Source organism: Neophocaena asiaeorientalis, unplaced genomic scaffold (assembly GCF_003031525.2).
Source record: "Neophocaena asiaeorientalis asiaeorientalis breed wild unplaced genomic scaffold, Neophocaena_asiaeorientalis_V1.1 scaffold327, whole genome shotgun sequence".
NCBI classification, from domain to species: domain Eukaryota; kingdom Metazoa; phylum Chordata; class Mammalia; order Artiodactyla; family Phocoenidae; genus Neophocaena; species Neophocaena asiaeorientalis.
The window spans coordinates 8,634,175-8,777,183 of NW_020174560.1; the positions used below are offsets into that span (position 1 = coordinate 8,634,175).

Here is a 143,009-nt window from a genome sequence, read left to right on the forward strand (position 1 = left end):
GCTCATTGTAAGCAGTGGCCTTTTGGTTCAAAAGAATGTCTCCTCTTTAAGTGACCTGACTGACTTTGCTACTTGTGCTTTTAGAGTCACATATCAGTATCAAGACCTTAATTATCACCAACTTACATATAAAGAAACCATATTGGGCAGGAAGAAATTCAGCCTGAGGGAGCAAAGGTTTGGTCTGGGGCACTGCTTGAGGGCAAATCTGGGGAACAATTGGGGGTGTAACTTGTTAGGGGACTTCTCAAATTTTCTTCTTATCCAGCTGTGCAGAGACTTGAGCAGAAACGTTGCTAGGAAGATTGCGGGGTGGGGGGGTGGTGCCCTGAAAGAGTGAGCCTAATTAAAAAGAATGTGCAACCAAAGCCTTTTCAGGGGACGGGGACTGGGGCCACCCTGCTGTGTGCCCCAGAAGCAGAGAGCAAGAGAAGGAAGTGTCAAATCCCAGCAGCCTGCAGGGAAACTGACACCACTGATCAACAGTGAGACTGACATCCCTGTGGCTTTGGGAAACCAAGCTAATGTAGGCACCAGCTCACCCCCAGTGAGTCTGGCTGGGAGTCCTTGGGTTGGGGCTCTGGTCAGAGGTCCCCAGACCTGATGGGAGGAGAGTTCAGGCCCTAGGTTTCCAGCTCCTGGCTCCTGTCTTGAGGATGGTATAACCCCTGCATGCACTTATTCTCTGGTCTGGTGGGACTGTTTCGTGAATGAGTTCATCTCCTGTAAGATTTCCAGAGCTTTGACGTTAAAGGAAGAAAAGAACAAATAATCTCTGCAACAACTCTGCCAGTTGAGCCAGTGCACAAACACCGGCTTCCTGTAGCATCTATTTCTTCTCCAGGATAGATTCCTCATTTGAAATGTGGAGTTTCTTACACAAATAATTTGAGAGTAGAGGCTGATCATATCCAACAAACTATGTGCCCAAGCTAAGAGTCTCATCTGTTCTTTTCCGATTTTTTTTTTTTTTTTGCGGTACGCGGGCCTCTCACTGTTGCGGCCTCTCCCGTTGCGGAGCACAGGCTCCGGACGCGCAGGCTCAGCGGCCATGGCTCACGGGCCCAGCCGCTCCGCAGCATGTGGGATCCTCCCGGACCGGGGCACGAACCCGTGTCCCCTACATTGGCAGGCGGACTCTCAACCACTGCGCCACCAGGGAAGCCCCATCTTTTCCGATTTTTATTTCATTTTTTTCTTCTGGGTGACCTGAATTAAATTAGCCAGGTTTAGGAGGAAAAGAGGGCAGAGGAGGAGTGGATGCTAAGATTCTTTTTGCTTGTCCCAGCTCCCATGAGTTCTGCCACAGGGCGGCCCCATGCAATGAGTCACTGGTTTTCTGAGCACATCTGCTTCTCCAGATGTTTATACTGTGAAAAACGTGTTAAGGAAACCTAACGCAAAATAGGAGCGAGGAAACCACGAAGGAAGGGCTCTCATGCAGGTACCACTCATGGCAGCTTGCGTCCTCCAGCAGGAAAGAGGAAGATTTCCTGTTGGCCGCGGCCAGGAGCCGCCCTCACCTGCAGCCAATGAGAAGCTACCACCACTTCAGACTCTCACTTTCCTCCAATGAACTGCTGTACGAAACAACCCCTCCCAACATCCTCCTGTCCTCTGGAAAAGCACGCTCTCCTTTGTTCTCCAGACTTGCCCGTGGTTTGCCACATTTTGCTTGTCTCCAATTGCAACTCCTCTGCTATTCTCGAATAAACTCAATTTTGCTGGCTGAATTGCTTACCTTTTTCTTTTAAAAGGCTGACAGTACTATATACATTCATATATTTCATTTAATCCTCACACGATGTAGTAACGGAGATAACATTTTCTGGGTTTCCCTGATGAGGAAACTGGGGGTTAAAAATATTACATACATTTCCCCAGTGTCCACAGAGCAACGTTTTGAAATAAAGTCCTAAGCCCATGTGGTGTTGCCTCCTACTTAACAGTATTTCCTGTTACTCCGTTCTTTTCCCTACCATTAATTTTTTTAAAAAATTATGTGCGGGCTTCCCTGGTGGCGCAGTGGTTGAGAGTCCGCCTGCCGATGCAAGGGACATGGGTTCGTGCCCTGGACCAGGAAGATCCCACATGCCCCGGAGCGGCTGGGCCCGTGAGCCACGGCCGCTGAGCCTGCGCGTCTGGAGCCTGTGATCCGCAACGGGAGAGGCCACAACAGTGAGAGGCCCGCGTACCGCAAAAAAAAAAAAAAAAAAAAAATTATGTGCTAGGGTCAGGGCCAAATACATGATCTACTTTAGCACATTTAGTCCTCACCATACCCTCTGCAATAGGTGTTGACCCATGTTGCAGCAGAGGAACTCGAGGTTAAGTAACTTGCCCTAAACCCCACTTTGGTGAGCTGCAGAGGTGGGATTTGAAGGCTCCGGAGCCCAGCCCTGCACCTCCCACTCTGCCAAGCACGGAGCCGGCATCAATCTTGACTTAGCCACTCACTGGTTTTATAACCACAAGCAATTCACAGTCACTTTAACCCAAGAAACCTCAGTTTCTTCATTCAGGCATAATAAGGAGGTACAGAAAATCTAGTGAGGAAAACCAGCATTGAGGTATGGCTTAGAATAGCAACAGTAAACAAAATAACAAAACAAAATCCCACCTGAAATGTCCACTAGAAGGTGATTTACTGAGGTGATGTAGTATATTCTATATGGTGGGATACAGTAAATTAACTTAATTAAATTTATTAAATTTAATAATTAAATATGTGAAATAAAGTAAAATGAAATATACTGTGTTGACAGTGAAAGATGCTCCCAACAAAACTTAAGTGACAAAAAAGTATTTATGGAATGGCTTTTTTGGGTTAAAAATATAATAATAGTAAATATCATTAATATTTATATAAATACAGATAATAAGTATAATGCTGTGGAAGTGTTCATTATTTTCAAGACAGTCAAAATATTATGATTATATAAGCATACCATATATATATAATGATCATACCATAATCATAGTATATACATATATACACATATATAGGCTCATCAGTAGTTTCTGACTTTTATATAATGAGCTTCACTTGGAGAAAAAAAAAGGGAAATGATTAAAGGTCTTTTTAAGGGGTATTTATTAATGACATGCTGGGCACATGGCTCTCTCACCTGTTTTCCCCCTATAAAGGCAAGAGTGGAGGAAGAGCCCCCAGGAACACTGATGGGTTTCTGTCCCATTTCTGATCAGCAGCACAGTTTTGGAAAGGCCAGGCAGGGCTAACCCTGGCACAGCTGGCTGGGGAATCAGGCGGGGCTCCTGGTCTTACCTCCATTGTGAAGGGTGCAGACTTTCCTACAGCCCTTCCGCATGCACCATTTCCTGGCTCCGCAGTTCCAGTTTTTCCAGCACCGGATCTCACAATAGCCTGCCAGAGAAGATACATCAAAAACTTAAGTCTCAGGAGCAGGTACTAGGAAGGGGCTGGAGCAAAGAATGAATAGAGCCCTTCCTACGAGGTAGCATCTACATTTTATCACTTTAACAAATTATATAATTTATAAAATGTCTACTATTGCAAAAAAGTTCACAATCTGAATAGAACTTTACAGTTTAAAGAATGCTTTCACAATGTACATGATGTAATGAGATGATATCACTCCGAGATGTTGATTCAATGTATCTTTTGTTCCCAATTCTTCCTAGTTTCTGGCTGCCCATTGCCCTCCCCCGCCCACAACTCATAGAGTTAATGGCAGCCACTGCTTCGTGGGGAGGGCACATCAGCCTGGAATAAAGGGGCCAGGGCTCGGCAGTGAGTTTCAAATTACGCTTTGTTGAATTAGACAACAACAGGCTCTGCTGAAAGAGAAAAATTCTTCGAAATTTCAGAAGCGCCTTTTAACACACACAAGGCTTAGAGCTCTGAGCAGAGAGAAGATGCTGGGCATGATGTGAGGTCTCATCCCATAGAAAAGGGGAAAGTCCTTCTGGTCAATGAGGAAGATGGGGGAGGGAGGGGGTATAAGAAGGAAGGAAGGAGAGGGCAGGGAGGGAGAGAGAGAGGGAGGGAGAAAGAGGAGAGGAAAGGGAGAGAATATGAAAACAAATGTTAATAACCTTGACCTTTTCATTTCACTCCTAAGAAATATATTCTACAGGAAACATTTCCACCTATGGACAAAAATATAAAATCACGTTCATTACAGCAACCTGGGCAACAGCAAAAAATGTCACGCAAATAGAAGGATGACCAAAAGGGAATTGGTTTAAATGAATTATAGTAAACTTATTCGTTAGTCCTCACATAATCCAAAAAGAATGAGATGTATTCGTGTGGACATGGAAAGATGTCCACAATTTATGTTAAATTTTAAAAGATGTATGTCATGCATGATAGGATACTTTATACAAGAGAATAGGATATATTCTAATTTATGCAAATGGCCACAATAGAGGGCTTTCAATATGCTTCACAGGCAGACCTGGGCTCTCCCTCATTATCTATGTGGCCACAAGAAAGTCATTTCACTGCTGTATGCCTCAGTTTCCTCATCTGTATAACAGTGACATTTGTTACTACTGTACCTCTGAGATTTAAAAGCAATAATCTCAGGACCTGCCTGGCAAATAGCAGGAGCTCAGAATGTGATGTTTCTTCCCAGAGTGACTGTGTATCTGTCAGAGAATTAGTTAATGCATAAGGCTGGTAAATCCTTCTAGACACCACATATTGTCAAATAGTACACACTGCTGGTTTTTCAAACACACATGGAACCTATTGTACCCAATAAATTACAAAACAGTTTAATAGAATCACTGAGTTAACTGGATAATCAACCATCGTGTGGGTTGCCTGACATTTTTTACATAATTACATTGTCCTCATGGGGTGATTTTGAAAATATGAATCAAAACGCCTAAAGGTATTCAGGGCTGTGGGTTTGATTGAAGGCTTGTTAATTGTCCTCCAAAGAGAGACATAGGTGATAATAGTGGAGGGCCTGTGGTGAGGCTGGGATTCAATTAGATTTTTGGACTCTGGACATCCTGTTGTTTCACAGCTACATGAGGGTGATGCTCCCTTTCGATGAAGGGCACCTTCAGAAATGGGGCATTTCTGGCTTCCATGCTCCCAGGGACTTTTTCTACCATTTAGTGAGCCCTTGTTATTGTGCCAGCTCTAGGCAAGTGAGTCACATCTGTGATCTCATTTATTTGTCACAAGGTCTCTAGGAGGTAGGTCTTCATAAACCCCATGTACAGAAACTGAGGCTCTGGGAGCTCGAGCAAATTGCACAAGACCACAGAGACAGAAAAAAGCTGACACAGAATCTGGTAAGTCTGATTCCAAGGAAAGATTTGAAAAGAAGCTTCCTCGTTACTGCTCCCAGGTCTCTGTGGCGCTAGCATTTGTGTTCACCCACGAACCAGGACAGTGATGACAGCCCCAGGAATAGCTGCTCCCATCAGAAGCCCTTCTCAGGATGGGGCTATGGGTCCTGACTAAGGGAAGGGAGGGGAGATGTGGAGGAAGGCCAGGTAGCCGGCCAGACACGGGGAAGTCCCTCTGGGACAGGGCCCACTTGCTCCGGTTGGGACTTACAGGAAAAAAACAGAACACACCATATGCAAAGATGCTGGGTCATTTGTCCTTAGCGTTTCTGTGCCCTGAGGAAATGAATGAAGAAAGAGGCAGAAGTGGGCCACTGGTGACTCTTGAAGGGTACTTCCTGCAGGGAGGGTGTATGAAAATGTTCTAGGTTTTTTCAAGTTAAAGAGACTGGCTTTGCCATGTATTGACAGGTCATGTCACCTTTCTGAGCCCCAGTTCCCATGTCTATGAAATGAGCATGACGCTACAACTTAAAAAGATGTTATGAGAAATCAAGGAATGCATGCTTCCCCCTCATCCACTCTAGCCAGGGCTGCCACGTATGGTTTTACAGGTTGTGAGCCACACAATTATGTCTGCTGACAGGACGAGTGGGACTGTAATACATCTCGACCTCATTTCTGAAGTCCTCCGCCCAGAGGGAGAGGCAACTTTTCCATAATGGATAAAGGTGTTTGTTTACCAAACTGGGCACCCACTGGACTCTGTCTGGTGTAAGGGGCCTTTTTCTAGTTCTCCCAAAAGTGTCATTTGAGTTAGTGGTGGTCTCCATCCAGCCTGTCATGACTGCCTGTTTTTCGACACAGGCTGCTACCGTAAAGATTTCTCACCCTCTGTAGGTTTGAGGCTATGGTTTCCCTGTCTGGAACCAAGCCACCCCTTAGTACAAATTGGGAGACAATTGTAGGCAGGAAAATCTAATGGGACTCTCTTTGCTCTGGGAATAGGGGAGATATAAACCCTGGCAGAGATGAGAGAAAGGAAAAAAATCTTTCATTCATCCCTTTAAGAGAAGGGGCCTTTGGCAACCAGGGGTCTTGGTCTTTCCTGAGTCCCTGGCTGCCTCTGAGATTTTAAAGGTTAACAGAATTTGGAAGGTCCCACTCCCAGTCTGACCCTCAACCTCCAGTCCATGTCACAAGCACCTAAGGAAACCAGAGTTGGGACCTAGAGCCACGGAGTGATGTAGCAGCCCAAGCTCCTGGGGCCAGGTTCCTAAGCCTTGTACATGTCAGGCAGGACCAGACCGCAGGGTTAATGCATACGGTTAGCAAGTCCCCATGAAACCCATACATTGTCTATAAAATGATTAAGTGTTGTGCTACTCTTTTCAAATATAAGCACAGAGAGCTGTAAGTAATAGCATAAACTTCCAGTTAGTGGCATAACTGAATCCAGTAGGCATGGTGTCCTTATGCATGTTACATACTAAAAGCTCCGTTATGTTACGTTTTAACGTTTCTAATGTTTTCAAAGGGTCCTTAGGAGGCCATTTGGAAATACATATTTAAGCCTTAGAAATAGGTGGCGCTCTGAGCTTTACTAATGACTTGTCTATGGGTCCACAGAGAGGAGACCCAAGCTCACGAAACGATCTCACAGCCAGTAAGCGGCCGAGCCTAAAGCCAAGAGAATGTCTGTCTGACTCCAGGCCCTGAAAGCTTCACCTCCACATGGTGCTAATGCTCCCTCTTGACCAAGGGAGCCTCGGGGCAGGTGTATATCTGGCACCAACCCTTCACTTGTTTCTTGGCCACCGTTTATTGAGCACTTGCTAAGTGCCAGGCACCGGGCTAAGTATTTAGCACAACTTCATTCACTCCTTAGAGTGACCCTGTGAGGCACGAACTATTATCCCCGTTTTAGGGTGAGTAACGTGTACCCAACTCAGAGCTAGGAAAAGGAGGGGCCAGGGTTCAAATGGGGTCTGTGCGGCTTCAGATCTCCTCGTTACACTGTACGGCTGCCAAGGCTCTGTGGAGCTAGCAGCCGTGCTCTCCCACAAACCAGGACAATGACGTCAGTCCCAGGAATAGCCTTCCCCATCAGAAACCCCCACTGCCCCCTCCTGTGGCTCCCCAGGGAGGGGCTGTGAGAGTCAGGAGGGGAGTCGCAGGGGAAGTCCAGTCAGCCAGCCAGAGGTGGGGAAACCCCACTGGGACAGAGGTGGCTTGCTCCAGTTGGCTTTGCAGGGAACAGGACAAGGTGGTCTGAGCAGGATGGAGATCTAAGTGGGGAGCATGGCCACGAGAATGAGTCAGAGTGTGGCCAGTTAGCTGACACACACTTGTGGTCACTCCATGCAAAGAGGTGGGGTGGGTTTTTTCTTATAGTTTGAATGTGGATGAGAGTACAGAACCATGTGGATAATGTCCCCTCATTATTATTTCTTCGGGAGGCAGCGTGGTGCGCTGGGAAGTACTCTAGCTTTGGATGTGAAGAGATCACCTCTGCCATTTATTAACTGCCTGATATGGGATGAGCACATAATCTCTCTGAGACTCAGTTTCCAAGCACTTGAAATACGGGTAATAATATTTACTTCAAAAATGTGTAATGAACATTAAATGCAAAAGTGAGATTTACAGACATTTCCACCTCATCAGTTCTAGCCAGTACTGCTGTGTTGATTGGGTAGGTCATGCACTAGACAGTGATAGCCAGCAGATGGCGACAGGTTAGCTAACACCATAGACAGCTCCTGAGCCAGGCGCTCAGGCTCTGCCTTCCCTGGAGCTGGAGAAGGACAGGGATCTTTAGTGAAAGTTGGGGGCACTGTTAAGGCACTTTTTGGCGTCACTGTTTGCAGTGTGATCCAAGTGACTTAAGGAAGAGGGTGCAAAGGAAAACATAAACAAGATGAAAAGACAACCCTCAGAATGGGAGAAACTATTTGCAGATGAAGCAACTGACAAAGGATTAATCTCCAAAATTTACAAGCAGCTCGTGCAGCTCAGTATCAAAAAACAAACAACCCAATCCAAAAATGGGCAGAAGACCTAAATAGACATTTCTCCAAAAAAGATATACAGATTGCCAACAAACACATGAAAGGATGCTCAGCATCACTAATCATTAGAGAAATGCAAATCAAAACTACAATCAAAACTACCTCCCCCGCAGTCCAGTGGTTAGGACTCTGCCTTCCAATGCAGGAGGCATGGGTTCAATCCCTGGCTGGGGAACTAAGATCCCACATGCCGTGGGGTGTGGCCAAACACTTAAAAAAAAAACCAAAAAAACTACCTCACATGCGGTGGGAGGGAGGGAGATACAAGAGGGAAGAGATATGGAGACATATGTATACGTACAACTGATTCACTTTGTTATAAGGCAGAAACTGACACACCATTGTAAAGCAATTATACTCTAATAAAGATGTTAAAAAAAAAAAAAAACTACCTCACACCAGTCAGAATGGCCATCATCAAAAAATCTACAAACAATAAATGCTGGAGAAGGTGTGGAGAAAATGGAACCCTCTTGCACTGTTGGCGAGAATGTAAATTGATATAGCCACTATGGAGAATAGTATGGAGGTTCCTTAAAATACTAAAAATAGAACTACCATATGACATAATAATAATAAATAGAAAAATAGAAAAAAAAAAGGAAGAGGGTGGACAGGAATCACGGTAAGGTGAGAAAAAGAAAAATATATATTTGGTTCATCCTTTAGTTTCCTCATCTGTAAAATGGACGTGAGATGAATACCTATATCTTTCATACCTAAAGTTCTCAAGATTAAACAAAATAATGTATTTTGAAAAAGATCTGGCACAGAGAAGTTGCCAAATATGTGTTTTTCACTTTTTTTCCCATCATGTGGGATGCCAACTTATGGCAAAGGATCTTTGAAACATTCCCTAAAAACATTTCATAAACATCTTTGAAGTTGTTTTTAAGTTGCATGTAATTTAAAATTAAAATATACCTGTAAGGCCAACTGGCCCGAGGCAGGGGAACACAATCAGATTCACAGGTTGCATCAGACCGAAATTCTCCGGACCACCCAGTTCCAGAAACTGCCCTGGAGACATTCCGGACCACCCAGCTCCAGGAACTGACCTGGGGACTTTGAACCCAGCCCAGCCTTCCCGCCTTTCGAGGGGCGGGACTAACGGTCCCCCAGGATACCCGAAAAGACCACCAAATAAGGAATACCCTGCGCCCTCCCAGATTCACCACACCCCTTTCCCTTCTTCCCCTATAAAATCTTGCCCCACCCTCACCCGGGTGCGACTTCTCTGGCCCCTTTCTCTCGGACCAGTGAACCTCGCCCGGGAGCGCTCCCCAATAAAGCTCACTTGAAACTTTCCTCTGTTTCTCGCGTGCCATTTGTTAAGATCCGACCTTACAATACCCAGCATTTTGAAGTTTATGAAGCTTTTTGACATAAACAATACATCCTCACAAACGCAAATTGGCCAAGTATCTTTGGATTTAAAGAAACATGCATGCCCTTTGAGTCAGCAATATCATTTCTAGCAATGTTTCCTAAGGAAATAATCAAGTTATAAACGGAACGATTTAGTTTCAAGGGAACCCTTTGATAGTAAAATATTAGAGAAGTTTAAAAGCCCATTGGTCAAGAAGTAGTAAACAAAATGTGGTACATTCACAGTAAAAATGCTTTGATGTCTTTGAAAAAAATAGAGTTGTAAATATGTCCATGCTTGTAGCAAGCTATTCACTACATATTATTGAGAGTAAAAAGAAAAAAGAAAAGTTTAAAGATGTTTGTTCGTGGAGTGTGATGCCATGATTATTTGGCACCATACCCCCTGAATATATTTGTGGAAGGATATGAACATACATGTAACTAACTATGTTTACCTCCTGGTAATAAGATTACAGGCACATCTTGTCATCATTTTGTTCCGTAGTTCCTGACTTTTCTGTAATAAATACGTATTCCGTGTGAAAAATTAAATGAGATTCTTTTTTTTTTTTAGGATTCTCAACTTGAAAATGTTGGGATAAATGATCTGAGACCAACCTTTCCCTCAAAGGGCAAGAACAGAGGGACACCTCAGGCATTCGGGTGTGTTTCTCTGGGTGATCACACAATTGTGCAAGTTCAGATAACACCAAGCTCTTAATTCTCCCAGGATAGGCTGGGGTGGAGAAAGTCAGGGCTCACCTCTTTCAGTCTGTGGGGCGCAGATACGTGCACAGCCAATCTCCACGCATTCTTTTCCTCTTTCACAGTCCCTGTCTTCTGAACACTCCTTCACACAGATTGCTGGCGAGAGGAAAGACACAGAAGCTTTGAAGTCTTACGATTAGAAAATAAATACTCTCAATGCCTTTACAATATCTTTCAAAAACCATCAGTTCCCTAGAAATAAATCTAACCAATTATGTGCAGAAAACGACACCATATTACTAAGAAAAAAATTTAACTGTCTTATAAATGGAGACAGATGTCATGTTCATGGATGAAAAGATTCAGTGTTATAAAGACACCAGTTTCCTCCCAAATTGAAATTTCATACAATCCCAGTAGAAATCGTAGAAGGATTTTTCACAAAAATGGATAAGCTGATTCTAAAAGTTTATATGTAAGTTTCCCAAACCAACAATAATCAAAATAAGAATCAAGACAATTTTAAACAAAGTTACAGGACTTCAGTGTGGTTGGATTAACTGGACTGTCCATGTGAAAAAAAGGAACTTGTCCCCTACCTCGCACCACACTACAAACTCTGTTCCAAATGGGTTATAGACCGAAGTGAAAGGTAAAGCAATGAAGCTTCTAGAAGATACTATAATAGATAGCTTCATGATCTCGGGATAGGCAAATATTTCTTAAATATTACAGAAATGTCGCTGACTAGATATTAAACTAGATAGGTAGATGGAACCTCATTAAAATTAGGAACTTTTCTTCATTGAATGACACCATTAAAAGAGTGAAAAGAAAAGCTACATTGGGAGGAAATGTTTATAATACATATATACAACAAACAACTTGTATCCAGAATCCCTTACAAATCAATAGTAACAATTGATAACCTAATAGAAAAATGGGCAAGAGGATTGAACAGACACTTCACAAAGGAGAAAGTTAGAAGTTGTTACAAAAAAATAACGTCAGATTTTGGGAAGGTGGTTTTAGTTGTGTAAGTTGGTATAATTTTTGAATCTTCTATAATTTCCCCTTCAAAACACACAGAGCAATCAAAATAGCAAAATTCAAAACACATAGACAACAAAACTGCAGAACAAGGTATCCCCTCAAACGCCACAATATGAGTGGATGGAAGGAGACAAACCACCGTCACCTACCACAGCAGTGAGGCATCTGCCTCTGTGCAGAAATCCGCAGGAAGCAATGAGGTGACTGATGGAGAAGACTGGGGCCATTGTTCCCATGGGAACTTCCTGAGGAATGTACTAGAGACTGATCACCAGCCAACCAAAGTACTGGAGTGGCATCAAAACGGGGACTAGTAAGGCCATTAGATATATACTTACAGTAGAATTCAGACTTAATAATGGTCTATGGAGAGAGTCTATGAAGTAGCTATATGTTTTGACAATATATCTATTAAAAATCGGGGAGGGGGAAGGAAAGAACATAGGAAAAGCAGAGTAAGCTTGATAAGTACCTTAATATGATTAAGTGGGAATGAAAGGATATTGCTTAAAATCAGCTGCTGGGGGTAGGGGAGTGTGGAGGAAGGAAAGAAGGAAATTAGCTAATTTCATTATGACTATTACTCATAGCAGGAAACCTATAGGTAATAATAAAAAAAAAGAGGGGGACCAAGGGTGGTACTCAAAGGTCTTAGTTTAAGGTAACTAATAGAACAAAAAATGAAACCCATTCTAAATGCAAAAGACTATGTATCTAAAAAACGGGGACTAGTAAGGCCATTAGATATATACTTACAGTAGAATTCAGACTTAATAATGGTCTATGGAGAGAGTCTATGAAGTAGCTATATGTTTTGACAATATATCTATTAAAAATCGGGGAGGGGGAAGGAAAGAACATAGGAAAAGCAGAGTAAGCTTGATAAGTACCTTAATATGATTAAGTGGGAATGAAAGGATATTGCTTAAAATCAGCTGCTGGGGGTAGGGGAGTGTGGAGGAAGGAAAGAAGGAAATTAGCTAATTTCATTATGACTATTACTCATAGCAGGAAACCTATAGGTAATAATAAAAAAAAAGGGGGACCAAGGGTGGTACTCAAAGGTCTTAGTTTAAGGTAACTAATAGAAAAATGAAACCCATTCTAAATGCAAAAGACTATGTATCTAACAAAGATATCTGCAACAGTAAATAAAATAACAACCAAAATGGTAAGATAAACCACATGTATCTCTTTTAGAGATACATATCAGATCCAACCCAATCTGATAAGGGGAATGGGAAATGCAGGGTGACCGCTCATTTAGATCAAAGGAAATGCATCTGATCAATGCCGAATCTCCACTCTGCAGTGGGGACACAGCAGCTTCCGTGCCAAACCATCCCCAGGTCTAACACTGGGCTCTGTGCCTTCTCTGCTCTCAGGGAGGATCCCCTCAGCAACCTCACCTCCGAAAGCAGGTCTCTGAGTACAGGCCACCTCCAGCCCCGTGACGATGAAAGCCACCAGAACAAAGATGGTGCCTGTCTTCATGTTGAACTTTATGTGGTCCACGGGCAGAGCCCAGCCCCATTTTATACTCTCAGTGTCACCAGAAAGGGGTGTGGGGCAGGAGGAAGAAGATCTGGAAGAGTATCAAAATATAAGCCCTCAAGGGAGTGCCCTCAGATGTTCTAGTTTCCTTGATTTCTGATTTCTCAGATTAGGGAATGGTTTCTTGGAGACGCAAATACCTAATGGGAGAGCTCGGGAACATTGTTAGCGCTTCATTCATTGCTTCATCACAGCTTGCCCCTGGTTTCCCTGGTGCCTTTGGGAACTGTGGTCAAAGAAAAGAATTTTCTTTGTGTAAATTAGAATTTCAGAGTGCGAGCTTACATTATGAAGCCAGGTGCTGTTTGTCAGGGCCCATCTAGGGTGTCCTGCAGGACCGGTTACACAAGGATGGTGAATGTGTGCTTTGAGTGGTTCCCAGGGCTGAGGGTGGAACCACAATGGTAGTGATGTATAAAGATCACAAGCTGGGACTTCCCTGGTGGTTAAGAATCTGCCGGCCAAGACAGGGGACATGGGTTCGAACCCTGGTCCGGGAAGATCCCACATGCCACAGAGCAACTAAGCCCGTGCACCACAGCTACTGAGCCTGCGCTTTAAAGCCTGTGAGCCACAACTACTGAAGCCCGTGAGCCTACATCCCGTGCTCCACAACAAGAGAAGCCACCGCCATGAGAAGCCCATGCACCGCAACAAAGAGTAGCCCCTGCTCGCCGCAACTAGAGAAAGCCCGCGCACAGCAACAAAGACCCAACGCAGCAAAAAATAAATGAATAAATAAATTGATTTTAAAAAATAAATAAATAAAATAAAAATCACAAGCTGGGCACGGCCCTTGGGGGTTGAGAGACATGGTCCCTCTTGGTGACTGGTGTTCTCTGAGCCTATTCTGCTCCATACCAAGAGGTTCCTGGACAGAAGGCTGTGTGGGTGAGCTACATGAGCAGAACTACAGCAGAAGGACAACTAAACATTCCACAGGGGCCTGTGGAAGGAGCCCACCCTCTTTCCTATCCAAAGATTCTCAAAATCTTTGAGAAAGGCGTATGCAGGTAAAACCCCAATGACCGTGGGAATGAAGAGAAAGTCTGCGTTGTCCTTGGTGGTCAGAGCCTGGACAAATGCCTTAGGACTCCCTGTGGGGAGGCCTGGACAAGCTACCCTGAGAACAGAGAAAGACTCAGCAAGCCACAAGAGGAGGGCTCAGACTGGCCATCTCAGGCAGTGAGCTCACACCCAGGATCTCAGAATCTCTGCAGATGCAAAGGGTAGTAAGCACCCAGGAATGACTCCTCAATCTGAAGGAGGGACCAGGATACCCAGAGGGGGAGCTCAGTCCAGGGTGGAGATTAATGGCTGCAGGCAGCACAGAGAACAGCAGCTGGTCAGCATTGATCCAAACCCAAGGTGGCTGGCTGGATCCCAGGCTGCTATGTATCGTGGCTTTGTTCGTGGGGCCGGGGCTGGACAGCCCCAAAGAGCTTGCAGGAGAATCCTTTGGAGCAGCACGGTTGGCAAGGAGAGGACTCCTGAATCCCTCTCAAAAAGTGATGAGACGGGACGATTATCACTTAGTTAATATAACCTGTCAAAGTTCATTTCCACACAACAAACACATGAATGTGCTAAATAATTCAAACAATACAGATATATCCAGAGTAACCTTGCAGGAGGTAATCAATATTACCAGTTTGTCGCGTTTTTCTAAACCCTTTTCCTATGCTTTTACATACACACATATGTGTATATACAAATATATACCTTGTTTGCAGAAACGAAATTATATGTATTAATTTGCTTTATTCATTTAACATGATGTCTTGGAGAGCTTTCCAGGTTAGTATCTTCTTTTCCTTTTAAAAAATAACTACTATCTAAACTTCCATTATATGAATGGTTTATAATTTATTTAACCAAACTTCCATTGCTGGACATTTAGCAGGTTTGTGGGTTTTTTGATTATCAAACAATTTGCTGTGGATATGTATCATACACTTTGTAGTGCTTCCTTTTATCTATATCTATATCTATCTCAGTATTTCTCCCAGAATAGATGCCCTAACATGGAAATACAAAGGAGACATCTATGGTAAAGTTGGAAGATATTGCCAAATTGTCCTGCAAAAAGACTACACTATTTATGGCTCAATAATATTCATATATATAAATCATATATATATAGCATATATATAATATTCATCTATACATATCACACTTTCTTTATTCCTCTATTGATGGGCACCTAGGTTTCTTTGCAGATACGAAATGTGCAGTGTGGGGAATATAGTCAATAATTGTGTAATATCTTTGTATGCTGACAGATGACAACTAGACTTATCCTGGGGAGCGTTTTGAAATGTATAGAAATGTTGAATCACTGTCTTGCGTACCAGAAGTTAACATAGTGTTGCAGGTCAATTATACTTCAAAAACAAACAAATTCATAGAAAAAGAGATCAGATTTGTGGCTCCCAGAGGCAGAGGAGGGGGAAGGGGGAATTAGATGAAGGCAATCAGAAGGTACAATCTTCCAGTTACAAGATACGTAAGTATTAGGGATATAATATACAACATGGTAAAGATAATCAGTACTGCTACGTGTTATGAATGAAAGCTGCTAAGAGAATAAATCTTAAGAGTTCACACCACAAGGAAAAAGCATTTTTTAAAATTTCTTACTGCTGTATCTCTATGAGATGATACATGTTCACTCAACTCATGGTGATAATCATTTCACGACGTATATAAGTCAAATCATTACGTTTCACACCTTAAACATATACAGTGCTGTATGCCAATTATATCTCAATAAAACTGAAAGGAAATAAAAGACTATACAATTTACACTTCCAACCACCGTGAAGGAGACATGGATTTCTCACACACTGATCCAGTACATTTGTAGTCTTGCGTCCCCAAGTTAAATTTTTTTTTAAACAACATAAATTTATTCTCTTGCAGTTCTGGAGCTCAGAAGATTGAAATCAAGGTATACATTCTAAAGTACGGGCAGGGCAACTCCTTCCAGAGCTCTAGGGGATAAGACCTTCCTTGCTTGTTCTAGCTGCTAGAGCTGCATTCCTCGGCTCTTGACCCCTTCTTCCATCTTTAAGGCCAGCAGCATAACATCTTCAAAACTCTGCTCTGTCTTCACTTTGCCTTCTCCCAATCTGTGACAAGTCTCCCTCTGCCTCCCTCCTACATAGACATTTGTGATTATATTTAGGACCTACCCAGGAAGTCCAGGATAATCTCCTCCTCTCAGAATCCTTACTTTAGGGGCTTCCCTGGTGGCGCAGTGGTTGAGAGTCTGCCTACTGATGCAGGGGACACGGGATCGTGCCCCGGTCCGGGAGGATCCCACATGCTGCGGAGCGGCTGGGCCCGTGAGCCATGGCCACTGAGCCTGCGCGTCCGGAGCCTGCGCTACACAACGGGAGAGGCCACAGCAGTGAGAGGCCAGCGTACCGCAAAAAAAAAAAATCCTTACTTTAATCATGTCTGCAAAGTCACTATTGCCATATAAGGTAACATTCACAAGTTAAATTTTTTTAAATTCTATTTATTTATGTCTTTCTTGAAGTAGAGTTGATTTACAATGCTGTGTTAGTTTCAGGTGTACAGCACAGTGATTCAGTTATACATATACACACGTAGCTATTCTTTTTCAGATTTTTTTCCATTATGTTATTACAAGATACTGAATATAGTTCCCTGTGCTATACAGTAGGTCCTTGTTGTTTACCTAGTTTCTATATAGTAGTGTGTAACTGTTAATTCCATACTCCTAATTTATCCCTCTCCCCTGAAGTTTTTAATGGACTATTTCCAGCTGTATATAGTCCCATAGGCCCCTTGGGATGTATCCCCGTTGGGGATATAAGGCAAAAAATTCTCACCACAGTAAAGACATTTAATTAGCAGAAGTTGTGTAACCCAATATAACCTGCTGGTTTACTCTAGCACTTCAGTTCCAAGTATGAAGCAAAGCATAATCATGGCCTGGAATAGTCTTGCTAAAGTAGGCATTGCAAAAACAGGTGCTGCGAGGTTATTAAGGAGGGACTCTCTCCAATACTAATGACAATACTTGAACTCTATGAAGCACGCAATTGCCTGGCAGGTCCTGTGCTTGTACTTTACACCCACCATCTCACTGAAGGCTCACAAGCCTGAGGGGCTGCTTCCATTGGCACCCCCATGTCCCAGATGAAGAAAGTGAGACTCAAAGAAAGTCATGCCTTGCAAATACTCCCAAACCCACCAGAGACCCACCGATGTGGACTCCCCAGTCCTGGGGTCCAGAAAAGCTCTGCAGATGCTTTTCATGTACCTGGAAATAATGAGGAGTGCTTGACCTACCAAATAAATGAAACCTTTATTTCTTTGTGAAAAACAAAACAAATTGATGTCCCTAGAAAAAGTGGATTTCTGGTACTCGAGCAACAATCACAAATTTGGGGATCTGCTAAATTCTCATGACGTATTATCATTTGAAAGGGTCAGGCGTCTGCAGCAGCCATGAGATGCAAAAATGAACAATGAAGGGAGAAGACTGAGTCCAGACCTTGGGAATTCCTAGATGTCCTCCTGTAACTGAGCAGGACTCTATGGGGCCTTCCTGGGACAGACCCCTCTCCCATATCCTCTGCTTTAGCTCCGTTCTGAAGTACCCAGATAATAGTCTCTGAGGCACATCTCCTGAGTTGTTTTACAGATGCTAAAATAACCCCCAAATGGAAGAAATTAACTACTTAATGACCATGAGCACATAGTCCCCAGGCCTACTGGAGACTAAGGACTGATCATTTTAACCCCTGTAACACCCTTACCATCAAACACTCGGAGAATTGTACACTAGCTGATCACAGACCCTGGGACTCCCCTTCCCACCTTGCCTTTAAATAGGCTTTGCTGAGACCCATCCGGGAGTTCAGGCTTTCTGAGCACTAGCTGTCCCCGACTCCTTGTATGGCACCTCGCGATAAACACTGCACTTTCCTTCACCACAGTCCGGTGTCAGTAGACTGGCTTTACTGCCTGCGAGGGAGCAGACCCAAGTTTTGGGCCAGTAACACTCAGTCTGTAAAACCCACCCATCGTACTTGCAGCCATCAAAGTTGTATTTCTTTTATTTTTTTTAAATGGCACGAGACCTCGAGGCTGTCACAGCTTCCATGTTCAGACTCCTGAATTTGCTGGAATTCCATTTTTCCTGGAATTTCATATTCCAGAGAGTCATTTCCCAACTCTGTCAAATCCCTTGAACACCCAACTGCATGCTCAGCTCCCCAGTCCCAGATCTTGTTTATGTTGTATCTTTGTCATCTTTGTCCTGTTCCATAAAGAGTCGGGGATGGACACCAAGACATTGCGTTACAGAGCATGAGACCTTGTTGGGTCAGAGATGATGAAATTAAAAAGTCAGATAGCACATATCCGACTAACGACATCTCCTTAACACCTGGGGCCCTGCTGCCTTTCTGCATGACTTTAAGTGTGTAACAGATAATATTTGGAGGAATTACAAGGTGTCTTCCCTCCTTCCCCTACTTCCCTATACACACTGGCGTTCCTCTGTGTTGCAACAGTCAATTATAAAATACACTCACTGTCCTTGGGGGAGGGTGGACACGGCTTAGAGAAGCAAGTCAACTGAGTTCCTCAGTCGGTTTTCTTTCAGACTCTACATACTAGTTCTGAAAGCACAGGCTTTCCATTTCAAGATCTCAGCTTTTGGGGAGAAAAGGATTTGGGTGGACATGGTAGGATGGGGATAAGGCCAAACCCCAAACGAAACTGGAGATAGGGTTGATACCATAAAGTGTAGATGTGTTTTTAAAATTCATGATTTAAGAGCTAGCTTTCCACATAATGGGAGAGAAAAATAAGATATACGCTAGAGGGAAGATAAAGGAAAGATGTGAGCCAAAAAGTTAGGCATCTGAGAATGATTAATAGGGTCCCATCCCTGCCCTGGAAGAGGGTGTAGTGGGGCTGGAAGGAGGCACAGTCCAGGAAGGCTGCCAGCCTTTCCAAGAGACTTGGTGAGCTCAGAGGAGCTTAGGGTTGGACAAATGGGCCAGAGTCATGGACCCAACCCAGGAAGCCATGACAGGACTCCTGAGTCTTTGAAGGGTGAGTATGCAAAGCAGCTCAAGACAGCCTTGGGGCCGCTGGGCCCGGTCATCAGGAAGAGCTGTGGTTTCTTTCACCCTCTGCAGCTCAGCTCACATCCTTGGCTTCTGCTTGCTCAGCTTCTGGCCTCCTATGAGGAAAATGCCTGCATCATGGGAACATTACAGAAGACTCTGGGTTGGGGTGAGGTAGTGAGAGGACAGAAAGTTTGCATAAACCAGAACATGAGGAAACAGACTTCCTCCTGTCTAGAGAGGGAGATGGGAAGAGGCAGGCACTGCACAAAAGCAGAAAACACAGGGCTGGCATCCAATGGCGCTCACCCCCCATCCTGCCTCATCTCTTCTGGTCCCCACCCAGAAACCCAGAGAAACCTCAACCAGACAGTCTTGGAAGCAGATACAAGCTCCCTGGCCTCCGGGTGAGAAAAGGAAGTTTTATGAAAAGAGGAGAAAGGAAAAAACAAAGTCTGACGTTGCACAACAGGTGAAGTCCTACTTTGCCGCACCACGAGGAGTCCATGCTGTCATCTGTAATTCCCTGGTAAAGCATTTCTTCATGAGGGTGTTCAGGCCTACTGCTGTCTTCCTTGGTGATCCGGCCTCTGTGAAGCTGAGTTTCTCTCTTCTCCACACCTCAGGGGCAGGGAGGTGTGGGGAAAGGGCTCCACTGTGAGGGAGGAGGTCCAGATTCTGGCCCTAACCCTGCCTTCTCTCTAATAATGAAACCAGACATGAGCCATGGCTTTGCTCTGGGGTTCATTAGACAAATGAGAGGGTAGATTCCTCCAGATAGGAGACCAAGATGCCCAGAGGGCCCCAGGAGTCTCAATAAGAGTCAGACTTCCTCTCTCTGTTTTTTTTTTTTTTGATACTTATTTATTTTGTTTGCCTGCATCGGGTCTCAGTTGTGGCATGTGGGACCTTTGTTGCGGCATACGGGATCTTTAGTTGTGGCATGCGAACGCTTAGTTGCGGCATGTGGGATCTAGTTCCCTGACCAGGGATTGAACCCGGGCCCCCTGAATTGGGAGCGTGGAGTCTTAGCCACTGGAGCACCAGAGAAGTCTCCAGGCTTCCTCATAATGTGGCTGGTGGGTGTTGAATCTTTGGTGAAGCTTCAGCCCTCACACTCAGCTGCTGAAGCAGCCCCTCCTCTTGAGATGCCTCACCTCATCATAATCTGTCACCTTGGAATGTGTCCACTTTGCCCTGAGTTTCTCCTGTGGGTAAGTTTGTCTCACCTTCTTGAATGTTCCATTCCCTTCCACACTAAGCTGGAGGGGGTCATTGTCAATGACCCTTCCATTGGTGTAACAAATTACACAAACTTGGTGTCCTAAAAAAATACACAGTTATGCTCTTAAAGTTCTAGAGGTCAGAAGTCCACAATCTGATTCACTGAGCTGAAATCAAGGTGGCTGTGCTCCTTCTGGAAGTTTTAGGAGAGAAACCATTTTCTTGCCTTTTCCAGCTTCTAGAGCTGCATTCTTGCATTTCTTGGCTCGTGGCCTCTTCCTCCATCTTCAAAGCCAGCAGCATGGCATCTTGCTTTTGTTTTCACATTGCCTTCTCATCTGTGGTCACATCTCCTTCTGCACCCTCTTATAAGGACACTTATGATCAGATTTAGGATCCAGACAAATAATCCAGGATAATCTCTTCATCTCAAGATTCTTAACTTGATCACATCTGCAAAGGCTTTTTTACCTTATAAAGGAATATTCACAGATTCTGGGGATTAGGATGTGAACATCTTGGGGGCCATTATTCAGCCTACCACAGAGATCTATACCTTGTCTCAGGCCTGGGGATCATGAATTCTCTCTCTCAACCCCTTCCCTCAGAATGGTGTGTATCTTTCACCGAAGACCATACCCTAACCTTCCCGGCCACCCCAATTACCCGTCCTTTCCCTCCCTTTAGGCCCTGAGGATATTGGTCCAATGGAACTTCCTATGATGATAGGAATGTTCTACATTTGCACCATGCAACACGGCAGCCACGAACCACATGTAGCCAGTGAGCACCTGAAATGTGACTAGTGCAACTGAGGAATTGAATTTCAAATTTTATTTAACTGAAATTAAATTTGATTGAAATTTAAATAGCTACTTGGGGCTAGTGGCTACGTATTGGACAGCTCAGATCTAGGCAGATGAGAAGTAGAAGCCAAGACCAGTCAGGTTCTTTGCTGCTAGCCTCTTCTCACACATTTTGGGATCAGTTCTGCCCCTCCCCAACCTCCTTCTCTCAGTCCCTGCAGAATCTGAAGGAGGTTTCTACAGGAGCTCTGGGATGATGGGAGTGGCTGAGGGCAGGGCAAGGAAGGAAATTGTGTCTATTGGCCCCAGAGAGGTACATAGTCTCAGTTCTGCTTTTGCATCAGACTAAGAACATTCAAACAAGAAATGTAAATCATAACCACAATGAGGTATCACCTCACACTGGTCAGAACGGACATCACCAAAAAGTCTACAAACAATAAATGCTGAGGTTTCCCTGGTGGCGCACTGGTTGAGAATCTGCCTGCTAATGCAGGGGACACAGGTTCGAGCCCTGGTCTGGGAAGATCCCACATGCCGTGGAGCAACTAGGCCCATGAGCCACAACTACTGAGCCTGTGCGTCTGGAGCCTGTGCTCTGCAACAAGAGAGGCCACGACAGTGAGAGGCCCGCGCACCACGATGAAGAGTGGCCCCTGCTTGCCACAACTAGAGAAAGCCCTCGCACAGAAACGAAGACCCAACACAGCCAAAAATAAAAATAAATTAATTAAAAGAAGGCTCAACATTTTTTAAAAATAAATAAATAAATAAATGCTGGAGAGGGTGTGGAGAAAAGGGAACCCTCCTACACTGTTGGTGGGAATACAAACTGGTAAAGCCACTATGGAGAACAGTATGGAGGTTCCTTAAAAAACTAAAAATAGAGCTACCATATGATCCAGCAACCCCACTCCTGGGCATATACCCTGAGAAAACCATAATTTGAAAAGATACATGCACCCCAATGTTCATTGCAGCACTATTTACAATACAGTAGCCAGGACATGGAAGCAACCTAAATGTCCATCGACAGATGAGTGGATGAAGAAGATGTGGTACATATATACAATGGAATATTACTCAGCCATAAAAAGAATGAAATATTGCCATTTGCAGCACATGGATGGACCTGAAAATTATCGTACTAAGTCAGACAAAGAAAGACAAATACTGTACATTATCACTTATATGTGGAATCTAAAAACAAAACAAAACAAAACAAATGAATTTATTTACAAAACAGAAACAGACTCAGACACAGAAAACAAACTTACGGTTACCAAATGGGAAAGGGAGAGAGGGGAGGGATAAATTAGGAGTATGGAATTAACAGGTACACACTACTATATATAAAATAGCTAAACAACAAGGATTTACTGTAGAGCACAGGGAACTATATACAATATCTTGTAATAACCTATAATGGAAAAGAATCTGAAGAATATATATATATATATTATATATATGAATATATAACTGAATCACTTTGCTGTACACCTGAAACAACACATTATAGATCAACTATAGTTCAATAAAAAAAAAAACGAACACAAACAATTTTGACGTAGCTCCCTCTTTACCCTACTTACACGATGAGCTGTCCTTTTGGGGACCATGGAGGCATGTCACAACGAGCACAAAAAAGGGGACTAACCTGGGGCTTGACACTGGCCTTGATGCTCTCTGGGTGGCCTTTAGAAAGTCACTTCTCAGTTCTTATTCCTCAGTTTCTGTACTATGATAGGGCTGGACCAGATGGTCTGAGAGGTTCCTCCCAGCCTGTGAATCAAGATTTAATTGTGCATGTAATTCTACTTGAGAGTCATGTTCTGCCTGACCCATGCCATAGGAAGTCATGACCGAAGGGTTGTTAAGTGGCCTTGGGTTACTCCCATCACACTCTAGAACCAAATCTGACATCTGTTCTTTTGTCCTCATGACCACACTTTGCATTTGCTTTGGCTCTAGAGGGCCGATCCACTAATCTAATCTGCCTGATGACCCTGGGAGGATAGACACTATAGCCCATTTTAAGTGAAAAAGCTGAGGCTCAGAGAGGGAAAGAGAGAAACTTCCAGGCACCAGGCCCCATGAAGAGAGCTTTACACATCATATCATAACACCCCTTCAAAGTGAATAATATCACTCCCACTTTACAGGGGTGAAAATTGAGGTCCAATGAGACAAGATGACTTTCTTTTTCTTTTTTTTTTTTGCGGTACGCGAGCCTCTCACTGTTGTGGCCTCTCCCGTTGCGGAGCACAGGTTCCGGATGCGCAGGCTCAGCGGCCATGGCTCACGGGCCCAGCCGCTCCGCGGCATGTGGGATCTTCCCGGACCGGGGCACGAACCCGTGTCCCCTGCAACGGCAGGCGGAGTCTCAACCACTGCGCCACCAGGGAAGCCCCCAAGATGACTTTCTTAATGATAGTGAGTGACGGAGGCCCACTTTTCTGATTCTGAGCTACTTTATCTTCCCTCTCTGTTGTGCTGCTCTTCCTATTTACAGCTTCCCTACAAGATGTTGAAATGATAGCCCGCAGCAGCACAGGTATCTTTTTGGATCAGCCTTTCATGGTGCACCCCAAGCAGACCTACATGCCTTAGCAAGTCACATCACCTCTGTGCCTCTGTTTCTACATCCGTAAAATTGAGGATAACCGTCCCTACTTCATAAGGGTGTTAAAATCCTTGCTAAGAGTATTAAGTGAAGTTTGTATCTCTAGACATTTGAGCCCATATTAAGGACTCAGTAATTGCCCATTCTTATTGTGTTTGGAAACTATTCATAATAGCAGGTAATTCCCTTTACCGCAAATCAAATTAAAACACAAAGAAACTGTCCGCGTTTTTAAAAAGTTTTATTAACACTTGGACTCAATTGCATTATCCAGGTATCCGCCAGAGCAGAGAAACAGTGAAGGTGGACCATCCCCATGGGGGACACATGTCCTTTGGCAAAACAAACATAAATAGTGGGAAACAACACCAAATACAATAATAACATAGTACGTAATAAAGATTAAATTAAGAGAAGGAACAGGGACTACCGGGAGGGGTCGTGAGTGTGGAGAGGGTGCGTCTTGCTGAGAAGCATCGGGCTCAGGTGATCTTTCCTGCAGAACACTTGCCCCGGCCTCAGAGCAGCTCAGTTCAGTTCAAGGTCATCCATGTACTCCTGGACCCAGGGATCACTGGGGTTGGCGCACACCTGCCTGCCCTTTCTGGTTTGGAATCTGTGGAGCAAAGAGTGGACAGGTTAGAATCCCACGGGACCTTGCCTGTGGCAGGTATCCCCGTCCTTCACCATGGCTCATGCTGGACAGCCTAGTGGGTGAGAAGACCCTTCCTGGGGTGCTGCTGGGACCTGATTCCTTGTAACTTCCTCTTTGGGTTTAGCTGTGGCCTCCTGAGTTGCCCATATTAGGAACCAATGAGTTTTGCCATCAATGTGGACATATCTCCCCATTCATTCCCTGCTGCCCCTAGCAATGACTTTGGCACGTGTTTTCTAAGTATGGTTTAAGAATTCAGCCCACATCTTCCATCATCTTTTTGACCTTCCCTGTTTTCCTGGCCTCTAGCTAACCTCCTCCCCAGAAAGCACCTTCCCCTCCTTTAGCTCCCACCCAGCCCTCTCCAGGTCTCAGCAGGTGACATCATGACCTGTTCCTCACTGCTTTCAGGGAGGCCTTCAGCCCTGACACCTGCCTCCCCTCACCTCAAACAGGCCCATGTCATAGGAAGTCATGACTACTGCTTCATCTCCCCTCACCTCAAACAGGCCCCCTTTTCTAATCCTGCCCTCACCCTCGCCTCCAAGAAAGGCCCCAGGGTTGATACTCACACCACAGCTGGCTGGGAGCAGAGACTGCTGGTCTCGTAATAATCGATCACAAAGTTGCGAGGCAGCTTCCGCACGGTGTAAGAGAAGCAGCAGGCAGTGGGAGGGTCTGAGCCCACTGGGAAGAAAGGCCGAGGTGAGACAGAAGCTCCACCCAGAGCTATTCATTTTGGCTTCTAGTTATAGATATTCAAAGGGCATCCCTGTGGATCTGCCAGGTCCCCAAATATGGTCCCTTGTATCTAATCCCACCCACTCTGAGTAGGAGTCTTATTCTGGATAGAGAATCCTAGGAGAAGACCATGAAAGGATTCTAGAAGGGTCAGGCTGTACTGGGTCTTAGAGCACAGGTCTAACTCCCTTCATTTTACAGATGGGGAAACCAAGGCACAGAGAGAGACAGGGACTTGCCTAAACCAGCCTATGGGTTGCTATTTCTTAAGAAAACAGGAACTTGAATCTTACTGAGTGTCTACCAGACTCTACGTTTACCTGCAGGCTACTTAGGAATCTTCCCTGCTCCCTTGTCTCATCCCCAGATGTTAGTGTTGGACCAGCCCCAACTAGAAAAGTCAGCGCTGCCTACATCCTGACTCAGTGGCAGCTGGAAGAATGGACTTACTTGGTGCTGAGAGTGCCAGAGAGCAGAAAGCAGCTGCGAGCACGAGGAAGGAGAGGACAGTCACGCAGAGCTTCATGGTCTTGGTTGAGGAGAGACTTGCCTGGAGCTTGGACCGCAGAACCCAGAAGCTTCAGAACCCTTCTGTGCTCTGTGTTGATACTGAGTTGGGAGCCCTTCTTTATAGGAACTCTGAGGCCTGGGACAGAGATGGGGGAGAGTGGAATTTCCAGGGTACAGATGATGTCATGGTGCCAATAAGGAAACTGAAGCTAGCTGGCTGAGGACCTCTGCACAGCTTTCTTTTCCCCAGCAGTGTCATCACGGAGGAAAGCGGAGGGAGGTGTAGGAGAGAAGGAGTGGGCTGAACCCTAGAGGGAAGTGGTATACCAAAGGCAGTGACTGAGGCTTGGGGGAGAATTGCAAACCCAACAAGAAAGATAGAACCTTCACACCTACTAGAAGGGGCTTGTATGCTCTTAGTGGTTAGCACCTCCAGAAGCTAGAGACTTCACGTCAGTCTTCCTAGGGTAGCCGCAGGCCTGGCCCCGAGAAGGGGAGGAAGCCAGGATTCCATGTCCCACTGCAGGCCTCCTTCTGCTAGGCAGAGCGACTTTAGTGCCCTGTATATTTCCTTGGGCATCACGGAAGTGTCCAGCTTCTGTCCAGCGTGCAGAAGGCCCCAGCAGAAGTGTAGCTTCTACACTATGTGTCAGGCACTAGGCAAGCTGCGTTATACACATACATCTAACCCTACCATAACCCTGAGCAGGGTGTGATTATTCCCCTGAGGCAACGAGATTCAGAGGGCAGAACAGAGTTCAGTGATAATCTCAAGGCCACACAGCTGTTAAGTGGCAGTGCCAAGATTTGGACTGAGGTTCATCTGACTCTAAAATCCATTTTCTTTCTACCCTGTCATCTCCAGAACAAATATAGAACGTGACCACAGAGAGAGAAACTGCTGGCCACCTAGGGGCCACGCCACACACAAAGACCCATCTTATCAGGGCTGAATACAGGAAAGGGGTGTGGTCCATCTGTCCCAAAGAATGCAAAAGAAATCAAGATCTCAGTGCGCTCCCTTGGGCCAATAACGGAAAAGGAGAAAGAAATCAGGAAGAATCACGTTTAGAAGACCCAGATAAAGAATGTTCTTCCAGTATAAAAATGGAATTGGATAAAGCTGGCAATGAATTCATCTATGTTACAGGTAAAGTATATAATCTAAGCCTGTGGGTGTTTCCCAGACATCCACAGGGAATTCCCTGTGTTCTTCTAAAGCCCTGCCTGGTTCGGCAGCTGCCTGTGGGCCTGAAGGTGACTACATGAAGCTTCCAAAGGCCAGGAATACAATAGTGCATGAATCAGGGCAAATGAGGGCCATTAGGATGATGGGATCAAGACCTCTATCCACCTTCAGCTCAACCACTCTGATCCACCTGCTCACCCGCAGTCCCACATTGCTACCTGCCTCTGCTTTGAAAAGGAAGAATGAAGAGTGAAAAGAGGGAGCCAGGCCTCCCGGGTGCTGTAGAGATGTGGGATAGAAGGAGTCAGAGCAGCATCTCGGAGCATTTCGGTGTCACTAAATAAAGTACAATGTCTTCCTACTTCATCCCTCTCCTCTCTCCCTGCTCCCACCACCTACACATGCACACAGACTGTACTTCTTTTCTTTATCCTTTCTGTCCTCACTCCTTTCTTCCTGTGAGTCTCGCTTCAGGTGTTCTGATCTTCACCAAGACCCCCATCCCCAACCCTAACACTCTACAATCTCTGGTATCGCTTATGCAAGTATCTCTCGTGGTCTCTCCTGGTTGATGGAGTTTCATGTTCATGCGTCAAGAACCTTGCTTCAAGGGAAGAAGGATGTGTCTTGTGGTACCCAGAATCTACACAGACTTTGTTATCCTGGCATTTCCATTCAACCCAATTGAGTAGTCCACCTGTTCTTTGTCAGGACAGACAGAGCTGAATGACGACCCATCGCTGCCCTCAGAGTCCTTACTCTAGTGATGGTGCTGGCAGTGGCAGAAATCACTATCTCGTGAGATGGAATAAGGTATGTGTCATGTCGGAGGTAGAAACAAAATGTCAGAGAGCCCAAAGGATGGAGAAAACCATCTCTTGGCTGTAAATGAATAGTTCCAGGTCAAGACTAAATCCACTGTGCACTAAGGAAGAGCCCTTGACGTGGAGACCTCCGTCTACATGAGTGGGGAGCGCTGATCTTCAAGCCATGGAAGGGCATAACTCTTATGAAAATACATAAGAAGAATGATGATAGATAAGAGTGGGTGATTAGCCACGCAGTGCGTTTGTTGATTTTTGCCTCCTAGCCTTAGATTTGATCTTGGGCTCATGCAGGCAAAATTTTTTTATTCATGAAGGTCTTAACAATAATGCTGTGTTCACACCAGTGAACGTTCACACAGAGAGTACAAAGGCTTGTGTCAAAATGTTTAGCTAAATCAATGGCCTCCAAGGTTTATACATTGAGGCCATTTCTAAGTAATAGTCGATAGAGAATGATAACAAATGCCTCTCAAATACACAACCAAAAAAGTGCTCATCTCCTCTAGAGAACCTTCCCTGACCTCTCTTCCAACTGAATTCTGTACCTCCCTTTGTGCTACCTCCATCACATCACCTATAAAATATCTGTCTACTTGGTTGTCTCCGCTCCTAGAAAGGGAGTTCCTTAATGCAGAAACTGGGTTATGCTTATCTCTGTGTACACAGTAGGTATTTTTTTAAATTTATTTATTTATTTTTATTTTTGGCTGCCTTGGGTCTTTGTTTGCTGTGCATGAGCTTTTCTCTAGTTGTGGTGAGCGGGGGCTACACTTCGTTGCAGTGCTTGGGCTTTTCACTGGGTGGCTTCTCTTGTTGCAGAGCATAGGCTCTAGGCACGTGGGCTTCAGTCGTTGTGGCACTTGGGCTCAGTAGTTTTGCTTTGCGGGCTGTAGAGTGCAGGCTCAGTAGTTGTGGCGGACAGGCTTAGCTGCTCCGTGGCATGTGGGATCTTCCCGGACCAGGGCTTGAACCCATGTCCCCTGCATTGGCAGGCGGGTTCTTAACCACTGCGCCACCAGGGAAGCCCTACACAGTAGGTATTAATAAGTGTCCAGAGGCAGCTCAGACTACCAGTTTTAATGGGAGGGGGTGTGATAGGTAACATGGACTCTGGACATGAAGTCCATTTAGCCAAATGAAGTATGAATTAACTAGGCATCTGACACTCTATCCAGAATAGGATTCCCCAGCCTTGATGGGAATCGCTCCTCCTCCTTCTTCCTCAACCCACATGCCCAGTGGTTTCATGGTAAAGGATACTATTCTAGGACTCAGCTCTTTCCAGCTCAGGGATGTGAGAAGTGACAGCGAGAGTTAACCATGGTTCCAGAGAGCCCCACGGGCATACTGTGGGCCACCCCCTCACTCCTGAGCACGGAAGCCCTCCATTTCCCCTCACTCGTGCTGATAAGAGGTTTCCCCTCCCACGCCCTTGACAGCCACTGTGCTCGAAACTCCATCCTGGGAATTTTCACATCTGTTTTGTCATTTTGTCCTCCCAGCCTCCCCAGTGGTCCTGAAAGCAGGACCAGTGGCCACAGCAGTAACAAGACCTTCCAAAGGTCTTTGGATTTCCCTCAGCATATCCATGTCTATGGTTTTACCTGATCCCAATCTGTTTTGCCATGGCTCAGATTAGGAAGCAAGACCTAGAAAAGTTAAAATACTTGATTAAGGTTACATAGGATATGTGTCAAGACCCAATTTCTTCCAAATCCTGGTCCAGAGATGACCAAACTTCTTTGACGGGTGTGACCCTTTGAGATCACAGGTGGGAAGTCTCTGAAGGTACCAGACTCTCAGAAGAGATTACAATCCTGCTGAGGGGCGGGAAGCAGAGGTGGGCAATCCCGACATGCTGTGCTTTTGTGGAAGGAGAGTGCTGAGATGCAAGTGTAGGAGAGACCACTGGGTGTCGGGACCAAGAGACTTAGCCACTAGGAAGTGGAGTGCCCGGAACTAGAGAATTCCTTGTGAGTGAATGTTGCAACTGCAAAGCCAAGGGGATCTGGAATATATGGTCGTTCTGCCAAGACAATAAACTAAGAAAAGGTAAATCCTTTAGTCTTGCCAATATGGTAGCCAAATCCCTTGGAGAGAATGGGAGCAGAAACTGGATTGCAGATTGAAGAAATAAGTACATAATTATTTGAAGTGCAGGGTTCAGGATGGAGTCCATAGGACAGTGAGCTGGTTGAAGCCATTCATCAGTGATGGTCCCAATCTTCTTAAAGTGGAAATGTGCCTCTGTCACCGGCCACAGCCTGCTCTTTAGCTGTCAAAGGTGAAGGGCAGGGCTCCCCTGGTGGCGCAGTGGTTAAGAATCCCCCTGCCAGTGCAGGGGACACGGGTTTGAGCCCTGGTCCGGGAAGATCCCACATGCCGCGGAGCAACTAAGCCCGTGTACCACAACTACTGAGCCCGCATGCCACAACTACTGAAGCCTGCGCGCCTAGAGCCCGTGCTCTGCAACAAGAGAAGCCATGACAATGAGAAGCCCACGCACCACAACGAAGAGCGGCCCCCGCTCACCGCAACTAGAGAAAGCCTGCGCACAGCAGCGAAGACCCAACGCAGCCAAAAATAAATAAATTTAATAAAAAAGAAAACTTTATAAGAAACAAAATTAGCATGCATGATGTTTCAGTGTGGGGATATTCCAAACTTTTATACCAAAATTTATATTTAACCAATCTGTTACTTAGCCCATTCAGGTTGTTCTAACCTTCCTCTATTCTAAATTGAGCTGAGACTTGAAGGATGATTAACCAGGAAGAGTGTGAGGGTGGAGTCATTCAGGCAAAGAACAAGAGACCCGTGCTTTTTAAAATATATAAAATAATCAGATTACTTGAAATATTTCAGTTATAATGATAATAGTAACTAACACATAACACTTACTATGAGCCAATCATGTTCTAAGCCTTTATAGATATTAATGCATTTCATCCTCACAGCAGTGCTCTGAGGTAGGTACTGTTATTATCCCCTTTCACACATGAGGACACTGAAGCACAGAGAGGTAAGTAACCTACTGAAGGTAAGTAACACACAGCTCGTACATGACAGATTTTGAAATGATACCAAGAAGGTATGGCTCCAGAGCGTAAATAAATCAGAAAAGGGAGATGTGTTTCTTATAAATTTATGTTAAAGTTTAATGGCCAAAGTTGTGTTATTATGATGTAAAATATCTTTCGGTTTTGCATTTTGCATGTCTTTGAATAGTGCAATCCACGGATTTCTCTCTTTTCCTTAGAAAATTAAGGTAATTAAACAGTGGTTTCCTTTATTTGTTCTAAATACTAATCCCTGCAGCTTTCACGGGATATACCCATGCTTATAGAATTTCACTCTGCCCTGTGATCTACACGAAAGGGAAATTGTGCTTTGCCAAGTGACACCTGGCTCATAAAAAGCAGAGCAGAGACCTGCATTTTTAAGGAATCACATGTAGTTTAGAGAGCTGAGTCTTTGTTTCCAGGAAGTCTGAAGGTGGCAAGAAACAAGGCCAAAGGGGGAGACAGAGGTCAGATCACAGAGGGGAAGCTTCCATTTCATGCTGGAAACAAGGGAGACTGTTTGAAGGGTTTTCAACAGAGAGAGACAGAGACTGATTTGATCGAAATCACTTCAAATGCCTTGTGCTGGACAAATTGAAGAGAGGCAAATGGAGGAAAAAACAATTGACAGGACACTCTTGTCATGACAAGAAGTGACAAGGACCCACCTAAGACAGTGGCAATGGGAAAGATGAGAAGTAGATACACTTAATTTCAAGTATACAACAGAGTCAGTAGTTGAATAGATGGAGGAGATGAGGGGGAGGGAGGAGTCAAGGGTGACTCCCAGCTTTGTGGCTTGGAAACCTGGTAAGAGGGAATGCTTTTTACTGAGTCACAGAAGGAGGAGCAGGGCGACAGGTGGAAGGATGTAATCCAGTACCAAGATGTACGCCCTGATCTGCGTGCACGTGGACATGCACGCGCACACACACACACACACACACACACACACACACACACACAAAATGGCCAGAGGAGAATGACAAGAAGAACTCAAGATAGGAAAGGGCCTGGCTGCAGAAAGAAGGGGCTGCGTCAGTGAGACACTGTCTCTCTAGGATGCTAGAAATGGGCCCCCCAGGATGTTTTCTCTGCCCACATGAAAGGCAGGGCCAAGCCTGCTGCAGCCTGACTCTGTGGACCACAGCTGGGAAAAAGGAGGCCAAGGCCGGGCCAAAAAAGGGTGTCATTATCAATGAGCCCATCCATGGAACCACTGCTGCCAAAGGGAGAGAGCTGAGATTGACGCCTAGGGATGTAGAGCTATGGGACCGGAAACTGGAACGAAACCAATCCATCAGGGCCAGGGCACAGGAAACAATGAGGAGGTGAGCAGAGCCGGACTAGGCAGAGGTGTTGCAGAACCTGAATTATTCAGCCAGAATTCCCTGTTCTCGTGGCTGGGATGTTCTGCTGGACTGAGGTGGGGCCTCAAAGAGGCTGGAATGAACCAGAAAGCTAGGACACAAATCAAGGCCCTCCATGCTGAAGGATCCACCATGTTGACCATTGGCCAGTTTCTGTGATCACCACTTAAGAGATCTTGGTGGTCCCCAAAGATCAAGACCTTGACACCATGGCCTTTCTGATCCTTTATATAATATTAGTATTTCAACTCCCTAGTGAGACGTTGGGCATAATACATACTGTTCGTCAAATCAATGAACCATTCATTCACCAAATACTTATTAATGCATTGCGATTACTGTTGGAGATACATTGTTAAATAATGTAGACACTGAAATGTAAAACTGACTAATTCCATCTCTCTGATCCTGGGCAAGTCATTTTACCTGGGAACATTAATTTACCTCCTTGGATATTTCTGAGACCCTTCCAACTCATCCATCCTAAGGTTTCCTTACATTATTCATTACATATGTGCATATGGAGCACATACTTTGCATACAAGTATGTTACTTTCCTGATTCAAATAAAAACATATATGACAAAGAGCTATTTCCTGGTTTTAGGATTGATATGAAAAAATCTTACAAATATATAATCACTAAGATAGAATTTTATATTTATCAAAAAGAATAGAATTATAAGACATAGAGACTATGTCAGAAAATTAACCATGTTATAATCAACATGTGCTAGAATTTGGTTTAAGTCCACCAACACATGGTATGAATTTGGTTTAAAATCAACAGGACATTCAATAGGCACACGAAAAGATGCTCAACATCACTAATCATTAGAGAAATGCAAATCAAAAGTACAATGAGGTATCACCTCACACCGGTCAAAATGGCCATCATTAAAATGTCTACAAATAATAAATGCTGGAGAGGGTGTGGAGAAAAGGGAACCCTCCTACACTGTTGGTAGGAATATAAATTTGTACAACCACTATGGAAAACAGTATGGAGGTTCCTTAAATAACAAAAAATAGAGTTACCATATGATCCAGAAATCCCACTCCTGGGCATGTATCCAGAAAAGATGAAAACTCTAATTCAAAAAGAAATAAGCACCCCAATGTTCACAGCAGAACTATTTTCAATAGCTAAGACGTGGAAGCAACCTAAATGTCTATTGACAGATGAATGAATAAAGAAGATGTGGTATACAGACACACAAACACACACACACACACACACACACACAGGCACACAATGGAATACTACTCAGCCATAAAGAATGAAATAATGCCATTTGCTGCAACATGGATGGACCTAGAGATTACCATGCTAAGTGAGTAAGTCAGAGAAAGACAGATATCGTATGATATCACTTATATGTGGAATCTAAACTATGATACAAATGAACTTATTTATAAAACAGAAACAGACTCACAGACATAGAAAACAAACTTATGGTTACCAAAGGGGAAAGGCAGGGGCAGGGTTGTGGAAGGGATAAATTAAGGAGTTTGGGATTAGTAGATACAAACTACTATATATAAAATAACAAGGACCTACTTATAGCACAGGGAACTATATTCCAATATCTTGGAATAAACCTTAACAGAAAAGAATATGAAAGAATATATATAACTGAATCACTTTGCTGTACACCAGAAACTAACACAACATTGTAAATCCACTATACTCCAATAATAATCTAAAAATAAATAAAATCAACAGGTCTAGATTTTTGAAGAGACAATTACAAAGATAACTGTCACACAATGTGGAAAGTGCTGTAATGGCAGAGCTAAATAATAAAGTCCGTTATCAGAAACGTGATTGATTCAGCAGTTTCCATTTCCTTCTTCTCAACCTCCTCAACTCAGAGACGCCTGCTCTCAGAAACTAAATCACGAGTGTGAAGGGGGTTCCCCCAAGAAGTAAATGAGGGAATTCAATTCAGGGTATCGACTGAGGGCTGGGGCAGAGGGGGTGGACGTGAGGAGGAGGCATTGTCTGTGACCTGGAGTTTCCAGTGAAGCAAATGGTAGACTCCATTTTCTGGAATTGACAGTAACAAAGGAAGACAGCTGGATGCTACAGCCCCAGTGAAACCTGCCATTGCCCCAAATCTTGCCTTTGCTGCACCTCCCTCGGACCAGCATTAGCAATCATAGGGATGGGATGGAAACACAGCCCATGTGTTTTAAGAGAAGTAACTCTACGGACACAGGAAGGACAGAATTCCTCAGGTGTGGTCTCACTTTGCTCACGTCTTATCTCCTCCGTTGTTCTAACTCCTTTTGGGGGAATTCAAAGCCCTCTTGGTTTGGTCCTAATGCAGCTTCTTCATCCATATTTGCCCCTCCACTGTGCAGCTACTCTGAAGGACTCACTCCTCCCTCTGACCCAGCAATTTCACACCTGTGACTCTGCATTAGCAGGCCAAGCCATCTACTGCCACACCATCTATATATGTTCAAATCCTGCGTCTCTTTCAAGACCCAATCAAAATTCCATCCCTTCCGTGACGCCTTTCCCTATCCTCCCAAGGGAGACCATGACTCCCTCTTCCTCACATTCTGAGCTTTCATTTATTTTTCTCCTGAGAATCTTAGCAGTTTCTGTTAAGTGCTGTGGTTACCTGTTTATACTCTACCTGCTCCTACTAGACTGGGGGCACCTAGAGGATAAAGATCATTAGAAAGGATAAATCATAATTCAAAAGAATATATAGATATATATGTGTGTATAACTGAATCACTTTGCTGTACAGCAGAAATTAACACAATATTGTAAATCAACTATACATCAATAACATTTTTTAAAAGATCACTAGAAAGAACTAAATCTATTTCTCAATGTAAAATGTGATTTATGCCCACTAATTCTGTAATAATAAAGGATGGAAAAGAAAATATATACATCTGGCTAAGAAAGTAGACTCTTTCACACCACTGAAATTATGAGTTGAAAAGAATAGGAAAGGAACACTGCTCCGAATTTGGCATTACTTATGTAATCTTACAGGTTCCTCAAAATAGTTGGGAGAAATGGAAATCAAGACTTCATTTTAGCAAAGGACATTCGAAAGAAACCTTAGTATATTTACCCAAAAATTCTTTCAAATTAAACATCTGCCAACAACCTACCTTCCAACCGGTGGTGTTGGAAATGTTTTAAGACAGAATGTGTTCATAAATCTGTGGGCTGACCAGGAAGGTAATACATTCTTACTCCAAAAAAAAAAAAAAAAAAGAGAGAATTCCAGAAAAAAAGGAAAACAAAATCGAAATCGCCCATTCATTTGTCACACAGCGTTAAGTACTAATGATGCTCTGGGCATTTATTTCCAATGCTTTTTGTTTTTTCCACGCCTAGACCATATATCTGTGTGTGTGTATACACACACACAATTATTGGTTACAATATTTATCGTATATGTGTATATACGCATATGCACATATATATTTGTATAATTCTTCATCTTATACAGTTGGTATGATTTTTATCTTACTTTTTGACAACTGATGCTATGGTTATATTTATGCTACTTCATTTAGTTTAAGGGCTTAATAACAAACATTCCAGTGGATATATCATAACTGAGTTTATCATTCCCTGAGAGAGGAAAATATAGGTTTCCTTATTTAGAGTTATAAATGTTGCTGGTCCAGCACCTTCCTGCCTGAAGATGCCTCCATATTTGGGCCCGTTTCTTTAGAACTCTTACCTAGAAATGCGATCTCTAGGTTAGTGGGTATAAATATTTTTAGGCTTCTGACACATTAACACCCACATCTAATGCCTCTTCATGATTTTCAACTAGTGTTTAACCCAGTGCCCCCGGTCACTCGGTGACTGATGACTGGACACGTGACGGAAACATGACCTCATGCTTCCTAGTCCCCTAGCGTGGATTCCTTGATTAAGTCCCTTGCATCCAAGGGAAGCTTGTGCCACCCTCCAGGGCGGTATCACACCTGCCCTATCCTTGTGGTTAGAGCAGCTGGGGAAACGCAGCAGTTTCAGCTCTGTGGAAAGGTCAGAGCTGGAGAAGTCGTGAGGAGAAGGGACCGGCTGAGAATAGCCTTGGATGGACACACACCCCTCTGCCGCTGCTCACAGGGGAAACCATTTCCTCACATGAAACCAGAACAAGCCATGCGTTGCGGGCTGAGACTCGTAGCTGACAGCTGCTATTCTTGGATATCCTGAGCCCCTGTGGTTGCCGCGGACCCTGAGTTATGAAACAGTGTGAAAGCATCACGATGCTTAAAAATTTCCTTCCTCACTCCCAGATTCCATTTCCCCATCCATCAGGGCTGCCTATAAAGAGCTGGGGAGACGGCCTCTCACTAAAGAAGGACGCAGGCAGCAGCGAGCACCCAGTCCCACACTCAAGGCCACACTCTGTCTGCTCAGCATCATGAAGGTGCCCGCTGCTGCCCTCGCCGTCCTCCTCTGCCCCATGGCCCTCTGCAGCCAGGTCTTCTCGGCACCATGTGAGTCTGTGCAGTAGTTGCAGGGGTCCCCACACCAAACTTTACTTGGCCTTGAGAGCCCCCAAGAGAAAATAAAGATCTTCTTAAAGGCTTATGAAACATTTTGGCCTTTCTCTTCAAGATTTTAATTTTTATCTTTATAAAGGGGTCCTCAGATCTGGAGCCAGGGTTGGGGAGTTACAGTCCCATTTTACAGACGGTAAAATGGGGACCTAAACAAAAGAGTTGGCAAGAGGCAGAGTCCAAATTTGGTTACCGCCCCATGGTGTCAGTCTTCCAGTAACTCACACTAAGTCCCCCCAAGAGTTTGTCCCTTGGATGTCTCATGAGAGCTGTCCAAGGTTTTTCTTTTGCTGGGGTGTGACTTCTTGAACCAGAAACAATTTCCTGAAGGGAGATGTGATAAGAACAGTCTGTTTGGATGCCTGGAGCACACAGAGAAAGAGAGAGCCCACAGTGAAGAGTCAAAAATAAAGAAGGATGCAGACAGAAACAAGGACAGAGACAGGGATATTTCTAGGGGAAAATGCCCAGAGCCTTCCAGTGACCTGTCTCCCAGTCTGTGCCCTAAGCCAGGCTGTCTCTCTCCTTCCGAGTCTTCCTCATCCTGTTCTGAACTATGACTCAGCCTCATTCTGTCCCCTCCTCCACAGCTGAGGCTGCTGCTGCTTCTCCTATAATGCCTGGCAGCTTCCTCGCGAATTCGCAGCTGACTATTTTGAGACCAGCAGCCAGTGCTCCAAGCCCGGTGTCACGTAAGTGCCAGTCTTCCCGCCCACCTCTGGGGAGATGGGATGTTGGATGGGAGTCAGCACCCAAGGGCACAGACAGGCCAGGGGTGCCATCCTGGCAAGCCCAGCCCGCCGGGGCCTATCAAGTATACAGGACCCAGGTCTCTGAGCTGTGACCTGACCTGGCCAGGCTTGCAGAGTCAGGGGGTGCTAGGCCAGCCCAGAGGGAGGGAGGGGAAGAAGGAGGCTGCATCCTCTGAGGGGCCCCCTGAGTCAGGGAGAGCGTCTCTCTGGACTGAGGTAGGCAGAGGGTCCCCGAGGGAGTGGCAGGCCCTGGGCCTCCCAGGAGAGAGGGGTGGAGGGGCCACAGGGAGCCCAGGATCCCCCTGCTGGATTCCTCAGTGTGTAATTCTTTTGTCCTTCTCCAAAGCTTCCAAACCAAAAGAGGCCGGCAGCTCTGTGCCAACCCCAGTGAGGACCGGGTCCAGGAATACATCACTGACCTGGAGCTGAATGCCTGAGTGGCCTGGAAGTTTTGAGGAACCCAGTGACCTCAGTGGCCCGACTGGGCAGCAGGGTTCTGAGCCTTGGAAATACCCCTGTCACCTCCACAGCTACCTCTCCTGTGTGCTGCTTGTTTCCAAACAGCAACACTACGGGACTCGCTCCTAACTTAGATTGCAACTTATTTATATATAATATTAATATTTAATTTTTGTAAAATTTCAGTGTCCCACTGTGTCTGGGACTGTGTGCTCCAAGAGGGCCCAAGACACCTTTTCACAGACCTTCCCTTCCCCATTCACTTGCACTCTGCTGACAATTGACTGTCGGCAGCTTGTTCTACGCAGAGATGGTGCCAATGCCACCAGACTGACAGTCGTGTATTGGATGTTTCCGTTCAGTGCTGTGTTCAGCAAAGTGAAAAAATAAAGATGCTCTTTTGAAAAGTAAACTGGCATTGAGTTTGGTTTTGTTTATGTGGCAAATCAGAATCACTGGTTGACTTTATCTGAAAGACAAATATCATGATATTGCTTATATGTGGAATCTAGAAAAATGGTACAAGTGAACCTATTTACAAAACAGAAATTGAGTCACAGATATAGAAAACACACTTATGGTTACCAACGGGGAAGAGGGGGATAAATTGGGAGATTGAGATTGACGTATACACACTACTATATATAAAAGATAACTAATAAGAACCTACTGTATAGCACAGGGAACTCTATTTGGTGCTCTGTAATGTCCTATATGGGAATGGAGTCTAGAAGAGAGTGGATATGTGTATACGTATGGCTGATTCACTTTACCATACAGCAGAAACTAACACAACATTGTAAATCAACTATACTCCAATAAAAAAATTAATTAAAAAAAAGAATCACAGGTTGAAAGGAATAGTAGGTTAAAGAATAGGAAGATAGGAAATGGAGGAAAATTGGGAGAGATGGAAGGGGGGCTACCACAGAGCTACGCTGCTTTACACTTGTGAATGAAAAATGTTGCCTGCTGTATCAGTAAACAAAGAATGTTGCAGCCATCAAGCCATCCCCTTACAGCCGCCCCCCTCCGGAGGTACGCCCTGAGGGAATTCAGGATAGAAACAGGTTGCCCACCATCTAGCCGTCAGCTGCTGCTGCCACCCCCAATGGTGCATCCTGGGGAAACTCAGGATGAGAAAACACAGGATACTGGCCCCAGACAGCTGAGGTTCATATCAAAGAATGATTTCAGTGAGCCCAGTCTCCTGCATCTTCCCATACATACAAAAGCACTAAATCCCTTAACCTGGGACAGCTGGTTTTCTTTAATTAACAGTAATCTTTTGATGTTCCGACTACCTGGTCTTTGTTGCAAAAACTCCTATATATCCCGGCTCCCCTCTTGCCTCTTCAGAGCAGTCCCTCAGAGTTATCTGAGGTGCTGTGTCCTGGGCTTAAGTGCTCAGTTTTGTCTGTCAATAAAACTTAACTCTTAACTTTTAGGTTGTGCATTTTTTTTCAGTCAACACTCTGGAGCCACATTTCCAGAACATTTAAATTACGACTATTTTATGAATCAAATCATAATGTACATGAATGGATACCATTAAGAAGAGTATTCATAATACATATTTACGATAAATCAAACTTTCTGAATAACGGTTACTAACATATTTGAGACTTACTCCAGGCTGAGTGCTTTTTCTGCCGTGTTCATTTGCTCCTCACAATGAAATAGTATCGTTTAAGCACTATTAATATTTTCATTTGACAGAAGAGTAAACTGGGGCTGGGGCTCAGAGAGGTTAAGCAAATTGGCCAAGATCACACAGCAAGTAAGCGGCACAACTGAGTTCCAAAACTAGATTTTGATGTAACTACAGACTTTGCTCTTAACCAGTAACCAAGTTATTTCCCAAAATGTAATCCACCTGTACTCAAATTACAAGCAATGATTGTTTAAGCCACTCACGTCAGAATTTTTAGGTGTGGACCTGGGAATTGATATTTCTACCAAGCTTCAGGTGTTCCACATGCATTTTAACAGCTGAGAACCACTGAAATAGTCAATAGAACTCACTGCTCTTTTCCAAATGCAGTGCACATCTGTATATGGTAACAGGTATATTGTACATTATTTTCCTAGAATCCATGCTCCACAAAATACATGGCTAATGTTAGAGAAGGAAAAGATAACCAGCCTACATGTGGAGCAGGATTCTGTTTATAGGTTTACTGTGACAACTCAGTTATTTAATAGATAGGTTGCCTGAGTTATAACTATAAGAAATGTACACTGAGCTCGGGTCCTTTCGGCAGAAGGAGGAGAAATGCTAAAGACTTGTGTGAAAACCAAACATGTATTAATTTTTATGACGCACAATTGTTTCATGTTGTTTAAAATAATCTAATTTTTGTACCCCAAATTAGTTTAGAATTGTAGTGATGAAACTTTTAGAGTACAATTCAACACTACTGCTAAGCAAACGTTAAAATGCATGCACTATTGGACCAAGATACCGTTTGCCCTGATTCCATTTCTAGGAATCTGTTTTGTAGCAACACTGCCAGAGGACAGGACTATATATAGACACAAAGATATTCTTTGCAGCACGGTTTGTAAACAGCAAGCAAATGGGAACAGCCATTTAAACCAGTAGAAGATTACATCAGAAGAGAATTGAGATGCCCACCAATGGACTATTCTGTGGTTAGTAAAAAGGATAACACACATCTGTACCTATGGAAAGTGTCCATAATATTAGGTGCAAAAGGTATATCTGTTTACATCTAGTATATGCATATATACTCTACATATATGCTACGGAACTATATGTATCGAATGACATTATTTTTGCTTTTATTTTAAAAAACCAGATACACATATATATTTACAAAGGCACATATTTGGAAAGATACATATCAAATAGCTAACTATGGTTTCTTAGAGGAAATGGGATTTTTATTCTTTTTTCTTTAAAGGAATGGGGACTCCTCCTTTTTATTTCCTGTACTTTTTATTTGATTTAGTTTTCAATGAGCATGTAACGCTCACCTCTCCAGTCTCATCTTACCCACCCCTCGACAGGTGATATTCCATCCATCAAAACTACTTTCTGGTTGAGATTCTGAGTTGACACAAAGAGAGCTCAGCTTAGCTCACAGTCTTGATGCCATAATGGCTTTTATATAACGAGGACAATACAAGGAGCAAGTCCTTTCGCCCAAGGCTTTCATATCACCCGCACACGCGCACACACGCGCGCACACACACACACAGAGCTCCTCCTAGAAAACATTTTATAATCCCCTGCCTTTACGGGGGCCCCATTCCCCTAACACCATTACCACCCACACCATGACAAGTGCGAAGATTCTATCAGGAGAATGAGAGGAACAAACTTTGTCCCCAAAGAAGCAGTGAGGCTGTCATCACTTCTTCTCTATTGGCTTCCAGCATCTAGGGACAAACAAAATCTGCTCGTTTATGCTGCACTGCTTCTCAAGGTCCAGCAGCCCAAAGGCTAATGAAAGCTAACCCATGCCCGATCACTCAACGCAAGTGTTGCGAACAAAAAGTGTAAATAGAATAAAGACCCCTGTGAGGGAGCGGGGAGCGTGGGAATTGCACTATCAACCAATGTAGAGGGCATTTCAGAGTCCGAGACTTGACTGAAGTTCTTAGACAGCCTCTCCGGTTGACCTCCCTAGGGGCTGACCTCCCTGGGGACTGTCCTCTGTGGACACACATGTGTGCCAGCGAGGAGCCCTTTTCGGGAGCTGCCAACTTCTTATCCATGTGAGTTAGGAGCCTGGAGTTTGCCTTAGGTGTTGGGCAGCTAACTTCGGCTGTGCTGTGCTGCGCTGCATGCGGGATCTTAGTTCCCCCACCAGGGATCGAACCCATGCCCCTTGCATTGGGAGAGCGGAGTCCTAACCACTGGACCGCCAGGGAAGTCCCGCAAATAATGCCCATCTAATGACAGCAGGCTTCTGATCTATTCCATGAGCTCAATAACCCAAAAGGGAGAGCTTGCCTGGTCATATACCTTGCATTTTACCTGGTGTTGGGAATGTGTTTCCTAGCATGGGCCTCAATACTACAGTCCCCCCTACACCCCTACCTCTAGCCACGTGGCGGGAGAGCGCTGCCTCCATTCCGGCCCCTGCAGAGATGGAGCAACATGCAAAAGTGATGAATATTTGATGCCCAAAGCCACGCCTTCCCTGCGCCTTTACAAGGAGCTGACTGTCCACTTCAAATAAGGAAGACAAATATTTCACAGGAGAGGGTGGAGAGAGGGACTTAGGACCCACAGTCAGAGCTCAGGATTCTCTCCTGTTAAGTCCCTCACCTCCCTGCCTCTACTCACATTAACTTCAGACTGACGTCGAAATATCTGCCTTTACAGCCCTCCGAGACTCCAGATTACTGACAACAGTTGACAGACTGGAAAGGCCTTTCTTAGCAAAGCTGAATTGTTTCCCTTTTTCGATGTCAGATAAGCCCATTTCAAAGCAGCCTGAGCTCTTTCTTAAAGAATTTTACTTAAAGGAAAAAAAAAAAAAAAAGATTTTTACTGAGATGCAATAGACCACAGGTCAACCAGCACCAGCAGTACCATGTGAGAACGGTTCTCAAAAGGTCCTGCCCAGACCACAGCAGGAGCACCTGGGAACCATTAGAAATGCAAATTCTAAGCAAACACCCCCCCACCCCCGCCCCAGGCTTCCCCCTTTAGGGGGTGGTGCCCAGCAATCTGTGTCTAACAAGCCTCCAGGTAATTCCCAGACACACCAAACCACTTGCACTTAACAAAGTCCTCACCAAACTCCCTGCTTTCTCAGTTCAGCTAATCCCATGCTTCAGTCACGAGCTGTTACTTTTAACAGACTCTGTATCTCTGCACAGATACAGAACTCTGTATTTCTCAGGATATTAGTAGTTGCAAGAAGGAAAACACACAAGCAAACCTACCTCAAAGAGACTGGAATAAATGAACCCTGTGGTTCCAAGATCAAAGGGTACAGGGAGGCTCTGGCTCCAGGAAAGGCTGGATGCAGCAGCCCTGTGATTCCCTGCAGGTCCCGTTTTCTCTTTCTGACCTCCCTTCCATGTACGAGTCCCAGGATAGCTGCCGGTACCTTCCAGTGTCACATGAATTCTTGTTCATTTTCTTCAGCGAAGAGAGACGCTGTGTCTCCCTTGGAAAAAAAAATCACTAGGTTCTTTCAGATTTGACTGACAGGTCAGAAATCCAATTCCTAACCAATCACTATGGCTAAGGGGATGGGTTTCATTGATTTGCTTAAGCTAATCGAGGCACATACCTGCATCATGGTTGGATGAATTTCACATAAATCTGAGAATTATGAGCAAGAATCGCTTCCCAAAGGAACTGTGGGTTTCTGGTATCAAGAAGGATGTAGAGTAGGTGCTGGTCAGGAAAAACATGTTCTCACTACGTGTTTGTTTTTCCTATAGATTCTTTTCTTGAGTTAACAACAGTAACACTTTGGGTGTGATACACATGTCTTCTCCTTTGCTCTCCAGATTAGAAACTTTTAGTCTTCTCCATTCCTGAATGACTTTACTTTTAAGAAGATGCTGATCTGTGTATTTCCTGTTGCCCTATAAATGACTATTGCCCAAATCTGAGGCAAAAGAGACATTAAGCTCTTCATAGTGGCACAGTCACCACCAGAAAATAGGGCTACATGTTCATCCCAGGACACACTAAGTGGGGTAGAACTGGTCCTGCCACAAACACTACCCACCCTGCTTCATAAAAGCAAAAGACGGGGGAAGAGGAAAATGAGAGAACTCTCAGGTTGCCCATATTGAGGAAGAGAGGAGAATCCTTTACTATTAGACAGACTGAGGGGTAGATGGCAGGGGACACATCATACCTGCTGCTTCTGTTCTCCCTCCTTCCTGGGAACAGCATCCACAAAAAATATTATATAGAACTGACCACATCCCCAGACATGGGGTAGGTCCTGATTAAAATAAGCCTCTTTGCATCTTGGGGTTTTTTTTTTAACTTATCATTAGAACTTAAGCATTTCCCATGTCATTGTATTGTTTGTAAAGGCTCCCTAAGAGCCAACCAAGTGAAGATACCATAATTTTCTTTGCCATTTCCATATTGTAGATGATTTAAATTGGGTCCAATTTTAAACTGTTATGAATATGCTGGGGACCAAATACTCTTATGCATAAACTTTCTTCCATATTTGAATGTATTTATATAGGAAATAGATTCCTAGACACAGATTATCTTGGTCAAAGGCTAAAGTCATTTTAAGGTTCCTTATGTATGTTACCCCCATACCTAACACGTCTTTTTTTTTTTTTTTTGGCTGCATTCGGTCTTTGTTGCTGCGCGCGGGCTTTCTCTAGTTGCATCGAGTGGGGGCTACTCTTTGTTGCCGTACGTGCACTTCAAAGAGGTAGCTTCTCTTTGTTGTGGAGCACGGGCTTTAGGTGCATGGGCTTCAGTAGTTGTGGCACACGGACTTAGTTGCTCTGTGGCATGTGGGATCTTCCCAGACCAGGGCTCGAACCTGTGTCCCCTGCATTGGCAGGTGGGTTCTTAACCACTGTGCCACCAGGGAAGTCCACCTAACATGTCTTTATCCCCTTTGCTTTGTGTTTATTGAGAGCCCTTGATGAACCTCTCTTGAATGAGTGAGTGTCTGAAAAGCAGCCTGCCCTCTCATCACTCCTGAAGCCCAGGCTTTGATAATACAACTCTGTCTACTTGGGTGTGGTTTAAATTGGGTTGTGCTGCTCAGGACTCATGGCATCATTGCAAATGCCACATCTGTGCAGTTAGAACAGCTGTGGAATAACAGAAGTTTCTGCTGGGGGAAATTATGACTATAATGCTCTACAGAGAAAGAACCAACTAAGTGTGGTCCCACAGTGACACATCTCACCTCCTCTCGCGTGGAAACCACTTCCCCATAAACAGCCCCAGTTAAGTGAGCACTTGAACTATTCTTGCAAATACCCTGAGCCCTGTGGTCACCCAAGACCCCTCTTGCATATACAAGTCAACAAGGCACAACTGGGCTTAAAAACTTCCTCTCTCATCACCCCGAGTTTCTATCTCCCAATAGTCTACCACTTAGGTCTTAAGAGTAGGGGACATTAACACACCATTGTAAAGCAATTATACTCCAATAAAGATGTTAAAAAAAAAAGAGTAGGGGACGTTGCTTAGACCCCAGAAGGAGGCTGGCAACAGCGAGTTGTTCTGGCCCACACTCTTGAGCCCTTACTGCCCTCCTCACCAGGGCTCTCTGCTCCCAGGCCTTCTCTCACAAGTGTCCTCCTGCTGACATTTGCTGTTGTCCCCCCACTTTCTGGCTCAGATCAGACCACATCACTAAAGCCCTATGTACAGGGGTACCAAGTGAAATACAGGACTTCCCAAGGGGTTTTCAAAAATGCCCTGGGCTATCTGTTCAGGGGGGCTTCTCTTTCCAAAGGAGTTCTAGCTTTCTATTCTATGTACCCAGAAGGAAGGGTGGGGGCTTGTCCTATAGTGGGAGTGGGAAAATTGGGTGGGTTTTCCATAGGAGGCAGAATCCAGCTTCAGGTGGTTCCCAGTGACCAGCTAAGTAACCTCAGTGCCACCTTATAGGTGATTTACAGAGATAGTCTCTTGCTGGAAAAAAATCTCTTCTTAGAGCAGGAAAAATCTCTTCTTAGAACAGATTAAGGTTCCCAAATGGAACTGGAACAAGAGACAGACTGTTCAATTAGCTGCATTCTCTGCAGAGGGAGACAGAGACTAAACCTAAGATTAGCGCAAATAAGCAATAGAGGAAGTGGTCCAAGATGGTGATTTAGGGAGATCCCAAACTCACCTCCTCCCACAGACATGCTGTATCTGTAGCTACGTACCGAACAATTTCCTCTGCAGAAGACCTGAAAACTACCCGAGCAGCTACTTCACATCAGCAAACAGAAAAGAGCGACAGTGGATAGCAGGGCAAGATGGCAGAGTGGAAAGACCCTGAGCTCACCTTCTCTCACAGGCACACCAAAATTACAACTATTTACAGAGCACCTATCAATGAAAAAGACAAGAACCTACCAAACTAGATCTTCTACTACTAAAGATATAGAGAAAGAACCACAACAAGACAGGAGGAGAGGATTCACCGTACAGTCAAGACCCATACACCCAGGCGGGCAACCCACAAACAGGAGAATAATTACAATTACAGAGGTTCTCCCCAAGGAGTGAGGGGTCTGAGCCCCACATTGAGCTCCCCAGGGCAGGAGTCCTGGGCCAGGAAGACAAGCTCCTAGAACATTTGTCTTTGAAGGCCAGCTTTTGGGAGTCCCAGAGGGCCGTGGGAAATAAAGATTCCACTCTTAAAGGGTGCACACAAAAATCTCACATGCTCCAGGACCCAGGATGGAAACAGTAATTTGACAGGAGCCTGGGTCAGACGTACCTGCTGATCTTGGGGAGTCTCCCAGAGAGGCAGGAGGCAACTGCAGCTCACCCCAGGGACACAGACACCAGCAGCAGCCATTTTGGGGAGCTCATTCTACCATGTGGACACTGGTGCTGGCAGGTGCCATGCTGGAATCCTCCCTCTAGCTTATTAGCCTCAGATCCAGCCCCATCCATGCCCACCAGCCCATAGACACCAGTCCTGGGACACCTCAGGCCAAGCTACTAACTGGGCAGGGACACAGCCCCACCCACCACCAGATAGGCTGCCTTAAGACCCCCTGAGCCCATGTCCTCCCCTGAACACAGCCTTACACACTAGAGGGCCCAGGACCAAGCCCCACGCACCAGTGAGCAGGCACTAGATCTGGGACCCCCAGAGCCCTACAGCCAGAGACCCCGGGACCCAGGTCCACCCACCAGAGGGCAGACACCAGCCTCAGAATGTCCAGCTCCTCCCACCAGCAAGCCTGCTCTAGATTCAAAATCAGTCTCACCCACCAGTGTGTTAACATGAGCCCCAGGAAAACCTTGCTCAATACCTGTGGACCCAGCCTACTCACCAGCAGGCCAGCACCAGCCCTCAGACCAGCTGGGCCCTGGTTCCACCCACCAGTGAGCCTACTCTAAACTCAGAACCAGCCTCACCCACCAGCGGGCAGGTACCAGGCCTAGGAAAACTGCAGCTCCATAGCCTGCAGACCCAGCCCACCCACCAGCAGGCCAGCACCAACCCTGGGACTGACCAGACACAGGCTCTGCCCAACAGCATGCCAACACAAGCTTTGGGATACCCTAGACCCCACAGCCAGCTATGTCAGAAATCATTCCCACTCACCAGCAGTCTAACACCAGCTCTGGGATCCCTGGGCCCTGCAGCTAGACCCCAGGATCCAACTCTGCCCACCTGTGGGCTAGCACTAGCCTCAGGACCTAGATTCAACCACTGGTGGGTGGGCACCAGTCCAGGGATCTCCTGTGCCCCAACTCCACCCACTAGTGAGCCAGCATTAGCGCCAGGGTCCCCCCAGGGTTCTGCAGCCAGCCTGACCCTTGACCCTACCCTCTGACCCGGCCCCCCCAAGGAGTGGCTGGCGGCCTCCACACAAGGGAGGGCCTGGCAACCAAACAGACCAGGAGCCAACCAAGCCTACCAGACCACCCACAGTAGTCAGCCCACCACAACAGAAGGATCCAAGCAGCCCACATAGGGCACACCCCTAGAGGATATAGCTCTAGTAACCAGAGGGGAGTGCACTGCTGAGACTCACAGGACATCACTTCACATATAAAGACACACAGAATGAAAGAGAGGGGATGGAAAATGTTATTCCACGCAAATAGAAATCAAGAGAAAGCTGGGGGGACTTCCCTGGTGGCGCAGTGGTTAAGAACCCGCCTGCCAGTGCAGGGGACACAGGTTCAAGCCCTGGTCCATGAAGATCCCACATGTTACGGAGCAACTAAGCCCATGAGCCACATCTACTGAGCCCACGTGCCACAACTACTGAAGCCCATGCCTACAGCCCATGCTCTGCAACAAGAGAAGCCACCACAATGAGAAGCCCATGCACCGCAATGAAGAGTAACCCCTGCTCGCCGCAACTAGATAGAGCCCACGGGCAGCAACAAAGACCCAACACAGCCAAAAATAAATAAATAAATAAATATTTTTTAAAAAGAGAGAAAGCTGGGATAGCAATACTTATAGCAGACAAAATAGACTTTAAAACAAAGACTGTTACCAGAGACCAAGAAGGACATTACATGATGATCAAGGAATCAATCAAAGAATATATAACAATTGTAAATATATATACACCCACATAGGAGCACCTATATACATAAAGCAAATATTAACAAACATAAAGAGAGAAACATAAAGGGAGTTAAGGGACTTTAACTCCCACTTACCTCAATGGACAGATCATCCAGACAGAATATCAACAAAGAAACACTGGCCATAAATGACACATTAAACCTAATAGATATATATAGTACATTCCATCCAAAGGCATCAGAGTACACATTCTTTTCAAGTGCACATGGAACATTCTCCAGCATAGATCATATGCTATACCACAAAACAAGCCTCAGTAAATTTAAGAAAACTGAAATCGTATCAAGCATCTTTTCCAACCACAGTGCTATGAGACTAGAAATCAACTACAAGAAAAAAACTGCAAAAAACACAAACAAGTGGAGGCTAAACAACATGTTAATAAACAGCTAATGGCTCACTGAAGAAATCAATGAAGTAATCAAAAAATACCTGAAAACAAATGAAAACCAAACCCAATGATCCAAAATCTATGGGATGCAGCAAAAGCCGTTCTAAGAGGAAAGTTTATAGCAATACAAGTTTACCTCAGGAAACAAAAAATATCTCAAATAAACAACCTAACCTTACACCTAAAGGAACTAGAAAAAGAAGAACAAACAAAACTTAAAGTTAGTAGAAGGAAAGAAATCATAAAGATCAGAACAGAAATAAATGGAATAGAGACTAAGAAAACAATAAAAAAAATCAATGAAACTAAGACCTGATTCTTTGAAAAGATAAACAAAATTGACGATTTTTTAGACAGACTCATCAAAAAAAAGGGCTCAAATTAATAAAATCAGAAATGAAAAAAGAGAATTATAACTGACATCACAGAATTAGAAAGGATCATAAGAGATTACTACAAACAATTAGAAGCCAAATAAAATGGACAACCTGGAAGAAATGAACAAATTCCTAGAAATCTACAATTTCCCAAGACTAAACCAGGAAGAAATAGAAACTATGAACAGACCAATTACTGGTAATGAAATTGAATTGGTAACAAAATAAATTCCCAATAAACAAAAGTCCAGGACCAGATGGCTTCACAGGTGAATTCTACCAAACATTTAGAGAAGAGTTAACATCTATCCTTCTCAAACTATTCCAAAAATTGCAGAGGAAGAGATGCTTCTGAACTCATTCTATGAGACCAGCATCACCCTGATACTAAAAGCAGACAAAGATATCACAGAGAAAGAAAATTACAGGCCAGTATCACTGACGAACACAGATGTAAGAATCCTCAACAAAATATTAGCAAACCAAATCCAACAATACATTAAAAGGGTGATACACTATGATCAAGATGGATTCATCCCAGGGATGCAAGAGTGGTTCAATATTTGCAAATTAATCAAAGTGAATCAACATCACATTAATAAACTGAAGAATAGCAGATGCAGAAACAGCTTCTGACAAAATTAAACATCCATTTGTGATAAAACCTCTCCAAAAAGTGGGGATAGAGGGAACATACCTCAACATAATAAAGGCCATATATGACAAACCCACAGCTAACATCATACTCAATGGTGAAAAGCTGAAAGCATTTCTTCTAAGGTCAGGAACAAGACTAGGATGCCCACTCTCCCCACTTTTATTCAACATAGTATTGGGAGTCCTAGCCACAGCAATCAGACAAGAAAAAGAAATAAAAGGAATCCAAATTGGAAAGGAAGAAGTAAAACTATCACTATCTGCAGATGACATGATATTATACATAAAAAATCTCAGACACCATGAAAAAACTACTAGAGTTCATCAAGGAATTTGGTAAAGTTGCAGGATACAAAATTAATGTATAGAAATCTGTTGCATTTCTATACAGTAATAATAAACTGTCAGAAAGAGAAATTAGGGAAACAATTCTATTTACAATTGCATCAAAAAGAATAAAATACCTAGGAATAAACCTACCTAAGAAGGTAAAAGACCTGTATTCAGAAAACTATAAGACACTAATGAAAGAAACTGAAGAAGATACAAACAGATGGAAAGATACCATGTTCATGGATTGGAAGAATTAATATTGTTAAAATGACCATACTACCCAGGGCAATATACAGATTCAATGCAATCCCTATGAAAATACCAATGGCAATTTTAACAGAAATAGAACAAATAATTTTAAAATTTATATGGAAACAATAAAGTCCCCAAGTAGCCAAAGGAATCTTGAGAAAGAACAGAGCTGGAGGAATCACGCTCCCTCACTTCAGACTATACTACAATCTTACAATAATCAAAACAATATGATACTGGCCAAAAACAGACACAAAGATCAATGGAACAGAATAGAGAGCTCAGAAATAAACCGATACACTTATAGTCAATTAATCTGCAACAAAGGAGGCAAGAGTATACAATGGAGAAAAGACAGTCTCTTCAATAAGTGGTGCTAGGGAAACTGGACAGCTACATGTAAAAGCATGAAATTAGAACATTTTCTCACACCATGTACAAAAATAAATTCAAAATGGATTAAAGACCTAAATGTAAGACTGGAAACCATAAAACTACTAGAAGAGAACATAAAACTACTAGAAGAGAACAAAGGCAGAACATTCCTTGACATAAATCATAGCAATATTTTTTTGGATCTGTCTCCTAAGGCGAAAGAAACAAAAGCAAAAATAAACAAATGGGACCTGATTAAACTTAAAAGATTTTGTACAGCAAAGGAAACCATCAACAGAATGAAAAGACAACCCACTGAATGGGAGAAAATATTTGCAAATGATATCACTCATAAAGAGTTAATATCCAAAATATATAAATAGCCCATACAATTCAACAACAACAATGAAAAAACAAAAAACCCAATTTAAAAGTGGGCAGAAAGCCTGAAGGTAACTTTTTCCAAAGAAGGCATCAGATGGCCAACAGGAACGTAAAAAGATGCTCAACATTTTTTTTTAATGTTTATTTATTTGTGTTTTTTTTGCGGTACGCGGGCCTGTCACTGTTGTGGCCTCTCCCATTGCAGAGTACAGGCTCTGGACGCGCAGGCCCAGGGGCCATGGCTTACGGGCCCAGCCGCTCCACGGCATGTGGGATCTTCCCAGACCGGGGCACGAACCCGTGTCCCCTGCATCGGCAAGCAGACTCTCAGCCACTGGGCCACCAGGGAAGCCCAATGCTCAACATTTTTAATCAACAGGAATGCAAGTCAAAACCACAGTGAGTTATCAGTTCACACTGGTCAGAATGGCTATCTTCAAAAACACTGCAAATAACAGATGTTGGCAAGGATGTGGAGAAAAGGAAACCCTTGTACACTGTTGGTGGGAATGTAAATTGATGCAGTCACTGTAGAAAATAGTATGGAGTTTCCTCAAAAAACAAAATTAGAACTACCATATGATCCAACAATTCCACTCTTGAGTGTATATCAGGAAAAAGAGAAAATACTAATTCGAAAAGATACATGCACCCCAATGTTCATAGCAGCATTATTTACAATTGCCAAGGTATGGAAGCAACCTAAGTGTCCATCAATAGATGAATGGATAAGAAGATGTGGTTTTATATATACAATGGAATATTACTCAGCCATTAAAAAAGAATGAAATTTTGCCACTTGCAACAACATGGATGAACTTGGAGGGCATTACGCTTAGTGAAAGAAGTCAGAGAGAGAAAGACAAATACTGTATGTTATCACTTATGTGTGGAATCTAAAAAATAAAACAAACTAGTGAATATTACAGAAAGGAAACAGACTCACAGATACAGAGAACTAACTAGTGGTTACCAGTGGAGAGAGGGAACAGAAGAGGGGCAAGATGGAGTAGAGGATTAAGAGGTACAAACTACTATATGTAAAGTAAATAAGCTACAAAGTATATACAGCACAGGAAATATAACCAATATTTTATACTAACCATAAATGGAGTGAAATCTATAAAAATTTTGTATCACTATGTTGTACACCTGAAACTAATATAATATTGTAAATATACCTCAGTTTTAAAAAAATGTACCACATGGGAGGAGGGTAGAAGGGTCTGAGCTGTGGTCTGGCCATTAACCCCACTCCCAGGGTGACCACCCACAGTCAGGAGGGAACTCACAAACCGGGAGCTTCTCCCTGAGGAGCAAAAGGTCTGTAACCCATCAACTTTTCAGCACCCCAACTTTTAAGACCTGCAACTGAGAGGTGATCCCCCCCAAAGATCAGGCTTTGAAAACCAATGGGACTCGTGTCCACGAGATCCAAAGAGCTGTAGCAAACTGAGAAACCCCTCTTAAGGGTCTCATGCTGCAGCTTCACTCGCCCCAGGGCCCAGCGCAGAAGCAGCCATTTGAAAAGCATCAGACTTGAGGCCAAAAAGACGCATTTGCTAAACTTAAAGCACTGGCCTGAGGGGCCGGCCATTGGGATAATCTCCAGGATGGAGGTATGGTAGAACCATCTTTGCTCTCTCTCTGTGCTCCACTAAAGCCAGCAGCTATTGTTTTTTCTTTTTTTTTCTTCTCAGCATAAGGCATCTTTACCCTCCCACCAGTGGACACCATCTCTGTGCTCAGCCCCTGCCACTTTCCACAGCACTGGTATCTCCCGGAGACGGGCTTTTACACATTCCTGGTGACCATGTTTTTCCATCTGGTGTCCAGGCTTTGTGGCTGCTGCCAGGGGATGCCCTGTGAACCTCTGACTCTAGTGGCCACAGGGGTTTGCATCCCTGGGTCCTTCAAGACTGTAACAGTCATGGAGAACAGGCTACCAGCCTCAGGGCACAGCACAAATAACAGGTTGAAACACACCCCAGCTCTCTGTAAAAGAGGCCTGTTTGCTTGTTCTTGTGCCTCAGCTTGAGAGCCAGGCTTCAGGTTTGTCACACATCTAGAGGCCACATATTCCTGAAAGTTAAAAATGAAAGGTGATTTTGGGACTTGTTTGGTGGTCCAGTGGTTAAAGACTCTGCACTTCCAATGCAGGGGGCGTGGGTTTGATCCCTGGTCAGGGAACTAAGATCCCGCATGCCGCCCCACACGGCCGGAAAAAAAAAAAAAAATTCCAGACTGTTTTTGTAAACAAAGTCTTAGGGGAACACAGCCATGCCCATTCCATGATATACGGTCTGTGGCTGCTTTCTCACTACTGTGGCAGAGTTGAATAATTGCCACGGAGTCTGTATGCCTGCAAAGCCCCAAACATTTACGACCTGACCCTTTATGGAAAAGTTTTCTGAGTCCTGGCCTAGATTATGTTTTTAAGTGTAAGAAAGTTAGATTAAGTCAGAGTCTCTGTTGTAAAATTCAGGAGGGAGAAATTCCACGTGCTTATGACAAATGCAAATGTATATTAATTTTTTGTTAAGCCCTACTTACTTTGTTTTGTTTGAAACTCGTTATTTTTTAGTATCACAAAGTGGAATTTTGATAGTCAGGGTTTTTGAAGAGTAATGAGACAGTTTCTAGCAAATTTTTAAATGTACGCATTCTTCAATCTATCTTATTTTGAGGAATCTATTTTGAGAAACACTATCTAAAGACATAAAGGTATAGGCATACAGATGTTCTTTGCAGCCCTGTTTGTGAAAGCAATGAAGGAGAAACAAATTCATCAAAAATGGAATAGCTTAAAGCATCATAGTACAGCCACATAATAAATATGAAACCACTGAAAATGATGAAGTAGATACAAATGTACTGAGATGAAAACGTATCCGTGACATTAATTTAAAGCTATGTATATAAAATATACCCTTCATATGTGTATCTGTAAATATACAAATATCTTTGTTATAACATAATTGTTTCAGAACTACATGTAATAATGCTTGCTTTGGTAAAAGCTCTATATATTTACATAAACATAAGAAGGACATGTGATGTGATACCTCTCAACCTGTTAAATGTGATTTCCTCTGGGAAACACAATTTTTAAGAAATGGAGAGCTCCACTTTTCATTTTCCACTCTTTGTCCTTTGATTTTCATACATATGAGTGTGTGAATTTTTTCATTAAAGAGACAAGACTTTTTAAGTTGGGGTCTTACTCCAAAAACTTGCCCCTTCTTAGCTCTCTTTGTCCTCCTCTCATCCTCCCACAGCCCACCCCCAGCTATATGTGGTATCCCAGATATTTGAATCCCCTGCTCAAGATCTAGATCCACCATTGAAGGGATGAGCCTTTGAGACTTCAGTGGCTCAGAAAACTTTGGAATGTCAGTTAATGTCATGCTGTCCATTGTATCAAGAGATCAAGGTAACAAACATATCCTGTCTAGCTCCAAGGGGTACATTGTGACTCAGGATTCCCTCTCTCTCTCTCTCCCTCTCTCTCTCTCTCTCTCCACACACACAAACTCACACGCACACGTACCTGCACACAGAGCTCCTCCCATGCAACATTTTACAATCCTTTCCCATTCTGAGATATTCTCCCTTCTGCCCAACAACATAGCAAACCACCCATGACAAGTGTGTGGGCATTATTAGGAGTGATCACAGGAGGAACCTCTGCTCTTGTTGAAGCCATGGAGCCTCCTCCTTGCTTCTGTGGACTCTCAACATCTGACGACTTACACTATTGTCCTACGAGCATTGAAATGTTTCCCAATAGATCTAGGGTTTAGTCCACATCTTGACAGCACGAATATTGCATGAATACCTCATATGTAGGATGAGTACTAAACTGACATTCATCTTTTAGTAATAAGGCGGGGAAGGAAAAGAAAAAGCAAAATACTCTCATAGACTGCAAGTTCACATTGGTCAGGAATTCCCTGGCGGTCCAGTGGTTAGGACTTGGTGCTTTCACTGCTGAGGGCACGGGTTCAATCCCTGGTGGAGGAACTAAGATCCCGCAATCTGCGTGAGCGGCCAAAAAAAAAAAAGTTCACATTGGTCAGACCTCTTTCCTTGGTTATCCTTTTGTTTGAGAGTAAGTAGCAGAGACAGTGCTCCCTAAATAGTCCATATGTTTCCCTACATTGCAGCTGGGTTGGTCTCTTGTGACTAATTCTGGTCAATGGTCTGTAAGCAGAAGTGACGTGTGTCACTTCTGGGCCAGAACAGTTAAAAGCAGTACGCCTTTTCTGTCTCCTTCTCTCTCACTCCAGAAGCCATAGCTACGGGATGGAAGCAGCCTAGATTCCCGAGTCACCAGGCAAGCTGCTCTGGGATCAGTCCAACTCAAAGTATAGTTCATGGGCCAGCGGCATCAGCATCACCTGAAAGCCCAGTAGAAAAGCAGAGCTGAGCCATACCCCAGACATATAGAATTAGAGCCTCTTGGGCTTAGACAGGCCCTCCAGGTGATTCTGGAGCACACTAAATTTTGAGAACCAATGATCCAACCAACATCAGATCTTGTGCAAGTGAGAAACTTTTATTTTGTTAATGTACTGGGGGGTTGTTCATTACAGAACTATAGCCTGTCCTATCCTGACTCTTACAGAAAATAAACATAAAATGCTGAACTTTTCTCCCACTGCTGGTTCCACCTTAACAACATTTGGGGCAGATCCCATAACTTTCTGGCCACATTCAGTAATTAAAATTCTTTCAGTTTAAAACTTCAATCTCAAATTTGATCTCATCTCCACTTCTCCCCACCTCCACACCTCCCACTGGTGCAACTTGGGCTCAGAGGAGTTGGAGTGGGATGAGGCTTTAGTTTGGTCCTGGATCCCTTCCCCTCCACTCTTTTAAAGGCCTAATTCTTCTGGTATGGTGGCGAGGTGGGTGGTCTATGTGGGGTGATACTGGAGTAAAGAGAAAAAACAGTTTAAGAAAACTTAAACTTCCCTTCTGTTTGTTATCTCTGCTTCTCTTTTTAATACCAATAAGCCACTGATGCTCTTTTGGGCAGCACGTGCATTTCTTTGCACAGAAGGGGTTTCTGTGGGCCCTCTCTTTGCATAGTTCCCTGGTGTTGACATCCCACTCCTGCCCGCATCCTTCATCTCTCCCTCAGTCCACAGCACTGGCAGCACACCTGGGCCTTCGCTAGCCTGAGCATGTTAAGAAAAGTCTCCCTCTTGGAGCACACCTGGCCCTGCGTTGGGTGTAAGAGTTTACAGGTGATGTGCAGACTGGACTTCAGCATCCTTTGCCCACACAGCCAGGGACCTTTGTGGACATCAACCCTGAGCTCCTGCCGTTAGAGACCTTTCAAGACTTAGACCTCCTATTGGTAGGATGACCATTCTGAGAGTCAAAGAGGATACTATTAGTAATTATGCTGGCACAACCAGCATAAACGGGGTCTTCCCCAGAAAAGGTGGGATATATGATTCCCCAATCTGTGCTGTGTCGTTGAGAAGAAGGCTCAAGCTCCAGAACCTTCCACAGGGTCGCTTGACCAAGAGGAAACTCACTCCTTTCTCTGCCCTGCCCCTTAGCTCATTTTCTTCTCTCCCACTCAGTCTGGCTCAGGAAGTCAACAAGCACATTCTATACCTATAGGAAGAAGAAAGAGAGCGGACCACCTAGTGGGTTCCACCTGTGCGAAGAGAGGTCATTCTCCTCTTGAAACGCAGTGAAGGGATCTTGAGGGGTGGGGGGACTCATAAAATCTGGAAGTGCCTGCAAGCAAAATGACTCACTTTACAGTTGAGGTCCTAGGATGAAGCTCTCAAATGAAAGGGAGATCAGAAATTCAGAAAGAGGGCTTCCCTGGTGGCGCAGTGGTTAAGAATCCGCCTGCCAATGCAGGGGACACGGGTTCGAGCCCTGGTCCGGGAAGATCTCACGTGCCGCGGAGCAACTAAGCCCCTGCGCCACAGCTACTGAGCCTGCGCACTAGTGCCCGCGAGCCACAACTACTGAGCCCATGTGCCACAACTACTGAAGCCTGCACACCTAGAGCCTGTGCTCCGCAACAAGAGAAGCCACCGTAATCAGAAGCCCACGCACCACAAAGAAGAGTAGCCCCCGCTCGCCGCAACTAGAGAAAGCCCGCGTGCAGCAATAAAGACCCAACACAACCAGTAAACAAACAAACAAATAAATAAATAAAATCTATTTAAAAAAAAAGAAATTCAGAAAGAAACATGGTTTATGGTGATACATTAAGGACCACTGGATCAAGCTTTGCCTGAAGGTAGTCAATCAATACTTCCTGAAGCTTCAGTTAAGTGAACTAACAAGTTTCCTTTATCGGGTAAGTCAGATTGAGCCAGCTTTTCTGATACAGTAACTCAAAACATCCCTAAGTGACACAGACTGCAGTGTTGCAGGCAGCAGACCCCAAAAGTGGAATTGGCTGAGGGCAGGAGCTGAATGCAAAATCAGTAAGGATACCTCTAGTCAGCACAACAGCGGGTCACCCCCATGGCCTCATATATTCTCACCAAGGTCATCTGCCTACCAAGGTTGCATCCAAAGGCAAAATTCAGGACGTTGAAGACTGATTACTTCTTGCATACATGAGCAAAGCCCACTAAGAAAGAGATTAGCTCACTTTGAAACTGGCTTCTCCAATAGCAGAGAAGGAAAAAAGTATAGTTTGCTTGAGAGAAACCCTTTCTGCTTGCTGCCTGCAAATCAAGCTGATTGAGAATCAGTCATCTGGAAAAGCAGAATTCTCTCCTCCAAGCTAATGTTAGTATAAGAAGAAACGGGAAGATGAGAGAATAGAGAGGACAAAAAAGTGGGGTCCATATACAGCCTGATTCATCCCGTTCTCAGACCCCTCCTTTAAATATTTATCTTGTGGACAAAATGAACCATCATGTTCTCTGTGAAGACGCAGGCAACTGGAGGCAGTTGGAGGCATCAACTGCGGCAACATACTTGGAGCTAATTAAGGAAACCTCCACGCCTGTGGCATCGTTTCATCAGCAGAGGGCCATGGGGAGATAGCAGCCAGTGACGTGGGGGAGAGGGGTGTGACGGTAAAGGGGACGCCCAGAGCTCCCAGTACTGTGCTATGAGAGAGGAGTTCCAAAACCCCGCTCTAAAAGTAACAGTAGCTGACGGATTTTCTGCTAATTAACCATCCAGTGGAATTGACCAAAAACATATCAGAACCTTGAAAAATGGGAAAGGAGCTGTATTGCCTCTGAAACCCCAAGACCTGCCAAAAACAGACAAGGACTACACCCCATCATCGGTTCTCAAACTACCTGTGCATTAACATTTTAAAATTACTGCTGCCCAGTTCCCACCTAAATCTCATTAAATCCATAACTTTGGAGGTGTGCTCCAGGCAATGGAGTTTTTTTTAAAAGCTCCTGCAAGTAATTCTATGTGAATTCAAGGTTGAAAAGCAGTGCTCTGCCCTCAAGCCAATCCTATAGCACCCATCTCCAGAAGGAACTAGGCAGCCTTTATGATATAGGTATGCACCCCAAGTAGGGTTACCAGATGAAATACAGGATTCCCAGTTAAAATTGAATTTCAGATACACGACAAATACTTTTTGTATAAGTATGTCCCATCTATTGCATGGGACATCCTTATAGTGAAGAATTCTTCATCCTGTATTTATATTTAACTCTGGCCACTCTGGCCCCCAAGCCTCAGCTCAGGTGTGGCTATGGAGAACATTCCCCGAGAAAGCAAAGTGCAGAACAACAGAGAAGGTGACCAAGGCTCTCAGTCAACTGGCGGGTAGGGTATCCTTGAGAGACTGCAGGCAGGGGTGGCTAGACTGTCACTAATGTGAGCACTTTTAGCACAGCACTAATGTATGCACTTAGCGAAGAACCCAACACTTGGTAAGCCCTCAACAAGTGTTAGCCATCATTCTGAGGAAATCATTTATGAAAAGGAACTTGTGTGCACACATTCGCATCACCATGGTATTCATTTAACTAGGAAATTTTCCTAGACCATATCCATTGTGATTTGGTTACAAAATAATATGTCAGTTTCAACTTTCCAGGAAAGTATCTCCAGGGAGATGTCTGGTGTCCCTCTACTAGTACTTTTATCCCTTTCTCATTGCTTTCTGCCCGTTTTCATATTTCCCTACTTCTTCCCCCAGTATTCCTCTCAACCTGTGATTCAGGTTAGTTGGGAAAACAAAATCAAGAGAGTCAGCACAAGGAAAATGCTGGTTTACCTTTTATATAAGAGCCTTCGATATTTTGAATCATGGTGCCGGGCAAAAGCACTCAATCAGCAAGTGTTGTTTGTTGTGTGTGATGCCATTTCTGCCAAGAGAGCGCTAATCACACTGATTGGTCCACGTATTGAGAGAACTGAAGAACTGAAGAGGAAGGAGGAGGGATGGATGGTGAAGAGGATGACATGCGGTGTCAGAGCAAATGTTCATTACATCACCCACTTCGACAGTGGAAATAAATGACAAAAGTTAAACAAGATACATCAGAGTTAAGGAGGGCCCCAGAGTGTGGCTGGGGGGCGGGGATGTGACCCACAGAAGAGGTGCCTTTTGGAGTCCCAGGGTTACTGTCCTGCTCCCCCATCAGCCATAGATGTAACACCTTCCCTGAAGCTCCCAGGCCACTCAGGCACTCAGCTCCAGGTCAGTGATGTATTCCTGGACTCAGTCCTCATTGGGGTCGGCACAGACCTCCTGGCCTCTTTTGGTTTGGAAGCTGTGGAGAGGAGTGGAAGGATTACACACTGAGGAATCCCGCAGGGGAATCCTGGGCCCACTGTGACCCCTCCCTCCTTCTCTGCCCCAGACCTCTCAGAGCCTATCCACATGCTTTATATCATGTCCCTATTCTTGGGGTTTACAGACCATCCCTGTGTCTCATACGGGGGTCCCCTGGGAAAGCCAACTTCCTGCTGTCACTCGTCCCTCTGCCTGGGGGGCAGACCCTCCAGGACTCTCTGCAGGCCCCAGAGCAGGTCAGAAAACACGGCAGTGGCCTCTCCTGGTGTCCTGAGCTCTGAGGAGGTGCCTCAGGCCAGACCCCCAGTCTGCTTCCCCAGGGTGGGCAAGGAAACTGGCCCTTACATGACACCAGGCTTTGAGCACTGGCGGCTGGTCTCATAATAGTCATCCATGAATTTACGCGGGATCTGCCAGGAGATGTAGAAGAAGCAGCAGGCAGTTGGGGTGTTGGCACCAACCGTGAGAAACAGGACAGACTGATCCTAAGTCCTTGTTCAGAGGAAAAGGTGAACCAGCTGCACCTGGAGGGTCAGGCGGACCTGAAGGAGACAGCGCTGCCGGAGGGGAGGATGATGGGCGGGGGGGATCCAGGAGGAAGTTGGCATTTCCTCTTTCCTTTGACATTTTTATTTCTGTGTCTCTCTTTTGGGGTTGTCTGTCTTGGTTTGGAGTCTCTGTGCCTCTCTATGGAGGATTTAGTTTTCTGAACAAACTAGTTCTTTTTCTATCTCACACTGGGGAGTCTCAACTGGATCCTTAAGGAGAGTGAAGGCCACACCACTGGGAGCCAGCTGGACACAGGTTCCACCTCTTGTCAGAATCCCATCTGGGTCTCATTTTCCCAGGAATCCCTCCCACTCTCTTCCAGAGCCGGAGATTAGAATTGCTAAAACCCCTTGAGAAGGGAAATTCTGCTCAGGAAACAGTGTCTGAAATCTCTCTGAAGTCGCCTACTTAGAGGGATCAGGAACGAGATTTTGGCACTGTGGCCCAAGCCGTGGTCAGAGAGTGGGGAGAGGGGGCGGCAGGGGACAGGGCAAAAGAAAGGGAGGACAGACCCACGGGGGGGCTGCGGAGAGGAGTGGGACAATCAGGGTGGCCCCGGGGACCTCCATGATGCCTGACAGCCGAGTGAGAGCCCAAGTGGTGGCCAAGAAGAGTTGGGACTTGGCGACTCGAAGCTGCAGCCTCCTTCTGGGGTCTAAGCCATGTCCCCTCTTTATAGGCAGCCTTGGGGCATTCGAAGATGGAAACTTGGGTAGACCAAGGGGGAAATTTTTTATCACTGTGTTGGGACCATGCAGAGAACTGCAGAAGCCAGGAAAGCTTTGGGTCGCCACAAAGGCTCAGACTATTTGCAAGAATGGTTGTGTTGCTTACTTGATGGGGAAATGGTTTCCACAGTGAGAGAAGGTGAGAGGTTGGTGTGGCCCTGTGACCAGGTTAGGTGGTGCCTTCTCATGAGAGCAGATCTGTAGACCAAGCATCTCTCCCACAGGGCTGAACCTTCTGATACTCACCCCAGCTGACGGCACAGCTGTGATGTAGATGATAATGCCACGGAGTCTTAAGAAGCACACCCCAAGGGGAAACCATAGCCTGGATGGAGACAGCAGAACTGGAGAAGCCTCAGCTACAGAAGGGGCCAGATTGGGGCTGGCCTTTCAGACTTCGGCTCAATCCTCAAACATTCTACCTTAAACTTTTGACGGCTGAAGCATCCATTTCAAAGACATCTATCTCAAATAAGCACATTGCCCAATACACAACTAGATAAAGGGCCAGGCTGCCCTACCCATGAAGTTCCCCTTTTAGAAAGTTCTGGGTGACCTAGATAACTGACCACTTGAGTGACCCCACTTTTCCCTTCCCTGTTATAATTTCCTCTTTTATGTTTTAAATTCACCAATAAAGAGTGAACCCATGAAACCCTGGGCACCCCGACCCTCGCCCCAATAAAAGCAGAACCCCAGGTCCGAGCTCTCTTTTTCTCTACTGGCAACCTCGCCGTGTGGCCCCAGCAGTGCCGTGTACCTTCCAGGACCTGTGAGTAACAATTCTTGTCTTTTCAAAGTCCCCTGATGTTTGTTGCTGAGGTGTGTCTTGCAGTCATAATAAGAACCACAGTGGCTGGTCCAGCCTCAACATTGGCTCTGGTCAGGGAAATGTCTGTGGGGCTCCCACAAGGAGTACAGCCCAGGTGAGATCCTGCAGGGCATTCTGAACTGTAGCATTACCATCAACAGGCTGAGACTGACACAGAACAGCTGGTCCCTGGCTTAACTGGGCTTACCGGGAGCTAATATGATGAGCCTTAAAATGTTGTTACCCTTTGAACAGCAAAGCTCTCTGTCAGGGATCTATCCTATGGATATAAACACAGAGATGACATCGTAGGCATCATGGTGTTTGTCACAGCTTATTTATAACAATTAAAAGATGAGCTACAGTTAAACACGTGATGGTGTATTCACCTCTTGCAATAATAATTCGCCCTTAGAAACTGTGAAAGTAAAGAAATTTTAAAAGGAAGTCCTCGTTATTTAAAAATCCTAGAACATTTCCTGTTTCCTTATTGTAAAGTCAAGCTGGCATTTCCAGGGTTTGCCTGGCAGCTCAATAATGTCATCAAGGACTCCCTTCTTAAACATATCCCCTTGCCCCATCATTTCATTGGCTTTTCTTCTTTGGGCTTGTTACCTCATGGTGATGAAATGGTGGCTGCTGCTCAGGTATCCCATCTTCACAAAAAGTCTCAACCACAGGCATAGGAGGGAGTCTCACAGGAGTAGAGAAAAAGCAGTGTTGCTAGTGTTTTTAATTCAAATTGGTTTTTTTTAACATAATTTGTAATGTGAACTGTAGATGACCCTCAAAAGTGGTAAAAGCTAATTTTAACTATATATAAAATACAGAAAAGAAAAAAAAACTTGTTTCATTTCTGAAATCTGGGTAAGCATGACAAGTGCAAGTAAGGATGTAGGAGGCTTTTGTCCACATTCTTCCTGTCTTATTGTGGCATAAATGTATTCCGAGGCATAATCTGAGTAACATTACATTCCTTAAAGGTAGGAAAAATTCTATTACCCAAACCTAACCACTATTAATTTGGTTTATTTCTTTCAAGTGCACTTTCCCCTAGGCTTATGATAGTTCCATTTACTTACTTGTTTTTTTTACCTCTTTTTACTATGTGTCTGCGAGGGGAAGGGACGTTACTGTAGTCATGATGTGGATGCAATTTTGTATTTTTCTTATTTATACCTAACATTACAAGACTTTTCCAAATCATTCCAGTATTTTTAAGAGCTGCCTAATTTACTCAACCATCAGCCTAGTGCATTTATATTATCATGTACTATTGTAGCACATTTGGACTGGCTCCAATTTTTAATTGCTATAAATAAACTTCACCAAACATCTATATGCATAAAACTTTCTCCATAAATGAAGTTTTTTTCCATAGGATATTTTCCTAGCTGTAGACTTTCTGAGTCAAAAAAATAAGAACAATTGAGGCTCCTGATCTATAGAGGCACCCTATATCTAACGCATGTTCATTTCTATACCCTATTGTTCAACCCAGTGACGACACATTGTAGGGACTTGTGAATGTTTGATGATTGAAACGGTCATAAAAAAAAAAGCTGATCTCATCTCTCTTGTCATGCCTGTAGCCCAGGCTTCTCCAATTCCATTCTGTCCATCTGGGCCTGGATCAAACATGGCTCAGGCTACTTTAGACTCTGTGGCATCATTAGATATGTCATGGTCAAAACACCTGTGAAGAACATTAGAAATGTTCTTCGGAACACTTCGGAATGGTATGGGCCATAAAGAACCGTTCTTGGTAGAAAGAACCAGCTAAGCTTGGTCCCCCAGTGACAACAACTCCTGTCTTCCCCCGTTTTCGGTGAATCACTTCCTTAGAAGCACTCTGAACAACATGACGTCACGGCCCTTTCCACCCAGGGTGCGGTTTTCATTGCGATTTGTGTGCTCACGGTGCTGGGGCATTACCCATAAATGTCACCCTGTATGATCAGAAGAGCTGTAGCAAAGCATCAGATCTGCTCTGTGGGTGAAACCATTAATCTCTAGATCTTTCCATGTACTTATAGCTCTAACCCTAACATCATGTCACCTCCTATCACTGTCCAAAACATTTCCAGCCAATCAGCCCCAACAAGTGAGCAACTGAGCTCTATCTTGGATGCCCTGAACCTCCGTGTGACCCCAGGGACCCCGACATGTGCAACTCATAACACGACACCATCCGACAACTTCCGATCTGGTCATCCCCAGCCTCCAGCTTCTCGTGCTTCAGAGTTGCCTATAAAGGGACAAGGATACAGGATGGACTCCAGAAGGATGGAGGCAGCAGCAAGTGCCCAGTCCTATCTTGGCTTTGCCCTCTGCCTGCCCATCACTGATGAGTTCCCCATGGCTGCCCTTGTTCACCATCTCCTCACCACGGCCCTCAGCTCACAAGTCTTGTCTGTCTCGCAAGACTCTCTGCACCCTCATCCTTTCTCCCTTTTAGAATTGTTTCCCAATGCTCTGGATGGATGTCTAAACCATATTACTTAAGCCCTATGGTTGAGATTCCTTACGTGAAAGCAAAGAATTCACGGAAGTTTTCAAAATATTCTGAACTATTTCCCAAGAAGTTTTAGCTCTCCTAGCCTCTGTATCTAAAAGGCAGAAGAGGACTAGGACCCATTTTTAGTGAGGAAAACTGAGGTCTAATGCAGCCATTAACAAGATGCAAATGCCAGGTCCAGCTGGTTCCTAGGATGAGCCAAATGATATATTCCCTCAGCTCTCCCAGGGAGCTCCACACTTTGGGTGATGCACAGAAGGTGGTATCTTGCTGGGAAACGTCTCTGTGCACCAGATGAAGTTCCCCCGAAAGAGATGGAACAAGGGCTCACTGTTCCTATAGCTATATTCCCTGAAGAGGGAGCCAAAGACTGAGAACAAGACAGGCAGAGATTCAAAACAAAAATTCAAGGTAGGGACTTCCCTGGTGGCGCAGTGTTTAAGAATCCACCTGCCAATGCAGGGGACAGGGGTTCAATCCCTGGTCCGGGAAGATCCCACATGCCACAGAGCAACTAAGCCTGTGTGCCACAACTACTGAGCCTGTGCTCTGGAGCCTGCGAGCCACAACTACCGAAGCCTGTGGGCCTACAGCCCGTGCTCTGCAACAAGAGAAGCCACCACAGTGAGAAGCCCGCACACTGCAACGAAGAGCAGCCCCGTCACCGCAACTAGAGAAAGCCCGGGCGCAGCAACAAAGACCCAACACAGCCAAAAATAAATTAATTAATTAATTTTTTAAAATTCAAGGAAAAGAAGAAATGCTTAGTTTCCTCGCTTCGTTTGTGCCCTACTCTGCAGCCCTGAGCTCTGACATCTCCACCAACTTCTAGGTGGCCCCCTCCCAGGGTAGAAAAAATTGATTTGGCTTTTCTCGGGCTCTTGATTGCCACTTCATGGTTAGGGCAGACACCTCAGTGCCTGCTGCTTCTCTTATTTCTCTCCAGATCTGTCACAAATTTGTTCATGGTCATGGTGACACACACAGCCAGTTTTCCTACCCTGGTATAATATCGGTATCACTTCTCCTTCCTAGAGACAGGCAGGGCTTGTGGAGGAGAGCCAACCCATGGGCCATGGGGTGAGGGGCAGACAGGCATATTTCTTTCTGGTTTTTTCTTCCTCTTCTCAGGATTTTTTTTTGCATCTTGCTTGTTAATATTTAATATTAAAAATTAAGTCTTTTCATGTCATTCTATTTGTTTAAGAGGCTGGCACTAGGCTCTTAAACATTAACCATTATGTCTATCAGTGGGTTTACTTTATCATTCCAGCACTGTAGAATATGTAGTTTGGTGTCAATTATTTGATCATAGATAAGCTGCACCAAATAACAGTGTCCTTACAATTTTCCATGTTTTGTGAGTTCATTTCCGTAGGATAGGTTCTGAAAAAATAGAATTTCTGGCTCAAATAATACGGACATTTTTAAGGCTGGACCCTTAGCCAGCGTTAAATCCAGACTTCATTGTAGGTATGTGGTGAGTATTTGACAAATAGACCATTACTGGAAAGCTAATCCTTATTTCCACCATTCTTGTACCTCCAGCCTTTCCAATTCTGTTCTTTCCATCTAGGGTGCGCTTAAGCTTGGCGTATCCTTCTTGAGACTCAGTGGCATTTTTACACTTAGGACAATTGTGGGAGTCCATCAGAGCATCCTGCTCTATGGAAGAAGGCCGTGATCACTCAATACAGAGAGATATCTGTCACGTGGAAAGGAAACAGCTAAGCATGATCCCTGGGCGATGCCAACTCCTGGTCCCCCATCTGGAGAAACAGCTTCCTCATAAGCACCCAAGCAAATTGGCAATTGAACCATTGCTAGGTGCACCCAAAACCTCTCTAGTAACCACAGGCAACGCTGGGTTATACAACTCAAACGACACCACTACACTTAAAATTCCTTGTTTAGGCACCTCCGATTTTTATGTTCCTGCAGCCCAGGACCACCTATTAAAAGGAGCGAAGATAGCTCACATTCCAGAAGGAGGCCAGCAGTAGGGAGTTCCCAATCCCCGTCTCAGCTCTGTCCACACTCTTCTGCTTGCCTGTCCCGCATCATGAAGGTCATCGTGGCTACCATCTTTGTCCTTCTCTGCACCATGGCCCTCTGCTGCTCTGCGAAAGGTAAGTCTGTTACCTGCCCTCCTTTAATCCTTGCTACCCACACTCTGGTCTGAAGTCTAGCCCAAGTGCTGTGGCCTAAGAACCCCCATGTGAAATTAAAGAACCTCAAATGGGGTTTCAAAAATGACATGGTTGTTTTCTTCAAGAAGGTTTGAAAGCTTCTATTGATTTGGGCTTCAGGATGGAGTTAGGAGATGAGAACATTGAAGTCTAATACATTTGCTTATTAGCATGAGGTAGAATCCAGGTCTATTTAGATCCTGGTGGTAAGTTTCAGAATCCCAATTCAGCGATTCCCAAGAGTTGTGAAAATCATTCGTACTTTAACTCAGCCATCTTATCCTTCAATTGATCAGAAAAAAATTCCACAAAGAGAGTTAGGAGGGGGGAGTAGACTCTCCAGGGCTTAGTTCCCTGTAGAAAAAGATAGAGACCAAAATGGAGTGACAAGACCCAAAAACAAGACGAGGGAAATTAATGAGAAACAAACAAACGAAAGAATCAAATGCTTTCCGGTTTCCTCTACCCGCAAACCTCAGCTCTGAGCTACGCTGTCTCTCTCCACTTCTTCCTGATCCTCTGGGGCTTGCCTGTACTCCTGAGTAACTGTTGTTCTTGCTTCCCCACAGAAAGGGTTTACACCGCACCCACCTGCTGCTTCACCTACACCTCCCAGAAAATCCCCCGCAGAAAAGTGGTTAACTTTTTTAAGACCAGCAGCCAGTGCCCCAGACCTGGTATCATGTAAGTGTCAGTCCTCCTGCTCAGCCCTGGGGAGACACAGGATGTGGAGGTGGGGGGGAGTATCCACAGGAGTCAGAGCAGGGAGCAGATCTCAAGCGTACCGGCCTGTGGATAAGGAGCCATCCTGGGAAGGCGCCCAGCCCTCTGGGGGCTTTCTGTGCATGCAGGACACACAGAGAGAGGCCACTGGGCTGTTTCCTGACGTGGGATGGGGCCTGCCGAGAGCCAGGGAGGATGTGGCCAGAAGTAGAGGGAAGAGAGGAGAGAAAGAGACAGCAGAAAGGAGATGACCTGAGGTTATCTCCATAAATCCCATAGGGATGAAGATGAAAGGGCCACAGGTGGTCAAGAACATCCTTACTCATTCTCTATATAATACTTCTGCCCTCTCCACAGCTTATTCACCAAAAAGGGCTCATACACCTGTGCCAATCCCACCGATGACTGGGTCCAGCAATACTTCAGGGACCTGGAGAAGAGCCCCTGAGTGGTCCAGAAGGAGCCTGTTAGAGGTGTGGGTAGATTGGGCAGCAGGGACCTGAACCAGGGGACTGCAACCCCAGAAGTTCCCTCTCCTATGAGTCCCTCTCCCCTCCACTAACCACATTCTGAAAACTGTCTTTAATTTAGTTAAGCTAGTTAAATAGTGTATATCATTTTATTCATTTGATGCTTTCTCTGAGAAATCATATGACACCCTCTCATTCCCAAGCCCCTTCCCAGTCAATCACACAGTGGTTGACTCACGTTTGGGATGATGGTGAATGAGTGTACTGCCGTATCTGGGTAGACATTGGATCAAACCCATCAGCAGATGCTTACTGAGTTTTTATGAGCCTTTTACTCTGTTCAAAATGTCAGAATAATAAAGATTCTTTTTGTTTCCTAAATATATCTTGGACTACTGGTTATTCTTTTTTTCCCCTGACAAATCAGTTTCATTGGTTGGAAAGAATAAGAGAGAATGATTAGAGGCATCTGAGTAGAAAGGGAAGGCAAGAGAATGAGGATATGTTATCCCAACAATACCAGGCTTTATACCAGGGAACCATTTCCCATAGACTAAAAAAGAAGAAAAGGGCTTCCCTGGTGGCGCAGTGGTTGGGAGTCCGCCTGCCGATGCGGGGGACGCGGGTTCGTGCCCCGGTCTGGGAGGATCCCACATGCCGCGGAGCGGGTGGGCCCCTGAGCTGTGGCCCCTGGGCCTGCGCCTCCGGGGCCTGTGCTCCACGGTGGGAGAGGCCACAGCAGTGAGAGGCCCGCGTACCGCAAAAAAAAAAAAAAAAAAGAAAGAAAAAGAAAAGAAAAGAAAAGTATTAAAAACAAATGCAAATTTATATGCACCAGGGAAATCCATCACTTACATTGCACCAAAGCAAAGTATTCGATCATGCATATTTATGTATTTTCATAAATTCAGCTTTCTTAAGAATAAAGACTAACAGTTTTTGAGGACTTACTATGAACCACAGACTGTACTAAGGGATTTACATGCATTGTCTCTTCTTCAAAATCACTGTGTTGTGTATACTGATTATCTTCCTTTGACATATGAGAAAACAGAGTTTCAGTGAGCTTTCCCAAGGTCACACAGCTAGTAACTTTGTGGTCAAACCTGCAGAGGAGAGCAAGTCCCACACTCTTAATTAAACACTAGGAAGTTGTCTCTCAGTGTTCCACCTGAAGCAGAGTTACCAGGAATGCACAATTCTCTAATAAGAGACAGCCTACCTCAGCAAATGAGAAGTAAGGAATTATTGGTTTAAGACCCCAGAGAGGACAGAAACCCAGAGATGTGAGCCTGGCACTGAGACCTCTTCTAGACTGAGGATGTTTGCAATTCAGAAGAGGTGGCTAAGAAGATGAGCTGAACATTTCTCAGCCTTGCCAGACTGGAGGAAAACAAAGTCCAGGTTTGCCCAAGTGAAGGGACTGTAAGAAACCTTCCTCTGTTTGGGCTGATGGCTTAGGAGTAAAAGTAAATTAGAAGAGAACCATCCCTTGAACAGACAGGAGGCCAGCTCCAGTCACCTGGGTGGTTTAGAAAATCTCAAACTCTGAAATGTTTTTAAACATGATCCCAGATGTTAATGCTAATGCCTTACAAAGAAGCTTGAGCTTTTTGGCAAGGAACTGGAAACTATAATGAGTATCATTGCAGATTTGTAAAAGTCAGAAATAAATTCTGGAACCGAAAAATGCAAAAACTGAAATAAAAACTCAAGAGCAGATTAAACCCAACTGAAGAAATATCAGTAAATTTAAAACATATCAAAGTGAAGCAAGGAGAAACAGAAGAATAAAAAATTACAAAAAAAGAAGATAAGAGAACATAGAGGATAGAGTAAGGCACCTGTCATCTGGTTAATTGGAATCTCAAAATGAGAGGAGAGAGAGAATAAGACAGCAAATGGATCTGAAGGGATAATGGCTAAAAGTTTTACAAAACTGATGAAAGATATAATTCTGAAGATTCAAGGAGGGAAGGAGGGAAGGCATCATACCCGTTGCTATCAGTGGGCCAAGTTTTGTGACAGCCACTCCTACCATCAGTCCTAGCCTACAGAGGAGAAATACAACTGATGCTGGTGCCTGTCTCACCAGTGAATCCTTATGGCTTTGATGAATAGTGTATTCTCTGGGACTTCCCATGGAACATAATCTGGTGGGTCTTTCAGCCTCACATGGTATATCTACTCCAGCATGCCCACTTCCATGGTCATTTTCATCCCTTCCTTCTCCATCTGTCATGGCAATTCAAGTATTTTAACTTCACTCAGCATGAACTATTGCTTTCTCCAGGCTTCTGGAGCTTTCCTGGCTGCAAATTTGCACCAACCTCTGGGATCCTTGCCAGGAAGTTATAGCCTATATCCAGAAAGAGAACCCCCTGGTCAATAAGCTCCCTCAATCCATTCTTGTGTTCCAGCTTCCTTGATCAAGCATCCTCAAAATCCAAACCCAAGGTAATCTCCCAGCTCAGGCTGATACATGCTTGCGAAATTTTGCTGTTCCTTTGGAGTATAGTCCCTTTTCTCCCTTATCAGAAATATAATTTACTGACATGAGAAGTCTATGTAACAAAAATATATGGAAAATATGAATGGTGTTATTTCTATTAAGGAATTAACATCAGTAATTTAAATCCTTTGCAAAAAAAAAAATCTTCTTACCTATTTGGCTTCAAAAGCAAGTTCTACCAAATAATAATGGAAGAGATAATGGCGAAAGAGTAACTTTTTAACAAATGGTGCCAGAGAAACTGGACATCCATAGAACAAAATCAAACAAACAAAACCAAAAAACCTTGACCTTAACTTCACATCTTACACAAAAATTTACTCAAAATGGATCATGGACTAAAATGTAACACATAAAACTACAGAACTTTTAGGAAAAAACATAATAAAAAATCTTTAGGGCTTCCCTGGTGGCACAGTGGTTGGGAGTCCGCCTGCCGATGCAGGGGACACGGGTTCGTGCCCCGGTCCGGGAAGATCCCACATGCCGCAGAGCGGCTGGGCCCGTGGGCCATGGCCGCTGAGCCTGCGCATCCGGAGTCTGTGCTCCACGATGGGAGAGGCCACAGCGGTGAGAGGCTGGCGTACGGAAAAAAAAAAAAAAAAAAAAAATCTTTAGGACCTAAGACAAGGCAAAAAGTTCTCAGCTTTGATACCAAAAGCACAACCCATAAAATGAAAAACTGATAAATTGGACCTCATCGATTTTAAACTTTTGCTCTTCAAAACACCCAGTCAAGAAGATGAAAAGACAAGCTATAGAATGGGAGGAAATGTCTACAAACCACATATTTGACAAAGGACTTGTATTTGGAATATATAGAGAATTCTCAAATCTCAACAGTAAACAAACAATCCAATTAGAAAATGGACAAAAGTCATGAACAGACATTTCATTGAAGAGGATATACAGATGGCAAATAAGCAATGGTTTTGTGATTTTTTTTAATCCTTATTTTTTAAAGACAAAGGTTGAAATAGTGCAGTAGGCAGAATAATGACCCCCCTCCCAAAGAGGTCCACGTCCTAATCTCTAGAACCTGTGCTCTAGAGAACCTGTAACCTATGTTACATTACACAGCAAGGAGGAACCAAGATTGCTATCAACTGACTTTGAGATGGGGAGATTACCCTGCGTTATCTGCGTGGGCCCAATGTAATCACAAGGATCCTTATAAGGGTGGCAGGAGTGTCAGAGTCGGAGTGATGCAATGTGAGAAAGACTTGACCAGAAATTGCTGGCTACAGATAAGGAATGTGGGCAATCTCTAGAAGCCAAAAAAGACAAGGAAATGGATCCTCTCTTGGAGCCTCCAAAAAGGAAGGCAGCCCTGCAGACACCTTGATTTTAACCCAGTGAGACCCATTTCAGACTTTTGAAATAAATTTGTGTTGTTTTAAGCCACTAAGTTTGGGGTCATTTGTTACAGCAGTAACAAGGGTCTAATACAACTGAATCACTGTGCTGTACACCTGAATCTTAGACGATATTATAAATCAACTACATTGATTTAATCAACTTCAATTAAAATCTTTTACAATACATAAACGTAAAAAATAAGAAGCTAATACAAATACTTACAGATAAAATGATACTATGGTGCTTTTAAAACATGGCCAAGATTTTTTTGACATTCCTCTCATGCAGAGGTAGGAGTCTAGTTCCCCTCTCCTTGAATCTGGACAGGCTTGCGACAACTTTGACCAATAGATTATGTTGGAAGAGGTACAATGGGATTTCTGTGGCTAGGTCATAAAAAGCTATTCAGCTTCCACCTTATTCACAAGGAACAGTCATCTTTTACCCCTAAGACTGCCATCTGGAAGGGCCACATATACACAGCTCCAGTTGACAGTCCCAGGTGAGCCTGTCCTGCAACTGTCCTAGCCCAGGCACCAGACATGACCAAGGAAGCTATGTTAGAAGTGGATCTTCCAGCCCAGATGGTGAGGGTTATCTTTAAACTGGACTGCTTGTGGCATCGTCATATATATCACACCTATGCAGTCAAGTCAGTTGTGAAAGAACATCAGCACCTTCTGCTCTGTGGGGGAGCAACCGTCAGCACACATTTCACAGATATATCTGTCCTTGAAAGGAGGCCTGTCGCAATACAAGCTCCTGGCCACCCACTAAGGATTCTTCAGAAGGACCTCAGGAAACAAATAATTTCATCAGAAGTGTCCCCAACCAATGGAGAAATCCAGCTATTCATGCAGATGCTCTGAACCCCTCTGTTAACCGAAGGGTGTTGACAACCCTGAGTTGTGCAACTCACAGCATGACACCAACACTATACTAAATATTCCCCTCCAGTCACCCCCGGTTTCCATCTTCCAAGAAAAATGGCCACGGCTTGAACCCAAGGCGGTCTCCCTTTCAAAAGTGCCCAGGCTATCATATTCTACCAAGTGGTTCAGGGAGAAAGAACAAGGCAGGCTAATTCCACTTTATAAATAAGATAATTGAGGCCATATTCACTGAATAATTGGCAAGAGGCATACTCCAGGTCTAGTTATTTCCCATTGGTGCAGGTAAGTTTAGATTCATGTCAGCTATTCCCAAAAGCCCTGTTGTTGTGGAGACATAAGAGATATCTCAGGTTTGATCTCTGTCGTTTTGTGACATCATGGGCTAGATGAAATTCCCTCCTCCAAAAGATGGTAGGCATTTTAGTGAGCTAAGTCCCCTAAAGAGTAAGAATAAAAGCCAAAATGGAGAGATAGAGAGGGAGTGAGGGGAAATTTACCAGGAAAAACCACATGTCCCAGTTCATTTAAGTTCCCCAATTTCAAGAAATGTTATGTCTTTCTAGTTCCTTCTGACCTTTTGTGGGTGGAAGGCAAGGAGAAGTTGATGTCGTTCGGCTTTCGAATGATTCAGTATTTTGCTGTGCCTTCTCCTCAGCTTCCTGCTGATTTTGTAGCAGCCGCCAGTGCTCTAAGCCAATGTCATGTAAGGGCCGCTCGTCCTGCTTATTCTTGGGATGAGAAACTGGGAAGCCCCATAGAGGGGAGCTGTCTGCGTGAGTATAGAGAAGTAGACTGGGCACCATGGTAGAAATACTGTCTCTGAGTCCATCACAGATACAGAAGAGACTCTGAGGTGTTTTCTGAGCCAGTCCAGACCCAGCACGGAACCAGGAAGAGTTGGCCAAGTGCAAAAAGAAGAGAGCAGCAGGAGGGTGGAGGGGCAATATAGGAGTAGGGGTTTAAGAGGTACAAATAAAATAAGGTACAAGGAGAGGAGAAACATATGGACACCGAGGGGGGAAAGCGGGGTTGGGGGGGGTGGTAAAAAAAAAAATAATAAAAGATCTTGTACCACTGTCTCAAAAAAAAAAAAGCTACAAGGGTATATTGTACAATGCGGGGAATATAGCCAACATTTTATAATAACTATAAATGAAGTATAACCTCAAAATTGTGAATCACTGTTCTGTATACCTGTAACTTGTATAATATTGAACAGCAACTATGCTTCAATAAAAAATAACTAAATGCCAAAAAGAAGAGCGAGCAGGAGGGAAGCTATTTGAGGAGATCCCCATGAGAGAGGCAAGGAAATTGGGGTTCCTGAGGTATGAGAGCTGATTGCTGAGAAAGTGACAGATCCTGAGATGTCAAGTCAGAAAGAATGAAGGGGTCATCATGGCCAAGAAATCTCCCTGCTGGTTGCATCCTTAATCATTCTGCTCTTCTTCATAGCTTCCATACTAAAAGAGATCAGCTGGTCTGTGCCAACCCCAGTGATGTCTGGGTCCAGGATTACATCAAGAGCCTGGAGTTGAATCTGAGGGGTCCGAAAAGAAAGAGCCAAATCCATCAGTAGATTAGGAAGCAGAAACCTGAGCCAGAAGAATGGGACCCAGCAACTCTCTCTTTTATGGGTCTAAACCCCACCTCCTACTAACCAAACTCTGGAGTCTTCCATGTTTAAATTTTAATTTATTTAAATTATTTCATCTTTATTAATGTAATTCAAAATTGGAAATATGTTTTCTACTGAATGTTTTCTCCAAGAAATCACATAGTACATACTTGTTCAAGGTGATGTTGGGTGCTTGTGCTAAATCTTCTCTCTAGATATTGGGCCAAATCCATCAACAAACAAGACTTTATAAATATTCATTTTTCAACAAATATTTGGACTTTGCACTATGTTATAACCCTTTGAATAATGAAGATACTTTTATTTATTTAAAGGTAAGCCTTGGGAGGGCTTCCCTGGTGGCGCGGCGGTTAAGAGTCACCTGCCAATGCAGGGGACACGGGTTGGAGCCCTGGTCCAGGAGGATCCCACATTCCGCGGGGCAACTAAGCCCCTGCGCCACAGCTGCTGAGCCCGCGCTCTAGAGCCTGTGAGCCACAACTGCTGAGCTCATATGCCACAACTGCTGAAGCCCAGGCGCCTCCACCACAGGAGAGGCCGCCTCAATGAGAGGCCCGTGCACCGCAACGAGGAGTGGGCCCGGCTTGCCACAGCTAGAGAAAACCTGCGCTCAGCAGGAAGGACACAACACAGCCAAGAATAAATGAATAAATAGATGGATTTATAAAATAAAGAAATAAATAAAATGAAACGAAAGTAAGTCTTGGACTTCTGGCCATTATGTTGTTTCCTTGATCATCAATAATTCTGATTGAGAAGAATGAAAGGGGAAGTTTAGGAAAATTGGAAGAGTGAGAAAAGACAAAAAAAGAGAAGACATGCCACCTTAATGACATTATGCCTTACAATGGAGACAGCATCCTAGAAAGCTAAAGCCAAAATATTATGTTATAAATTAAACTGTAATTTCTGCTTCCTAAAATAAAATCAGCACTTTACATGAACAAAAAAGCAAGACATTCCTTCATGTGCACCTTTGCTTTTTGAAAAAAAAAATCAATCTTTCTTGAGAAAAATGACATATTTATTCAGAGTCTAATATGAATTAAGAATTTTCATAGACACACAGACATAGAAAACAAACATGGTTACCAATGGGGGGAAGGGGGTGAATAAATCAGGAGTTTGGGATTAACAGATACACACTCCTATATATAAAATAGATAACCAACAAAGACCTACTGTGTAGCACAGGGAACTATACTCAGTCTTTCTTAATAAGCTATAAGGGAAATAATCTGAAAAAGAATATATATATATATATATATATATATATATATATATATATATAACTGAATCACTGTGCTGTACTCCTGAAACTAACACAGTACTGTAAATCAACTCTACTTCAACTAAAAAATGAATAAAGGAAATGTGGTATATAAAAATAGTAATTTTCATGTATTGGCTCATTTCATCCTCAAAATGTTACTACGATGCAAATGCTGTTGCTCCTCCAGTTGACAGATGAGGAGACAGAAGTTCAGAGGGTTTAGATTAACTTCCTTATGGCTATGTAGTTAGCAGTGTTGGATAAACCTGGGTCCATCCATGTCACATGGTCTTAACCATCAGATCCCTGTCTCTCAAGGTGTTGTTCCACCTGGCACAGATTTAACCTGACATTCCCTGTTCCCTGATGTTGCTACTCGGCTTCCAGCTAACCAAGAGATCATCTACTTGGGTGGGCAAAGGCAAGACGGTTCAAGTCCCTCTACCTCTTATGGCATCTTCACTTTGCTCATGCTTATCGAGCAAAAGTCAGAGTGTAGGCAAAGTCTCTCTGCTTGCCATCTCTCTCCCTTCCCCTTATCCCTACTCAGGTACACTCAGGGCATATCAGCAAATACACTGTTTGTGTTGACTCCACCTAGGTATTGAGAAGACTCCCTCCTTCTTTGATGGCACCTCCAATCTCTACAAGTATTTCCCTTGGAGTTCTCTCATTTGCTTTTTTTTTTTTAATTTATTTATATTATTTATTTTATTTTTGACTGCATTGGGTCTTTGTTGCTGCATGCAGGCTTTGTCTAGTTGCGGTGAGCGGGGGCTACTCTTTGCTGCGGTGCGCAGGCTTCTCATTGCGGTGTCTTCTCTTGTTGCGGAGCACGGGCTCTAGGCGCGTGGGCTTCAGTAGTTGTGACTCGTGGGCTCTAGAATGCAGGCTCAGTAGTTGTGGCGCACGAGCTTAGTTGCTCCACGGCATGTGGGATCTTCCCGGACCAGGGCTCAAACCCATGTCCCCTGCATTGGCAGGCAGATTCTTAACCACTGCGCCACCAGGGAAGCCCCTCTCATTTGCTTTTATGGGAGTAGTGAAGCAATAACATTCCCTACCCTGGGCAATGATTCTCTCCTCTCCCTTCTCTTCAATCTCCTGCTTCAGTAGACTGGAGGGATGTAACGAGGTATAGGGCTAGTCCTGCCAACTCCAGGGATATCGTCTGTGGAGGGGGTATATGGAAAGGTCTTTTTTGGATGAGACAACAGCGTTTTGAAGTAGGATAAATCCCAACCAACATCTTATTAAATTACACAGAAAATTTCAGTAAGATGGAGGGGAGTGACACTGCCTAGGGCTGGAAAATAAAGGAGAATAAGTACTCATAAGACTACACCAGAGGGACTTCCCTGGTGGCCACAACCACAACTAGAGAAAGCCCATGAGCAGCAACAAAGACCCAGCACAGCCATTAATTAATTAATTAATTATTAATTAATTAAAAAAAAAGATTACACCAGAACTCTGCAACTTAGATAAGAAATCACAAGTATGGCCCCAACTTTAGAAAAGATATACACAACTTGTATAATGGTTAATATTCTTCACATATCAAGAAAAAATAAGAAAAATAACAAATATATTACATACTTAAGTGTATTGAATATATAATTTTGCTTCTAAAAGACATTAAAGTTTCCCCTTTTCCCATTATATTTCCTTCCTGCTATTAGAACTGAAAATAAATGTTCATCCAGAGGAGGTCTTGGTGGCACTGAATAAAGCAAGCCGCCAGGGAGGTTGGGGTGCAAATGAAGAATGAGCTCCATGCCAAGTTCTCCTATCTGCAGACACGGTCAAGATTCCATCCACATCAGGACCCTTACATTTGCTCCCTCAGACCTCCCACTATTTTTATCTCTTATGTCCAAAGACTTGTACACAAATGTTTGTGAGAGTTTTATTCAAAATATCCCCAAACTTCATTCAAAATAGAACTCAAATATTCAAGTGGTGGATGGATAAGCAAATTGTGGTACAGTCATTCTGCTATAACATGAAACGTACATTCCTAAAAATCACTGCACTATAAGAAATCATGCAATAAAAACTGCAGGGTTACGGGAAAATAGGGTTGAGGTACAACACTCAAACAGTTCATCAGTGACACACTGAAAAAACAGGAATCTAATAAAAATGATAGCACAGTTTTACACATGTTAAATAGTTACCATAAATACTACAACAAATATGGCACTTTACTTTGAAAAAGACCTGAAGTTTGCTTGTGGCAGTGAGAGTCAGAGGGTTACAGCTTGTGAGTGATTGTAAAGTGGTAGAAAGAGGGTTGTCTGAAGCCAGAAAGTTGTAACTCCAGTTGTGGATGAGTATGGCTCATAACGCATGCAGTGAACAGAGGTAGCTAGTAGGTATTTGAGGGGTGTGTGTGCGCGTGTGTGTGTGTTGTGTATTCCTATGAGGCTTGTTCACCTGATGTTTTTCACGGATAAAATCACATGTAAGCAAATGGAATAATCTGTGTTATGCTCAACTTGTTTCCTAATATTTGAATCATATCGGAATAAATTCACATCTTCTAAACAAGCATTATAGCAGAACTGACTATACATCCATACAATGGGATATTACTCAGCAATAAGAAGGAGCCAACTACTGATACATGCAACAACATGGATAAAGGTCACAAGCATAATATTAAGAATCCAGACTGAAAAGTCTATGTATCAAATTATTTTACTTACATAGTATTATGGAAAAGATGAAATTATAGGGACAGAAATCTGATCAGTGGTTGCCAAGGACTGGGGATGAGGGAAGGCGACTGAGTGAAAAAGGGGGCAGAAAAGAACTTTTTGGCGTGATGGAAATGCCTTAAATCTGGATTGTGGTGATAGTTACATGATTTTATGCAGTTGTCAAAACTCATCAAACTGTACCCTTAAAAATGATCAATTTTATATGTATTTAAACTATATCTCAATAAACATGATAATACACACATACTCATAAGAAGGCTACAAATGGAAAAAACAAAGCAAAATGAAGTAAACCCCAAAAAGCAAACTTCTGAACTTTAACTTCTAATAGCCATGTGTGGGTTAGCATAATATATTAGAATTCCAAGGAGCTCCAGACACAGAGCAAGCCTGCACACATCTGCCATCTCTTTCCTACAAGTTGTCTTCAAGACCATGATTAGCATACTAAAAGCTAGGGGCAGCAGATCTGAAAGAGAACCTCTTGAAATGTGTTGGACTCCCAGCAAGCTCGAAGCAACTACATGCCAAGGCAGGAGGGGTGGGGGAGAACAGATGACAGAAATTCATCCAAAGTTCTCCAACTTTGCAGCTACCAAAGGCTGAGAACATGGCAGGAAATCTGAGATAAGTCCACTCAAGGCACTATAGGCTTCAGCTATTGAAGGTAGGGGGTAGAAAAGCTGAGAAGAAATCATTCTGGAATGCCATGGGCTTTCAACTACTGAAGTCAGGGGCAGGAGAGCATAGAGGAACAACTCTGGGGCATTCTACTCCTTCACAAATGATAAGGCAGCTGCCTTCCAAAATCTATGATTAGAGCAAAGAAGCAAAGAAAAACTCTCCTGAGGTACCAAAAGCTGAGAGCAGTACTATAAAGAGAAATAACCAGTGACCTAGATGGGCAAATGGGCTATAAATTAAAAAGATCTCATATGGTTCCGAAAGTTAACAGCACAAAGAGATGTTGAGAATTGTGCCAGTGCTCAGATCTCAAACCCTGCTGAAAGAAAAGTCCTGATCCTCCCCTCAGAATATGTAAAGCCAGTACAAGCTGAGTCAAACTACAGCTGCAACGAAGCCCATAGCCAGTTTAACTACAGATCAGATAGAATCAGCCCCATATTTAGCAGCCTGAAAGAAGAAGAGGCATGCACGTTCTGGGTAAATTATTTGCTTCAGTCCCTATTGTTCTTGTATACAAAATGCCCAAAACACAATAAAAAATTATGAGACAGGTCTAGAGGGGGGATCACTGAAGTGTGGGGTTCTGGAGTTTGGAGCCGTGTGGCCGACAGGGTCTTGGTGCTCTGGTCTGGTGTCAGGCCTGAGCCTCTGAGGTGGGAGAGCCGAGTTCAGGATACTGGACCACCAGAGACCTCCCAGCCCCACGTAATATCAATCGGTGAGAGCGTTCGCAGAGATCTCCATCTCAATGCTTAAGACCCAGCTCCACCCAACAGCCAGGAAGCTCCAGTGCTGGATGTCCCATGCCAATCAACTAGCAAGACAGGAACAAAACCCCACCCATTAGCAGAGAGGCTGCCTAAAATCATACTAAGTTCACAGACACCCCAAAACACACCACTGGATACAGCCCTGCACACCAGAAGGACAATCCAGCCCCACTCACCAGAACACAGGCACCAGTCCCCTCCACCAGGAAGCCTACACAAGCCACTGGACCAACCTCACCCACTGGGGGCAGACACCAAAAACAATGGAAACTACAAACCTGCAGCTTGTGAAGAGGAGACCCCAAACACAGTAAGTTAAACAAAATGAGAAGACAGAGAAATATGCAGCAGATGAAGGAGCAAGGTAAAAACCCACCAGACCAAACAAATGATGAGGAAATAGGCAGTCTACCTGAAAAAGAATTCAGAGTAATGATACTGAAGATGATACAAAATCTTGGAAATAGAATGGAGAAAATACAAGAAACGTTTAACAAGGACCTAGAAGAACTAAAGAGCAAACAAAAATTATGAGCAACACAATAAATGAAATTGAAAATTCTCTAGAAGGAAACAATAGCAGAATAACTGAGGCAGAAGAACGGATAAGTGACCTGGAAGATAAAATAGTGGAAATAACTACCACAGAGCAGAGTAAAGAAAAAAGAATGAAAAGAATTGAGGACAGTCTCAGAGACCTCTGGGACATTAAATGCACCAACATTCAAATTATACAGGTCCCAGAAGAAGAGAAAAAGAAAGGGTCTGAGAAAATATTTGAAGAGATTATAGTTGAAAACTTCCCTCACATGGGAAAGGAAATAGTCAATCAACTCCAGGAAGTGCAGAGAGTCCCATACAGGATAAATCCAAGGAGAAACACACCAAGACACATATTAATCAAACTATCAAAAATTAAATACAAAGAAAAATATTAAAAGCAGCAAGGGAAAAGCAACAGATAACATACAAGGGAACCCCCATAAGGTTAACAGCTGATCTTTCAGCAGAAACTCTGCAAGCCAGAAGGGAGTGGCAGGACATATTTAAAGTGATGAAAGGGAAAAACCTACAACCAAGATTACTCTACCCAGCAAGACCTCATTCAGATTTGATGGAGAAATTAAAATCTTTACAGACAAGCAAAAGCTAAGAGAATTCAGCACCACCAAGCCAGCTTTACAGCAAATACTAAAGAAGTAACTTCTCTAGGCAGGAAACACAAGAGAAGGAAAAGACCTACAATAACAAACACAAAATAACTAAGAAAATGGTAATAAGAACATACATATTGATAATTACCTTAAATGTAAATGGATTAAATACTCTAACCAAAGATGTAGACTGGCTGAATGGATACAAAATCAAGACCCATATATATGCTGTCTACAAGAGACCCACTTCAGACCTAGGGACACATACAGACTGAAAGTGAGAGGATGGAAAAAGATATTCCATGAAAATGGAAATCAAAAGAAAGCTGAAGTAGCAATTCTCATATCAGACAAAATAGACTTTAAAATAAAGACTATTACAAGAGACAAAGAAGGACACTACATAATGATCAAGGGATCAATCCAAAAAGAAGATATAACAATTGTAAATACTTAGGCACCCAACATAGGAGCACCTCAATACATAATGCTAATAGCTGTAAAAGGGGAAATCGACAGTAACAAAATAATAGCAGGAGACTTTAACACCCCACTTTCACCAATGGACAGATCATCCAAAATGAAAATAAATAAGGAAACACAGCTTTAAATGACACATTGAACAAGATGGACTTAATTGATATTTAGAGGATATTCCATCCAAAAACAACAGAATACACTCTCTTCCAAGTACTCATGTAACATTCTCCAGGACAGATATCTTGGGTCACAAATCAAGCCTTGGTAAATTTAAGAAAATTTAAATAATATCAAGTATCTTTTCCAACCACAACACTATGAGACTAGATACCACCTACAGGAAAAAAACTGTAAAATATACAAACACATGGAGGCTAAACAATACACTACTAGATAACTAAGATATTACTGAAGAAATCAAAGAGGAAATCAAAAAGACCTAGAAATAAATGACAATGAAAACACGACGACCCGAATCCTATGGGATGCAGCAAAAGCAGTTCTAAGGGAAGTTTATAGCAATACAATCCTACCTCAAGGAACAAGAAACATCTCAAATGAACAACCTAACCTTACACCTAAAGCAATCACAGAAAGAAGAACAAAAATACCCCAAAGTTAGCAGAAGAAAAGAAATCATAAAGATCAGATTAGAAATAAATGAAAAAGAAATGAAGGAAACGAGGGCAAAGATCAATAAAACTAAAAGCTGGTTCTTTAAGAAGATGAACAAAACCGATAAACCATTAGCTGGACTCATCAAGAAAAAAAGGGAGAAGACTCAAATAACAGAATTAGAAATGAAAAAGAAGTAACAACTGACACTGCAGAAATACAAAAGATCATGAGAGATTACTACAACCAACTCTATGCCAATAAAATGGACAACCTGGAAGAAATGGACAAATTCTTAGAAAAGCACAACCTTCTGAGACTGAACCAGGAAGAAATACAAAATAAAAACAGACCAATCACAAGCACTGAAATTGAGACTGTGATTAAAAATCTTCCAACAAACAAAAGCCCAGGACCAGATGGCATCACAGGCGAATTCTATCAAACATTTAGAGAAGAGCTAACACCTATCCTTCTCAAACTCTTCCAAAATATAGCAGAGGGAGAAACACTCCCAAACTCGTTCTACGATGCCACCATCACCCTGATACCAAACCAGACAAAGATGTCACAAAAAAAGAAAACTACAGGCCAATATCACTGACGAACATGATGCAAAAATCCTCAACCAAATGCTAGCAAACAGATTCCAACGGTACATGAAAAGGATCATAAACCATGATCAAGTGGGGTTTATCCAAGGAATGCAAGGATTCTTCGATACACGCAATACAATCAATGTGATACGCCATATTAACAAACTGAAGGAGAAAAACCACATGATCATCTCAGTAGATGCAGAAAAAGATTTTGACAAAATTCACACCAATTTTTGATAAAAACTCTCCAGAAAGTGGGCATAGAGGGAACCTACCTCAACATAATAAAGGCCATATATGACAAACCCACAGCAAACATCATTCCCAATGGTGAAAAACTGAAAGCATTTCCACTAAGATCAGGAACAAGACAAGGATGTCCACTCTCACCGCTATTATTCAAAATAGTTTTGGGAGTTTTAGCCACAGCAGAGAAGAAAAAGAAATAAAAGGAATACAATTGGAAAAGAAGAAGTAAAACTGTCACTGTCTGCAGATGACACAATACTATACATAGAAAATCCTAAAGAAGCTACCAGTAAACTACTAGAGCTAATCAATGAATTTGGTAAAGTTGCAGGATATGAAAGTAATGCACAGAAATCTCTTGCATTCCTATACACTAATGATGAAAAATCTGAAAGAGAAATTAAGGAAACACTCCCATACACCACTGCAACAAAAAGAATAAAATACCTGGGATTAAACCTACCTAAAGAGACAAAAGACCTGTATGCAGAAAACTATAAGATACTGATGAAAGAAATTAAAGACAATACAAAGAGAGGGAGAGATATACCATGTTCTTGGATTGGAGAAACAACATTGTGAAAATGACTATACTACCCCAAACAATCTACAGATTAAATGTAACCCCTATCAAACTACCAATAGCACTTTTCACAGAACTAGAATAAAAAATTTCACACTTTGTATGGAAACACAAAAGACCCCAAATAGCCAAAGCAATCTTGAGAAAGAAAAACGGAGCTGGAGGAGTCAGGCTCCCTAACTTCAGCCTATACTACAAATCTACAGTAATCAAGACAGTATGGTACTGGCACAAAAACAGAAATATAGATCAATGGAACAGGATAAAAAGCCCAGAGATAAACCCACGTACATATGGTCAACTAATCTATGACAAAGAAGGCAAGGATATAAAATGGAGAAAAGACAGTCTCTTCAATAAGTGGTGCTGGGAAAACTGGACAGCTACATGTAAAAGAATGAAATTAGAACACTCCATAACACCACACACAAAAATAAACTCAAAATGGATTAAAGACCTAAATGTAAGGCCAGACACTATAAAACTGTTAGAGGAAAACATAGGCAGAACACTCTATGACATAAATCACAGCAAGATCCTTTTTGACCCACCTCCTAGAGAAATGGAAATAGAAACAAACATAAACAAATGGAACCTAATGAAACTTAAAAGCTTTTGCACAGCAAAGGAAACCATAAACAAGACGAAAAGACAACCCTCAGAATGGGAGAAAATATTTGCCAACGAAGCAACTGACAAAGGATTAATCTCCAAAATATACAAGCAGCTCATGCAGCTCAATATCAAAAAATCAAAGAACCCAAACCAAAAATGGACAGAAGACCTAAATAAACATTTCTCCAAAGAAGATATACAGATTGCCAACAAACATATGAAAGGATGCTCAGCATCACTAATCATTAGAGAAATGCAAATCAAAACTACAATGAGGTATCATCTCACACCAGTCAGAATGGCCATCAGCAAAAAATCTACAAAACAGTAAATGCTGGAGAATGTGGAGAAAAGGGAACCTTCTTGCACTGTTGGTGGGAATGTAAATTGATACAGCCACTGTGGAGAACAGTATGGAGATTCCTTCAAAACCTAAAAATAGAATTACCATATGACCCAGTAAGCCCACTACTGGGCATATACCCAGAGAAAACCATAATTCAAAAAGAGACATGTACCACAATGTTCATTGCAGCACTATTTACAATAGCCAGGACATGGAAGGAACCTAAGTGTCCATCTACAGATGAATAGACAAAGAAGATGTGACATATATATATACAATGGAATATTACTCAGCCATAAAAATAAATGAAATTGAACTACTTGTAGTGAGGTGCATGGACCTAGAGACTGTCATACAGAGTGAAGTAAGTCAGAAAGAGAAAAACAAATACTGTATGCTAACACATATATGTGGAATCTAAAAAGAAAAAACTGGGCTGATGAACCTAGGGTTAGGACAGGAATAAAGATGCAGACATAGAGAATAGACTTGAGGACACGGGGAGAGGGAAGGGTAAGCTGGGATGAAAGAAGCCTGAATTCTAACTCTGGTCCACCATCTTCTCTGGCTGCTGGTTTTCTGAATAGGGTCACAATTCCTTGCCCCAAAAACTTCTCTCTCGATTTATTGGCCTGTTTTGCAGTGAGCAGTACAAGCTTGGAGTCGGTAATAAAACTACAAGAAAAGAAAAAGTATAGCATAAACAATATTTGGAAGAGAGATTGCTCAGAGGAAAAATGGAAAAGGGACAGAATTGCAGAGGGCCACATGAGGTGATGGGTGCAGGGATGTTTGTTGTGTTGTTTCTCCTTATTTTCAATCTATATTTTATGCCTACTCAGTACTAAAAAAAAAACTATAACAAATTATAGAAAAGAAGATTTAGTAATGGCCCTATTTTTTGTTTAATGGTATATGTATTTAATATGCATAATGGTTATATTGGTTATATCTATATGTGTAGAAAATTACACATCAAAATGTGAATAGTGGTAAACAGTGAGTTTTTTCCTCTTCTCTGATTTTCTTAAAAATTCTATAAGAAGTATGCACCATTTTTGTGAAAAAATTATTTTAAGTAACATATAGAATTTTATAATGAAATAAATTGTATTATAATAAATAATATAATATTTATTGTAATTATATTAATATAATATTATTTTAAATTAGAATAATAAATAAATTGTATTATTCACAATTTGTCAAAGCATAGGCTATGAAACTGATTTTTTTGTGTATGATCCCAGCTGAGGAGAAAGCATGCAGAGGGAAAAGATACATCTAAAAGTGTCACTGTGGGACCACAGCGTATTTCTGCTTACTTCTTTTTGCTTAAGTATTTTCTAAACTTCTCCATATTGTTGCTTTTTAATAATAAATCATGATGAATGTTTTTCTTTTGCCTCATTTTAAGAAGAATGTGCTAAAGGCCTACTGCTTACTTAAACTTGCAGAAGACCCCAAGCATCTTGCTCATGGCTGAATCTCTGGTGCCTGGACAATGCTCAGCTCATTGTATGCATTCAGTAGTTCTTTATAGAATAAATGAAAGGGTAAATGAGTGAATTAATGAATGAACAGACAGTGTTAACTAAACAGGTGGAAGAGATAAAGCAGGACACTTGGTCTCCAATTTTTATTTGACCCTTTTCTGTCCATTACAGTCTAAACGGGCATAATTCCCATGGATAAGAAGAAATTGAAGCCCAAGATGGGTAGGTAGATTGTATGACATTTCATTTCTTGGCTTGGATGAAGTCCCTTCTAGCAGCCCAGACAACTTACAGTAGATACTGATCATCTTTGTGGATTTGGGGGAGGCAAAGAGGTTGTAGAATATAAGATGAGCATACAGCAATTGACTTTCCAAAGAAGGAATAGGAAAGAAGATGGATTCCATGAACTTGAGAGTGGTCAGCCACCTCTGTTATGGACAAGATTCCATACCTAAGCAATTCTTGGTAAGAAATCCTTTGTTGGCAATTTAAAAAGGAAGTGTTCACTGCAAGTCAGCATGGGTGCCGCTACAGCAAGTGTGGCGGGAGCAACTCCACTTCCTTCTCTGGCAGCAGCAGATATCTGAGGAACAGTGGGCTGGAAAGAGCTGTAAACAAAGGCTCTGATCTCCAGCATTTAATAAAAGTACCTGGAACCAGCTGGGAAAACAATAAAATTCAAGAAGCTAATATACAATCTACTGCAGGCTGACACATTATCGTATTGCCAGTACAAAAACAAAAACAGCAACTTTACCCAAAAAAAATCTCTTGGAGGCTTAATCCACCCCAAGCCCCCTCCCCCACTCCAGCCCTCCTTTTTTGAATAGAGAAGTAGAGTCAGTTAGGCAAGAGGGTGGAGGGTGCATGTTGCTTACAAAAGCATGGAAGGCAGATAACTCAGTGTCACCAGGAACTTAGATTCGAGAACCCAGGAGTTGGCATAGGGACCCAAGTTCTGGTATGAGTCAGCTTCTTTCATCCTTCTGCCCCTGCGTGTCCCACACCTCCCCCACATCTGATGTTCTGCTAACCAAGGGACAAAGGCCACTGTCTGCCACCCGCCCCGTCCTTTGCATACCCAGTCGCCCACAGTCAGCAGGGAGGAGAAGGGCAGCCATCAGAGGCATCCACTACATGCCTCTCCATCTCTCTGAACTTATAAAGAATGGGGAAAGGCACTGATCCCCACTTAGGCTTTTGTTTGTTGGGAGAAATCAGGCAGCTCAGACCCTCTCCATCTACCTACAGGAGGGAGACTGAAGTCTAAGGGGGATGATTCCGTGGTCTTCTCTTCCTTGTTTTCCCTTAAAGCAAATGACAAGTGTTCCTGTTACATCCACCCACCTGTTCTGCAGGATACAGCTACCTTCAGGGCCCACATGGATGAAATGGGATGCAAATTGTTGAGTGACCAGGCCCAAAGGACCTGGACGATGGACCTCACCTCCCTTCTCTCCAGTCACCTGCTCTTCTGTCTATTCCTCAAATGCCCCAACTCCATTCCCCACTCCAGGTCTTTGCCCTTGATGTTCCCCCTCCCAGGACGAACCTCCCCTGATCTCTGCAAGTCCGGCTCCTCCTCAACAAGCCAGTCCCAACTGAAATGACACCCACTCTGAAGAGGCTCCCCTCACTGGCTTGTTAAGCAACCTCCACTCAACCCTCAGGATCTATCACAACACCTTGGTTTATTCTCTTCCTAACTCCATCTCCTACTCCCTTTTTGTCTGATTCCCCACTATAATTTGAGCACCTGCAGAGCAGAAGCCTTGCTTTTTTTGTCTGCCTCTGTATCCCAAGGGCCTAGAAAGTGCCTGGCACACAGGAGAGGTTCAATAAACATGAGTAGAAAAAATTTAATTTTAAAAATAATTTTTAAAATAAATAAAAAATTTTAAAAGTAAAAAACAAGTTGCAAATCTACTGAATGAACTTCAGCCCTAAGGAAGGTCTAAATATGGACATATAAGGAAGATTTCACTCACTTAGATTATGTTACATACACCTTTCAGTAACCATACAAAGCTTTAAAAACTTAATGAAATTACTCAAAAGTTCCCATAGCTTGTAAGCAGTGGACTCCAGGACAAAACAATGCCTCCCTCTGACTAGATCAAAAGTTCCTGCTCTTTCCATTAGAACAGGGCATTAAATTTTTCCTTTTAGTAGGGGTCATTTTCTTTGCAAACACACTGGAACCCTATTATATAAAACTGATAAAAACACAGGTGCTTAAAACCACAATGAGATATCACCCCACACCATTAGAATGGCTACTCTCAAAGATACAGAAAATAACAAATGTTGGTGAGGATGTGGAGAAATTGGATCTGTTGTGCACTGTTGATGGGAATATAAAATGGTACAATGGCTGTGGAACAATGTGGGAGTTGCTGAAAAAATTAAACATAGATTTGCCATATGACCCAGCAATCCCAGTGCTGGGTACACAGGCAAAAAAAAAAAAAAAAAAAAAAAAAAACAGGTCCTTAAAGAGGTATTTGTATGGCCACATTCATAGCAACATTTATTCACAATAGCTAAAATGTGGAAGCTGCCCAAGTGTCCATGCACGGATGGACAAGCAAAATGTGGTATATGCATACGATGGAATATTATTCAGCCTTAGAAAGGAAATTCTGACATATGCTACAAAACAGATGAACCCTGAAGACATTATATTAAGAGAAATAAGCCAGTCACCAAAAGACAAACTCTGTATGATTCCACTTATATACGAGGTACCTAGTATGATTCCACTTACGTACGAGGTACCTAGAGTAGTCCAATTCATAGAGACAGAAAGCAGAGTGGTGATTTCCAGTGGCTGGGGGAGGGGAGAATGAGGAGTTATTGTTTAATGGGATAGAGTTTCAGTTTTGCAAGATGAAAAAAGTTCTGTGGATGGATGGTGGTGATGGTCGCACAATGTATGAATGTACTTAATACCACTGAACTGTACCCTTAAAAATGTTTACGATGGAAAATGTTATGCTATATGTATTTTACCACAATGAAGAAAAATTTAAAAACCACACAGATGCCTGATCTGAATTTGGAGGGAGTGGAGATGGGGACAGTCACCTCTGCCTGACCTCCAGGGGGGTGACCAACACATCCCTGTGTCAGCACTAAAAGTCCCACATCCCAGGAACCCCCTGAGCCCCAGGCAAACGAAGATGGTTGGTACTCTACCTCTCGGTTACTAAGTCATTGTGGTGTCCTTTGCAGGGACCCTGCAGCACAAACTTGAGGGTGACAAGTTACAACTCTATTCTATGGAATACACTGCCCTGCCTCTGGCCCCCCCAGTTCAATCCAGAAGAAACCTGTCCCTCAGTCCTGGCTGAGCAGAGAGCCCCATGCCCCGTCTTGGTTGCTAAGGATCTGATCAAGCCCCCTGTGCTGGGCAGGGGGCAAGGGCTTTAAGCTCAGCCTAGGTGAGGGGTTCCAGTCCAATCCTGGCTGGTGAGGCCCAGCCATCCCAGGATCCTCTCTGGACCCAGCTCCCCACTGCCAACCCCCATCAGGCCTGAGTCTTGTGCTCAGGGTGGACACAGCACTGAACCCTCACATCCCTATCCTGGTGGGCCCTGTAGTTGCTGATCCTGAGACGGTCATCCAGGCCTCTGAGTTCATGGTCCATACCTGAGGCTGGCCTCATCCAGTGGGCTCAACCAGGCTCCCTGGGGAGAGGCAGGAGAGGAGGGCAGTTTCCAACAAAGCCATTGGTCTCTGGGCCTCTCCTACCACCACCTTCAAGATATAAAGCAACTGTGAAACCTGGGGTCGTTCTCTGCCTTCCGCTTTTCTTTAGCTGAATTGACTTAGTTCTCATATTTTAGATACTTCGCTGGTCACAATTCCAAAGAATCAAAACTCCCGTGCAATCTTGGATTTTTCTATCTTGTGACTTCCTGAGCAAGCAACCTCTTATAAATGAGGCTCAGAGCCTAGATTTCAAGGAGCCAGAGAACCCCTGTTCCTGTAGCTGGTTGGCCACCGGAAGGATGAGGGTCAGCCTGGCTACCCTGGCCTTCCTCCTCACTCCTGCTGCCCTCCACTCCGAGGCCAATAAAGGTGAGACCTGTTAGTCTCATTGCTCTGAACAAAAAGAACACTGTGGCTGGAGGGGGTGGGAGAGGGGCTGCAGGGAGAGATGAGGGTGGCCTAGAAAAAGCAACCTGGAAGTTACTGCAAAACAGACAGCATCTTTACCAAGGATATCTCCCCATTTCTGGTTGGGACTCACTTCTGCCTCCCCTTGGGTGGGGAAAACCTGCCTCAATACAGCCTTCCTGGTCTCTGGTCCCCAACTTAGAGAAGCTGATCCAGAGCACTCCAGGCTATCTGCTCAGCTGCTTCCTGGGGACACACAGGAGCCAGGCATGAGCATAAACTGGGAGAGAGGAAACCACCAAGGATGAAACTGTCTTCATGGTTTAATGGGGTTTTATCCTATTTGGATTGGTTGCCAACATTGAAAAACTGGAAACACTTAAAAATCTGTATTGCCCGAGTTTAGAAAATCAAGGACTGACGTGGCTTCCGGGAAGATGGTGGAAGAGTAAGACGCGGAGATCACCTTCCTCCCCACAGATACATCAGAAATACATCTACACGTGGAACAACTCCTACAGAACACCTACTGAACGCTGGCAGAAGACCTCAGACCTCCCAAAAGGCAAGAAACCCCCCCCACGCACCTGGGTAGGGCAAAAGAAAAAAGAATAAACAGAGACAAAAGGATACGGACGGGACCTGCACCAGTGGGAGGGAGCTGTGAAGGAGGAAATGTTCCCACACACTAGGAAGCCCCTTCGCCGGCGGAGATGGCGGGTGGCACAGGGGGAAAGCTTCGGAGCCGCGGAGGAGAGCACAGCAACAGGGGTGCGGAGGGCAAAGCGGAGAGATTCCCGCACAGAGGAACGGGCCGACCGGCACTCACCAGCCCGACAGGCTTGTCTGCTCCCCGCCGGGGCGGGCTGGGCTGGGAGCTGAGGCTTGGGCTTCGGTCGGAGCGCAGGGAGAGGACTGGGGTTGGCAAGGCCTCTGCCGCAGCAGGCCCGCGCCCCGCACTCCGTGCCCCTCCCTCCCCCAGGGTCTGAGTGAGCTGGAGCCTCCGCATCAGCGGCTCCTTTAACCCCGTCCTGTCTGAGCGAAGAACGGACGCCCTCCCATGACCTACACTCAGAGGCGGGGCCAAATCCAAAGCTGAGCCCTTGACACAACCCCACCCATTAGCAGAGAGGCTGCCTAAAATCATAATAAGTGCACAGACACCCCAAAACACACCACCAGATGTGGACCTGCCCACCAGAAAGACAAGATCCAGCCTCATCCACCAGCACACAGGCACTAGTCCCCTCCACCAGGAAGCCTACACAACTCACTGAACCAACTTTAGCCAATGGGGACAGACATCAAAAACAATGGGAACGGGCTTCCCTGGCAGCACAGTGGTTGAGTCCGACTGCCGATGCAGAGGACATGGGTTCGTGCCCTGGTCCGGGAAGATCCCACATGCTGCGGAGCGGCTAGGCCCGTGAGCCATGGCCGCTGAGCCTGCGCATCCGGAGCCTATGCTCCGCAACGGGAGAGGCCACAACAGTGAGAGGCCCACATACCGCAAAAGAAAAAAAAACCACACAAAAAACGGGAACTATGAACCAGCAGCCTGCAAAAAGGAGACCCCAAACACAGTAAGATAAGCAAAATGAGAAGACAGAAAAACACACAGCAGATGAAGAAGCAAGATAAAAACCCACCAGACCTAACAAATGAAGAGGAAATAGGCAGTCTACCTGAAAAAGAATTCAGAATAATGATAGTAAAGATGATCCAAAATCTTGGAAATACAATAGACAAAATGCAAGAAACATTTAACAAGGACCTAGAAGAACTAAAGATGAAACAAACAGTGATGAACAACACAATAAATGTTATGAAAAATACTCTAGATGGGATCAACAGCAGAATAACTGAGGCAGAAGAAAGAGAAAGAAATCTATATTGCCCATTTCTCTCGCAAATATGGAAGACCAAGCAGACCTGAGCCCAAGTTTCCACGAGCTAACCTCCAACTGGAACTGAGGTGGTGATGCTGTCCCCTTAGACAGGGGTGCTGCCCAGGCCTCAGGGGTCCCCACTTCCGGGCCATACCCAGCTGCTCTCTCTGACAGGCCTGTGGGGGCATTTGAGCCTGAGACACCCGTGTCAACTTCCCTCCTCTCCCTATAAGACTTGTCTCATTGTGTATACAGCACAGTCACTCCTGGCATGTAGTAGTCTCTCAATAAATATCAGTAGAATACAGGAAGAGGAAGCAGCAGGTGACTCTGAAAGAGGCAGGGCTGGACCCCAGGTGTCCTGACTCCCAGCTCACTGCCCTAAACAGGCCCGGTTGCCTCTCTGCTGTGGGTTGGAGCTAGGGGAGAAGGTAGCAGAGCCGGGGCCCTGGGAGGAGGTTTCCCAGGAAACCACCCTCCCAAGCTGAGTTGCAACCAAAATCAGAGACAGAAAACACTCCATGCTAGGACTAACATGTGACATCCTGCCAGTTCAAGGGATGATGGCTATTTTCCAGGAACTTTGACTGCAAAAGGGCTTTTTACTGCTCTCCCATAATTTCAGTTCTCATTGTATGACTTCTCATCTGGAAATGGGATAAGTAATAATTTCTCAAACGGTTGTGTGAGGAAGGGAGATAAGTCACATCAGGAACTAAGCCAGGCACCTGGCCTGTAGTAGAGGCTTAGTACAGACTTTCCTCAATTTACAGTGGGGTTACCTCCCGATAAACCCATTGGAAATTGAAAATACCAGAAGTCAAAAAATGCATTTAATACACCTAACCTACCAAACACCACGGCTTAGCCTTGCCCACCTTAAATGTACTCAGGACACTTACCTTAGCCTACAGTTGGGCAAAATCATCCAACACAAAGCGTATTTTATGATAGAATGTTGACTCATGTAATTTTTTTAACACTGCACTGAAATGAACACCAGAATGGTTGTCTGGGTACAGAGTGGTTATAAGTGTGTCGGTGTTGAGTCTGGTGATCCCATGTCCAACTCAGAGCTGCAGCTGTCTTGCCTAGCATCACAAGAGAGGATCTATCACCTATCACCAGCTCAGGACAAGATCACAATCCAAAATTCAAAGTACAGTTTCTACTGAATGTGTATCACTTTCACACCATCGTAAAGTCAAAATATCCTAAATCAGGGACCGTCTGTAAGTGCAAGCTTTTTTTCTTCAGAGAACAGCAAAACAGAATGGAGAAATTAACTGGCTTTACAGTCAGGAAAACATAGATTCAAATTGAATTCATTCATTCATTCAATAAGTATATATATATATATATATATATACACATATATTAAAAGCCTACTCTGTGCCACTCACTCAGGCAACATCCTGGAATGCAGCGGTGGGCAGAAGCAGACACATCTGTTTCTAGGAAGCCTCAGTCTGGAAGCTCCGCATTGGTCAGCTTGTGACCTTCTGTGCCTCATTTAGCCTTGCTGACCCTCAGCTTCCGCGTCTGTTCCACAGGGGTCGTAAGGCCTTTATTGCACAAAACAATCATAAGTATAAAAATCAATTTGCAAAAAAAAAAAAAAATCAATTTGCACAGTACTTGCCCCATTACTGCTATTTGCCATTTTAAGGACAAAGGTTCAGAAAGGGTGAGTGTCCTGCCTGGAGTCACACAGCTCTCAGGAGCAGAAACAAGGACAAATCAAGCTTTCCTGCCTCCTAGCCAAGGCCCTGTTCCTCTGGGCCAAGCAAACTCCCCTCTTCTAGCATCCCCCCCTCCTCCCTGAGACCTGTGAGGGAGGGTCCTCTCAGATGCAGGGCAACAGTCCCACCCTGCTGTGGCCCACCTTGGGCATATACTAGCATTTTCATGTGGGAATTCCTTCTCAGCATTTCTCAGGAAATTATATGTTTTTCTAAATTCCAAGTCCCGAGAAAACTCAGTTGAGCAATTGGGAAAATGGAAAAAAGTATTATAATTCTCCTGAAAGTATAAAGCTTAACACTCAACAGAGAGATGTTACTGACTTAAAGGAATTTGCTGACATCAGGAGCAACAGCAGGAAACACTTGGCACCTGGAGTTCAAGGTTAAGATCAGCATGTGTGGAGATCAGGGCAGGAGCATGTATGGGAGAGGTGGTCTCCATCCAACAGCTTGAGACTGTTGCCATGGTACAAGTTCATAGCTCTGCTGCTAAGAAATGCTAATGAGTTTTTAAAATTAATAAATTTTCACAACTCATATAAGTAGTATTTCAAGAAATAACAAGCTCGGGAAACAAAATATATCCTTAAATGGGCAACTTCAACTGTGTTTCTTGCTAGGAGATGTGGATATTATGTTATTGAATAATAATGTCTGCTGACATTGGCCAGTGTTTGAATAATTGCTAAAGGCTACAGTTCTTTATAAATGCTTTAATAGAAGAAATACAAAGAGAAAATGCATAAATGTCATGGAATACTAGGACATGAAACCAGAAACATTGGCTAACTTTTTTTTTTTGCGGTATGCGGGCCGCTCACTGTGTGGCCTCTTCCGTTGTGGAGCACAGGCTCCAGACGTGCAGGCTCAGCAGCCATGGCTCATGGGCCCAGCCGCTCCGCGGCATGTGGGATCTTCCCAGACCGGGGCACGAACCCGTGTCCCCTGCATTGGCAGGCGGACTCTCAACCACTGCGCCACCAGGGAAGCCCCAGATTTCTAGTTTTGAATGATAACTTTTAAATATTAAATAGTTGTAGCATTTTTTTCCATTTTTAAATGATTTTCATTGGCCCTTTACTTTGTGTTAATGTTCCCTTCTTTTCATGTGTTCTATTATCAACCGTCTATATGTGCTAGAGAACATTCAATGTGTTATTGAGTCTATAATCTTGTCACTACACATAGAAACATCATTTATGAGAAGAAACCAAGATGGCGGAGGAGTAGGAGGATGTGGAGTTCATCTCTCTTCACAAATGCATCAAGAATACATCTACACGTGGAACAATTCTCACAGAATACTGGCTGAACACTAGCAGAAGACCTTGAACACCAGAAAGGACAAGAAAGATGTCCCTACCCACATAACTGGGTAGGATGAAAGAAAGAAGGGAAAAAGAAGAGGAGAGGAAGTGGGATGGGATCTGAGTCCCTGGTAGGGAGATGAAGCAGAGGAGAGGTTCCTGCATCCTGGGAATCTCCCTCACCGACGGGGAAATCAGTTGGGACAGAAGGGGAGCATCTGAGGCTGTTGGAGGAGGGTGAAATGGCCGGTTTGTGGCAGACAGGACAGAGTGAGACGTATGCAAGTGGTCCGTGCCACAGCCCTGTGTGACCCAGACTGGGACATGTGTCTGCCGGTGCACACGGTGGCTGAGAGCTGGAGTGTGGGCCTTCGAGCACAAACCTGGGTGGAAGACTGCTGTTGGATGTGAGGAGACAGCCTGAGGGGATGGGAGGGAGGAAATCCGCAAACAGGAATGCTTGTGGAGGAGACCCAGACTGCCATAGAAGCAAGGCACCACTGTTGAGTGACATGCAGGGGGTGGAACCACCATCACAGCCTCTCTCTCCCCACATGCCAGCCCTCTGCCCCGCCAGGCACTAGGAAAAGCCCCCACCAGGGCTGACCTTCTCATGCCAGCTGCCAGGTGCTAAGAAAGGCTCCCACTAGGGCCGGATCTCTCGTGCCCATGGCTGCCAGCTTTCCTGCGCACCTGTCACCGCTGGGGCCCCCATAACCCAGGCAGTCGTGCCACCTCCATGTCCTGTACTCACCAGGGCAGACCCAATTGCTCCAGGGCAGCCTCAGGAGCAGACTCCTGTTTCGGTAACAATGGGGTGATTAAGAAGAACAAACATCTTTCCATGCAGCTGCACAAAACACAGATTAAATCACCGGCGATTGGCTTGGTAAACCCTGTATCTATGGCATATCTGAACGTATGAGTGTTCCCACAAATGAAACCCATCTAGCTCCAGCAGCTGTGAACTTTCAGGACTAGTACATTCAGGAGTTATGACAGGTCAGAGTCTGAGCTGCCCCCACAGTGCCCACAGAGGGACCAGAGACCTACCTACAGGTTTTGGATGGCCTCCTGGGGGAGAAGAAGTTGGCTGTGACTCACGGTAGAGGCAAGGACACTGAGAGCTGAGACCCCAGGAAAAATATAATTATTACTATTTTTTCATATTTTGTTTTGTTCTGTTGCTGTTTTTATTATTATTTGTTTTTATTTTTGTTTAGTTTTTTTTTATATTTCTATTTCTATGTTACTTTTTTGTTGTTCTGTGTTTTTTCCTTGTTTTTCTTTTTCCTTTTTTTAGCTTGCTTTTTTTCTTTGTTCTTTTCTTATCACTTTTTATCATTTTTGTGTTTGTTTTCTTTTGTTTTTTCCTTCAGTTTGCATTCTGCTTTTGTTTTCCATTTTATTTCTTGTGTTTCTTAGTTTTGTTTTTAATTGTTCGATTTCATTTTGTGATTCTTTTGTTTGTCTGGTTGTTCTCTTGTTTTTTGTTTTCTCTGTTTTTGTTTCTGTTCCTTATTTTGTATGTGTGTGTTTTGTTTGTTTGTTTTTATTTGTATGGTTTTGCTTTTACCATTTCTGTGGGGTTTTGTCTGTTTGTTTGTTTTTAATTATTGCTGTTGTTGTATGCTCGTTTTTGTCTTTGCTATTTGTCTTGGGTTTCGTTTGTCTGTTTGTTTTTATTTGTTTTCTTCCCACCCTTCTTTTTCTTTTATTTTTTTCCCCCTTTTTTGCTGAGCCATGTGACTTGCAGGGTCTTGGTTCCCAGGCCAGAGGTCAGGCCTGAGCCTCTGGGGTGGGAGCACCGAGTCCAGACGCTGGAATGCCAGAGAATTCCCAGCCCCAGGGAATGTTAGCTGGCGAGAGCTCTCCCGGAGGTCTCCATCTCAACTCCAAGACCCAGTTCCACCCGCCTGCAGGCTCCAGTGCTGAATGGCCCATGCCAAACAACAAGCAAGACAGCAACACAAACCCACACATCATCAGACAGTCTGCCTAAAGTCAGACTAAGCCCACAGACACCCCAATACTCACCACCTGATGCAGCCCTGCCCAGCAAAGGGAAAAGATCCAGCTTCACCCACCAGAATGCAGATACCAGTCCCTCCCACCAGTAAGCCTAGGCAAGCCACTAAACCAACCTCACCCACTGGGGGTAGACACAGAAGCAAGAGGAACTATGACCCTACAGTCTGCAGAAAGGAGACCTCAAACACAGTAAGTTAGACAAAATGAGAAGACAGAGAAATATGCTGCAGATAAAGGAGCAAGGTAAAAACCAATAAGACCAAATAAATGAAGAGGAAATAGGCAATCTACCTGAAAAAGAATTCAGAGTAATTATAGTAAAGATGATGCAAAATCTTGGAAATAGAATGGAGAAAATACAAGAAACATTTAACAAGGACCTAGAAGAACTAAAGAACAAACAAACAGTGTTGAACAGCACAATAACTGAAATTAAAAATGTACTAGAAGGAATCAGTAGCAGAATAACTGAGGCAGAAGAACGGATAAGTGAGCTGGAAGAATGAATGGTGGAAATAACTGCCGCAGAGCAGAATAAAGAAAAAAAGAATGAAAAGAATTGAGGACAACCTCAGAGACCTCTGGGACAACATTAAACGCACAAACATTCAAATTATAGGGGTCTCAGAAGAAGAGAAGGAGAAAGGGTCTGAGAAAATATCTGAAGAGATTATATTTGAAAACTTCCCTAACATGGTAAAGGAAATAGTCAATCAACTCCAGGAAGAGAGCCCCATATGGTATAAACCTAGGAGAAACATATCAAGACACATACTAATCAAACTAATCAAAATTAAATACAAAGAAAAAATATTAAAAACAGCAAGAGAAAAGCAACAAATAACATACAAGGGAATCCCCATAAAGTTACCAGCTGATTTTTCAGCAGAAACTCCGCAGGCCAGAAGGGAGTGGTAGGATATATTTAAAGTGATGAAAGGGAAAAACCTACAACCAAGATTACTCTACCCAGCATGGCTCTCATTCAGATTTGATGGAGAAATCAAAAACTTTACAGACAAGGAAAGCTAAGAGAAATCAGCACCACAAAGCCAGCTTTGCAACAAATGCTAAAGGAACTTCTCTAGGCAGGAAAAACAAGAGAAGAAAAAGACCTACAAAAATAAACCCAAAACAATTAAGAAAATGGTAATAGGAAAATACATATCAATAATTACCTTAAATGTAAATGGATTAAATGCGTCAACCAAAAGACATGGACTGACTGAATGGATACAAAAATAAGACCCATATATATGTTGTCTACAAGAGACCCACTTCAGACCTAGGGACACATACAGACTGAAAGTAAGAGGTTGGAAAAAGATACTCCATGCAAATGGAAATCAAAAGAAACCTGGAGTAGCAATACTCATATCAGACAAAATAGACTTTAAAATAGACTGTTACAAGAGACAAGGAAGGACACTACATAATGATCAAGGGATCAATCCAAGAAGAAGGTAAGATAATTGTAAATATTTATGCACCCAACATAGCAGCACCTCAATACGTAAGGCAAATGCAAACATCCATAAAAGGGGAAATCAACAATAACACAGTAATAGGGCGGGACTTTAACACTCCACTTACATCAATGGATAGAGCATCCAGACAGAAAATTAATAAGGGAAACTCAATCCTTAAATGACACACTAGACCAGATAGACCTAATTGATATTTATAGGACATTCCATCTGAAAGCAGCAGAATACACTTTCTTCTCAAGTGCACACAGAGCATTCTCCAGGATAGATCACATCTTGGGTCACAAATCAGGCCTCAGAAAATTTAAGAAAATTGAAATCGTATCCAGTATCTTTTTCTACCACAACGCTAAGAGATTAGAAATCAATTACCGGGAAAAAAAAAACCTGTAAAAATCACAAACACATGGAGGCTAAACAGTATGCTACTAAATAACCAAGAGATCACTGAAGAAATCAGAGGAAATCAAAAAAGACCTAGAAAAAAATGACAATGAAAACACAAAAACACAAAACTTATGGGATGCAGCAAAAGCAGTACTAAGAGGGAACTTTATAGCAATATAATTCTACCTCAGGAAACAAACAAACAAAAAATCTCAAAAAAACAACCGAACCTTACACCTAAAGCAACTAGAGAAAGAAATACAAACAAAACCCAAAGTTAATAGAAGGAAAGAAATCATAAAGATCAGAGCAGAAATAAATGAAATAGAAACAAACAAACAAAAACAATAGCAAAGATCAATAAAACTAAAAGCTGGCTCTTTAGGACTGAGCCAGGAAGAAATAGAAAATGTGAAGAGACCAAACTCAAGTAATGAAATTGAAACTGTCATTAAAAATCTTTCAACAAACAAAAATCCAGGGCCAGATGGCTTCACAGGTGAATTCTATCAAACATTTAGAGAAGAGCTAACACTTACCCTTCTCAAATTCTTCCAAAAAATTGCAGAGGGAGGAACACTCCCAAACTCATTCTTCAAGGCCACTATCACCCTGATACCAAACCAGACAAAGATATCACAAAAAAAGAAAATTACAGGCCAATATCACTGATGAGCATAGACCCAAAAATCCTCAACAAAATACTAGCAAACCAAATCCAACAACACACTAAAAGGATCATACACCATGATCAAGTGGGATTTAGCTCAGGGATGCAAGGATTCTTCAATATAGCAAACTGAAGAATAAAAACCATATGACCATCTCAATAGATGCAGAAAAAGCTTTCAAGAAAATTCAACACGAATTTATGACAAAAACTCTCCAGAAAGGGACATAGAGGGAACCTACCTCAACATAATAAAGGCTGTATATGACAAACCCACAGCAAACATTATTCTCAATGGTGAAAAGTGAAAACATTTCCTCTAAAATCAGGAACAAAACAAGGATGTCCACTCTTGCCACTCTTATTTGCAATAGTATTGGAAGTCCTAGCCACAGCAATCAGAGAAGAAAAAGAAATAAAAGGAATCTAAATTGGAAAAGAAGAAGTAAAACTGTCACTGTTTGGAGATGACATGATAATATACACAGAAAATCCTAAAGATGCCACCAGAAAACTACTAGAGCTAATCAATGAATTTGGTAAAGTTGCAGGATACAAAATTAATGCACAGAAATCTCTTGCATTCCTATGCACTAACAACGAAAGATCAGAAAGAGAAATTAAGGAAACAATGCCATTCATTCACCACTGCAACAAAATGAATAAAATACCTAGGAATAAACCTATCTGAGAAGGCAAAAGACCTGTACACAGAAAACTATAAGATACTGATGAAAGAAATCAAAGATAACACAAACAGATGGAGAGATATACCATGTTCTGGGATTGGAAGAATCAACATTGTGAAAATGACTATACTACCCAAAGCAATCTACAGAGTCAATGCAATCCCTATCAAATTATCAATGGCATTTTTCACAGAACTAGAACAAAAATTTTACAATTTGTATGGAAACACAAAAGACCTCGAATAACAAAAGCAATCTTGAGGGAAAAAAACGGAGCTGGAGGAATCAGGCTCTCTGACTTCACACTATACTACAGGGCTACAGTAATCAGGACAGTATGGTACTGGCACAAAAACAGAAATAAAGATCAACAGAACAAGAAAGAAAGCCCAGAGGTAAACCCACACACCTATGGTCACTTAATCTATGATAAAGGAGGCCAGAATATACAGCCTCTTCAATAAGTGGTGCTGGGAAAACTGGACAGCTACATGTAAAAGAATAAAATTAGAATACTCCCTAACACCATACACAAAAATAAACTCAAAATGGATTAAAGACCTAAATGTAAGGCCAGACACTATAAAACTCTTAGAGGAAAACATAGGCAGAACACTCTTTGACATAAATCGCAGCAAGATCTTTTTTGACTCACCTCCTAGAGTAATGAGAATAAAAACAAAAATAAACAAATGGGACCTAATTAAACTGAAAAGCTTTTGCACAGCAAAGGAAACCATAAACGAGACAAAAAGACAGGGACATCCCTGGTGGTCCAGTGGTTAAGAATCTGCCTTCCAATGCAGGGGACACAGGTTCGATCCATAGTTGGGGACTAAGATGCCACATGCCGCAGGGTAACTAAGCCCAAGCACTGCAACTACTGAGCCCATGCGCTCTAGAGCCCATGTGCCACAACTAGACAGCCCACACACCGCAACTGAGCCCACAGGCTACAAAGAAGATCCCACGTGCTGCAACGAAGATCCTGCCACAACTGAGACCCAATGCAGCCAAATAAATAAATGAATAAATTAAAAAAAAAAAAAGACGAAAAGACAACCCTCAGAATGGAAGAAAATATTTGCAAATGAAGCAACTGATAGGGATTAATCTCCAAAATGTACAAACAGCTTATGCAGCTCAATATTAAAAAAACAAACAACCCGGAATTCCCTGGTGGCACAGTGGTTAAGAATCTGCCTGCCAATGCAGGAGACACAGGTTTGATCCCCGGTCCGGGAAAATCCCACATGCTGTGGAGTAACTAAGCCCATGCGCCGCAACTACTGAGCCTGCGCTCCAGAGCCTTTGAGCCACAACTACTGAAGCCCACACGCCCTAGAGCTCATGCACTTCAACTACTGAAGCCTGAGCACTCTAGGGCCCCTGCTGTGCAACAAGAGAAGCCACCGCAAATAAGAAGCCTGCACACCGCAACAAAGAGTAGCCCCTGCTCACCACAACTAGAGAAAGCCCACGTACAGCAATGAAACCCAACACAGCCAAAAAACAAATAAACAAACAGCCCAATCAAAAAATGGGTGGAAGACCTAAATAGAAATTTCTCCAAAGACATACAGATGGCCAACAAACACATGAAAAGATGCTCAACATCACTAATTATTAGAGTAATGCAAATCAAAACTACAATGAAGACTCACCTCACACCAGTCAGAATGGCCATCATCAAAAAAATCTACAAACAATAAATGCTGGAGAGGGTGTGGAGAAAAGGGAACCCTCTTGCACTGTTGGTGGGAATGTAAATTGATACAGCCACTGTGGAGAACAGTAAGGAGGTCCCTTAAAAAACTACAAATAGAACTACCATATGACCTAGCAATCCCACTACTGGGCATATACCCTGAGAAAAAAATAATTCAAAAAGAGTCATGTACCACAATGTTCACTGCAGCTCTATATACAATAGCCAGTACATGGAAGCAACTTAAGTGTCCATTGACAGATGAATGGATAAAGAAGATGTGACATATATATACAATGGAATATTACTCAACCATAAAAAGAAATGAAATTGAGTTATTTGTAGCAAGCTAGATGGACCTAGAGACTGTCATACAGAGTGAAGTAAGTCAGAAAGAGAAAAACAAATACCGTATGCTAACACATATATATGGAATCTAAAAAAAAAAAAAAGGTTCTGAAGAACCTAGGGGCAGGACAGGAATAAAGATGCAGACGTAGAGAATGGACTTGAGGACATGGGGAGGGGGAAGGGGAAGCTGGGACAAAGTGAGAAAGTGGCATGGACATATATACACTACCAAACGTAAAATAGCTAGCTAGTGGGAAGCAGCCGCATGGCACAGGGAGATCAGCTTGGTGCTTTGTGTCCACCTAGAGGGGTGGGATAGGGAGGGTGGGAGGGAGAGGCAAGAGGGAGGAGATATGGGGATATATGTATACGTATAGCTGATTCACTTTGTTATAAAGCAGAAACTAACACACCATTGTAAAGCAATTATACTCCAATAAAGATGTTAAAAAAAGAAAGAAAGGAAACAATTGCACTTACAATAGCCTCAAAAAGAATAAAATACTTAGGAATAAATTTAACAAAACAAATGCAAGACTTGTACACTGAAAACTACAAAACATCATTGAAAGAAATTAGAAATAAGCTGAATAAATGGAAAGATATCCCATGTTCACGGATTGGAAGATTTAATATTGTTAAGTTAGTAATACTCCCCAAATTCATCTATAGATTCAGTGTGATTGCTATCGAAATCTGAGGCAGTTATATTGCAGAAAATAACAAGTTGATCATAAAATTTGTATGGAAATACAAGAGACCAAGAATAGCAAAAGAAAAAAAAATCTTGAAAAAGAAAAACAAAGTTGGAGCATTCACAATTCTTGACTTCAAAACAAACTACAAAGCTAATCAAGACAGTATGGTACTGGTATTAGGATAAACATACAGATAAATAAAATGGAATTGAGAGCCTAGAAATAAACCCTTACATTTATGGCCAAATGATTATTGACGAGGGTGCTATTAAAAGATAAACTGAGTCATATTAAACATTTTAGGAGTTATTTGAGCAAAAATCAATTAGAAGTGGGCAGCATCAAACCACAAGTGGTTAGCAGTGCTCCACCAACAGGAACTGGGGGAAAGGCTTTTATAGAGAAAAGGCAAAAGCAAAACAAGGAAATTATTTGATTGGCTCTAGCTTAAGCCATTGCCTTATTTGGGAAACCCTAGTTGGCTGTTTGTGATTGGTTTTCCTTAAGTTTCAATTTCTTAACCTTGAAGCACTTATAGGCTTAGATTTGGTTTGCTTATATAGGCAGCTAAGATATTAGAACTACCTCAGTCTAATGGCCTCCTTCTTTAATTCATTTACAGTGCCAGATCAACTCGATGGGGAAAGAATAGTCTTGTCAACAAATAGTGTTGGACCAACCGTATACCCATATGCAAAAGAATGAGGCTGGACCTTTCCTTATACCACACATGAAAAGTAACTTAATGGAGAATGCAAACAACATACACATTTATTAGTAATGAGGAAAGCTGAAATAAATTTACAAATAGATGCAAATTTGGTCAATATACACAGGGCAATAATCAATGGTATTCCACCAGACAAAATTCATTTGCAGTTCTGTAGATAAGGATTATATGCGTGGCTATAAGTTTTCTACAATTTACTAGGTCCTAAAACAATGCAAAGACAATGAAAGGTACAAGCCCTTTCAAAATCAGATCATCCAGAAGAGGACCCTAGAGAAGACACCCAGCAACCTTTTATTTTTTTTGGAAGAAGGCAGTTCATTTCAAACTCCTTCAGTTTTTCTCAACGTTCTTCTTGGAGTGCTTTTCCTCCTGTTCTGTCCCTAGCACTCTCACTATGCAGATCGTAGCCAAAATGGCAATACCTAGGAGGGAACTCCCTTGCCCCCAAACCCAATTTAGGATTTCCTATTCTCTTATAGACCATCCTGGGCTTTTTCTTCAGATCACTTATCACATTTTATAATTTGACACTATTTGTGTGGTTATTTCTTCACTATCTGGCTGCCATGAGAACACATCTCCATTTTGCTTACCACTATTCCTAACTGTCTTGCCCAGGGCTTTCGTAGGCTCTCAGTAACCACTTGTTAGTCAGCTGGTCAATCAATCCACAAATAAATCAACTGATGGTAAATGCTACCCCAGCACCTGGTTGTCAACCTCATTTGTGAATCAGAATTTTGAGAGAAAAAAATAGGTTTTCAGTTTGGGTTTCACCCTAAATTCCGCCTAATGGAAAGTTGAATATCTGACTCATAAGAAAAGATCAAGAGCTTATATACTTTTCTTGAAGATTTTGATTTGATACATTTAACTTTATTATTAGCAGAGGACAGAAGGTTGATTTTCCTAGGGCTTTGTTTTTTTGGGTTTTTTTTGGGGGGGGGGTTGGGTCTTTTTCTCTGTGGGACATTTTAGGCCAAGTTATTTATATAGGGAGAGACAAGGCTATTGATGAGGCTAAAATCAGTCTTAAAAACTACACAATTATTCAGAGCAGCTTTACTTGTAATAACCCAAAACTGGAAATAGTCCAAATGTCCTTCAATGGGTGAATGCTTAAATAGACTAGTACATCCATACCGTGGAATACTACCAGCCACAGCCATAAAAGAAACAAATAATTAATACACACAACAACTTGGATGGAGCTCAAAGGCTTTACGCTAAGAGGAAAAAAAAGCCAATAACCCCACAGAGCAACAGCTCTTAGGGGTGTACACAGCCCTCGTCCACAGAGAGCCTCTCAGGGAGAAATGAACCACAGCAGCCAGTGGGCTGCACTCAGAGCAGTTTGGCTGGTGAGCTCATGAGCCCTGGTTGTTAACCCTTTGCACTGACCGGCTGTTCTAAAGGGTTTAACCCTAAGGCTTGGACAAAGGGAAGCCAAGGGGTAGATGATCATGAACAAGCCCTTGTGGGGTCAGGATAGGTGGAAAGACATTTGGGTTCACCTGCAAGACCTGAGGCAGTCCTCACTGTTTCCATGTTCCAACTCAGAAGGCACTGACACCCCCTGGCAATCAGGAAGCTGATGCCCTAGCCTGGGGTCCTGGTCTGGCCTGTCCTGCCCCCAGTCCATCTCCTCACACCTGACAGTGCTGCCTCCCCTGGCCAAGATGAATGGTGCGCACAACCAGGTCAAGTTCCTAAAGCTGCCACCTCCCTCTCCTCGACGGACGCCGGGGACACACGTTCTGTTTCCCACCAGTACCATCATTTGGCCGCCATCTTCGTCCCCTCCATCAGCCTGGAGGACACTGTAGCACACACGGAGGCCCTTATTAAATCCCCCAGCAAGCCCTGAATGAAGGCCAACAAAGGCTGTCCTTACTGAACACTGACATGTCTCTAATGAGAAAAGCTGTCTCCCAACATAGGATGGCTTTGGACATCATCACTGCCTCGCCAGGAGGCACCTGTGCCATTAGCCAAGCAGAATGTTGTGTGTTCATACCTGGTGAGTCTTCTGTCTGCTACTGTGTTGTCTTTATTAAATCACATGAGGACACAGTCACGCTCTGAGTGACCCCACCCCCAAAATCAGTGGTTCCGAACAGTGGGCTCTTGGTGGGAAAAGCTGCCACTGATTTGGGGAATTATTGTCTTAACCTGTGCTTCTCTTGCATGTGCCTGTATCGTTGCTGAGGCATCTGCCTCCAATGTAGCCTGATAGCAGCCAAGAAGGATCCACTTCCGTGCTAGTGAAACCCTTTGGTTTGGTTCTCAGGACCCTTGAGGAAGAAGGGGGGAATGTGAGATTGTCAGAGCTGGTCATGGTCACTAGGGGTGGAGTGTAGGGGGAGGTCCTTGAGAGGATTTGACCTTGAGTTTGACCTGCAAGCTGGACCTGGGTGATCAGAGGCTGCTCACCCCCTTCCTCTGTCCTTGGAATGTGCATTCAGCTTCACTTCCTTGCTCCCAGAAGCTCCCCAAGGATGCAGCCTTGAGAGACTAAGGTGGTGTTAAGACCATCTGCATGGTGCCTGTGCCTGAGCCCAGTTACGGCCTCTATAGAAACTTCTAAGATTCTGGCCGGGCAGGTACAGAGATCTACTATCTTGCAGCGTCCAAGACGAGCCTCATGCATACATTCTCTCGCTTTTTATTGAGTTTTATTTTATTTTATTGGTCACCCCTCCTGGTATGCGGGATCCTAGTTGCCTGACAAGGGATGAACCTGCGCCCCTTGCAGTGGAAGCCCGGAGTCCTAACCACTGGACCGCCAGGGAAGTCCCTCCCTTGCTTTTTAAACCTGCCATCAACCAATCTGGAGCAGCCGCCTCTCTCTTCATTCTCTCCCTGCCCTCCAAGTATAGGCGCCAGTTTCAGATTACACCCTGGAGGCTCCAGAGAAGTTTGCAACCCAGCAGAAACACATAACGTTATTTTACTCATCTGTCAAATGATGAAAATAAAACAATTTAGTAACGAATCCCCACCTTCAATACCTTCAATGGGAATTCAGGGATTTAAAAATTACAAAGTACCTTCTTTGTGAATCTGTATCAAGGTGGTATCATGCCGGTATGAGTAGTATTTACCATCTTTTTTGACATGTCTTTGGGGAGAGGAAGGAGGTTGCCCAATCTGAAAAAGGGAAAAATCAGGAAATGAGCAAAGTCTGCCTCTATTGTCCTCAGCTTTCTCCTTTAGGCCCTTTTAGGGCATCTCCACAGCCCTAACCCTTAGTTGCCCAGTGCCTTTAATTTTTTTCTCACTCAGAGGCCATCCTGAAATCAGGTCTCTGAGCCTCTTTTCATACTAAAGTGGGAGTAACTAACCAGAGCATTTTAACAGGGGTTGAAAGGCCAAACCAAAAGTCAGGAATCATCCACAAAGTGAGAACGAACATCTGGTAGCTTCCAGGCTTTGGGGCCACGTGAGCCTTCCAGGAAGGATGGAAGGGAGGGCAGGGGAGAATGGGGTGGGAACTCTTGGGCACAGGGAAAGGTCTGATGTTGCAGGGCCAACAGGTAGATTGGGCTTAGCAAGGGAAGAAGGCATCCAGGGGTGCTAACAAAACCCGAGATTTGTAATCCTACAGACAGCCCATTGCCACCTGGCCCACCAGGCAGGGGAGACACCTGGTCACAGGAGGGAGAAAAAGGGCTTAGATTTGCAGAGCACCTACTCTGTGCCAGGTATTGTGTGAGGTGCTCTATGGATGACACCTCAGTTGACACCCCCGCCCCAACCCTTGACATAGGTTCCCATTTCTGGATGAGGGTACTGAGACCCAGTGAGGCTAGGTCTCTTTTTTTTTTTTTGCGGTACGCGGGCCTCTCACTGTCGTGGCCTCTCCCGTTGCGGAGCACAGGCTCCGGACGCGCAGGCTCAGCGGCCATGGCTCACGGGCCCAGCCGCTCCGCAGCATGTGGGCTCTTCCTGGACCGGGGCATGAACCTGAGGCTAGGTCTTTGAAGTAATGTGTCTTATTGGACAAACTCTAAGAGGATGGGCCTGCCCAATTAACACTAAGCCACTGCTGTGGGTGGCTATGCCCATCTGGTATCTGAGTGACCCATTCTGAGGGAACTGAGTCATGGCTCTTGCCTACCTGGCAACGCAGACCTGCTGCTCCTCCAGGCTTCCTCACCACAGTAAGCAGCCCTTCGTCCCGAGACCCGACCCCACCCCCACTTAGGCAGATGAGCTGGGCGTCCCAGCCAATCACTGCCATCATCAAGATCCTCCTTCCCATGGCCATGGCTGAGTCCAGCCTGATCATTTTCACCTGGAGGACTGCAGCAACCTCCTAACTGGTGTCTCCACCGTTGGCCTCCCTGAAACCATTCTTCACAAACCACTCAGAGTGAGCTCCCCAAAATGTAAAACTGATCACGCTTTCCCTGTTTAAAACACACCAAAGGCTTTGTGTTGTCCTCAGGATAAACCCCATCTCCATAACAAGGCCTGGTGTTGCCTGTGCAATCTGACTCCTGCCCCTCTCCAGCCCCATCAGGAACTCCCTTCCCCTGCTCTCAGGGTCCCAGCCACACTCAGTTCCTGATATGTGCTAGGACTTCCTGCCTCAGGACCTTTGCACAAGCTATTTCCCTTACCTGTATTCCTGTCTTCCTTGCTTTTCAACCTACCTAACACTGCTCAGATGTTCTCTTATCAGAGAGGCATTCTCTGAGCTCCCAATATATTCCTTTCCATTGTGTTGTTTATTCCAATGTATAAGTATCTAGCTACTTTTGTGATTATTTATTTAATGTTTGTCTCCAGGAGAACAGGGACCACGATCTTTTGATTCTTTGTGGTATTCTTGGTGCCAAGCAGAAGGCCTGGCAAATGGTAGGCACTTGGTAAATATGTATTATATAGATGGATAGATGGACAGACAAACAAGTAGATGTTCTTACAGAAAGCTCACGCTGATTTTTCCTTTTGCCTCAGGCTCCAATATGGCTTGGCATAGTACTGTTACTGATCCTGTCTTTATTTAAAATTTTGACATTTTATTAAAATGTTATTTATGTTGATTACTGAGGTTTTTTTTTTTTTTTGGTGCCCCCTTAAATTTTGTGCTCAAGGTCAGTACCTCACTAACCATTCCCAAGTTCCAGCCCTGCCCATAGTAAGGAATTAATAATAACTATTGCTAAAATAATTATTATCATATAGATAAGACATAATAGAACAATCATAGGCTTTAGAATCAGACAAACTTAGGTTTCAACCTGGCACATTCATTCATCAATCATCCATTTACTTAAACGTGCTCAATGATTTTTTGAGACCCCGCTCTGTGCCACCTATCTCTCAACATGCTGGGATACAGTGTGGCAGAGACACAGTCTCTGCCCTCGGGGAGCTTCCAGTCTAGAAGCTCTGCTGCTTGTGGCCTTCTGTGAGTCATTAGGCTCCTTGAGTCTCAGGTTCTTCATCTGTAACAGAACAATAACAAACAACAACAAACAATAACAATAATATCATCTGCCTGTATTGCCCGAAGGTTGGGAATCTTAGCAATCAGCTACGTCAATAGACATGAACCCATATCCCAATACCCCCATACAATGCCCCATCTGGTATTATTTGCAGTTTCAAGGAAGAGGCCCAGAAAAGGTAAGTGTCCTGTCTGGGGTCACACAGCCTTCAGAAGCAGAAACAAGGGCAAATCTAGTTTTCCTGCTTCATGATCAAGGCTCGGCTGCATACAGACAGACCTCCCCTTCCTGTCCCAGCATCTTCCTGAGATCTCGGGGACTGGGAAATGGTGGTGACCCATCCCTATTGCAGGGAGGACAGTCTTGCCCTGTTGTGGCCCACTCTGGGCATAGTCCAGCCTTGGGGAGGGTCTGAAAGAAAGAGGAGTTAGCAGAGGAGGAAAAGAATAAATGAAAAGAGGAGGAGGGAGAGGCATCCAGAAAAGGGGCCAGGCCATACCCGCTCCAGGGTCTTGCCACCTCCCCCTCCTTCCTTTCCCCGACATTCCCAGGGACAGAGAAGCAGGTCTCAGCGTCCTAGTGGACACAGCTCAGCCTCATACCACCCTTCTCAGGGCAGAACTAGTGGCTGACCTGACCATACTCTCTCTCTTCCATCTCTCAAAAAATCCCACACAGTTTGTGCCAAACTCTTTTAAGACTTCTATCCTCTGCCCCAAAGCAATTGGGGCATCCCAGCTCAGGGTGCAGGAAAAGCAGGTGCCCGAGGTCCCTCCTACTGTTACCGAGTCCAAGCTTGTACTGCTCGCCACACGACAGACCAATAAATCTAGAGATGAGGTGTTGGGGCAAGGAATAGTGACTTTATTTGGAAAGCCAGCAGACCAAGAAGATGGTGGACTAACGTCTCAAAGAACCATCTTACCTAAGTTAGAATTCAGGCTTCTTTTTTAGTAAAAGGGGAGGGGGTGTGGTTGGTTGTTGCCAACTTCCTGGTGTTGGAATCCTTTGTCCTTGCGGCTGTCCACATAGGTCAGGTAAACCGTCAACAGGACAAACGTTATTCTTTGTTCTGAAAATTTTTATCTCTATATGAATGGAAAAGTGTTACACCCTTAAAGGTCAGAGCCTTGAGAATGGGCTATCCTGTATATTTCAGGCTATAGGCAACATTCTTAACTTGTAGCAAAACCAATAGAATACAAAGGTCAAAGTAAAAGAAACAGTACAAATATGGAGTCAGATTTGTTCTTCCCTATTATACTACCCCACCCCCCTCACCTCAGCCAGAGCTTGGGAATTGTCCTGCTCTGGATTTAACCCCAATATCACTTTCTTTCAGCTCTCACTCACTGTGCTGGATTCTGTTCTCTTCCAAAACTTTGCCCTGACTCCCAGCCCTCCAGGGCCCCAAGAAGCCAGGGGGCTCCAGGCCTTAGGGTCTATTTGGTAGCAGAGCCTTGCAGGAAGCGCAAAGGGCCATTCCATCAAAACTGTGCTGGACACATCAAGAATTTGTGTGGTTTCATTTGGGCCTCTGACAGGTCAGGAGCTTAGAAGTGAAGGCGGGCAGGTCAGAACCCTGAGCAGGACGCAAGAAGGAGTCCAGGAGCCGGGGATGGAAGCTCCTTTACTTTTAGTCCCATGTGACAGAAAGCCCACATTAAATGTCCTAGAGAAAAACAAAAATAGCTTATTGGCTTCTGTCCCCAAATACTCAAAAAGATCAAATGCCAGGGTGGCTCAGGGAAAACGAGTCCCAGGGCAAAGGACTCCTCAGCACTGTGGGGCTGACTCCACTTGCTCTTCTGCAGATGCCCCAAGACCACCACAGGACCCCCTCCCCGCCAACAGATCTGCCTCCCCCCTTCCTTATAAGCTGAGAACTACTGAGGAAGGACCACAGCTGCTGGGCTTGGGAGGTGGGTCCCCACCTGAGACAAAGGATTGACAAGAGCCCCGTGGGACTAACAGCTGCATGGGCAGAGAAGTTCCCTCAGAGAAGGAGGACAGAGCTTCCAGAAGAAAGAAGGGTGCTGGAAAGAAATAAACAGATGTAAATCTCCCTACTTTATTTTTTCTAAAAAACAAACAAACAAAAAAACACCTCTTGGTCTTAAAGTATTGATCTACTTTAAGGAATTGTCTTAAAGTATTACCACGTTAAATGTTTGTGCTCATTTCTACATTATGTGCGTGGTATGCACACACCCAAAACGTGCGTCACATTTTATCGTTTCCATGCCTTTGTCTGAAAGGGTGAGCTCTCGTATCAGGAGACCTTGTTTGGAAGCCCAGCTTTGCCCCTTTCTAGCCGTGTGAGCAAATTACTTCACTACCCTGTGCCTGCGTATCCTCATCCCTAAAAGGGGATGATGATTGTACCTATTATACAGGGTTGTAACGAGGAAAAAATGATAAAATATTTTCAAAACACTAAGTGGTTTGTGTCCTATTACAACTCTTTGTTATTACCACTATTTGCAGTTACCTCTGACTAGAACGTTCTTCCTTCTTTCTTTGCCTTTTAAAATTGGTTACAGTCTCAGTCCAATTTTTGAGACCCAGTTCAAATGCCATCCCTTTCATGAATTTTTCTCCTCCTTCTAATCAAGGGATCTCTCTTGCCTTCCTCTGAAATCCTCACTGGGCCCTAAGGCCTCACAGCTCTAGATGGCAGGGACTTTCTCAGTCCTCTTCATCTTCACCCCAACTAGAATAAAACCATCTTTACTCATACTTACAGTAGGCCTTCTTAACAAGTACCAGCTTAATTAAAAGAAATAAGCCTAAATCTCCCAACAAAGAAAAACTCTGGACCACATAGCTTCAATGGTGAAATCCACCAAACACTGAAAGAAGAATTAACATGTCAAACTCTTCCAAAAAATAAAAGAGGAAGGAATACTTCCTAACTCACTCCATGAAGTCACCATTACCCTGATCTATGAACATATTTTCATATAAATATGTGCACATAATGTTCATAGCAGCACTATTCATACTATCCACAAATTATGAATCAACCCAAATGTCCATCGAATGATGAATGGATAAACAACATGAGAGACTTCCCTGGTGGCGCAGTGGTTAAGAATCCTCCTGCCAATGCAGAGAATAAAAATAAAAAATATATGAGATATAGTCATACACAGGAATATTATTCAGTTGTAAAAAAAATTAAGTACCGATCCCTGTTACAACCTGGACGAACCTTAAAAACATGAAATTAAACATTAAATGAAAGGATCCAAACACAAAAGGCAACATATAATATTATTCCATTTATATACGAAGCGTCCGGAATAGGCAAATGCATAGAGACAGAATGCAGACTAGTGGTTGCCAGGGGCTGGGGGAGGAGAGAAAGAAAGTGACTATTTACTGGGTGTAGGAAATACCTTTTGGGGTGGTGAAAATCTTCTGGAAGTAGACAGAGGTGATGGTTACACAAACTGTGAATGTATTAAATGCCACTAAATTGTACACTTTAAAAAGGATTAACAGTTAATATTATTTGTTTTACCTCTGTAACAACAAAAAGCAATAAGCCTCCTCTTGAATGAGGAAGTATTACTTTTACTTTCAGGAAACTTATACAGATTAGTCAGTCTTCATTGCCCAAAGAGGAAATTATCAGCTGGCTTTTACTCATAACAAATCACCCTAAAATTTAGTAGATTAAAACAAGCATTGGGACTTCGCTGGTGGTCCGGTGGTTGAGACGTCACCTTCCAGTGCAGGGGGTGTGGGTTCGATCCCTGGTGAGGGAGCTAAGATCCCACATGCCTCACAGCCAAAAAAAAAAAAAAAACCCACCAAATCATAAAACAGCAGCAGTATTGTAACGAACTCAATAAAGACTTTTTAAAAAATGGTCCACATCAAAAAAATCTTTACAGAAAAATAAACAAGCATTAACAACAAGATACCTCTGCACACCTACTAGAATGGCCAAAATCTGGAAAAATAACAACATCAAAGGCTGGTAAGGATGCGGAACAGCAGAAACTCCCATTCATTGCTGGTGGGGATGCAAAATGGTACAGCCACTTTGGAAGACAACTTGGAGGTTTCTTACGAAACTAAACATACTCTTACCAAATGATCCAGCAATCATGCTCCTTGGTACTTACCCAAAGGAGTTGAAAACTTATGTCCACACAAAAACCAGCACACAGATGTTTATAGTAGCTTTATTTATAATTGCCAAAACTTAGAAGCAACCAAGATGTCCCTTTGTAGGTGAACAGGTAAATAAACTGTGGTACCTCCAGACAGCCCTAAAGCAAATGAGGTATCAAGCCGTGAAAAGACAGGGAGGAATCTTACAAGCATATTAGTAAGTGAAAGAAGCCAATCTGAAAATGTTGCATACTGCATGATTCCAACTATATGACATTCTGGAAAAGGCAAAACTATGGAGACAGTAAAAACTCAGTGATTGCCGGGTTGGGGGTAGGTGGGTGGAAGGGGAGATGAGTAGGCAGAGCACAGAGAATTTTTAGGACAGTGAAAATAGTCTATGATACCATAATGATGGATACACGTAACTATACATTTGTCCAAACCCACAGAACGTACAACACCAAGAGTGAACTGCAATGTAAACTGTGGTCTTTGGGTGATTATGATGTGTCACTGTTAGGTTCACCAATTGTATCAAATGTACCGCTCTGGTGGGGACTATTGATAATGGCGGAGGCTGTGCCTTTTGGGGGTATGGGGTATGAGGGAAACCCCTATACCTCCCTTCAGTTTTGCTATGAATCTAAAACTGCTTTTAAGTGCCAGCATTTATTATTTCTCACAATTCTGTGGGTTGGACGGATGGTTCTCCTGGTCTGAGGCAACTCAGCTGGGGTTCAATGGTCTAGGATGACCTCTCAGCTGGGACAGCTCTCCATGTGGTTGCTTAACCTTCAAGAGGCTACTATGGGCTGGTACACATAATTGCATAAAGGTTCCCAGCAGAAAACTAGCACAAGTCTCAATGGGCCAGCACTTTTCAAGTCTCTGTTTGCATCACACATTCTACTGTCTCATTTGCCAAAGTAAGTCACATAGCCAAGACCAGAGTCAGTATGGGAAACAACTTCCCAAGGGTATGCATACGGGGTGGGGGGATTTATTGCAGTCATTTTTGTACATAAGCTACCAAAGGAAGGAAGAAGTCAAATATTTAAACCAAGACCGAATCTCTAATAGCCAAGCTAGAGTTAGGAGAAGTGCTTTGTACAAAACAGAAATCTCTTTATTTGACTTGATATCACCAAGGCATACAGGAAATGGTCAGAAGATATCTGAGGACCCCCATCCATGTGTGACCACAGAGCAGTTTCAGTTCTACATTATAAAACAGACTTCAGCTGTGGACTCTTTTTTTTTTCTAATTTATTTTTGGCTGCATTGGGTCTTCATTGCTGTGCGTGGGCTTTCTCTAGTTGTGGTGAGCAGGGGCTACTCTTCATTGCGGTGTGCGGGCTTCTCATTGCGGTGGCTTCTCTTGTTGCGGAGCACGAGCTCTAGGCACACGGGCTTCAGTAGTTGTGGCACGCGGGCTCATTAGTTGTGGCTCACGGGCTCTACGGCGCAGGCTCAGTTGTTGTGGCACACGGGCTTAGTTGCTCCGCGGCCTGTGGGATCTTCCCGGATCAGGGATTGAACCCGTGTCCCCTGCATTGGCAGGCGGATTCCCAATCACTGTGCCACCAGGGAAGCCCAAGCTGTGGACTCTTGAATGGAATGCTATTCTTCGGATTTGTCGTGTTTCTCTAAGGAGGGCGTGGGCCCAGTCTTGTAGACATCAGGAGAAACAAGAAGACGTGTGGGTTGGATCTTTTATTCCCCTTAGTACTTAAAAAGAAAGGCTTTCCCATGTACAATAGTGAGTCTGTTTAAGATCATACACAAGGGTGGAAGAGGTACACACGGATTATTTCCAAACACAGATATTTACAGTAAGGACACAGAGGAAGTGGTGTCGACCAGGAGTCACCTCACCAGCTACCTGTCTCTGTGGGTCCTGGTCAGGCCTGCCCTAACGTTTACGGGACCCAGGGTAAGAATCCATAAGGAGGCGTCTATGTCAGGTGCGCCAGTATTTGAACTTTATAAAAGAGCGAACAAACAGATTTAAAAGTACAACGAGTTGCTTCACATTGCAGCCCTGTGAAGCTACTGCATACACAGCCCTAGTTTGGGAGTGCATCGCCACAGACCGGAGCACAAAAACGAGCAAGAACATGAACATGGAGCACCGCCGGGGAAGAACTGCTTGTTTTTCAAGAACGTATGGTGTTCATACCATCTGCGAGGAAAGATTTTGACAAGCTAGCTGGCTTACCTTTTCTCTTACCTAAAGGCTTCTGTGGTTCAAATCCTCCCCACGGTCCAAAGGGGTGTCAGCCTCCAGCGCTGGCAGTGGCAACCCATCAGCCTTCACAGCCTTTGGACTCACAGCCTTTCAAAGACACAGGGCAGGAGAGGTGGGAAAGCATCTTCCCTTGAGTCATGAACTGTGTTTGTCCCAAGAGTGGATGTTTAGTATTGAAGGTCATGCCAGGCCAGCCCTGAGTACCACATCCCAAGAGACAGAGGTTCCTTTGTGTTCTTTGATGAATTTATTTAGTGTGTGTTTGCGATATGAAGAATGCTCCAAAGCATGGTGTCCAGGCATGGTCCCCTCCTGTCTGGGTCTTAAAGGAGTACCAGTCCTGGCACTTTGAAAGTTGGGACGTGTTAGGCAGGTGATAACTGTTGTCTGCCACCAGGAGCAGCTGTCCCAGGATGTCAACCTATGGCATGGTTTGTGCCAGAGTTGCCACAAAGGACACAACTTACACAGGCGCTGGATGGAATACTTTACTCACGTAGAGGAGAGACAGAGCAAGATGAGCTTCAACAGTGAGTGTCGTTCCTCCCCACAGGCAGTGGGTACCATCTTGCAGCCAACTTAGGAGAATGATCTGCAACCCCTCTTGGGCTACAAGTGAAGGGTCCCATTCCCTCCCCACTGGGAACAGGTGGTGGGAGGGTTGGCCAGGTGCCCTATGTCGTACACGCTTAGGCAAAACAAAGGTGCACGCGTTGAGTCCAGAACACAGAGAGATAATCCCACATGAGGCAATAAACCCAGCACAGCTGTGCAGCACTTTATCTCTTGGGAAGGAAGTGTTCCAGCCCCAAGGCCTCTCTTCTGTGGCCCTGAAGGGGTTGAAAGATCACATACCCCAGAATGCCTTTCCCAGTGGGATGCGCACCTGGCCTGAGAGAGAACTAGATCACTACCTCACCTTTGCTTGGGACAACAACCTGAACTCAAGGGACCTTCCTTACTCACCACACATCCATCAGATGAGGCCAGACACCTGGGATGGTTTCACTTGGAAACTCAAGGAACAGCAACCAATGCAGGGAAGAACCACAACTTCAGGCCTCTCTCCTGAAAAGGGACCTGTGCATGGAACACCATCCAGATTTCAAGACCTGCCCAGCATGCAGACACATAACACATGGAGTGATGAGAAAGGAGGGAGGGGAAAGTTGAACGTAACAGCAGAAAATTCCCGTAGACTAAGTGCAGGTCTGAGAAAAAAGATGAGCTACCCCAGTGAGGGGACATCTTAGCTCAAACATGCTAACTTTGTAATAGGATAGGGCAGCTCAGCTTATGCTAGATAAACGTGTTGTGCAAGCCCAGATACTGGAATGTGGCAAGAGCAGTGTTTACAGGCAGAGATGACAAGATATCTGGTATCTCTAAGGGAAGAAGCTAGCAGGCGTCCTAAGCAGTATTGTGAAATAATTATCGTGAGTGCTTCACGTAGCAAACACCTCGTCTCAAAGGAACTGCCCAAAGCACAGTTCCTGGAGTGCAGTAAGTGTTCAAGAAGCATTGGCTGTTGTTATCATCAGCTCTGGAAGACCGCAGAGGCTGGAGCAGCTGATGTGGAGATGCACAGCCTGCTCCCTCGGTTATGCCAAGCTAAGTAGCAAACAGAGCTGATGTGATTCTTAAATGTCACCGATGATGCTTGGTGGTGGAGGAGAGGAAAATCAATAAGAGACTCAGGAAGTACACAAAAACCACTCACAAAGTGTTTTCTATACCACAGAGGTCAAGAAACAGCAGTATATTGTGAAATTGGACATTTGCGCCTTCACTGTTTCTTTTGCTGAACCAACATTCGTTCGGTACTACGTCAGACACCTCTGTACACACCACTTCTAGTCCGTCAGTGCCATCTCTTACTCTGGCCACCACTACAGCAACCAGTCCTGCACAGGCCTTGCCCAGCTCCACATAGGTTTAATCTGACAGCACCTCACCTTGCCATCATGCATACCCCTCTTTTCCTGAATCAGGGACTCTCTGATGCTGACATAGAGGACCTGAAGGAATCCGTTCGGTACTCAGGCACGTGCAACTTGGAGGTACTGGACAAGGACTCATGACTACAGGGACTTGGAAGTCACTGGGTAACATCCGCAACAAAGGAGAAAGTCAGCGAGTGGATAGAATGACTTGTCCCGTGGAAGCCAGCCAGCCTCTTCCCTCAGTCACGACAGCGCTAGTGCAACAAGCCCTTGGCTATGGTGGCAAGGACGGCGGCTATGCGTGGGCCCAACAGTGTGAGCTCTCTCTCATCAAGGCCCATTTAACTATTGCCACTGCTGAATGCCTAACCTTCCAGCAGCAGAAGTAGATGTCAGGTCTCAATATGGCGCCCAGCTCCAAGGAGAAAATACAGCCATATGGTGACCTGTTGATTACCTTGGACCTCTGCCACCCTGCAAGGGAGAACAATCCAACCTTTGCGGGACTGACACGTACTCCAGATGTGGGGTTTTTTTCCCTACCAGCAGTACCTCTGCCAACGGTCCAAGGACTTACAGAATGTCTGATCACTCAGTATGATGTTTGTACAAGATGGCTCAAGTCAGGGGATCCATTTTATAGCAAATGGTGTGAGTCAGCGGGTATATGGGATCCACTGGTATTAGCATATACTTAATCACCCAGAGCAAGAGAATGGTGGGCTGTTAATAATTTAGGTGAGGCAACAGCAAACTTCAGGGCTGGGACCTTCCCAGCGTTCAGTATATGCACTGAATCAAAGGTTGTCAGATGATGCTATGTCGCCAGTGGCTGAAACACTCAGGAACCGAGGGGTTGGCCCCTCTCCATAATTCCCAGTCATCTACTTGTGGTTCCCATCCCTGCAACATTAGGCTCTGCTGGATTCCTGGGGAGAAGGCAGGGGTGGGTAGTAGAGATGATGTACTAGTATGAGTACACAAATATGGGTTCTTTTGAACCTGGAAGAACTAATACAACCATCTTGAAGGAGGCTTTGTGATGGATTAGACATAATAAAGGCACAAACACATTGGAGGGAAGCAAAGGGTGGACCGTATTGTGTATTACTTCACATCCTTGCAAACTCACCCTTTAACTCAGCCACTGCTCAGTCACCACTTTTCTTAGATTTACACAAGCTTCACGCAGGTCTCTTGCCTCATAACTCTAGAGCTTCCTGCCCTGGGGCTTTCTCTGATCCTGAGCTGTGGAAATCATGATAGAATATAACACACATGCATTAGCAAACCAGAAGTGTGAGGAATTTAATATTTGTGATCCACCACTGGCCAGTGAAGGGTTGTCCCCACCATCTATTGCTGGGTAACAAACCACCCAAAGCTTAGTGGTATAAAATGACCACGATTGTATTCTACTCACAAATTCTATGGGTCAGAAATTCATACGGGGCACAGCCCAGATGGCTCATCTCTGCTGGTGATGCCTGGGGCATGCTTGGGAAGACACAATTAGCAAGAAATGACTCAAAGGGATGGGCAACCATCTAGAGCAGTGTTGGCCAATAAAAATACAATGCAAGTCACATATGGAATTTTAAATTTCATAATGTATTTTCTTTAATCCAATATATCCCAAACCTTATCATTTCCACATGTAATCGATATAAAAAATTATTGAGATGCTTTTACATTTTGGGGGGGTACTAAGTCCTTGCAACCCAGTGTATAGTTTATACTTTCAGAATATCTCAATTTAGATTAGCCCCATTTGAAGTGCTCAGTAGCTACATGTGGCTAGTAGTTGCTATATTGGGCAGTGCAGATCTACAGGCTTCCTCACTCCCATGTCTGGCACTTAGGCTGGGACGACTTGAAGGCTATGCTCATTTGGGACTGTCAACCAGAACACCTGCACGTAGTTTGGGCTTCCTCACAGCATGGCAGCCTCAAGCTAGCCACTCTTCTTAAATGGTGGCTCAGGGCTCCACGAGTAAGTGTCCCCAGTGATCAAGGTTCAAGCCCCATGGTTTTTCACACCCTAGCTTCAGAGGTCACATGGCATGCTCCATTGATGGAACCAGTCACAAGCCCTCTCTGCTTCAAGGCGAGAAAACAGAGACCCCACTGTTTGATGAGAAAAGCATGTCAACGAATTTGTGGCCATATTTTAAAATGCCACAGGAATGAAAGCCAGGAGATAAATGTTTCTCCTTTCTTCCTCCAGGCAAAATATTCTGCAATGCATTCATAAGGCACTTCAAAAAGTCCCAGCAGAATCAAACGCTAATCCCCACCAACTGGTCCAGGCTCTCATTCCTGCTCCTAGGAATACTTCCCAAATTATCGAGCTTCACCCCATAGTTCTCATGCTCTGCTTTCAGGGGAATCTAAACTAGGAACAAAGATACAAAAATCCCTGCTTTCATGGAGTTTATGTTCTAGAAAAAGAGACAGATATTAAAAGATTTACAAGTAAAGTATATAGTATATTAGAGAGTGTTAAGTGCACAGGAGAAAAAATTAAGACAAGAAATTTGGGCAGAGGGAGATTATAATTTTAGATAGAGTGTCCCAGAAAGACTAACCAGAAAAATAACATTTGAGTAAGGAGCTGAAGGAAGTTAGGGAGAAAGTAATACAGTAATTTAAGGGAAGAGTAACGAAGGCAGAGGGAACAAAGGTCTCTGAACCAGCTTGTACAACTGAAGCAGAATGAGTGAGGAGAAGTAATAGGGTCTGAAAACAGAGAGAAAACAGGGACCAGAGCACATAGGGGCTTGTAGGCTCTTAGAAGGATTGGGCTTTACACTGCGGAGATTAAAAAGCCATGGGCGGGGTTTAAACAGGATTGACTTGATCTGATTTATATTTTAACAGGATTGCTCTGGCTGCAATGTTGAGAATGAAGTGAAACAGGGCAAGGGCAGAGGAAGGAGACAAATTAGGAGGTTTTTGTAAGAATCCTGGTGAGAGATAAGGTTGGCTTGGACAAGATGGAGAGGGTAGATGTGGTGAAAAATAATAAGATTCTGGACACATTTTTGAAAGTAGACCCAAAAGTATTTATTAATGGATTGGATGTGGGGGTGAAACAAAGAGAGGGATAACATGACCGGGTTCACACGTTAGAGCATCCTCTCTGGTCACCCCTACTGACAGGCTGCTCATGTCCTTGAATGGGGTTAACTCCCGAGGAAAAAATTCTTCTTAAAGTATTCAGTGAAACTCCTAGAGGAAGTATCCTTCACAAACTAGTCCCTCCCTTTGCCTGTATCCAATGGGCAGTTGGGAAAGCCTCAAGTCATCCTTGCCCTCTACTTCCTGTTACCTTCACAGCCTCATTCCCTTTTTGAGAAGTAGTGTGTCGTCTGTTATTCAGCCAAAGAACAGCATTCTGACCTCCGCCTTGTGACTTCCTGGTCCCCCTCTTCTTATAAATACAAGGGCAGAGCTGGGGTCTGGGGGAGTCAGAGAGCAGAGGGCCCAGGAGTTCTCAGGCTGGTACTGGCTGTGCATGGGGAAGATGAAGACCTCAATAGCTGCCCTCTCCTGCCTCATCCTTGCTGCCCAGGCTACAGCTGGTGAGTTCAGTGAGCCTTCTCACAGGTGGGCAGGCTGATGGTGACTCTCAGTCCAGGGAGGAGATGCAGAGGGACACCTTTGTCCCCATAGGGATGTGATACTTGGTTAAAAGCAGCAGCAGTAGGTATAGACCTCTCCCTGCAGCCTTCGGTCCCTGAGGAAAACTGTATACAGGTGACTGGTCCCACCCGGGGAAACAATTCTCTCCCTTTCATGGCCAGAATTATATGACACTTTCTCTTAGCTGATATAGGACTATTATGAGCTAGATCAAGAGAATTGTAGTAAAATTGTAAATCTGTAGAAAGAGGTATAGAATTCTATAATGTTAGAGTTATTATATACCCTCTGGTGTAAAGCTATCATTTCAGGGAGGAAATTGGACAAGCCGGGCGAGTGACTCACCCAAGTCTACTTAACCACATTTATTGATTTATTTAACAGATAAATATCTAGGACTTTCTGTGTGAAAGCAGGCACCGTTCTAAGTGTCTTGCAGATATTAATACATTGGATCCTCCTAACAATGCTGCGGGGTAGACTATCAGCAAATTATATGGTTTTGCTTATTTTTTTTTTTATTTTACAAATGAGAAAGCTGAGGCATAGAAACCGTAGGTAATTTGCTCAAGATCACACAGCCATAAGTGGTGGCATTAGGATACAAGCTAGTTAGCAAGCTGTTATGGAAAGACATGTCATTTGAGACTTCATTTTGCAAGCCCCACACACATCATATCAAGCGTGTTGACGTGTATGCACATGCTTCATTTAATATAATTCATACGTAACTATATAAGAAATGAACTAAAAGTTTAGCTGTGTTTGCCTAATTAGCATAGTACAGGTCTACAACCCCTTATCAAAATTTCTGGGGCTAGATGTATTTTGGAATGCAGAATTTTTCAGGTTTTAAAAAGACAATAAGATATGACCCAGCAATTCCTTTTCTTGATATACCCCGAAAAATTGAAAGCAGATACATGAAGAGATACCTGTACAACCATGCTAACAGCAGCATGACTTTTAATCTCCAAAAGGGGGAAGCAACGCAAGTGTCCACTGACAAACAAATGGATTGAAAAACAGGGTATATGCATACAATGGAATATTGTTCCACCTGAAAAAATAAGGAAATTCTGATACATGCTACAACATGGATGAATATTGAAGACATAATGATAAGTGAGACAAACCAGTCACAAAGGGACAAATAGTATAATTCCACTCACATGTGGTACTTCAAGTAGTTAAATTCAGAGACAGAAAGTAGAACGGCGGTGGCCCAGGGGATGGGGTAGGGGGAAATGGGGAGTTATTGTTTAACGGTACAGAGTTTCAGTTTTGCAAGAAAAAAGTCCCATGGATGGATTGTGATGAGTTGCACAATATGTGACTGTACTTAATGTTACTGAACCGTACACTTAGAGATGATTAAAATTGTATACTTTATATTATGTACATTTTATCACATTCTAAACATATATATATTTTAAAAGGTAACACATACCTGGACATTACTTAACATCCCTGACAGAGTCTGAGAGACACATTAACCAAACCCAGTAATATTTCTGCAGCAAACACATTTACTCCTATGTTGAAGGAGTAAATAAAGCCTGTAGATAGCCTCACTTCACTTTGGGTGACATTGTGCCACCAAATCATTTAATGAAAAATTTGTCTGCTTCCAGAGTCCTGTGAATTCCAAAAATGTGTAGAAAGCATTGTGGACTGTATCACATTATGTAGCTAATCAACTGATTTATTTGTGTTGGATTTGCAATTTGCTTTTTGTATTCAAGTCAATAGAATATTTTCATCTCTCAAACTTTTTCAAAAGTTCCCTGAAAAGTCTCAGGGCCTTGATAGAGAAAATGGGCCTGGAGGCAGGTCTGGTCCAGTGGTCCAGCATCTTTGCCTCCCTACCAGGGGATGGGGTTGAGGAATGAGATAGATGGAGATGTTGAAACAACTGCTTCCCAGTAATTTTTCTTCCCTGCTCTACTGTTTCTCTCAAATAGAATACCTGACAACGAACCTGAAGAATGAACACTCAGTGTTTCACGGAGGTAAAGTTTTGTTACGGTATATATATATCTGCTCAACGGCTTCAGTCTACCTCGTTTACAGGGCCTGGGGGGAGAGGAGGGTCCTATGGGTGGTGAACATCTCCAAGGAATTTCAGGATGGGCCATGGGTCTATAGGTGGCCTCTTCCGTAGATGACTTATATTCCACCTGGCTGTCCCAAGAGCTGGCTCATCCGGGGGAGGGGGAAGGGGTGTTCTCTGATGCCCCCTGCAGGCCTCAGACCCTTCGTCTTCTGGGAGGAATGGTCCTGCTCTGTTGTGGCCCCGCCTGGATGCCCTCCGACACACAGCTCAACCCTGGGGAGAGTGAAGCAAGGAGACACCAGCAAGTGCTGGCAGAGAAGGAAAACATCTCTTTCAAGTCTTGCACCTTCTTACCCTTCCCAGTACTCAGGAGGAAAGGGGGAAAGGATCTAGTTTTCCTCAGACTCAGTCTTTAAGTGACTCTTTCTCTTGCAGCAGCCTTTCACCGTCCCACTGACTGCTGCACCTCTTACACCCGACTAAAAATCCGATGTGTATTCATGAAAGGTTATGTAGAAACGGCCAGTGAATGTTCCCGGCCTGCTGTCATGTAAGTGCCAAGCTCACTGGCCATGTCTGGGGGTGTGGGGGGAGGCACCTGATGGATGGATGTCCAGAAAAGTCCCACCCTCTGGATCCTGCCGGGTCAGCTGAGGCTTATGTCCTCATTAGGATCCATCGGGTATGAGATGTTCCCAGGGAAGAGGGAAGCTAGGGAAGGAAGGAGAGAGCAGGAGGGACGCCGCCCAAGGAAACTCCATGAGTCACTAAGGGAGTCTCGGAGCCTGAGGGAGGGTCTCAGACAGGGGCCACTCTGAGCTCCTGCAGCAGAGAAAGGAAAGAACAGGCTGGGCCGAGTGGGGAATCTGAGGGGCAGGGAGGATGGGCCTCCCCCCATTCCCATTAGCTGAACCCTCCTCTGTTTGTAATCTTTCCCCCCTTTGCTCCCCAGCCTCATCACCAAAACGGAGCAGCATGTCTGTGCTAACCCCAAAGATAAGAATGTTCAGAAATGCGTGTCGGACATGAAGCTAAGATCAGTGATCAAGGACCTGAGAACACTATCTGCTGAGAAGAGATACTTGGAGTAGGCCCCCTCACCTCCATCTCTCTAGCCCAGACTACCTCCTAGGTGGGCCCTGGCCTGAATTATTTTTTAAAAAGCAACAATTACTGTTCTGTTCTGGTTACAAAAGCAGTGCATTAATAAAGGGTATCCAACTTAACTTTAACTGTAAGAGGAAAAAGAATCTGTCGGAATTGCTGGACTTTGGATTTGCGTTTTTGTCAAAACAAGACATCATAGTAGAGTTTTTTAAAAGCTAAAAACATGACATTCGAGTATAGATTGAATATGTGTCAAAGGTGTATTTAACCCATTAATGAAGGAACAATTAAACTGATTCAAAGATCATCTGAGGAACTGAGGTTTATATAGTTATTGGGGATGGCATTCTGAAATGTTGTTAGAGAAAAACAAATTAATATCCTATAGGGCAGGGGTCCCCAACTCCTGGGCCGTGGACCGGTACCAGTCCGCAGCCTGTTAGGAACCTGGCTGCACAGCAGGAGGCAAGTGGTGGGTGAGCGAGAGAGCGAAGCTTCTGCCACTCCCCAGTGCTCGCCTTGCCACCTGAACCATCTCCCCTGCACCCCATCTGTGGAAAAACCGTCTTCCACAAAACCGGTCCACGGTGCCAAAAAGATTGGGGACCGCTGCTATAGGGCAATAAATCTGTAACTTTGGGGATTATCTTTTCTACTAGACAAAAAGTCCCTTGCATCTGTGCTTGGTAAAAAGCTACAAGTTACAAGACATAGAGAAGGAACCACAATAAGACGTGTAGGGGGGCAGACTTATGATGTAGTCAAGTCCCATACTCCCCGGTAGGTGACCCACAGACTGGAGAATAACTCCATTGCAGAGGTTCTCCCACAAGAGTGAGAGGTCTGAGCCTCACATCGGGCTCCCCAGCCCAGGGGTCCTGAACCAGGAAGACAAGCCCCCAGAGCATTTGGCTTTGAAGGCCAGCAGGGCTTAATTTTGGCAGTCCCAGAGAACTGGGGGAAATAGAGACTTTACTCTTTAAGGGCACACACAAAATCTCACAGGCCTTGGGACCCAGAGCAAAAGCAAACATTTGATAGGAGCCTGGGTCAGACGTACCTGCTGATCTTGGGGAGTCTCCCAGAGAGGCAGAAGGCAACTGCAGCTCACCCTGGGGACATAGACACTGGCAGCAGTATCCTTGGGAGCTCCTTCTACCACGTGGACACTGGCGCTAGGGGGCACCACTGTGGAATCTTCTCTCTAGCTTATTGCTCCAGGATCCAGCCCTGCTCTGGCCCAACAGCTTGTAGGCACCGCTGCTGGGACACCTCAGGCCAAGCAAATCACTGGATGGGAACACAGCCTCACCATCAGCAGACAGGCTGCCTTAAGACCCCCTGAGCCACCTCTGGACAAGCCTCACCCACCAGGGGGCAGACACCACATGCAAGAAAACCACAATCCCACAGCCTACAAAACCAGCCTGGCCACCAGCAGGCCAGATCCTACCTTGGGACCAGCTGGGCCTCAATCTTGCCCACTAGCAGGCCAACACAAGCTTTGGAACAACCCGGACATCATCATAGCCAATTTATCAGGAACTGCTCACCCCCACCACCGGTGATCTGACACCAGCTCTGGGACCCCTGAGCCCTGCAACCAGACTCCAGGAGCCGGCTCTGCCTGCCAGTTGTCTGGCACTAACCCCAAGACCTGGCTTCGCCCACCAGTAGGCAGATAACACCCTGGAGTCTTCTAGATCCTGACTCTGCCCACCAGTGAGCCAGCACTAGCCCTGGGGCTCCCTGGAGTTCTGCAGTCAGCAGCCTTGTGACCAGGCCCTACTAACCAGCGGCCAACAGCTCCATACAAGGCAGAACCTGGCAAACAAACAGACCAGGGCCAACTAAGCCTATCAGACACCCACATAGCCTGCCACAACAGAAGGAACCACACAGCCCCCATAGGGGGAACCCCTAGAGCACACAGCTTGGATGATGAGAGGGGCATGTACGGCTGGGATGCACAGGACGTCTCCTGCGGAAGGCCTTAACTTCTCCAAGGTTAAGAAATATAATTCATGTACCAGATACATAAAAATACAAACAGCAACTTAGGCAAAAGGAGGTGACTGAGGAAGATGCACCAGACAAAGCAACAAGATTAAACCTCAGAAGAAGAACTAAGTGAAGTGGAGATAGGCAATCTACCCAAGAAAGAGCTCAGGGTAGCGACTGTAAAGATGACCAAAGAACTTGGGAGAAGAATGGATGCCCAGAGCAAGAAGTGAGAAGTCGGGCTTCCCTGGTGGCGCAGTGGTTGAGAGTCTGCCTGCCGATGCAGGGGACACGGGTTCGTGCCCCGATCCGGAAGATCCCACATGCCGCGGAGCGGCTGGGCCCGTGAGCCATGGCCGCTGAGCCTGCGCGTCCGGAGCCTGTGCTCCGCAACGGGAGAGGCCACAACTGTGAGAGGCCCACATACCACAAAAAAACAAACAAACAAAAAAACACAGAAATTCTGATTCAGTAGGACTAGGTGGGGCAAAGAATCAGCATTTCCACCAAGTTCCCAGGTAATGCTGATGCTGCAGGGTGGAGTGGAAATTTGAAGAGGAACTCTCACTCTCTACTCTGTAACTTCAGCATTGTTTGCAACTTTTATATAAAGCACATATTTCTTTAGTAACCAAAAACTAATGTCAGAGAATTGAAAAAAAAAAAAGAATCTTCATTGTCTTTTCAAGGACAAACAACAAAATGGGCCGGCTTTTGACTTGTGTTAATTCTTGATTGTTTTCATGATGAAGCTTATCAAAGCTACTTAATTATAAAAGAAATATACAATTGGGAAAAGTTTAAATATGGCTAAATAAGTCTGACAACCAATTTTGAATTTTTAAAAGTAAAAATCTTAGAAGGGCAAAATAGCTAGAAAAATATGTGCTTTAAAGCTGTAAAAAGAAAAATCCATATTTTTACTATTTCACTTTTAGAACCACAGACAAGATTTTTAAAGTAAAGGGAAAAAAAGATTTTAAAAGTAATATAGCTCATTCCCTTTTCTCTTGGTGTGAGCCAGAGCTTGGACAGAGGGTATGACCCACTTGGTTGAGGCCAGTGGAGCTGGAAGACTTCTCACACACAGGCAATGAAGCAAAGAAGTAAACATATTAAGGGTCCCACCCACCCTTTCTATATTATTCAATTTTTTTTAATCAGTGCATATGTGTTGCTTTGAAAAACATTTTTAACATTTTTAAAAATAATTTTATTTATTTATTTTTGGCTGCATTGGGTCTGCGTTGCTCTGCACAGGCTACTCTTCATTGCAGTGTGCGGGCTTCTCGTTGCAGTGGCTTCTCTTGTTGTGGAGCACGGGTTCTGGACACACGGGCTTCAGTAGTTGTGGTATGTGGGCTCAGTAGTTGTGGCTCACGGGCTCTACAGCACAGGCTCAGTAGCTGCGGCGCACGGGCTTGGTTGCTCCGCGGCATGTGGGATCTTCACGGACCAGGGCTTGAACCCGTGTCCCCTGCATTGGCAGGCAGAATCTTAACCACTGTGCCACCAGAGAAGTCCGATATTTTTAACATTTTTTAAACAGGCACTGCATACTCACCAGTGGGCAGCAGGAGAACCTTTAAGGTCTCTGATTATGTTGCCACTGAAGTCCGTTCATCCCACTGTTTTGCAATTTTCATTTACTTTTTTGAGTCCCTCTTCAAGCTATGAGTCCTCTGAGGTCAGGGTCACCTCCAAGCCTAGCCCATGATATTATGGCAAAGAAGTGATGTGGTCACTAAACCCATTCTCTCTTGTCCCTGGGCACACAGATGATCTATATTTTCCTTACCTTTGTCAGTAAGTTGGAGCCAGGTGACTTCATTTTGTCCATGGAGTGTAAGTGAAAGTAATTTATACTATTTCCAGAACTGGGCCATAAAAATCTGCCCATCCCTCTCTGCTTCTCCCCTTTTGTAGTAAACTTGGAGGCCTCTTGTGGAAAACGGCGGCATTACAAGATAGAAGACGACTTGGTCCCTGAATGGGTGCATGAAAGCCTTCTCCAACACATTCACACTCATCCATCCCACTGTTGGCCCACACTGGACCGTGACATGAGCCAGAAATAAACCTTCATGTAATGAATCCCCTGAGATTTAGGGGCTGTTCATTATAGCAACGAGCATAACCAGACTAATGTGGGTAGGAATTCAATAACTGCTTGAAAAATAAAGGACTTTCCTGTAGAGATCCTAGCAACAACTTGGCAAGTAGGCTAGTCTCCACAAAAACAAAGTAATCATTATTTCTTCCCAACTCATATTCTTCCCAGAAACATCTTGTTTCCTTAGATTGTTCCTAACGACAATTGTTATCACTTGACTTGAGGAGTTTAAATGGTGTTATTATTGATAACAAATACAGAACATTTTGAATAAATTACTGTCTTGGCACCTAAGCCTGAGAATTCAGCTGTTTCCTGTGAGATATACATACTTAGACCAGCTCAATTCATCCTTCTTCTAAAACATATACTTACACATCACTTGCTATCTGCTAGGCCTGCCCTGCCCTGACGAGTGGAGGAGAGAAGATGGAAACAGCTTTCTAACCACAACAGCAAGAAGAATAGGGCAAGTTCCCCCAGGAAGAGCACGGTCAAGGCCACTGGACGGAGAGCGTGAAGAGGTGGGTCTGTCCTGCATCCAAATCATTTCGTGAACATGAGCAAGTCTCTGGCCCTTCCTGAGCTCCAGTTCCTCCTCAGTAAATAGCCTGTTTAGACAAATCTAAGGATGACGCAAGCTGCACCTTCACAGAAATGCACGGACACGGCCTCAGAACCACTTCCAACACCGAGCGCCACTCCACCACTAATCAGTGAAACCTGCTAGCCATCCCCGAATGAAGCATTTTCTAGGTTCCCATCAAGCTTTTCTGTAATGAAAGTCAGAAACTGGGAGAAGGTCCCAAAGGGATCCACTCTCTGAACTCAGAAAGATCTCAGAATAAGAGTTTTCTAGAGAAGCCAAGCCAGGCAGGACAGTTTTAGAGACAGCTCACTGGGGACTCCTGCGTTTCTTCTCCCCGGCAGAGTGATTCAGGACACAGACTTGGGAGCCAGACTGCCTGAGTTTGAAGCCCGATTCCACTTATCAACTGTCAAATCTCGGGGGAGTAATGGATGCTTTTTGTGCCTCAGTTTCCTCAACTACTGATAAAAGGCTTAAAAGGGCTAATATTCATGAAGCGTTTGGGACAGCAGCTATTGCGTATAGCAACCCTTCAAGTATAATGCTTGTTACGTAAATTATCTGCTGAGCACCATGACACTTCTTCACCCCAGGGGACAGTGAAAGGCTGGGGATGAGGCAGAGAGACAAAGGTTCTGCTGAAGAGCTTAAGTGAGGATTTCTTAGACCTGATGTGGGGGCTCCAGACCTCATCCTGTTGCCCCAAATCCCCTCCAATCTCCAGCGCCCATACGGCCTTGTTCTGAGACCAGGAACCAGAATTGGGTACAGGACACATCCCAGCCTTTGAGATCTTTCGCTGAATCTGAGACAGTCTCCTCTACCACTGTGCTCATGGTCGCCCTACGACTAAGGAAGAGCTTATATCAAAGGGTTAAATGTATTCCCACTGGGGATGGAGGTCAATTTCCTCCCTGAAACTCGGCTCTCTGTACTTCCTTCACTCCACCCTCAACAAATGTGCAGGATATGAAATTGCTGAGAAGTCTACTTTGAAATCTTAGCTACCCTACCTAAAAAAATATACTTTGCCTCAATGAACATTTCTCAAAACTTCCTCAGCCCAGGAGCCTCCGAAGCCCCTACCAGGCCAGCTCTCCTCCCGCAGCCACTCCCTTCACAGGAGGATGAGGGTCTCCATGGCAGCCACATCCCTCCCCCTCCTCCTTGTCCTCATCACCGTCGCCCTGGGGTCCAAGACTGAATCCTATTCAGGTGAGTGCAATACCTTCCAATCTGGTTCTTGTGGGTAAACAAGCACGAGTAGGGTTGCCGGGGATACAAGGAGAAAGGGGCTCTAGAAGGAGGTCTGGTGTCTTCTTTTTTGTGTTATTGAAGTATAGTTGCTGTACAATGTTATATAACTTACAGGTGTACGATAGAGTGACTCACAATTTTTAAAGGTTATACTTCATTTATAGTTATAAAATATTGACTGTATTCCCCATGTTGTACAACATATCCTTGTAGCTTGTCTTATACCTGATAGTTTGTACCTCTTAACCTCCTACCTCTACGTTTCCCCTCCCCATTTCTCTCTCCCCACTGGTAACCACTAGTTTCCTCTCTATATCTGTGAGTCTGCTTCTTTTTTATTATATTTACTAGTTTGTTATATTTTTTAGATTCCACATATAAGGGATATCCTACAGTTATGTGTCTTTCTCTGTCTGACTTATTTCACTTAGCGTAATGCCCTCCAAGTCCATCCATGTTGCTGCAGCTGTCAAATTTTCATTCTTTTTTATGGCTGAGTAGTATTCCGTTGTGTGTATATAAGGTCTGGTGTCTTCCTCACCCTGCCCGGGGTGAGTCCCCTTCCTGTCAATGCCATGCAGTGAGGCCAGGCTATGTCTTCACTCCCTCAGTTCACCTCTCTTCGCCATTAAGCAAAAGACTGGCTCATCCCATTTGGGGTCATTATCCCTAGGGAGACTGAGGAACAGTCTTTGGAGCCTCTCGAGGCCACTATGTCAATTTACCTCCTGGGATTTGGACCCAGGCTGCTTCCAGGGTCCGCCCTACTCCACGAGCGCAGCATCGTTTAGTCATGTGGTAGGGGGAAATGCGACAGTTGGGGGCGTCCCCAGGCCACCTTTTTTCAGCTTATTTCTTAAGATGAGCTGCCTTTACAGCAGCCAAAACTATTCCTCACTCTGCAATTTTACTTTATTTCCTTTTCAGAAACTGAAGGGAAACATACAAGGTTGTTGAAATAAAACTAGACTAAAGTTGACGGAATCTGGACAGTTTGATTTGCCTCTCTGAGAATTCACTCAGACAGCTCAGAGGAATGCAGTGGCAGTGGCTCCCGGGGACCAGCGGGTCCCTTATGTCACTCTTTGGGGAGTGAGGATGCTGCTGGCAATGGTGCTGGATAAGAGGACCAGCCCTTCCCTTTCCACCCAAGTACCCGGTCACTGTCGGTGACCCCGAGGTCATCGCTGTGCACACCCACATTTCTGTCCAGGTTGGTCACATAACATGCACAGCCCCAATCACTGCACCCGCTAACTGCAGGGTCCTTGATCTGAAATGCCCTTCCTGCTACCCCCATAATTCAATCTTGGTGTGACTTTGCTGTCACCCCCTTGCACCTCCGGTAAGAGCCATGAAATTTCAGAATCAAAAAATAACTGAAAAATAGTGATTTTTTAGAAAGTGTTTTAGATCAGGAAACCTTCTCTTCAAGCAAAATCTTACACAGGAGGCCCAAAATGTAAAACAGACAAAAAGGCTGATGGGGTCTTATACCCAAGACTGAACTCCCAAGTGCATCAGTGCCTCCAGGAAACTTCATGTAAAGACCACCAATCCAGTTAACCGCCTCTTCACAGATGGGGAGACTGAGGAGGGAATGAGGGGTGATGGGCGCAAAGCCAGCAGAGGCGAGGTGGGGTGTCCTGCAGATCTGGGTGTCCTGGCCCCTGGGCCATTGTCCTCGGGGCTTGGTATGGGCATCCTGCCCTCTTTGCAGGGAATGGGCAGGATGGGGACACTGGGAGGGGCAGGGTCTGCATTCCCAAATGGCATGTATCCCAATCCCGATTGGGATTTCTTCCCACATCCCTCCTTTTTGGAGCATCTCTGCCAGCTGCCCCCAGGGATGGCGTGTGCTCGCTGAGATCTGAGCTTTGCTGCTCTTCCATCTGGAGTTCAAAGTCATCAGCCAGTCCTTCTGGGGTGGGGATGTGGGGGTGGAGAATGGAAAGCAGAGTGATCACTAATGAAGGAAGAGGGAAAGGGGAGCCCCGGGAAGAGTCTAGAAGGGAGACCAGAGGACTGAGTTTTTTCTACAGCCCTCTCTTGGAATTCTGGGGGCTGTCCCCTCCTTCCTTCCCTCTTCCACCTGCTCGGGGGCAGAGGCAGCCAGCAGCTGTCACCTTTAACAAATGTCCCGATCTGGGACTTCCCTGGTGGTGAAGCGGTTAAGAATCCGTCTGCCAATGCAGGGGACACGGATTCGAGCCCTGGCCCGGGAGGATCCCACGTGACGTGGAGAAAAAAAGCCCGTGCGCCACAACTACTGAGCCTGTGCTCTAGAGCCCGTGAGCCACAACTACTGAAGCCCGCGCGCCTAGAGCCTGTGCTCCGCAACAAGAGAAGCCACCGCAATGAGAAGCCCGCGCACCGCAACCAAGAGTAGCCCCCCCTTCGCCGCAACTAGAGAAAGCCCGCATGCAGCTTTCTCTAGTCTCTCTTTCTTCGCGTTGCGAAGACCCAACGCAGCAAAAAATAAACAAATAAAATAAATAAGTTTATTTTAAAAAAAACAAACAAACAAGTGCCCTGATCTCAGCTTCCCTCCATGCTTTCTCCTCAGGAGGACCTTACCACCCCACCGAGTGCTGCTACAGCTACGTGACCCGGCCAATCAGGAAGCAGTGGATTTCAGGCTATTATGAGACCAGCAGCCAGTGCTCCAAGCCTGGAATTGTGTAGGTGGCACCCATACACCACACTGGGGGAGGGGGAGCCAGCAGGGCCAGGGTAGGGGAGAGGGGGGCAGGGAGAACACAGAATGGGTGCTCCCCAGGGTGCTTCTCAGGAATGTCCACGCAGGGAGAGGCAGCCGGGAGGCAACCTGGGTGCTTCTGGGCTGTCTGGGGCCCGCTGGGGCCAGGAGGAAGCTGGTGCCAGGGGTGGGGAGGTGTGGGGGAGGGGAAGGGGAGGGAAGGGGCACTTCCTGGGTGGGGACACGGAGATTAGATGGGTCCAGGGGCCCTGAGGGGCTGAAGGGCATGCCTCAGAAAGGACGCTGGCCCTGGGCTACCTCTCACTAAGGAAGGAGAACCAGTCTGGGTTGGATGAGGAATTTGTGAGGAAGGGAGGATGGGCTCTTGCTCCCTGGCTGCTGGACCCTTGGTTTCTCATCCTTCTCCCCTCTTGTTCCACAGCTTCATCACCAAAAAGGGCCATCAATTCTGTGCCAACCCCAGCAATGACTGGGTCCAGGACTATATCAAAGGAGCTGAGGAGATCTGAGTGACCCAGAAGTAGCGGAGAAGGACACAGCTCAGAATTTAAAGAGATGGGGCTGAACTCCACTCCCAGTTTAGCCCCAGACACCTCCTGGGAGCTGCCCTGCCTTGAATTAAAGACCATCATGCCCTTCCCTGCACTCGTCCATTTCTACTAAATTGCCTATTGGCGGTAGACTTGAGGACACTGGTGAGCCCAGCTCAGGGTGGCACTCTCAGCCTCAAGCACCGCTCTGCAAAAGTTTGGCCAGAGCCTGGTGCCAAAAAATGGGTCAGGTCTGCGATGGAGGTAGAGGAAAACTGAGCAGAAAATGAGGAAGACAGTGTAAAAGCTACCTTTACACAATAATAGCCGCAATCATGACAGATTCCATTTCTGTAGCGCCGTCTGTATTCTAAGCACTCCGCTAAGCAGTTTGTGTACATTATCTTACTTAAGCTTCACAAGTGTAAAGCTAAGAATTATCACCTGATTTTGCAGGTAAACCTTCATAAAGGCCTCTCTATAGCAAACTCCATAGTCTTTTTCTGGGCTGGTCTCAAGGCCTCTGTTCCCTGCTGACTGGGATAGGAATGACTTCATGGACATATTTTATCCAATTCTTGCCCATCCACTTACACACATCAGGTTGCACTCTATTGTTTTACTCAGTTTTGTGTCCTGCACAAGGCATAGCAAAAAGCCTGACCCACACCAGGTGCTCAGGAAATGGATAGATGGATGGATGGTGGATGGATAGTCAGATGGGTAGATGGATGGATGGGTGGGTGGATAGATGGATGAATGGATGGGTGGGTGGATAGATGGGTAGATGGATGGATGAATGGATGGTGGATGGATGGGTAGATGGATGGATGCGTGGATAGATGGAATGATTCAGGAGTCAAGAGGAAGCTTATGCTCCAGGAATAACACTCAGCTGCCCCCAAAGGGGGGGATGCCCCCACCTTCCAGGTTCAAGAAGGAGCTCTGCATACAAAGAGGAAGAGCACATCCAGTGTAGGCACTATGACCACCCTTCCTGGCCTCCAGCCCTCCACAGACAAGGGCCAAGAGGGTGCCTGCACACTGAAGGTACAGCAGACTTCCTCAGACCTCTCCTCCATAAACAGAGGTCAATGGGGTATCTCACACACGTACCCTCCCTAGCTTCATAAAAAGCCACAGCTTCACCAGCACTGACTGTCTTGAACACACCAGGACTAACTGCATTGTATGTTTTTTTCCTGTTTATAAGCAGTCATGCCAAACAGCAAGCCCCACAGGTACCTTCATAGTCCTTGTTTTTCCCCTGCCTCCCTCTACTCCCATCTCCTGAAACACTCCCTCACATCTCTAAAACTCACAGTGCATCAAAGGCAAAATCCCCTGTATCTTTCATTTCTTCTCTGCACGCTGCCTTCAGCCTGGAACAGGGCTCTGAGGCAGTCTGAAGAGCTAAGATGCTGAGGGGCAGGTCCAGGCTTAGCCAAAGGTGGGGGTGGGCCGCAGCAGGAACTCCGGACCCAGAAGCAGGTTGTCAGGTTCATGATGTTGGGGTGCCCTCTGCTGGCCATGATTGGCCATGGTGGCAGATTGGATTAACCCACACTGAGGGCACCCAGAAGGGATCAGCTAATTAGACGTAAAACTGGTTCCGAGTCCAAGGTCCAAAGACATAAATGAGAACATTGATAAATAAGCCAAACATTTCAGCAACAAACAGGGACCCAAGGATCAGGCACTTCGGGGGCTGGGGGGTGGTATTTGTAGCATAATCTGTGACAAGAAAGAGTGTGAGCTCAATCATGTGTCCTTGGCGGGGGTGGACACACATACTTTTCCGAGGGCACTAACCCTACCCTTGCCTCGGTCTGTGTTCTCTCTAATCCGGCTTTCTGTTTGCCCTCCCAAAGACCGATCACCTGGGGAAATAGTCAGTTCAACCCTCCTCCCTCCTCCTTCCCCAACATAGAGATGGGGGCAGGGAACATGGTGAAACCGCACGGATCTGGTTTTCAGGACTGCCTATCTGTCTCCTACCCATGTGACCTTGGACAATTTATTTAACCTCTCTAAGCGTCAGCGGCCTCATGTGCAAAATGAGAGTGAAAATCTCTACTCCCCGCTGGGAGGATTAAGTGAAGTGGGGCATGCCAGGTGCTGACACATGGCACGCGCTCCACACTTTCCCTTTCTCTCTTTTTTCCTTCACACGGATTCAAACCTTACCGAATTCAACTCTGCTCCAGACCCCGCCCTCCATCGCCCTCCCCTTCAGCAAACACCGAGGGAGGGGCCGTTGTCTCTCCTCCTCCACCCGCTAAAGTGGCCAGAGTCCAGAGAGCTGAGGGCCCAGCGTGGATGACCAGGAAGGAGATTGTCTCCGTTCAGCCTCCGAAGCCCAACTGCCCAACTGAGAGGATGAAGGTCTCCGCGGCTGCCCTCTCTCTCCTCAGCTCACCATTACTTCTGCCATTCACAGCCAGCCAAGTGAGTCCACCTGTCCCTGAAGGGCGGCAGTGAGAAAAGGGAACGGGGCAGCGAGGTGATGCTAAGAGTGCTGTCAGGTCTCTGTCACCAGCCCTGGGGCCTCTCCCCTCCTGCACACAGAGCTGCTGCCTTCAAACTCTTCGCTTTGTAAGTAGAGCTGAGCTGTGGTCCAGATCCTTCTGGGGTTGGGCAGTTTCAGGAAGCTGGGTCAAGGTTACATCAGGAATCCCAAAGACAGACAGCAGGAATGATCATTTAGGAGGAAAAGCCAAGGAAGAAGCAGAAGAGATAATAATAAATGTACGCAATGAGGAGGGAGGCAAGGCAAGTGGATGAAAAAAGCCATAGATCCTCTGGGAGGGCAGGATGAAGGGAGTCAGGGATGAGTGATGTTTGAGGCTAAGCCCAGGAATGGGGAGTCTGAACCTAGGCACCCCTTGCTTGCAGTGTCTGTTGTAGTTTGCTGGGACTACCACGGCAGCCAAAAGAAGTCCTGGTGGGATGCCCACGTGTACCATTTGTGGGTTTCTGGGCCCCTATCTCCATCCCCCAGCCTAGGACTAAATAAAGTCTGGAGAAAAGAGAAAAGGGGTTGAAGGAAGTTGAGAGGTTTTGGAACTATGGGATGCTTGGGACATATGGAGAATGGGGCTTGTTTTGCCCACTCCCTAACCCTGCCTCTACCATCATTTATGAGGGCTGGTGATAGGGACGGGACCAAGGCACTCAGGCCTTCTACATACCCGCCTCCAACTGCCCCAGCCCTTCCTTTGTCCCTAAGGCTGCCCTTGGCATATAGTCTGGCCAGATTCTGCCTGTGTAAACACTCAGGGGAGCAAGGGTCACACACACCATGTAATCTGCCCACACGCTCTCAGGGTGCCCCTGGTCTTTGTAAACGTTGCCTTGAGAACCAGGGTCACTGTGGGTAGAGGTGCCTCTGGTGGGTGGGACGGGGCAACAGTGCCCTTCAGGAAGGTCAAGCAGGAAGAGAAAATGGCCCACCCAAAGCACGGGTCAGGCAAATGATTCTCTCGAGAAGTCTCAGGCTTTGCCACCAGCTGGAAGCGAGGGTCAGGGATTTGCACTCTGCAGGTTTGGGGGCCGGGTGAGGTGATATCCCCAACTGATGAGCAGGCAGGGGAGCCCAAGGGAGACACAGTGATAACCCAGCCGAGTCTCGTATCCTGCGAGCGTCAAAGAGAAGGGGAAAGAGCCATTTACAGGCCAGAAGAGTGGCCATTACAACCATTAGCTCTTCATTACAGCAAGCGTTGAGTCTTTCTGTGCCAGACTCTGAGTTAAGGGCTTTACAAGCATTCTTTCAACTAATCCTCACCACGATCCTAGGACGTAATTTTTTACCCTCGTTTAACGGGTAAAGACACCCAGAGATTAAGAAATTTGTCCATGATTCAAGTCACTAAGTCGAGACTCCAACCCAAGCTGTCTGACTCTGAAGCCTAAATATGAGCCTTTTCCTCCTGCCCTGACTTCTGCTCATCTCCCCATCTCAGCCTCCTCCCTGACCTCAGCCTCTCTGGTGCCTCTAGCACAGAATCCAGGCTCCCTATCACAGCTCAGAAGAGGTGTGGCCCTCCCCTCCCTCGTCAATATCCTCCCCTCCTACATCTTCCTTCCCACCTTGCATTGCAGCCTCCTGGAACTAGTCCGTCCCCCCGGACACACTGGGCTTCCCCCACCTCAGGCCTCCATACGTTTCTTTTTTCCAGATCCCACAACCCCTCTGTCTGCCTAAATCCCACTCATCCTTCAGGAATCAACTCAGGCACCACCTGCTGTAGGACTTCTTCCTCAGCCACCCAGGCTGGGTTAGGTACCCCTCATTCTGTTCCCATAGCATCTTGTGTCAAATTCTACTCTATCCCAGACCACGTTCTATTGTAGCGTTTATCTTTTCACTTTCCCTTTTTACCCAGACTGGTCTGTAAGGTACACAAGAGCAGTGACTGTGTCTTCCTCATGTTCTGAACCCCATAGAGCCTGGCATGTAATAGGAGCTCAATATGTGTTTGCCAAGTCAAGTTCATCAGCAAATGTGATTACCCCAGTCCTCTGTACTTGGTGACACTCAGTCCAGAGGCTGAAGGTTCTACAGAAGGTTCAGCTTTTTCACTTTCTCCATTATCCATCAGGCTACCATCAGTCCCTGCTGATAAATGGCTTTGCCATCAGAAAAGCAGAATGCAAGAGATGGGACATGGAAGTGGGCAGCCATGGGCTCCCTCTCTACCTCCTTGGCTCAGCATTCAACGTCATTCCCTCAGAAATTCCTGAGTCGGTGAACCCTCCACCCACCTGCTGCCTGAAGTATCACGAGAAAGTATTGCCAAGAAAAGTGGTGGTGAGATACAGAAAGGCCCTCAACTGCTACCTGCCAGCAATCATGTAAGCACCGCTCCGCAGACATTTCTATGGAGAGGGAAGGGGCGCCCAAGGCTGCAATGGGGTGCACAGAACCAAGTCTCCATGCTAGAACAGGGGAACAGTGGTTAAGGGCCTGGGCTTTGACTCTCACAGGACAGGCCTGGGTTTCGTTCTTGATTTTTGCCACTTATAGTTGTGTGGCCCAAGAAATGGTGGCCATAATGAAACCGAAGCCTGAGGGTCTAGGCGGAGTGGGGAAGGGGCTGAATGAAGAGACGATGAGGTCTAGAGGCCAGAGAGGGAGGCCTTCTGAGGGGACCCAGGTAGGGGAGGCCTAGGGAGGTGGTACGGGGCATGAGGCAAGCCCCGCTGTGAGCTAGAAATGGGGAAGTGTCAACTGGACCCCCAGCATACTCTATGACCCATGACAGTCTAACTCTGCCTCCACAGCTTCATCACCAGAAGGAAACGAGAGATCTGTACCAACCCCACTAACGAATGGGTCCAAGAATACATCAAGGATCCCAGACTACCTTTGCATCCTTCCAGGAAGTTGGTCTAGGTTAACATTATTTGATCTGAGAAAGGTCAACCCCAGATCCTCAACTGCCCATGGTGGTCAGGCCTCAGTGGGAGCCCAAGTTTGGGGGAAAAATTGTGCAACCCTGTGAAAACGCAGGCAGCCTTGTGGTCTGAATGACAGAGTTACATTCAGAGAAGCAGGCCAGTGATCCCACAAAGTAAAGTGTTTCAAATATATTCTCAATCTCTGGAGGACATGCCAAATTAAGGGAGGAGAGCAGGGATACATTCTTAATGCACAGAAAAGCATCTTTCACATCCTCCTCCTTGCTCTGCTTTCAGGTCCTCACATCACTCCAGCCGTTCTAAATGATCAGACCACCTCTGGCCTCTCACTCACTGAGACCCAGAGGACTCAAGACTTTTCCTGTCCACCCTTATCCCTTTTCTAGGTCTCTTTTTTCTTCTATTATCTTTTCTTTTAAAAAATAACATTTTTCTTAGCAGGCCAGGGTGGGAATATTCAAATACTAGTGATTTTTGTCCCTGTTGCAGAGATTTTGCTGGATCCCCTGATATCGGGTCTTCCCCACGGTGACGTGTGTACAGACAGTGCCAAAACAGAAAAGGAGGTGTGAATCCCTAGCTCCCGCTCTAAGCTTTGCACGGCAAGGGAAGGGCATTAGACCAGGTTGGGGATAAAAATCTTGATCTAAAATGCAACCATTCAATAAATAAAATTTGCTTTATTGCCAACTTGATTTCTAATTTCCTGCCTGCTTTCTGCTAGGGTGGCAGAAACTTAATCAAAGTTTTTGCAGGGGCTTCTCCACATTCCCCTGAGAAATTTGTCAATTTGGGGGACTGGAAAGTTTACATGGTACCAAGCCCAGACATATATACTCCATCTCCCCTTCTCCCTACCCCTCTGTCCCCAGCTCAACAACAGGGAGTGGACTCAGACAAAATCCAACATTCCCGCAAAATGGTGTTATGCAGGCAAAGCAAAATCAGGCAACTAAAGCTATTTAATTGGATAAACAAATAAATTTGCTGAAGTGATCATTCTGAAGACTGGCCATCCAAAGACTTGGATTCTGATAAACTGACCCATGCCTGCCCCCAGTGGCCCCCAGTGGTACTGCATCATCCTGCCTCCCTGCCTCCCCACCACAACTGACGCTAATCGATCCAGATGGCCACCTGACTCCAGATGGCCAATGAGACTCTCTCTTAGAAATTTGGACCAGAGAAACAAGTACCGGTTGCTGTTCGAGCATCGTCCCGAAGGAAGTTCATTGTCCCTATGAACTCATCCACTGAAGCCCCTGGAGCTGCCCTACTTCCTGTCCCCACTCCAGGCTTGGAGGTTTGGTTAATCTCAATTCCATGAGATGCCCCAGGATTCTTCCCACTATTCCTGTTTTGTTTTAATTCCTAAAGGACCATGGTGGCATTTAGCACCTCCAGAATAACTTTTCGTTGGTTTAGGTCAGTTCTGGTTTGTGCGTGTTAAAACATTCGCAACATTTTTACCACGTTTAAGTGCACAGCTCATGGCATTAAGTACACTCACAGTGCTGTGCAACCATCACCACTATCCATCTCCAGAACGTTTTCATCACCCCAAGCTGAAACTCTGTACCGGTAAACAACTTCCCACTCCTCCCTCCCCACAGCCCTGAGGAACCACTATTCTACTTTCCATCTCTATGAACTTGACTCCTCTAGGTACCTCATGTAAGTGGAATCATACAGTATTTGACGTTTTGTGACTGGCTCATTTCACTTAGCGTAATGTTTTCCAAACGTATCCATGTTGTCAGGATTTCATTCCTTTCTAGGCCTGAATAATATTTCATTGTATGTATCTACCCTGTTTCGTTCGTTCATTAATCTGTCCACAGGTATCTGAGTACCCGCTTTTCTTTACATGAGCCAGAGTTAGCAGGTCTTGGGTTCTGTTACTTGTGCCAAAATCACTTTAACTTGTGCAGTTACCTGTCAATCACCACGCTGGCCGGGCAGGGGCTCGGGGCAGGTAAGGGACCGAGGCTCTGGCCTTCCCCTTGTTCCCCCACAGGGGTCACTGCTACCTGCTCTAATCGCCCCCAGGCTGTGAGCTGCTCCTGTATCCAGGGATTTCTCTCCACCCTCCCTGCGATCAAAGCTGAGAGCTTACAGCTGACTGTGACCAAACATCCTCCTCCAGGAGCTCACATCCCAGGGATGACAGAATCACCAACAAATACAACATAGCCAGGCTGGACCTTTGCTCGCAGGGGCCAGAGTGAACATAGAGGGGTGGCAGGGCTTGGACTGACACAGGAGCCAGACTAAGTTCAGTGTGTACACCCAAGCAGGAGGTTTCAGAGTCCTTAGCCAGCGCGAGGGTCAAATCAGGGAACCCGAGTTCAAAGGCCTTAGGGACAAACTGAGGCTGCAAACAAGGGGCAAAGGCCAGGATCAGGATTCTGGCAAAAGCTGGAACGGAAATGTCATTATTTGTCTTTTTTTTGGTCTATCAGAGGAGTTCAGGGTTGAGATGTCAGTCCAAAAACCTAATTGAAAATCTATATACAAAGTCAAATTCTTACCCTAGCACATAATATAAAGCTTGCCAGAAACTCCTAATAGTTCAGGACCAGAAGTACTTATCTCAGGTGCATTCAATTGTCTTTTGTTGGGTTTTTTTGTTTGTTTTTATTTTTTGGCCGCTCTGCTCTGCATGTGGGATCTTAGCTCCCACCAGGAATCGAACCTGTGCCCCCTGCAGTGGAAGCACAGAGTCTCAACCACCGGACCACCAGGGAAGTCCCTCAATTGTTTTTAAAGAGGGCTATTCCTAGGCTTTTCAAGGTAGATAAATGCCTGGCTTTAAACATTCACGTGCATGAACACAGACACACACACAGGAAGGACCTCCTCATTCTGACACACAGGGGTCTCCCAGCCCTGATGATCCTACATGGAAGACCTCACCCACATTAACCTATGCTCAGACAGCTTACATGACTGTCAGCCTGGTGGATGAAGGTGATCGACTGGAAGGGGGTGAACAATAAGGCCTGGAATAGTGGGGTTTCCACTCCCTTTGTCAGAGAAAGGGGTCGTAAGGGGTGAAGGCCACACACAGCAACATGAGGAACCAGTGCGTGGGACAGGAAGGGAAGAAAGTGAGGAAGCAGCTCTGGGCAGTACAAAAGAGCATCTTACCTGGCACCGAGAGGTCTGGCCGCACGCCCCCTCTCGTGCATCCATCTGGTGCAAGTGAGGATTTGCATGGGACAACCAGATGCCCCGCGGCTAGCTCTGGCTGGCCTGTAAGAAATGCTATTCGTCCCCCAGAGCAGCCTCCTGAGACGGGCCAGACGAGCAAGCATTTCCCCTGTAGAAAATACACGTGTGCCTGCACCTGTATGTGTGTAACCACTGAAAGTCACCAGCAGCCTCGATGAGGATATGGGGGACAGACACAGTTGATGCAACGGTTTAAAAGCACTGGCTCCACACTCAGCAGACAAACCCAGGTTCAGATCCCAACTCTGCCTCTTGACCTGACAGTAAAATGCTGTTAGTCTTTTAGCAGATAGAACAAGAATCCCTCTCGTGGAGGAAACAACCATGGTTTAGAAAATGTGTCTGTAATCCCAGTGAAGGCAGGAACCTCTCCCAGGACATAGACTGGGACCAAGATTTCAGGGGAAGGGGTGAAATTGCTCTGCGTGAACCAAGAAGAGTGACTGTTTTGCCTCTGAAAGCCAGAGGTGTGAGACAGGGCCAGCACCTCTAGACCAGAGATTGGAAAATGTGAAGTAAGTCATTGGGGATTCACGGAAGTCTTGTGAAAGCTTTGGATTCCCCTCGACTATAAGAACTGGAGAAGTGGAAAGACCCCCAAGCAGCTCTCAAGATCCAGGGACATGACTGGATGGCTACTTTAGGTGGGGTGGTGAGGAAAGGCCTTACTTTGGGGGTGACATGCTCCTTGAGAGCTAAATGACCAGAGCAAATCAGCCATGTGAGGACTGATGGGAAGAAAACTTTCCAGGCAGAAGGCATAACCAGTGCAACAGCCCTAGGCAGGAGCCAGCTTGGCCCAGGGGACAGTGTGGCTGGAGCACAGGGGTGAGAAGGAGACCAGCATGCGCAGTGGATACAACCAGTGTTGACACTCAGCCAGCTCCCCTCGGGAGCTGCTGGAGCTTTGACACATCGTAATAAATTAAAATGTAACCCGCTCACTGGGGTCCAGAAGTGGTCGTCTGCTCAGAAGCTCTCCAATGCCCCCAGAAGGCCATCCTAGCCTTTGGCTAGGGCCTCC

General features: G+C 44.7%; 8 protein-coding genes across 11 annotated transcripts in view; 5 read left to right on the forward strand and 3 right to left on the reverse strand.

Moving 5' to 3' along the window:
* Positions 1-12,989, reverse strand: part of LOC112408018 (WAP four-disulfide core domain protein 3-like) — an 18,917-nt gene extending 5,928 nt beyond the window's left edge. The window contains exons 1-3 of the mRNA XM_024757525.1: positions 12,905-12,989; positions 10,497-10,598; positions 3,287-3,385 (exon numbers count right to left, since the gene is read on the reverse strand). Of these exons, the coding sequence (XP_024613293.1) occupies positions 3,287-3,385; positions 10,497-10,598; positions 12,905-12,989 (286 nt within the window). The remainder of the gene's footprint in view (positions 1-3,286; positions 3,386-10,496; positions 10,599-12,904) is intronic.
* An 11,056-nt stretch (positions 12,990-24,045) lies between these two features.
* On the reverse strand, positions 24,046-106,778 carry LOC112408082 (C-C motif chemokine 4). 2 transcript variants are annotated; one of them, XM_024757626.1, is made up of 4 exons: positions 106,583-106,778; positions 25,662-25,857; positions 25,043-25,157; positions 24,046-24,431 (listed from the first exon to the last, which is right to left on the reverse strand). In XM_024757626.1, exons 2-4 carry the CDS (start codon positions 25,735-25,737, stop codon positions 24,344-24,346), a joined length of 279 nt encoding a protein of 92 aa, XP_024613394.1. In that variant the 5' UTR covers positions 25,738-25,857; positions 106,583-106,778; the 3' UTR covers positions 24,046-24,343. The 2 variants fall into 2 exon arrangements, with proteins under 2 accessions (XP_024613394.1, XP_024613393.1); XM_024757625.1 differs by lacking the exon at positions 106,583-106,778 and having other exon boundaries at positions 25,662-25,959.
* On the forward strand, positions 36,587-37,914 carry LOC112408084 (C-C motif chemokine 3-like). The gene is made up of 3 exons (XM_024757629.1): positions 36,587-36,662; positions 37,321-37,417; positions 37,824-37,914. The coding sequence occupies exons 1-3, from the start codon at positions 36,587-36,589 to the stop codon at positions 37,912-37,914; spliced, it is 264 nt and encodes an 87-aa protein (XP_024613397.1).
* On the reverse strand, positions 59,615-60,846 carry LOC112408041 (C-C motif chemokine 3-like). Its single transcript, XM_024757549.1, is given in 3 exon segments — positions 59,615-59,705; positions 60,074-60,213; positions 60,790-60,846. Coding segments are annotated over 3 exon segments (288 nt in total).
* LOC112408083 (C-C motif chemokine 3-like) lies at positions 61,622-68,099 on the forward strand. The gene is made up of 4 exons (XM_024757627.1): positions 61,622-61,777; positions 66,276-66,463; positions 67,093-67,207; positions 67,604-68,099. Exons 2-4 carry the CDS (start codon positions 66,397-66,399, stop codon positions 67,692-67,694), a joined length of 273 nt encoding a protein of 90 aa, XP_024613395.1. The 5' UTR covers positions 61,622-61,777; positions 66,276-66,396; the 3' UTR covers positions 67,695-68,099.
* Positions 106,779-120,670: 13,892 nt separating the features above from the next.
* CCL15 (C-C motif chemokine ligand 15) lies at positions 120,671-124,425 on the forward strand. 2 transcript variants are annotated; one of them, XM_024757676.1, is made up of 4 exons: positions 120,671-120,894; positions 122,920-122,967; positions 123,450-123,561; positions 123,964-124,425. In XM_024757676.1, the coding sequence occupies exons 1-4, from the start codon at positions 120,828-120,830 to the stop codon at positions 124,100-124,102; spliced, it is 366 nt and encodes a 121-aa protein (XP_024613444.1). In that variant the 5' UTR covers positions 120,671-120,827; the 3' UTR covers positions 124,103-124,425. The 2 variants fall into 2 exon arrangements, with proteins under 2 accessions (XP_024613444.1, XP_024613443.1); XM_024757675.1 differs by having other exon boundaries at positions 120,676-120,894; positions 123,447-123,561.
* A 3,167-nt stretch (positions 124,426-127,592) lies between these two features.
* Positions 127,593-133,717, forward strand: LOC112408139 (C-C motif chemokine 14-like). Of its 2 annotated transcripts, none has more exons than XM_024757704.1 (4): positions 127,593-128,756; positions 129,884-130,036; positions 132,645-132,759; positions 133,219-133,717. In XM_024757704.1, exons 2-4 carry the CDS (start codon positions 129,949-129,951, stop codon positions 133,304-133,306), a joined length of 291 nt encoding a protein of 96 aa, XP_024613472.1. In that variant the 5' UTR covers positions 127,593-128,756; positions 129,884-129,948; the 3' UTR covers positions 133,307-133,717. The 2 variants fall into 2 exon arrangements, with proteins under 2 accessions (XP_024613472.1, XP_024613473.1); XM_024757705.1 differs by having other exon boundaries at positions 127,593-128,205; positions 128,629-130,036.
* A 1,641-nt stretch (positions 133,718-135,358) lies between these two features.
* CCL16 (C-C motif chemokine ligand 16) lies at positions 135,359-139,112 on the forward strand. The gene is given in 4 exon segments (XM_024757706.1): positions 135,359-135,737; positions 135,740-135,775; positions 138,064-138,184; positions 138,614-139,112. Coding segments are annotated over 4 exon segments (360 nt in total). The 5' UTR covers positions 135,359-135,646; the 3' UTR covers positions 138,726-139,112.
* The last annotated feature ends 3,897 nt before the right edge of the window (positions 139,113-143,009 follow it).

What these genes read in the sequence shown, in the direction of transcription:
- LOC112408139 (XM_024757704.1), top strand. Translation starts at nt 129,949, where the DNA reads ATGAGGGTCTCCATGGCAGCCACATCCCTCCCCCTCCTCCTTGTCCTC. An exon ending in CAAGACTGAATCCTATTCAG is followed by an intron (nt 130,037 to 132,644) that starts GTGAGTGCAATA and finishes CTTTCTCCTCAG; the next exon opens with GAGGACCTTACCACCCCACC. An exon ending in TGCTCCAAGCCTGGAATTGT is followed by an intron (nt 132,760 to 133,218) that starts GTAGGTGGCACC and finishes CTTGTTCCACAG; the next exon opens with CTTCATCACCAAAAAGGGCC.
- LOC112408084 (XM_024757629.1), top strand. Translation starts at nt 36,587, where the DNA reads ATGAAGGTGCCCGCTGCTGCCCTCGCCGTCCTCCTCTGCCCCATGGCC. An exon ending in CCAGGTCTTCTCGGCACCAT is followed by an intron (nt 36,663 to 37,320) that starts GTGAGTCTGTGC and finishes TCCACAGCTGAG; the next exon opens with GCTGCTGCTGCTTCTCCTAT. An exon ending in TGCTCCAAGCCCGGTGTCAC is followed by an intron (nt 37,418 to 37,823) that starts GTAAGTGCCAGT and finishes CCTTCTCCAAAG; the next exon opens with CTTCCAAACCAAAAGAGGCC.
- LOC112408082 (XM_024757626.1), bottom strand. Translation starts at nt 25,737, where the DNA reads ATGAAGCTCTGCGTGACTGTCCTCTCCTTCCTCGTGCTCGCAGCTGCT. An exon ending in TCTGGCACTCTCAGCACCAA is followed by an intron (nt 25,158 to 25,661) that starts GTAAGTCCATTC and finishes CTTTCTTCCCAG; the next exon opens with TGGGCTCAGACCCTCCCACT. An exon ending in TGCTCCCAGCCAGCTGTGGT is followed by an intron (nt 24,432 to 25,042) that starts GTGAGTATCAAC and finishes TTTGCTCCACAG; the next exon opens with ATTCCAAACCAGAAAGGGCA.
- CCL15 (XM_024757675.1), top strand. Translation starts at nt 120,828, where the DNA reads ATGGGGAAGATGAAGACCTCAATAGCTGCCCTCTCCTGCCTCATCCTT. An exon ending in TGCTGCCCAGGCTACAGCTG is followed by an intron (nt 120,895 to 122,919) that starts GTGAGTTCAGTG and finishes TCTCTCAAATAG; the next exon opens with AATACCTGACAACGAACCTG. An exon ending in ACACTCAGTGTTTCACGGAG is followed by an intron (nt 122,968 to 123,446) that starts GTAAAGTTTTGT and finishes TTTCTCTTGCAG; the next exon opens with CAGCCTTTCACCGTCCCACT.
- LOC112408083 (XM_024757627.1), top strand. Translation starts at nt 66,397, where the DNA reads ATGAAGGTCATCGTGGCTACCATCTTTGTCCTTCTCTGCACCATGGCC. An exon ending in CCTCTGCTGCTCTGCGAAAG is followed by an intron (nt 66,464 to 67,092) that starts GTAAGTCTGTTA and finishes GCTTCCCCACAG; the next exon opens with AAAGGGTTTACACCGCACCC. An exon ending in TGCCCCAGACCTGGTATCAT is followed by an intron (nt 67,208 to 67,603) that starts GTAAGTGTCAGT and finishes CCCTCTCCACAG; the next exon opens with CTTATTCACCAAAAAGGGCT.